At 45.4% G+C, this 119,490-nt stretch overlaps 2 protein-coding genes and 2 pseudogenes across 2 annotated transcripts; 2 read left to right on the top strand and 2 right to left on the bottom strand.

Annotated features, from left to right (window-relative positions):
• The first annotated feature begins 24,237 nt into the window (after window positions 1–24,237).
• LOC123412757 (disease resistance protein RGA5-like) lies at window positions 24,238–45,559 on the top strand. Its single transcript, XM_045105692.1, has 6 exons — window positions 24,238–24,996; window positions 35,999–36,950; window positions 37,441–39,432; window positions 39,539–39,585; window positions 43,984–45,109; window positions 45,214–45,559. The coding sequence occupies exons 1-5, from the start codon at window positions 24,399–24,401 to the stop codon at window positions 45,066–45,068; spliced, it is 4,674 nt and encodes a 1,557-aa protein (XP_044961627.1). The 5' UTR covers window positions 24,238–24,398; the 3' UTR covers window positions 45,069–45,109; window positions 45,214–45,559.
• Window positions 45,560–47,785: 2,226 nt separating this feature from the next.
• Window positions 47,786–52,591, top strand: LOC123412618 (annotated as a pseudogene).
• A 12,004-nt stretch (window positions 52,592–64,595) lies between these two features.
• LOC123410412 (glycine--tRNA ligase, chloroplastic/mitochondrial 2-like) lies at window positions 64,596–65,441 on the bottom strand. The gene is made up of 4 exons (XM_045103352.1): window positions 65,321–65,441; window positions 65,114–65,195; window positions 64,933–65,018; window positions 64,596–64,801 (listed from the first exon to the last, which is right to left on the bottom strand). Exons 1-4 carry the CDS (start codon window positions 65,420–65,422, stop codon window positions 64,703–64,705), a joined length of 369 nt encoding a protein of 122 aa, XP_044959287.1. The 5' UTR covers window positions 65,423–65,441; the 3' UTR covers window positions 64,596–64,702.
• A 12,649-nt stretch (window positions 65,442–78,090) lies between these two features.
• On the bottom strand, window positions 78,091–86,427 carry LOC123413590 (annotated as a pseudogene).
• Between the last annotated feature and the right edge of the window lie 33,063 nt (window positions 86,428–119,490).

Below are 119,490 nucleotides of genomic sequence, written 5' to 3'. Positions count from 1 at the left end.
CAACCAAAGAGACGGGCGAAATGTCCCACCTTTCGCACCCCTGGGAGACCCCAGCGCCGAGACCCATTAGGTCGGCCAGCGCTGGCCCCCATCGACCCGTCCTGTAGCCCGGAGCACAAGACGAGCTCAATCCTGCTGCAACATCAGGGGGACGAGGTCATTCCTGCTGCACCATACGCGAGACAAGCTCGATCTAGTCGCACGATGCGCGAGACGACCTCGGTCCTGCTGCACGGGGCGTGAGACGAGCGATGGACCGCAGTTGGGAGAGGGCCAGCCCTTCGACGAAAGAAAAGGCCGGACGACAAGGGAAGGGGTTGAAGGCCGACATAGACCGCCTACAGACGAGCCGATGCTAGGATAAGCTAGCCATCACCGCAGCCGATCTGCTACCACCACAGCATCAGCGCCTCCACGCCCTGGCCAGAGCCACCTGAAGCTCCGCCATCCCGCACCGGAGTAGCGATGACACCAGCCACATCACCACTACCTTATGAGGGCCGTCGGCCACCCCAACCACCGCTTACCAACACCATCCACCGGATCTGAGCAGGGGATCCCAGACCCACACCCCCGCTAACCACCTCCAACCTGAACATGACAGGAGGCGAGATCGTCCACCAGCCCGCCCCAGGACACGGAGCCCCGAGCCGTGGCCGATAGAGGGGAGGGGCGGCGTCAGTGGCCACCGAGCACCGAGAGGAGGGAGGGAGGCGGGGCAGGGTCGGCCCGACGCCCGACGCCACAGGGCAGAGGGGAGGCGCCCCGCGAAGCCCCTCATCTGTGCACACGAGAAAGCACCCCGCCACCGCTAACGCCACGCGGCCTTCGGCCGGCGACGCCCCCGGCGGCGGCGAGCGGGGAGGGACAGGGGAGAGGGGGCGGGGGGCGCTAGGGTTCCTCTCGGGGGCGCCCGTGGGAGCGCCTCAGGGATAGGAGGGGGAGGGACCGGCTCGGGTCTGCTATCGAGGTAACTAGTAGAACTGAGATGAATAAATATGTTCAAGTGGCAAGTGATACGGAAGCTGGTAGATCAGGGTTTTTTGAGCCGGGAAGAGCGAAAAGAATCCAGCACGAGGGCTCACTCCCGCGACAGGCGACTAGGGTTCTGCCCTCCCCCCTCCCGCCGTCGTCGGTCACTGGCCGCCGGTCAAGCTCCCACCTGATCATGTCATCTTGCTTAAGGCGTTACTCTGTTCGTCATGAACTCAATACACTGGATGCATGCTGGATAGCGGTCGATGTGTGGAGTAATAGTAGTAGATGCAGAAAGTATCGGTCTACTTGTCTCGGACATGATGCCTATATGTATGATCATTGCCTTAGATATCGTCATGACTTTGCGCGGTTCTATCAATTGCTCGACAGTAATTTGTTCACCCACCATGATATTTGCTATTATGAGAGAAGCCTCTAGTGAACACTATGGCCCCAGGGTCTACTCCACACCATAGTTTCAGCCTTATACTTTTTACTTCGTTGCACTTTCCACCTTCAGATCTCACTTTGGAAACAATCTTGAAGGGATTGACAACCCCTTTGAAGCGTTGGGTGCAAGCTTGTTTGTGTTTGCGCAGGTACTCTGGACTTAACGAGGCCCTCCTTCTGGATCGATACCTTGGTTCTTAAACTGAGAAAAATACTTACTGCTCCTGTGCTGCATCACCCTTTCCTCTTCAAGGGAAAAACCGCCGCAAACCAGAGAAGTAACAAGAAGAATTCCAGCGCCAAAGAAGGACTTTTGTTGCCGTAGCAGACCCGTAGGTCTATGGTGAACTACTCACGCATCATCGGAGAGGTCATGGTGTTTATGAAGAAGCCCTCCGTATCCGAATCCCCCTCTGGTAGGGCACCAGAACGTGCCCCAGATGGGATCTTGCGGAGACAGAAGCTTGCGCAGCGGAAAAGTACTTTCGATGATCTCCTGATTTTTCATGGAATTTTAGGGAATATAAAGGCGCAAAACCTAGGGCAAAGGAGCCTCAGGGAGCCCACAAGCCAGGGGCGCGGGCCCCCCTGGCCGCGCCATGAGGGCTTGTGGGGTCCCTGGTGGCCCCCTGCCCTGATTCTCCAGCTTCCCGATCTTTTTCTGTTCCGAAAAAAAATCTTTTTGGCAGTTTCATTCCGTTTGGACTCCGTTCAAAATCCTCCTCTGAAAGGGGTCATAAACATGGCAAAAATAGGAACTGGCTCTTGGCACTGAGTTAATAAGTTAGTCCTAAAAAATATATAAAAGGCATGCAAAACATCCAAAGTTTGACAAGATAATAGCATGAAACCATCAAAAATTATAGATACGTTGGAGACGTATCAAGCATCCCCAAGCTTAACTCTTGCTCATCCTCGAGCAGGGAAGTGATAAAGACTGAATTTTTGATGTCGAATGCTACCTAGCATAGTTTTCCTTTGAAACTTCTTTCACGTGACATGAATGTTCAGATCCGTAATATTCGAAACAATAGTTTGCTATTGACATGAAAACAATAATACTTCAAGCAAACTAGCAAGGTAATCATGAACTTTCAAAATAACAAGGCCAATGAAAGTTATCCCTACAAAATCATATAGTCTGGCTATGCTCCATCATCCTCACACAACTAATGTAAATCATGCACAACCCCGGTATTGGCCAAGTAATTATTTTCGCACTCTTACTTTCTCAAACCTTTTATAACTATCACGCAATACATGAGCGTGAGCCATGGATATAACACTATAGGTGGAATAGAGTGTGGTGGTGGTTGTGAGACAAAAAGGAGGAGATGGTCACATTGACTCGGCGTATCAAATGGCTATGGAGATGCCCATTAATAGATATCAATGTGAATGAGTAGGGATTTCCATACAAGGGATGCACTAGAGCTATAAGTATGTGAAAGCTCAAAAGGAAAACTAGTGGGTGTGCATCCAACTTGCTTGCTCACGAAGACCTAGGGCAATTTGAGGAAGCCCATCATTGGAATATACAAGCCAAGTTATATAACGAAGATTCCCACTAGAATATGGTGGTGACAAAGCAAGAAGCTCTCAATCATGAAGAACATGGTGCTATTATGAAGCACAAGTGTGGAAAAAGATAGTAGCATTGTCCCTTCTCTCTTTTTTTCATTTGGGATCTTAGGCCTCTTCTTTTTTTCTCTTTTTTTGGGCTCTTTGGCCTCTCTTTTTTTTATTTCCTCACATGGGACAATGATCTAATAATTATGATCATCACACTTTTATTTACTCAAATCTCAAAGCTTAGAACGATGATGACTCTATAGAAAATGCCTCCGGCAGTGTACCGGGATGTGCAATGATCTAGCTTGGCATATGACGTTGTAACATCTCGCTAGGTATCTTACGATCATGCAATGACAATATGAGAGTGACGACACAAGTCATGAGACGGAACGGTGAGAGTTGCATGGCAATATATCTCGGAATGGCTATGAAAATGCCATAGTAGGTAGGTATGGTGGCTGTTTTGAGGAAGGCATATGTTGGGTTTGTGCACCGGCAAAAGTTCCGCGGCACTAAAGAGGCTAGCAAAGGTGGAAGGTGGAAGTGCATCTATACCATGGACTCACATTAGTCATGAAGAACTCATATACTTGTTGTGAAAGTTTTTATTAGTAATCGAAACAAAGTGCTAAACGCATACTCCTAGGGGAAGGGTTGGTAGGTGTTAACCATCGCGCGATCCCGACCTCAACACAAAGGATGACAATCAATAGATCAATTATGCTCCGACTTCCTAACATAGCGGTTCACCATACGTGCATGCTACGGGAATCACTAACTTCAACACAAGTATTTCTAGATTCACAACACCCTACTATCATAGCTCTTAATATTACCAAATCCACGTCTCAAAACTAATTGAGAGGAATCAAAACTTCTCTTTTTACTCAATGCACATGAAGATGGAGGTTTTTGCATCCTCTTTGGGTACATATCACCTTTGGGACTACTTTCATTGCATAAGCCAACTACCAAGTCACGCACCGCCGTGCTCTAAAAGATATAAGTGAAGCACATAGAGAAAAATTATCTAGCTCAAAAGATATAAGTGAAGCACTATGAGCATTGTAGCAAAATCACGATGAGTGCATGTCTCTCTCTCTCTCAAAAAGGTGTGCAGAAAGGATGATTGTGACACAACAAAAAGAAAAGACTCCTACAATACAAGACGCTCCAAGCAAAACACATATCATGTGGTGAATAAAAATATAGCTCCAAGTAATGTTACCGATGAATTGAAGACGAAAGAGGGGATGCCTTCCCGGGGCATCCCAAAGCTTAGGCTTTTAGGTGTCCTTGAATTTGGCTTGAGATGCCTTGGGCATCCCCAAGCTTGAGCTCTTTCCACTCCTTATCTCTTTGTCCATGAGAACATCACCCAAAACTTGAAAACTTCACAACACAAAACTTAAACAGAAACTCGTGATAACATTAGCACAAGAAAACAAACTACCACCTCTTTTGGTACTGTAGCAAACTTGAATTCTATCTATATTGGTGTTATTATACTGTATTCTCACTTTTTCATGGCTAGTACCCCCGATACTAACCATAGTTTCATCAAAACAAGCAACCAACTCAATAAAAATAGAATCTGTCAAAAACAGACCAGTTTGTAGCCATCTGTATACTTCGTATACTTCTGGTACCTCAAAAATTCTGAACAATTACGACTTACTGGGAAAAAGGCATATAAACCATAAGCAAAAAGAATCAACTCAAAATCTCTTTCTGAATAGAAATGAAAAATCATCTCGTGAGCGAAAAGTTTCTGTCTTTTTCCTGCAGGATCAAACAACCATCACCAAGACTAGTCATAAAGGTTTTGCTTGGCTCAAACACAAAAATAAACACAAAAAACACAATCACAACAGAATTATGATGGTGTGGACACAACAAAACAGAAATAAAAAGATAAATTCATTGGGTTGCCTCCCAACAAGCGCTATTGTTTAACGCCCTTAGCTAGGCATAAAAGCGATAGAATCACGTATCGTCGTCTTTGGTGCTCAAACCATAACTGGCCCTCATCATGGATTCATAAGGTAATCTTATTTTATTTCTAGTAAAGTGTTCCATGCCCTTCCTTAAAGGAAATTGAAATCTAATATTCCCTTCCTTCATATCGATGATAGCACCGATAGTCCTTAGGAAAGGTCTACCAAGAATAATAGGGCATGTAGGATTGCAATCAATGGCAAGCACAATGAAATCCACAGGTACATAGTTCCTATTTGCAATAATAAGAACATCATTGATCCTTCCCATGGGTTTCTTGACAGTAGAATCAGCAAGATGCAAATTAAGACAACACTCTTCAATCTCATTAAAACCCAGAACATCACATAAAGACTTTGGAATCGCGGAAACACTAGCACCCAAATCACACAAAGCATTGCATTCATAGTTTTTTATTTCGATTTTGATGGTAGGTTCCCACTCATCATGAAGCTTTCTAGGGATAGAGACTTCCAATTCAAGTTTCTCTTCAAGAGATTTTATCATAGCTTCGACGATATGATCGGTAAAGGCCTTGTTTTGGCTATAAGCGTGTGGAGAGTTCACCATGAATTGCATCAAGGAAATGCATTCAATCAAGGAGCAACTATCATAATTGAATTCCTTGAAATCCATAGTAGTAATTTCATTAATACTCAAAGTTTTAATATCTTCTATTCCACTTTCAATGCTTTTAGCATCAAGATAGATGGACTCCAAATCATTGGGGCACTTTTCAACCAAAGTGGATTCATATCCAACCCCATCATCATTAGGTTTGACACAAGAAAACAAAGATTCAATGGGAGTCACACCAAGCACTTTAAGATCTTCGTGATTCTTATCACGAGAACACGCCTTTTTAAGCCATTCATGTCTAACACAAATTTGGGCGGTTCTTTCTTTGCTCTCAATCATGGAAACACGCATAGCTTTCAAAGTTTCATCCATGTTGATCTTGGGAGGAGCACATCTAACTTTCAAAGCATCAACCTCACTAGACATTCTATCAACGCTCTTAGCCAAATCGTCAATTTTGAGTAGTTTTTCCTCTATGGATGCAGTGAAAATCTTTTGAGAGTTGATGAACTATTTGATATTAATCTCTAGATCAGAGGGTAATCTATTGTAATTTCCATCAGTATATTTGTAGGAGTTTCCAAAGTTATTAGAGGAATTACTAGGAAAAGGCCTAGGAACATAGTTTTCTCTAAAATCATTGTTGTTACCAAAATTATTCCTACCAACAAAATTAACGTCCAAGCTAGCGTTGCTACTCTCAATCAAAGAAGACAAGGGCATATCATTAGGATCTAAAGGAGCACTTCTACTAGCAACCAAATTCATTAACTCGTCCATCTTAGCAATCAACGAGTTAATTTCTTCTATAGCGTGTACCTTCTTATTAGTAGGTGACCTTTCAGTGTGCCACTGAGAGTAATTCGTCATGATATTGCCTACGAGCTTTGTGGCTTCCCCTAACGTGATTTCCATGAACGTTCCACCTGAGGCGGAGTCCAAGATATTTCTAGAAGCAAAATTCAAGCCAGCGTAAAAGATTTGTATAATCATCCAAAGACTCAAGCCATGAGCCGGACAATTTCTAATCATCAATTTCATTCTCTCCCAAGATTGTGCAACATGTTCATGATCAAGTTGCTTGAAATTCATGATATCATTACAGAGAGAGATAATCTTAGCCGGCGGAAAATACTTGGATATATAAGCATCTTTTCACTTATCCCAAGAATCGATACTATTTTTGGGCAAAGAAGAAAACCAAGTTTTTGCGCGATGTAAAAAAGCTTCAATTTAATCACATCATTATCCACATCTTTCTTATTTTGCATATCTCAAAGCTCAGTGAAGGTATTGAGATGGGATGCGGCATCTTCACTAGGAAGGCCGGAGAATTGCTCTTTCATAACAAGATTCAGCAAAGCGGCATTGATTTCGTATGACTCCGCACTAGTGGCGGGAGCAATTGGAGTACTAATAAAATCATTATTATTAGTATTCGAGAAGTCACAAAGTTTGGTGTTTTCATTCATGGTGACTTCAGCAAGCAAGCAAGCACACAAGAGAACAAAGAGCAAGCGAGAAAAAGGTCAAACGAAAAGGCAAACGAAAAAGGCAAACGAAAAAAGGCAAACGAAAAAAGGCAAATTGTGAAGTCGGGGAGAGGAAAACGAGAGGCAACTGGCAAACAAAGTAAATGCAAGAGATGAGTTTGCGTCACCTACTTGGATGAGTTCTTGACTTGATCCTCCCCGGCAACGGCGCCGGAAATCCTTCTGCTGCGGCAACAAAAGTACTTCACTGGCAATGGTGCAAGAGATCCTTCTGTCGTATCTTGAGCTTGCGTTGGTTTTTCCCTTGAAGAGGAAAGGGTGATGCAGCACAGGAGCAGTAAGTATTTCCCTCAGTTTGAGAACCAAGGTATCAATCCAGTAGGAGAATCTCGTCAAGTCCAGAGTACCTGTGCAAACACAAAAGAGCTTGCACCCAACGCTTTAAAGGGGTTGTCAATCCCTTCAAGATTGATTGCAAAGTGAGATCTGAAGGCGGAAAGTGCAACGAAGTAAAAAGTGTAAGGCTGAAAATATGGTGTGGAGTAGACTCGGGGGCCATAGTGTTCACTAGAGGCTTCTCTCAAAATAGCAAATATCACTGTGGGTGAACAAATTACTGTCGAGCAATTGATAGAACCGCGCAAAGTCATGACAATATCTAAGGCAATGATCATACATATAGGCATCACGTCCGAGACAAGTAGACTGATACTTTCTGCATCTACTACTATTACTCCACACATCGACCGCTATCCAGCATGCATCTAGTGTATTGAGTTCATGACGAATAGAGTAACGCCTTAAGCAAGATGACATGATGTAGAGGGATAAACTCAAACCAATGATGAAAACCCCATCTTTTTACCCTTGATGGCAACAACATGATGTGTGCCTCGCTACCCCTTCTGTCACTTGGTGAGGTCACCGCCCGGTATGAACCCAAAACCAAGCACTTCTCCCATTGCAAGAATCATAGATCTAGTTGGCCAAACAAAACCTACAACTCGAAGAAAATTACAAGGATATGAAATCATGCATAAGAGAGATCAGAAGAAATTCAAATAAGATTCATAGATAATCTGATCATAAATCCACAATTCATCGGATCTCGACAAACACACTGCAAAAGAAGATTACATCGGATAGATCTCCATGAAGATCATGGAGAACTTTGTATTGAAGATCCAAGAGAGAGAAGAAGCCATCTAGCTACTAGCTATGGACCCGTAGGTCTATGGTGAACTACTCACGCATCATCGGAGAGGTCATGGTGTTGATGAAGAAGCCCTCCGTATCCGAATCCCCCCTCCGGCAGGGCACCAGAACGTGCCCCAGATGGGATCTTGCGGAGACAGAAGCTTGCGGCGGCGGAAAAGTACTTTTGATGATCTCCTATTTTTTTATGGAATTTTAGGGAATATATAGGCGCAAAACCTAGGGCAAAGGAGCCTCAGGGAGCCCACAAGCCAGGGGGCACGGGTCCCCCTGGCCGCGCCATGAGGGCTTGTGGGGTCCCTGGTGGCCCCCTGCCCTTGTTCTCCGGCTTTTCGATCTTTTTCTGTTCCAGAAAAAATCTTTTTGCCAGTTTCATTCCGTTTGGACTCCGTTCAAAATCTTCCTCTGAAAGGGGTCAAAAACATGGAAAAACAGGAACTGGCTCTTGGCAGTGAGTTAATAAGTTAGTCCCAAAAAATATATAAAAGGCATGCAAAACATTCAAAATTTGACAAGATAATAGCATGAAACCATAAAAAACAGGGACAAATGGGTCCAGATGAACCGGGACCAATGCCCACGAGGCCCCGGCCGGCCCCCTGGGCTCATGAACCGGGCTAATGCCCCCCATGGGTCCCGGTTCGTAAAGAACCGGGACTAATGGGCTGGCCAGGCCCGAACCAAAGCCCTGTTTTCTACTAATGAGACTAAACTAATACACAGCTTGGATCAATGGGGTGGAGACATGGGAGATGAGTTAGAAAACCTATGAACACGCGCTGCAGCAGTCCACAAGTAATATCTTTTGTTGGTAACTGTGAACTTACATGGAGACTCAGAGCAAATACAATAAGGTATAATCAGCAGGCTGTAAGGATTATAATTTTTTGTCTAAACAGCATCAACTTCCTGCTGTAGCAAATGCTTTTACTTTGTTGTTGGATATATATTTGTTCCCAGTCAACTTAATTGGAATATTTTTTGTCACGAATTTAGCACCTCAATGTAAGAAATATATGAGCGTTCAGATCACTAAAATAGTGATCTAAACACTCTTATATTTCTTTACGGAGGGAGTATTAATTGTTTGCGAAGAAGTCAAGAATCTTGATTTAATTGATATGAATATCATTATATACTACCAAGCCTGGAATACAAGAAGAAATACATCAAAAAAAGTATTTGATAGGAAATAAAAGAGAGGAAATAGAACAAGCCTGAAACATGACTTTCCCAGGAAAATTCACTTGATACAATTTAGTGTGATTTACCGAAAAAGGTTTTCGTTCCGTTTTATATATAAAGCAACCACCAAACCACGAGTACAAGCATAGATTCAAATTCGAGCACACACACTCTAAGGTATCACGACGCCAAGTACTAGGGGTTCTGCTAAGGGCACAACTCAACAAGCCCTAAAAGCAAAACAACACACATGCGGAAAAGACCGCGAATGCAGAAGCTAATCTCACTCGAGGGTGGTGGGGTAGCTGCGGCGTCAAGCGGATGGCCATCGTTCGGAGGTCTGCGATGATGGAGTTGATGGCGTCCTGGTCCAGTTGACGGCTAAGCGACTGCCAGAGCTCCATTAAGCCACACATTTTGAACACCACGTCAGTTCCCCGTCGAAGAGGCACACGTTGAATAACAAGCTTGTTTCGGACCGTCCAGACCGTCCACACGAGGACACCAATAACCAGCAATCTAATGTGCCCTCACGAAGAAGGGGAGGCCTGGATCTCGGTACATAGGTCGGGGAAGTTGGTGTTATACCAGAGGTCCCCAATGGTCTCACGGATGCAGGACCAGAGGAATTGCGCGGAAACACGCGAGAAGAAGATGTGGTTGGAGTCCTCTGCAATCCCGCAAAGGGGGCACTGTCCGTCTCCCGGGCCGTGTCGCTTGAGCACCTCCAATCCGGATGGGACCCGTCCGCGGATACACTGCCACCTGAAGATTCTAATCTTCAGGCGGAGCCCGATCTTCCAAATCAGCTCAAAGGGCTTCGGAGCGGGATTGGCAACGATGGCCCGGTATAAAGACTTTGCAGAGAACTTGCCCGAAGGCTATAGATGCCACAAAGTGCGATCGGCAGACTGGTCGATGTCCGGTTCGTGCAAGGAGTTTGTGACATGCGACGGTGTCGGGGGCCCAAATGGATTATGGAAAGTCAATCACCCTAAGTCAATAAGGGCTGCCCTGACGGAAATCGGTGGGTCTACTGCGATGGCAAACATGTCGAGGAAGCGGGCAACAAAGGGGGTCTTGCCCGCCCATCGGTCGAACAAGAATATACTGGAGGTCCAGGAGCCCACCTCAATGGAGGTCCTGATGCGGAGAACCGGGAGTAGTTGGATGACTGACTGTGAGGACTGTGAACCTTCGACAAAATGCGAGCGACCGGCCGCATAGGTATTTATTTTGAAGGAGCTGGAGCGAGAGGCCACCTCAAGCTCAAGTGCAACGTATTAATATCAAGATGATACACCCGGCCCCGGGTGGATCTACCTCCTCTGTGCCCTCGAAGTTGCTTGAATGGTGTGCGGCGTGACTCCTTGAGGCATCTCCAACGGCAACCCACCTTTTTTTCCGCATCAGTCCACGGACAAGGGTACTAGTCCGTGGAAACGGATGCAGGAGACAACCATCCAACCGTAGCCGCATACATCCGGCCTTCTTCATTTTCTTTTAATTATGTGTGATTAAATTGCCGCATAAAAAGTGTACGTAATGTTCAAATAGTTGCATGCAACACTAGTTCAAATTAAAAAAATCAAATATTACATCCAAACATTGTTTTCACCGGCCACTCATGGTCAATTAGATCTTACTTCACCTGCTCATGAGTTGGTCGCTGCCAATTTTTTTGATACATTTGAATAAACTCTTCAAATGTGCCCAAAATTCTGGTCCGGAGATTGGATATAATCACCCATGTTCTTAAATTCTAGAGTTGCGGCAGCATTGTCACCCTCATGCTCAACAATCATGTTGTACATGATCACACAACATGCCAACACCTCCCACAAGGTTTCCGGATCCTGTTGTTTAGAAAATCCACAAACAACCACAAAACGGCCCTACATAACTTCAAATACCCTCTCGACATCCTTTCTAGTTGCTGCTTGTCTTTGGACAACGTGAGATATTTTTTGGTCAATTGGGTTTGAGATGGTGCTGATAAAGGTAGCCTATGGAGGATAGATACTAACAACCAGAGAGTAACCCTTGTTGCACTCATGTCCATTGACAATATAGTGGCAAGGAGGAACTTTTCCTTCAGTCAGCCTCGCAAACAACGGTGATCGTTGCAGCACAATGATGTCATTGTGAAACCTGGGCATGCCAAACAAAGCGTGTCAAATCCAAAGATCTTGAGATGCAACTTCTTCAAGAATGGTGGTGGTATTCTTAATATGCCCCCCGTATTTCCCTTGTAAAGCGTTTGAACAGTTCTTCCATTTCCAATTAATGCAGTCAAGAGATCCAAGCAAACCTAGCCACCCTCTTGCTTCTGAGACTGCCAAGAGCCTCTCGACGTCTCCCACAGTTAGTTCTCTCAAGTACTCAGGTCCGAACACCTCGACCACGGCAGTAGAGAACCTGAATATGGCATTTCGGCATGTGCTCTCAGACATCTAAAGGTACTCCGTACTTGTCTCACGAATCAGCGGCCGTGCACTTCTGGTAACCAGAGAACCCAATCATCCCCACAACGTCCTTATTTGGGATGAAGTAGTCATTGGAGGACCGGACGTCATGGTACAAACGATCATAGACGCCCTTACTTATCTGAAAAACTCCGACAATAATGTCAGTGCACTGGGGGTAGAGTAGTCGGCCATCAGTGTCAAATGGGCGCGCGCACTATTGCGGTTGAGCACTCAGTTGTTGGAATTATGCCCTAGAGGCAATAATAAATGTATAGTTATTATTATAATTCCTGTATCAAGATAATAGTTTATTATCCATGCTATAATTGTATTGAATGAAGACTCATTTACATGTGTGGATACATAGACAAAACACCGTCCCTAGCATGCCTCTAGTTGGCTAGCCAGTTGATCGATGATAGTCAGTGTCTTCTGATTATGAACAAGGTGTTGTTGCTTGATAACTGGATCACGTCATTGGGAGAATCACGTGATGGACTAGACCCAAACTAATAGACGTAGCATGTTGATCGTGTCATTTTGTTGCTACTGTTTTCTGCGTGTCAAGTATTTATTCCTATGACCATGAGATCATATAACTCACTGACACCGGAGGAATGCTTTGTGTGTATCAAACGTCGCAACGTAACTGGGTGACTATAAAGATGCTCTACAGGTATCTCCGAAGGTGTTAGTTGAGTTAGTATGGATCAAGACTGGGATTTGTCACTCCGTGTGACGGAGAGGTATCTCGGGGCCCACTCGGTAATACAACATCACACACAAGCCTTGCAAGCAATGTAACTTAGTGTAAGTTGCGGGATCTTGTATTACGGAACGAGTAAAGATACTTGCCGGTAAACGAGATTGAAATAGGTATGCGGATACTGACGATCGAATCTCGGGCAAGTAACATACCGAAGGACAAAAGGAATGACATACGGGATTATATGAATCCTTGGCACTGAGGTTCAAACGATAAGATCTTCGTAGAATATGTAAGATCCAATATGGGCATCCAGGTCCCGCTATTGGATATTGACCGAGGAGTCTCTCGGGTCATGTCTACATAGTTCTCGAACCCGCAGGGTCTGCACACTTAAGGTTCGACGTTGTTTTATGCGTATTTGAGTTATATGGTTGGTTACCGAATGTTGTTCGGAGTCCCGGATGAGATCACGGACGTCACGAGGGTTTCCGGAATGGTCCGGAAACGAAGATTGATATATAGGATGACTTCATTTGATTACCGGAAGGTTTTCGGAGTTACCGGGAATGTACCGGGAATGACGAATGGGTTCCGGGAGTTCACCGGGGGGGGGGGGGGGGGCAACCCACCCCGGGGAAGCCCATAGGCTTTGGGGAGACACACCAGCCCTTAGTGGGCTGGTGGGACAGCCCCAAGGGGGCCTATGCGCCAAGAGAAGGAAATCAAAGGAAAAGAAAAAAAAGAGGGAGGAAGTGGGAAGGGAGGGGGACTCCTCCCACCAAACCAAGTCCAACTCGGTTTGGGGGGGGGGGGAGTCCTCCCCCCCTTGGCTCGGCCGACCCCTTGAGGGTCCCTTGGACCCCAAGGCAAGGTCCCCCTCCCTCCTCCTATATATATGGAGCTTTTAGGGCAGATTTGATACGACTTTCTCACGGCTGCCCGACCACATATCTCCATAGTTTTTGCTCTAATCGTGTTTCTGCGGAGCTCGGGCGGAGCCCTGCTGAGACGAGATCATCACCAACCTCCGGAGCGCCGTCACGCTGCCGGAGAACTCTTCTACCTCTCCGTCTCTCTTGCTGGATCAAGAAGGCCGAGATCATCGTCGAGCTGTACGTGTGCTGAACGCGGAGGTGCCGTCCGTTCGGTACTAGATCGTGGGACTGATCGCGGGATTGTTCGCGGGGCGGATCGAGGGACGCGAGGACGTTCCACTACATCAACCGCGTTCTCTAACGCTTCTGCTGTACGATCTACAAGGGTACGTAGATCACTCATCCCCTCTCGTAGATGGACATCACCATGATAGGTCTTCGTGCGCGTAGGAAAATTTTTGTTTCCCATGCGACATTCCCCAACAGTGGCATCATGAGCTAGGTTCATGCGTAGATGTCTTCTCGAGTAGAACACAAAAGTTTTTGTGGGCGGTGATGTGCATTTTGCTGCCCTCCTTAGTCTTTTCTTGATTCCGCGGTATTGTTGGATTGAAGCGGCTTGGACCGACATTACTCGTACGCTTACGAGAGACTGGTTTCATCGTTACGAGTAACCCCCTTTGCTCAAAGATGACTGGCAAGTGACGGTTTCTCCAACTTTAGTTGAATCGGATTTGACCGAGGAGGTCCTTGGATGAGGTTAAATAGCAACTCATATATCTCCGTTGTGGTGTTTGCGTAAGTAAGATGCGATCCTACTAGATACCCTTGGTCACCACGTAAAACATGCAACAACAAAATTAGAGGACGTCTAACTTGTTTTTGCAGGGTATGATTGTGATGTGATATGGCCAACGATGTGATGTGATATATTGGATGTATGAGATGATCATGTTGTAATAGAAATATCGACTTGCACGTCGATGGTACGGCAACCGGCAGGAGCCATAGGGTTGTCTTTATACTAACATATGTGCTTGCAGATGCGTTTACTATTTTGCTAGGATGTAGTTTTAGTAGTAATAGCATAAGTAGCACGACAACCCCAATGGCAACACGTTGATGGATGATCATGGTGTGGCGCCGGTGACAAGCAGATCGTGCCGGTGCTTTGATGATGGAGATCAAGAAGCACGAGATGATGGCCATATCATGTCACTTATGAATTGCATGTGATGTTAATCCTTTTATGCACCTTATTTTGCTTAGAACGACGGTAGCATTATGAGGTGATCTCTCACTAAAATTTCAAGACGAAATTGTGTTCTCCCCGACTGTGCACCGTTGCTACAGTTCGTCGTTTCGAGACACCACGTGATGATCGGGTGTGATAGACTCAACGTTCACATACAACGGGTGCAAAACAGTTGCGCACGCGGAACACTCGGGTTAAGCTTGACGAGCCTAGCATGTGCAGACATGGCCTCGGAACACATGAGACCGAAAGGTCGATCATGAATCATATAGTTGATATGATTAGCATAGAGATGCTTACCACTGAAACTATACTCAACTCACGTGATGATCGGACTTGGGATAGTGTAAGTGGATCATGAACCACTCAAATGACTAGAGAGATGTACTTTTTGAGTGGGAGTTTAGCATATAATTTGATTAAAGTTGAACTCTAATTATCTTGAACATAGTCTAAGTCCACTTTGAATATATTTGTGTTGTAGATCATGGCTCACGCAAGTGTCATCCTGAATTTTAATACGTTCCTAGAGAAAGCTATGTTGAAAGATGATGGAAGCAACTTTGTAGACTGGGCTCGTAATCTTAAGCTAATCTTACAAGCTGGAAAGAAGGATTATGTCCTTAATGCTGCGCTAGGAGATGAACCACCCGCTACGGCTGATCAGGATGTTAAGAACGCTTGGTTAGCACGTAAGGAGGACTACTCAATAGTTCAATGTGAAGTCTTGTATGGCTTAGAACCGGGACTTCAACGTCGCTTTGAGCGTCATGGAGCATTTGAGATGTTCCAGGAGTTGAAGTTTATCTTTCAGAAGAACGCCCGGATCGAGAGGTATGAGACCTCCGATAAATTCTATGCTTGCAAGATGGAGGAAAACTCGTCTGTCAGTGAACATGTGCTCAAAATGTCTGGGTACTCAAACCGTCTAGCAGAACTGGGGATTGAACTCCCGCAAGAAGCTATCACTGACAGAATCCTTCAAATCACTGCCGCCAAGCTATAAAGGCTTTGTGTTGAACTACAACATGCAAGGGATGAACAAGTCTCCCGGCGAGTTGTTTGCGATGCTGAAAGTCGCAGAGTCTGAACTCCGTAAAGAGCATCAAGTGTTGATGGTGAGCAAGACCACTAGTTTCAAGAGAAACGGCAAAGGCAAGAAGGGCAATTCGAAGAAGAGCGGCAAGCCTGTTGCCAATCCGCCGAAGAAACCCAAGGCTGGACCTAAGCCTGAAACAGAGTGCTTCTATTGCAAGGGTATGGGTCACTGGAAGCGCAATTGCCCCAAGTATCTGGCAGATAAGAAGGCGGGCAAAGAAAAATCAGGTATATTTGATATACATGTTATTGATGTGTACTTAACCGGCTCTCGTAGTAGTGCCTGGGTATTCGATACCGGTTCTGTTGCTCACATTTGCAAATCGAAGCAGGAACTGCGGAATAGACGAAGGCTGGCGAAAGACGAAGTGACGATGCGCGTAGGAAACGGTTCCAAGGTTGATGCAATCGCCGTCGGCACAGTGTCACTTCAACTACCATCGGGATTAGTGATGAACTTAAATCATTGTTATTTAGTGCCTGCGTTGAGCATGAACATTATATCTGGATCTTGTTTATTGCGAGACGGTTACTCTTTTAAGTCAGAGAATAATGGTTGTTCTATTTCTATGAGTAACATCTTTTATGGTCATGCACCGAATGTGAGAGGATTGTTCATATTAAATCTTGATAGCGATACACATATACATAACATTAAGACCAAAAGAGTTAGAGTAAACAATGATAGCGCCATATTTTTGTGGCACTGCCGCTTGGGTCATATTGGTGTAAAGCGCATGAAGAAACTCCATGCTGATGGACTTTTGGAGTCACTTGACTTTGATTCACTTGACACGTGCGAACCATGCCTCATGGGCAAGATGACTAAGACTCCATTCTCCGGAACAATGGAGCGTGCAAGTGACTTGTTGGAAATCATACATACCGATGTGTGTGGTCCAATGAGCGTGGAGGCACGCGGCGGATATCGTTATTCTTTCACCTTCACTGACGATTTAGGTAGATATGGTTATGTCTACTTGATGAAGCACAAGTCTGAAACATTTGAAAAGTTCAAGCAATTTCAGAGTGAAGTGGAAAACCATCGTAACAAGAAGATCAAGTTCCTACGGTCTGATCGTGGGGGTGAATATCTGAGTTTCGAGTTTGGTACTCACTTAAGACAATGTGGAATTGTTTCGCAGTTAACACCGCCTGGAACACCACAGCGTAATGGTGTGTCCGAACGTCGTAATCGTACTTTGTTAGAGATGGTGCGATCTATGATGTCTCTTACTGATTTGCCGTTATCATTTTGGGGTTATGCATTAGAAACAGCTGCATTCACTTTAAATAGGGCACCATCGAAATCCGTTGAGACGACACCATACGAACTGTGGTATGGCAAAAGGCCAAAGTTGTCGTTTCTTAAAGTTTGGGGATGTGATGCTTATGTCAAAAAGCTTCAGCCTGAAAAGCTGGAACCCAAAGCGGAAAAGTGCGTCTTCATAGGTTACCCAAAAGAGACAGTTGGGTACACCTTCTATCTCAAATCCGAGGGCAAAGTGTTTGTTGCTAAAAACGGAACTTTTCTCGAGAAGGAGTTTCTCTCGAGAGAATTGAGTGGGAGGAAGATAGAACTTGACGAGGTTGTCGAACCTCTCATCCCTCTGGATGGTGGCGCAGGGCAAGGGGAAACCTCTGTCGTTGCGATGCCGGTTGAGGAGGAAGTTAATGATGATGATCATGAAACTCTAGTTCAAGTTTCTGTTGAACCACGCAGGTCGACGAGATCACGCGCTGCTCCAGAGTGGTACGGTAATCCCGTCTTATCAATCATGTTGTTGGACAACAATGAACCTGCAAATTATGAAGAAGCAATGGTGGGCCCAGATTCCAACAAATGGCTAGAAGCCATGAAATCCGAGATAGGATCCATGTATGAGAACAAAGTGTAGACTTTGGAGATACTACCTGAGGGCCGCAAGGCTATTCAGAACAAATGGATCTTTAAGAAGAAGACGGACGCTGACGGTAATGTGACCGTTTATAAAGCTCGACTTGTGGCAAAGGGTTCTTCACAAGTTCCAGGAGTTGACTACGATGAGACCTTCTCACCCGTAGCGATGCTTAAATCCGTCAGAATCATGTTAGCAATAGCTGCATTTTTCGATTATGAAGAGTTGTATATGATGCAACCCGGAGGTTTTGTCGATCCTAAAAATGCTGACAAGGTGTGCAAGCTCCAGCGATCCATTTATGGACTGGTGCAAGCATCTCGGAGTTGGAACAAACGCTTTGATGAGGTGATCAAAGCATTTGGGTTTATACAAGTGGTTGGAGAATCTTGTATTTACAAGAAAGTGAGTGGGAGCTCTGTGGCGTTTCTAATATTATATGTGGATGACATATTACTGATTGGAAACAACGTAGAGCTTTTGGAGAGCATAAAAGGTTACTTGAATAAAAGTTTCTCTATGAAGGACCTAGAAGAAGCTGCTTACATTCTAGGCATTAAGATCTATAGGGATAGATCAAAGCGCCTGATAGGACTTTCACAAAGCACATACCTTGATAAAGTTTTGAAGAGGTTCAAAATGGAACAGTCCAAGAAAGGGTTCTTGCCAGTGTTACAAGGTACGAGATTGAGTAAGACTCAGTGCCCAGCAACTGATGAAGATAGAGAGCATATGCGCTCCGTCCCCTATGCTTCAGCCATAGGCTCTATCATGTATGCAATGTTGTGCACTAGACCGGATGTTAGCCTGGCCATAAGTATGGCAGGTAGGTTCTAGAGTAATCCAGGAGTGGATCACTGGACAGCGGTCAAGAATATCCTGAAGTACCTGAAAAGGACTAAGGAGATGTTTCTCGTGTATGGAGGTGACGAAGAGCTCGCCGTAAAAGGTTACGTTGATGCAAGCTTTGACACAGATCCGGACGACTCTAAGTCGCAAACCGGATAGGTATTTATTCTTAATGGGGGTGCAGTAAGCTGGTGCAGTTCCAAGCAAAGCGTCGTAGCAGATTCTACATGTGAAGCGGAGTACATGGCCGCCTCGGAGGCGGCTAAGGAGGGTGTCTGGATGAAGCAGTTCATGACGGATCTTGGAGTGGTGCCAAGTGCACTGGATCCAATAACCTTGTTCTGTGACAACACTGGTGCCATTGCCTTAGCAAAGGAACCACGGTTTCACAAGAAGACCAGACACATCAAACGACGCTTCAACCTCATCCGCGACTACGTCGAGGAGGAGGACGTAAATATATGCAAGGTGCACACGGATCTGAATGTAGCAGACCCGCTGACTAAACCTCTTCCACGGCCAAAACATGATCGACAGCAGAACTGTATGGGTGTTAGATTTATTACAATGTAAATTCACATGGTGATGTGAAAGCTAGATTATTGACTCTAGTGCAAGTGGGAGACTGTTGGAATTATGCCCTAGAGGCAATAATAAATGTATAGTTATTATTATAATTCCTGTATCAAGATAATAGTTTATTATCCATGCTATAATTGTATTGAATGAAGACTCATTTACATGTGTGGATACATAGACAAAACACCGTCCCTAGCATGCCTCTAGTTGGCTAGCCAGTTGATCGATGATAGTCAGTGTCTTCTGATTATGAACAAGGTGTTGTTGCTTGATAACTGGATCACGTCATTGGGAGAATCACGTGATGGACTAGACCCAAACTAATAGACGTAGCATGTTGATCGTGTCATTTTGTTGCTACTGTTTTCTGCGTGTCAAGTATTTATTCCTATGACCATGAGATCATATAACTCACTGACACCGGAGGAATGCTTTGTGTGTATCAAACGTCGCAACGTAACTGGGTGACTATAAAGATGCTCTACAGGTATCTCCGAAGGTGTTAGTTGAGTTAGTATGGATCAAGACTGGGATTTGTCACTCCGTGTGACGGAGAGGTATCTCGGGGCCCACTCGGTAATACAACATCACACACAAGCCTTGCAAGCAATGTAACTTAGTGTAAGTTGCGGGATCTTGTATTACGGAACGAGTAAAGAGACTTGCCGGTAAACGAGATTGAAATAGGTATGCGGATACTGACGATCGAATCTCGGGCAAGTAACATACCGAAGGACAAAAGGAATGACATACGGGATTATATGAATCCTTGGCACTGAGGTTCAAACGATAAGATCTTCGTAGAATATGTAGGATCCAATATGGGCATCCAGGTCCCGCTATTGGATATTGACCGAGGAGTCTCTCGGGTCATGTCTACATAGTTCTCGAACCCGCAGGGTCTGCACACTTAAGGTTCGACGTTGTTTTATGCGTATTTGAGTTATATGGTTGGTTACCGAATGTTGTTCGGAGTCCGGGATGAGATCACGGACGTCACGAGGGTTTCCGGAATGGTCCGGAAACGAAGATTGATATATAGGATGACTTCATTTGATTACCGGAAGGTTTTCGGAGTTACCGGGAATGTACCGGGAATGACGAATGGGTTCCGGGAGTTCACCGGGGGGGCAACCCACCCCGGGGAAGCCCATAGGCTTTGGGGAGACACACCAGCCCTTAGTGGGCTGGTGGGACAGCCCCAAGGGGGCCTATGCGCCAAGAGAAGGAAATCAAAGGAAAAGAAAAAAAAAAGAGGGAGGAAGTGGGAAGGGAGGGGGACTCCTCCCACCAAACCAAGTCCAACTCGGTTTGGGGGGGGAGTCCTCCCCCCCTTGGCTCGGCCGACCCCTTGAGGGTCCCTTGGACCCCAAGGCAAGGTCCCCCTCCCTCCTCCTATATATATGGAGCTTTTAGGGCAGATTTGATACGACTTTCTCACGGCTGCCCGACCACATATCTCCATAGTTTTTCCTCTAATCGTGTTTCTGCGGAGCTCGGGCGGAGCCCTGCTGAGACGAGATCATCACCAACCTCCGGAGCGCCGTCACGCTGCCGGAGAACTCTTCTACCTCTCCGTCTCTCTTGCTGGATCAAGAAGGCCGAGATCATCGTCGAGCTGTACGTGTGCTGAACGCGGAGGTGCCGTCCGTTCGGTACTAGATCGTGGGACTGATCGCGGGATTGTTCGCGGGGCGGATCGAGGGACGTGAGGACGTTCCACTACATCAACCGCGTTCTCTAACGCTTCTGCTGTACGATCTACAAGGGTACGTAGATCACTCATCCCCTCTCGTAGATGGACATCACCATGATAGGTCTTCGTGCGCGTAGGAAAATTTTTGTTTCCCATGCGACGTTCCCCAACAGTGACGTACCTCCTCCTTCGGGGCCGGCAGCCTCAGCACCGAAAGTGGCCCATGCGACCACCATCGAAGAAGCTCCAGGTCGATGACGGGAACCCGGTTCCTCACCAAGCTGCGCCCCCCGGAAGGTAGCACCTCCCAGTGCCAGCCCAGTGGAGGCCGGTCCCGGACATGGCGCCTGTCAAGCAGGTTGTCGCCAGCGAGTCAACGACGAGGATGCGGGTCGGGCATCATCGACGTTGAGAACAAATTCCACAACTATTTAAATTCCTACTGTTTTGAAATGAGTGAAAAATTAAACATGACACAATGTAACAATGTTGGAGGTAAATGCGGAAAACTTTGAAGGCCTCTTTAAAAAAAGGTAGGAATATGAATAACACAAAATTAGAATGTCATTTCCATTCAAATCACACATGATTCGACTTTGTTTGTTTGCATCATAGGAAAAAGGTTCTTTCCCCCATGAGGTTGGACTAGATGCAAGATTTCCTATATATGAAATGTTATACAAATAATTCCTGAGGAAATAATCATTTCCTTATTGATTCTTGAGGCTATTTCTTCAACATTGTTAACTAAGAAATGTTTCCTCTCTAAAGGCAGTAACATAATTAACGAAGAAACATTGGGGCTATTTCAACATTGTTTCCTCAACATCGTTATCTCTTCAACATTGTTTCCTCTCTTGGGGCTATTTCTTCAACATTGTTAACTAAGAAATGTAAACTAAGCATGTGGTTAAATCTCTACAAAGACAAATATTTAGGAATGGAGGGAGTACAAATCAAATGACCGAGTAGCAGGCCGTGACAAATATTTAGGAATGACAAATTTTCACCGGCCACTCATGGTCAATTAGATCTTACTTCACCTGCTCGTGAGTTGGTCGCTGCCAATTTTTTTGATGCATTCGGATAAACTCTTCAAATGTGGCCAAAATTCTGGTCCGGAGATTGGATATAATCACCCATGTTTTTAAATTCTAGAGTTGCGGCAGCATTGTCACCCTCATGCTCAACAATCATGTTATGCATGATCACACAACATGCCAACACCTCCCACAAGGTTTTCGGATCCTGTTGTTTAGAAAATCCACAAACAACCACAAAACGGCCCTACATAACTCCAAATACCCTCTCGACATCCTTTCTAGTTGCTTCTTGTCTTTGGACAACGTGAGGCATTTTTTGGTCAATTGGGTTTGAGATGGTGCTGATAAAGGTAACCTATGGAGGATAGATACTGACAACCAGATAGTAACCCTTGTTGTACTCATGTCCATTGACAATATAGTGGCAAGGAGGAGCTTTTCCTTCAGTCAGCCTCGCAAACAACGGTGATCGTTGCAGCACAATGATGTCATTGTGAAACCTGGGCATGCCAAACAAAGTGTGTCAAATCCAAAGATCTTGAGATGCAACTTCTTCAAGAATGGTGGTGGTATTCTTAATATGCCCCCCCCCCCATATTGCCCTTGTAAAGCGTTCAAACAGTTCTTCCATTTCCAATTAATGCAGTCAAGAGATCCAAGCAAACCTAGCCACCCTCTTGCTTCTGAGACTGCCAAGAACCTCTCGGCGTCTCCCACAGTTAGTTCTCTCAAGTACTCAGGTCCGAACACCTCGACCACGGCAGTAGAGAACCTGAACATGGCATTTCGGCATGTGCTCTCAGACATCCAAAGGTACTCCGTACTTGTCTCACGAATCAGCGGCGTGCACTTCTGGTAACCAGAGAACCCAATCATCCCCACAAAGTCCTTATTTGGGATGAAGTAGTCATTGGAGGACCGGACGTCATGGTACAAACGATCGTAGACACCCTTACTTATCTGAAAACGCCGACAATAATGTCAGTGCACTGGGGGTAGAGTAGTCGGCCATCAGTGTCAAATGGGTGCGCGCACTATTGCGGTTGAGCACTCAGTGACCCTTGATCAAGCCATTGAAATTGAGAACATCCTCCCCCCGCACACTCCACATCCTCAAGGAGCGCATGCATCATCACCATCTTATTGGAGTACTCCTCGTCCGACGGCTCAATATTGCTCGTATATGTACTCCAAATCAGAATTCATTGCTAAAAAGTAGGAGGGACAAGTGTTTTTAGCTCCGGTGATTTATCGAACAGTGGTCGAGCATGGCGGGAATAGCAGTAGCGGATGGAACCTGGCGGGGCGACTGGAGAACAGGGGTTGAACCGAGACGGAGCAGAAGAGGGGATGGAGCCTTGCTGGAGCGCTGGAGGTGACGGAGACATAGAGTTTGGGTGGGGATGTGGCATGATGGGGGGTGGAGCGCCTGCAAAGGCAAGAAAGAAAGAAGGAACAAGAGAAAATTGGGAGGATGAAGTCGCGGGTACGGAAAGGGTTTTGGGTGGGTCAGGGGTGTCAGATTCCTATGTTTCCCAAGTTCGACTCCCGCAAAGCTCCCCCACTTTTGTGTCCGGTTTGCGGAAGAAATCGTGTCCGGATCGTCTCGTGGACCGATATAGACCTGCGTTGAATAACTCCCGCGGTCCGGATGCGGATGCGGGCGGTTTGGGGGTCTATCTTGATGACACCCTTAGCTGATTATTAATAATGATGTTTTCCTAAAAATAGCATTTGTGGAAACATTAATTTGTTGTTTGCCGGATCTTTGAATTTTGAATAGTTTACATGACTCTTGTAATAGCGATGTGAAGATCTAGACAAGGCATCGAGCATGAATAAATTCAAGTTATTAATAAAGGCAGAATAAAAGATATGGCACCTAACAAGCGATCAGCAGCATGCCGCAAGAATTAATAATGCCAACCGTCAAAAAGAGTCACGGGCAAATTAACTCCGAGCAACCTTTTCGCCATGGTGTTGGCATGGATCGTCCCACCAACGATCGTAACGACTCTTTGTCATGTGCATGCGACATGTTGTGATGAAGGTGAGGGTACACGGAGGAGCGACCGTGCCATATTGTGCCATATTGTCTCATTCCATGCATGCGTGGGCCGGCTGACCTAGAATCTCTTTGAAAACAATAATCAATTGGTGCATGTGTAATTTAAGTTTTAATATAATTTTATATGAAAGATAGTATAAAGTTGTGACAGTTATTTTTGAGACAAAGAGAGTAGTTAGCAAAGTACTTTTCTTTCAAATCGGGAGCAGAGAAGAATCCAATAAGAGTGTCCAATCAGATTTCAGTATTTAGAAGTAATCAGCACTGGCAAGGTAACGCAGCACTGGCAATCGACAAAGAGGCATGGCGTCCGAGGAATTTGTTACTAAAATAAACACAGGGCAGCAGGCACGGCAGTAGAGGCGATGCATGTGACAATGTAAGGAGATGAAAAGTAGAGTAGGCACCACTAGCTTGTTCCCTTCTCAATCATCTGCTTCCGCTCTCCTCTCGCCACTACGCTCTACTTCGCCGATGAGGCCGCCGGACGGCAGCTCTTCGTCGTCCGGGCCGCACGGCAAGCATGAGCTGCAGCCGGAGGTGGTTCTCTACACGGCGTCTGCGTCGGCGTCGCGCCGCAGAGGGCAAACCTCGGCCGACCGCTGCTACGCCTTGCGCGCCCTGCTGCGTGGCTACGGCCTGACCATGGACGAGCGCGACGTCTCCACCAGCAGAGCACACCACAGCGAGCTCAAGTCGTTGCTTGCGGCTCGGGGGTGCGCCTTCTCCCTGCCGCAGCTCCTCGTGGGTGGACGGCCCGTGGGCGGCCCTGACCATGTGAGGAAGCTGCACCAGACCGGCGGGCTGCGGCACCTCCTCGACGCCGCCCCAAGGCCGTGCCGCGCCTTCGTGTGCCAAGCCTGTAAGAGGGTGGGATCCGCGCCCTGCCCAAAGTGCAGCCAGGCCCGCAACAAGATGCTGGATCATGGCGTTATGGAGGAGGAGCAGGAGGAGGAGAGGGTCGTCCTTTTTTATCCAACCCAAGGTAAACACTTTTCTTCGTTTCTCTCCTTCCTTTTAACCAGTAGGTAAAAAGTTCAGTTGCACTTTATTACTCTTTCTCATCTACATATAACATATATAGTCGGATGCTGCATTATTTTCTTGACAATTTTATCAAGGACATAACTCGTGCTGAACCTGAAACTACTGGCAGTAATACATCTACACTACTGTCCATTTTTGGCAAGCAATAGTTCATGTGCTACGTAAGAAAACTCGTTGGATGGAAACTACCTTTCTTATCTTATACTTGCTCTCTTCATTAATATAAGTTTTTTTTAGAGATTTCACTATAGTTTACATACAGATGTATATAGACATATCCGTATATAGTCCGTAAGGCCCTGCTCACATCCATGCAATAGAGATCCGCCTCCTCCTTCCCTAACCTAGCCGCTCGAGCGGGTCTCGCGAGGGTTGCTGGTCCTTCGCGGAGGAAGGAAGGAACGGGGATCTAGCGCCGCCGCCGGGGCTGCTGCGGGCTCCGTTCGCGTCCGTTGCCAGCCGCCGGGATATGAGGCAAGTGAGATAATTAAGACTGGAAGGGACATCGCCGGCTCCCGATCTGCCCGGCCCACGCTCCTCTAGTCCGGCGGCTCGCGAGCACGTCGTCGGCGCGCATACTCTTCGCGTAGAGACACGCACCGCGCAGCCATCGGACCCCTCTCCACCCCTCTCCCGCTTCGCCGCTGCCGGAGGGGGCGCCGGCGAAGCCGCGCGCGCTCCGTGGATGGCGGCGGCGGGGCCCCTCGCGTCGGCCTTCGGGCTCTAACGGTGGCGCCCCGCGTCAGCGGTCGCGGGATCCGGTGTGATCTCGCCAATAGGCGGCGGTGGAGGGCGGATCCGGGGCTCCATGGCCGGATCTAGCGGGGCGCTCGGCCCTGGTGGTAGGGAGAGGCAGCCAGGCGTGGCTGCACTGGTCGGCTGGGCATGAGCAGTGTCCAGGGCGCGCGGTGCAGTGGCCTTGGCTGGGGGTCGTGATGGTGCGTGGCGGCCATGCTCAGCGGTCAGTGGCGGTGGATATCCAGCGCAGCTCCGGGAAAAATCCTTGCTCTGGTCTTTATCGGAGCCGCGACGGCGACGCCCGCGGGTGCCGCTATCTTTCTTGGAAGCGTCGTTGTGGAGGTGTGCTGTTCCCCTTCGTCGGCCACTGCTCGGACCGTCACCTGCGCCCCCCAGGTCCTGATCGGTGGGCCTCTCTCCTGCGGATTCTTGGCGGTGCCGGCGTGGTTGCCGGGGCCCTTCCTGTGGGTGAAGTCAGTGGAGGAGATTCGGATTGGGGGAAACCCCTTGGTTGGCCCAGGCCGGCCGCGCCGACGACGACGCTCAAGGGCGCCGTTATTCTTTTTGGAGACGTCGGTATACATCTGCTCCTCTGCTCCCCTTCCTTGCCTCTCGGGTGAAAACCCTAACTCCATTGGGCGGCGGCGGCGTCCTTGACGTCGTGACCTTCCTTAAGGCGTCGCCTTGAGGGTTGAGTGGTGGTGGGCACTGTGTGGGTCCTGAACGGTTGTTGGTGGTGGGCACTGCTTCGCGGGAAACTCTAGGATCTGGTCTTCCAGTTAGGACGATGGCGGTACTGTGGTGCCGTTTCTCCCTTGGGAGCGTCGTTTGTGAGCAGTGCTGGCAGACTGAGGCAGGAGGTGGAGCGGCTTCGTCTTGCACGGTATTTCGGTGGAGCTGTCAAGTCATGCCTGGTCGACAGGTGCTACGCTGAGTCATGCCTGGTTGGCAGGTGCTACGCACGACAGATCTCCCGGAATCTTCGCATCTGGACGGATGAGCGCAGGGCGGTGGCGCCGTTGGGCGCCGTGGTGGTGTCGACGGATGATTGGACTGGCAAGGATGATGCGGATCTCTTTCCTGAAGATGGGTCAGTGGTTCGAGGATGATGGCGGCTGGTAAAACGTGCGCGTGAGGTGTGCGTTTTAGGTGTGCTGCACCGGCTATTGTTCCCGATACGTTATGTGGATGAATTGGAAACAACACCGGTCTTAGATATGTGGAATGAGAACACTCCACATTATCGAATTTGTAGGTGTGAGTGGTGACTTTGGGTGGATTGATGTATACTTTTAATAGACCTTTGTGAAATAACTAATTAGATGGCCGCATGCATCGATTGATGCAGAGGCTGGAGGTTTAACCTCCTTCTCAAAAAAAAAAATATAGCCCGTAATAAAAAAATTAAAAAATATATATTTAAAAACGAAGGGAGTATATAAGAATGAAGGCCTCTTCTGAGAAATTGTGCGGTGGGGTCCGTAACTTCATCTCTTGACGTGAGGTCGCTACAAAAATCTATGACGAAGGTGGACTCCATAAGTGTGACCCACTAGCCCCTATACTTTTAACATTGTGGTGGATGTGGATACTCTGCTCGAACTCACAAAGGTTTTGGGCGAGATTGTTGAAGTGATGTCATATATTGTGGATGGTGGCCTTTCAATACTAACAACGATATGGTATCGTACAAGATTTTTCCGTGCACGATCTCCCTTGCAAGTTAATTTCTCTATCCCCTCTTGACGACACGAGGGTGAAACCTAGCGCTGCCACTACCCTCTCCCCTCCTATTACCTCACCTTGCCACTGCTTGAGGTTGTCGTCAGGCTCGTTCGCATGGCTGAGAGAGAGTCTCCATCTTGGGAGCGGGTGGCTACCATGGATGCTATTAACAGATCCCCTCGGCTACGCGGGCGGCGACATGCGTAGTTCTTGGCGCATGGGCTACCCCGATGGCCCTTCGTGTGGGATTTGAAGATGATATCCTCTAATGCACTCCTCATCCGGTCCGCTGACCAGGATCTCAGCCGCCTATGCTTTTGCCGAATCCGGTGGCTGGTTGGGGTGGCTGGGGATGGGGATCTGTATCGGGGAAAACTCTTTACCTGTGGTAGCGATCATGATGACACTAAGAGCATCTCGTTCTCCTTCCAGTAGGCGACAACGAGGTACATCCCCTTCTCTCCTCCTCCGTGTCCTATGTGAAAACTCAAATTTCGTGGCTTGGGTGGCACCGAAACCCCGACATTATGTTCTTCTGGAAGATGTCGCCTTGGGACAAGGTGGTGGTGGTCGGGACTTCAGCATGGGTGGTGGGCAGACGGTGGTGGTTTCTTTAGAATGTGTCTTTAGTGGTGATCCCGTTCGGTAGCTTGCCATGTGTGGTAGGCTATATGAAAAAGTTTGCTTTGTGAGGTGAGGTCGTCGTGCTTGTCCTATTCTCCCTCGCAACATTGTCCTTCTCATGCGTGCTCAGGGGTGAGCCGCAGTAACACCCTAGACTGGCTACCGAGTATAAGGTCATTATGCCTGACTACCGTGCAGGACATAAACGGCCAACATACCAACATTAGTATTTCATGCGCACTTTATACTTACCCGCGCACACTGAGAATTAACTTTCTAGTTGGTCACCCATCCTGAGATTGCTCCAAGCCATGTATGACAATTCATCAATACTCCTGAAAGGCTACACTGGACAAGGGGATATGAAACATAGAACCGGTATCCTCCTCGGCAAGACGCATGTCACAAACGGCAATCGGCCATCTTTAGCAAAATAACTTATCTTTGGGAATTTTAGCAATCAAGGACTCATCTGACAGAAGATCATGGTATAAAAGAACTGAAAACCCAACACTAACTTCATAATAACACGTAACAGTAAGGAGCCAATAGGACCACAACATATGGACGCAATAATAGTCGTAAGAATTCCAAAAAACCAATGAAGAGTGTATTTTATTCACTCAAAATGAAGCGGTAAGGGAATACATATACAATCAGCGCACACCCGACGTTTGCATAAATAGGATACTCTCGAAAGCACACACATAGATAAAATGTTGGCAAATAGCAAAGTCATAAAAGACCAAAGCAATGAGAATCGGTTGGCAAAAAAGGATCCTCCCAATAAGGATAAATTGGATCGGCGATCTCTTGCCTCCGACCACCAAGTCTTCCCTCGGAGTCACTGGCATGTTTTTCTCCAATGCAGCAGCGCCTAGAGACTACGGTCACGGTGACTACCATGCAGCTGGCGGTGCAAGCTTGTACGAGAGTGGAAGATAACAACGGATTGGCTATAGCGACCATCTCCGCGACTTCTTCATGCGAGGTGATGGCCGCGACGTACACGTGTGAGGCCAAACTGTGAACTATGACCGACTCTAGGGGTTAGTCTAGTAGGATTCTCTCATACATTGGGGCTCGACACGACCACTATGGAAGGGGGGAGACTACAACGTCGGCGACATTAATCCTACCCCAACCTCTTGTGGTAGTAGCGCGCCAGTGATCACAGTGGTATTTGCGGCTGGCCCCATTGCCATTGGCATGAAAGGTCTCAACAAGGATAGAGAATTGAAGAAGAAAATGTGCTCATAGATGATGTTGACAACGTAGAAGAAGTCATCGAGGTCGTGCGAAAACCTCCCATGACAGTGCATGACATGCCATGAGGGATGCCTCTACCTCTAATCCGTCGGCTTATGTGAGTTTTCGCGGAGGTGCGCACTATGGCTATATATATAGCGGCCATGGTGATGGTGACGTCTTCTTCAATTCACTTGCCTTCTCGATCTATCAGTGGTGGTTTCAGACATGAGAACTTATGACGGTAGATAGTGTGGCGGTGTCACCGGACTGCATGCTGCAGATGATGATGCGGCGACCTTGGGCGGCTGCGAGTGATAGGTCGGATAGCGCACCATGTTATATCTGTGGTGCATGTAGAGGACACTGGTGCAGTGGTCCCGGGGGTCGTGGTGAATGTTACTACCCACCCACTGCCTGCCTTCCTGGAATGGCATGGAGTACATGCTAACTTCCAAAAGATCCGTCTTCGAGATGATGATTGGAACATCGCTTCATGTCCGAGGTGTAAACTCTTGCTTTTGTCTTTATTGGTTGGGATCAGTAGTGACGAACTTGTGTCACTACCTTGTTAAATGCGTAGTCTCCATGCTGATGCGCTAGCCTTTGGTGGTTAGTGTCGACAAGTAGGATGAAAATCCATGTCCTAGTCTTCTTCGGCCCGACGTGAAGACGGTGGCACGAGGGCGCTTAATCCTTCTTGAAGGCGTTGGCATATGTGGCGGTGGCCTTCGCATCAGTGTGATGCACACAACCATTTTTATTAATTATTGAGCAAAATAAGTATATAGGCAGTCATGGCCAAATTGTTAGAGATATGAGATAAAAACGTAAGTCAACATCTTTTTCTGCCCCGGAAGTGGGGTGCCTTTCTGTGGGAGCAAGGGACAACACTTCCCTGGCGGGAGACCAGCGTCCATGCACCTTCGACCAAATCTACATCTAAAGTGGGGCTCCTATATGACGCCCTACCCATGGCACAATTTATAAAATTAAGTTTTGTATCATATCTAAATAATATATATTTACTTCAATTTTTGTGGTACAACTATTTCATTGTATCTGGCCTTGGACCACACCAAACACACAAACCAAGTAAGCACTAAAATCTGCAAAAGGCAAATGTGAACTGACCATAAAAGTTTTGTCGAATAATTATAGTATTAAAATAAAGCAAAAACAGAAAAATATATAACCATTATTTTGCAGGAACCAGTGTTCCTTAGTTCATTGAGGATGTGGTGGAATGTCCGACCCCAAGTGTGCCTGAACCTGGACGTACATCTCACTTCTTCTACAAATGAATAGACAAAGTCCGAAAGATTTTATCGCTAGTTCTATATCTGAAAGTAACACGTGTGCGGGTAATTAGTTTGAAAACACACATAAAGGTTTTATGTATATTGGTTAGGCTGGTTCATTTACAATTTTCAGTGCATACTTGGGACGGGATTACAAATTGGAATAACCATATTGTACGTCTCTTAATATAGTTTTCTCTCCCACTAATGGTCTCTAAATAACCAAAAATGTATTTGTTTAGCAAGTCAGCCATTATCTCCTAACCATTTTGTTCAAAGAAGCTCCAAAATTTTCATATTACTATTGGAGACATGCAATACTTCCTGATTTGTCCTGGATTTCTGAGGGAAATCAAATTTTGAACGAAAAAATTGGTATTGCCAGGGTCAGTTCTTTGAGTGGCTTTTTTGAGCTTCTAGAATAAGCTGCCCCTATCCAGCTTATTCTAGAAGCTCAATCAAAAGTATATTTTTAAAAACCTACCAGTTAAGACTTAATGAGTAGATTTATAAAAAATAAATTTGATTAGGCTTTTAGAATAAGCTGGGTAGGGGTAGCTTATTCCAGCTTATTCTAGAAGCCATCAAAAGAACTGGTCCTTAAAGGGGCATTTGTTAAGCATGTGCACAAAATAACAATTAAATTATGCATGCCCATATTCTTTCTCTTCATTTTCTATATCTGCAAAATAAGTTGTGTTGGACATCGCTCATGAAATAGATAGAGTATTGGTACTACTACTTAGCAAATATTTTGAGGATTTCATATATACTCCGTACTTTGGATTTCCTTTTCTCGAGTGACCAATGCCAACCGCGGGTGGTTGGCTCGTGGGCGCATGCCTGGCCATCTCCTGCTTTCTGCTTGGTTGCTGCCCAACCGCCGCTAGCAGCAGTAGGGTCGGCCTTGCTGACGGGCGCCGTAGTCCCCATGCCGGCGTGTGCACTCCCCTCCGGCGAGGCCAACTAGTGGCACCACCTCACTGGTCGTCGGCTTCAGCATATATACCATCCATCTCCTGGCAAGCCTTGGAGGCTTGGAGCTTCATGGTTTGATTGGCGTGTGTGGCGGCGTGTTCGCTCCTCCTGAACATGTCTAGGCCATATACAAGAAAATATTAGTTTCAAACATTATGATGCCAAGACTCGAACCTCAACATGGAGCTTATATTTTTCTTAATTATAAAAATACTATCGTAGTCTGAAAACATGAAGAGTTCCATTGTGTCATGATATGATCCCTACAGGCCATGGTAAAAATTTGTGAAGGTTTAGCAAAAGTTTAAATGAATGATGCTTAGAAACCGGACTATCTTTGAGAAATAAACTAGATTTCGAGATAAAAAAAGTGTCATGCTTGAAGGCAAAGGGACCACTCATTGGTTTACTTTAAAAAGGTATATGCTTAACATACACCATTACATAGTTAATTTCAATATTTGACATTTTTGGGTTCAGTTGCTATAGCTAAGTCGTTAAATGCATATATAGGCATTTAATAGATGTAATTCAAATTTGAAATGCACATGTATAACTTTTTTTTAGAAAAAATGGGTCAAAAAATAATGTTTGTGTTAATGAGTCTATGTTTAAAGCTTATACTTTCAAAAAAGGAAGGAAAAAAATTTGAAGTTGAGTGTTTGCATTGCAAGCAAGGTAACACACAATTAGGGGTGGGGACTATAAAACCGAAAACCGAAAAACCAAACCGAACTGAACCGTATTAACTGATTTCTCGGTTTATTTGGTGGTTTGATTTTTGGTTTGGTGGGAAATTTTAGGGTTGTTCGGTGTTTTGTTTTTGTTCGGATTTTGGTGCCCGGAAATCGAATAGACAGAACAAACCGATATGTGGGATACCCCATGGAATACCTTGTTTCTGAAAATGCAACAGTATGGAGGCATCACACATTTCTCCGCACATAATACATTTCACGTTCCATGTGCTTTTTCTACTTAACTATGGTTACTAGTTTGCTTGGCCGAATAAACCATAGAATGATATTAAGGTTGCCAGAACTTGTGATTATCCTTTTGCATATTATACAAAGCAAATCAATGCTCTCGAGTCATTACACTTATACTAACAAGTGCATGAATTTTGGTTTTTCGGTTAACCGAACAAACCGAACCGATATATTGTGGTTAATATGGTTCGGTTTCTAAATTTTGAATGATTATTTCGGTTTCTATTTTTCCAAAACCGAAATTATATAGAACCGAATAAACCGAACCGTATTAACCATATAAACCGAACGCCCAGCCCTACACACAATCCATGTTCTTCATTCTCATGGGCCGAGAGCCGAGAGGAAGCAGAGTGGATCGATAATGTGGCACCATCCTCACCAAAAAATCTCCATGCATTTGTCTCCCTCGTCTCCTTTTCCAATCATCCTATCCCATCCCATGCATCTCCTCTCCATCTCCCTCCCCCCTTCTCTTCCTCGACCGCATGCAGCAGCCGCAAGCATCGCTGGAACCAACAATAAGTAGCATATAACAGTGGCCGCAACAGCGAACAAGGCTAGAATATCTAACATCAGGCATGAGCAAGCATAAGCCCCACGAACTGCCGATGCTCCTCTCCCCAAGCCACGGTAGTAGCACGAGCACAAAAGGAGCACCAGCGGTGCAGTGGCATGCCGCGGTGGCCAGGCACAATGCGGCAGCCATGAGGCGGCAATGTTTTATCTGGTTTTGACACTCGGCAAAGAGTTTGCCTAGTGCACCACAAAAAAAACTTGACAAAGAGCACTTTGCCTAAAGGGTGTATGTCGAGTCCATTTTGCCGAGTGCAACACTTGGCTAAGACTTTATTGAGTATGTTTTGCCGAGTGAACTTAGCGGTAGGAAAACAACGGTTTCTAGTAGTGTTAAGGAGTTGAGGAGAGAAGTGGAAAGGAAATTAAGGAGTTGACGAGAGAAGGGGAAAGGAACCTAGTACTCCCACATAACTATTCCATACCCTCCTCTATTAATTCACATGGAAAGTTACTTCCTCTGAAATTTCGCCCACTAATTTTAACCACACACTAAACATGGGCTTGGGACGAAAACTCGATTTAAAATGCCCGAAAGTGTAATAAATATCAACTAGCCAAACATGCTGGGGCGAAGCCCGTACTAGCTCCTACGAAGGTGGAGGTGCTCCCCATCTCATGAGGAGCTCCTATTTGACGCGTTCTGCGTCGAATTGGGGTCGCGGCGCATACAGCAAGCCCCGAATGGGCTGGCCCATTAGCGTGCTCGCGCGTTCGCCCCGCTCGTACTGTGTCCTAAACTCACAATGTAAAAAAATCAAAATAACAAGCTCCCTCACCAGGAATGCAACCACATACCATCGGGTTTCAATGTGCTCGCACTAACCAAGGCACTGGACGATAATACGTTGGTAAAAAGCAGCGCTAAACTTTAAATACTAACCATAGCGCCAGATATAACACCTTTTCAAATTCTAGAACATTTTTTGAAAATCCGAAACATTTTTATAAAAATTCTGGAACATTTTTCCAAATTCTGGAACAAAAATCAAATTCCAGAACATTTTATTGAAAATACGGAAAAAAATATAAAATTTCGGAACATCTTTTCTAATTTCGGAACATTTTCCAAACATTTTTTAACTTCTGAAACATTTTTCCAAATTCTGGAACATTTTTTAAAACTCCGAAACATTTTTGAAACAGAAACAAAAAAAACTGAAAAGAATAAATAAAAAAGAAAACGAAAAAAAACGGTTCAGGGGATCTTTTAGAAAGTTCCCAAAAACGGAAAAAAAACGGTTGGGGAAAGTCTAAAACGTTCCCAAAACCGGCATCCCACGCAACCGTTAATGGGCCGACCCAGATCATCCTCACTCTCTTTTCTCCTGTGCGTTTGCCCGACATTTTGACGCAAAGAGCGTCAAATAGGATATTCCCATCTCATGGGGGCATTGTGTGTTCCATCCACTAGGTGTTTCCATAGTGAAGACTCCTCAAGGTATTGTTATTGTGAATCTAGGTTTGTCCTGGGGCCGGGGTTCGGGCCCAATACTAGCCTTGCAAGGCCTATGACGAGGTAGGCTTCCTGTGGAGGGGGGCATGTGGGCCCAATCCTGGCCTTGCAGGGCCTATTGCGCGGATAGGCATGCGGTAGGAGTGCATGGCATAGTTGGTGAGCGAACAACCCGATATGGAGCCTGGCAAGGCTACAATGTCGGTGTGTCTTGGTAGTGGCTCCCTTTGGTCCAATTGGGTCGTACGGGCCATGGCCATTCTGTGGTACGACATACAGTTTCTGCAGTTGGCACGACGGCTCCTCCTGATTGTTGTGGTTGTAGAGCCACATGTTGTGTTGTAGCTTAAGAGAGCCGTCATAGTAGTGGTGGTGTTCGTGGTGCCATCGCTGACCCATGATGTGGTGGCCATCACATCTTTTTGTTCCTCCTGGTCTAGTTTGCTGTTTTCGCATTTTTGCGGAAGTAAGGTTCATAGCAGCATGGCGTCAACCAACGTCAAAGGTGGCGAGACATAAGACTTTGGCCGAAAGCCTTGTTCTTTGATGGAGGGCGAGGGGGTCTTTGCCATTGATGTTGCCGCCCGTGTGCGTTCTCCTCCGTCGAGGCATTGTGGAAGAATACATATATGGTTGTGGCCGGTTTGAATGGAAGTGGTGTGGAGATTGTTGGATAGGTTGAGCCATTTTTGTGGCTCGGTGGGGTAGTCGTGCGAGGGTCTCGGAGAAAGATTTGAGGTCCAGGTGGTCGGTGGCTGATGCTGGTGACAGCGACATACTCGGACGTTGTTTTTCTTTTTGAAAGTGTTGATGAAGATCTTGCATTCAACCTCTCTGGAAAGCTTGCATGCTAGGTGGTTGTAGTCTGCTTGGGTTGTCGTTGGTGATTTTTCTTTTTTTCTGTTCTTTCGTAGTTGTTCTGTTTTGTAGTCTGCTAGGTGGTTGTACTCTGCTTGGGTAGCCTAGTTCCCTTATAAACACGGCCACTCTGTGAAATCGGCAAAGCTCCTGCCTTGCACGTCAAAGAAAAAAAAACATGTTGTGAGTTCCCTGGCCCCTTCAGCTGCAGAACTAGGCATGTGTTCAATATTTATTTCACGGTTATTTTCTCCAAGTAGGAGGAATTTTTAGTTTTTTTAATTTGGTAGTTAATTGACAAACACTAATTACAAAGCAACATTTAATCTTTTACTTTATGACCAATCGAAGTGTTACTCCATGTCTTTGTGCAATTTGTTCTCTCTCCTGTCTCTCATGTTTCAATGTGTTGGTGGATATATTTTTTTCATCTATCTTTGTATCCAGATGTTTCAATGGAAGGCACACGTGGAGAGGTGGAGGCCCCCTTCAGTGTTTCACTGGGCGCCATTGGACCCATTCTTAACAAGCTCGACATGATGCTAGGTCCTCAAGGATGCAAGCTGCCCAAGGGGCTCCATGACAGATTTCACCTGCTAAAAGATAATGTTGAAGAAATAAGTGCATACCTTGAAGATCTGTTAGAGGTGGAGGACCCTCCCATGGCGGTGAAGTGTTGGATGAAAGAGGCACAAGAGTTATCCTATGACATCCTTGATTATATTGACAGCCGTGTATCCCTTGAGCTTCTGGAATGCAGATCTGTCCGCAAGATGGGTCTTATTAAGATTGCCAAGAAGCTCAAGTGGCAGAAACAAATTGAGTATGCAGCTCCTCATGTGCCAGAACATGTTATCCCCAAAACCATTTGTGTTGATGTCATTCGTGCTCCCAGGAGGCTCAAGTGGTACCAGCAGATGATTGAAAAGGTATCAGAATTCAGGATCTATGCCCTGGAGGCTATTCAACGGTATGAGAGGTACCAAGTCCTTTGTTGTAGTACCTCGACGGCATGTAGATTTTCTGCCATTGGGCCTTTAATGCCAATGCCTCCACCGCCTTGTGAGAAAACTTGTTCTGGCCTAGTAATTGATGGTCGGATGAGCAAGCTTATCAACTCACAGCTGGCTAATGATGAGAATGAGCAGCTCAAGGTGGTGTCTATTCATGGATCTGGATGTCTTGGTAAAACAATGCTTGCCAAAGTGTTGTATAATAAAATTGGGAGAAAATTCGATTGCCGAGCTTTCATCCAGGTGTCCAAAAAGCCTGATATAAAGAAGCTTTTGAATGACATGCTATCACAAATCCATAGGAAGCAGCCCCAAGCAAGCCAAAAGGCTTCTGATGAACTTCGCATAACTGCTGACAATATCAGGAATTATCTACATGGGAAGAGGTACTTATTTTCCTCATGAAAATAGTATGTACTAGTTGTATCCATGAATGTCCAGAATCACAAGTATTACGTAAATTCCTTATAGGTTCCTACTTTGTTTTTCACAAAAAATAAGGCATGATGATGTTATTCAGACAAGCTTTACAGTGAGCTAGAAAAGAATTTACTTATTTTCCACATGGTCTAGAATCGCATGTACTACATTAAATCGCTACAGGTTGATCTGTTGTTTTTTTCAAAAAAAAAAAAAGGCATGATGATATATAGTCAATTTCTGAAAAGATGTTTTTCAGACAAGCTTTACAGTGAGCTAGCAAATGATGCTGGCAGTAACATTTAATTTCAGGCTGGTACCATAAATCCATGCATTTTTTGGTACCATATAAATCCATGCATGGACTAAATACTCATTCTTTTCTAGCTTATCTCAGTGCTGTTGCCATTTGCCTGGCACATAGATGTGACATGTGTGGACTTTCTTGGCGTGCAGGTATCTAATTATTGTTGATGATTTATGGGATACATCGGCATGGGACGTTATTAATCAGGTTTTCCCCAAGGGTAGTCAAGGTAGCAGAATAATAACAACTACACAGATTGAAGATGTTGCATTAGCATGTAGCTGCGATCACCCAGAACAAGTTTTTGAGATGAAACCTTTGGATGATGGTCACTCAAGGAAGCTATTCTTTGGCAGGATTTTTGGCTCTGAAAGTGACTGTCCTGAAGAATTCAAACTAATTTCGAGCCAACTTGTAGAAATATGTGCTGGATTGCCACTAGCGACCATCAGCATAGCAAGTCTTTTAGCAAACCAGCCTTCTGTATCAGTGGATTTATTGACACACATACATGATTCATTAGTGTCTTGTTTGTCATCAAATTCAACTTCAGAAAGAACGAGACATGTACTGAACCTCAGCTACAACAACCTTCCTCATTACCTCAAGACATGCTTGCTCTATTTTAGTATGTATCCAGTGGGATCCATAATCTTCAAACTTGACCTGGCCAGGCAATGGGTGGCCGAAGGGTTTATTGCTGCAAGTGAAGGGCAAGACACAGAGGAAGTTGCAGGAATGTATTTCGATGAACTTGTTGATAGAAGATTCATCCAACCTGTGTCTATCAACTTCAACAATGAGGTGGTGTCCTGCACAGTTCATGCCGTGGTGCATGATCTTATTGTACACAAGTCTGCTGAAAAGAATTTCCTTGTGGTAGTAGATTGCAATCGAAAAAATTTGACGCTTTCTCATAAGGTCCGTCGACTATCTCTGCAACTTGGTGATGCAAAATGTGCCAAGATACCAGCAAACATCAGAAAGTCACAAGTACGGTCACTTGGATTTTTTGGATTGGCAGAGTGCATGCCTTGTATTGGAGAGTTCAAGCTTGTTCGTGTTCTCAACCTTCAGCTATCCGGTCTTCGTCATGGTAACAAAGACCTGTCCATAGACCTCTCTAGAGTATCAGAACTGTTCCATCTGAGATATCTGAAGATTGCTTGTGATGTCTGCATAAAACTTCCGAAGCGGATGAGAGGGCTGCAGTGTTTGGAAACACTGGATGTTATGGATACACCAAGAGGCACTTATGTTCCATGGGACATTATATATCTCCCACGCTTGTTGCACCTCAGTCTTCCTCCTCACACAAATTTGCTGGATTGGTCTGTCGGTGATGATATGTGCCTTTGCAAGCCGAACCACCTGCAGGATCTTTGCATTTCGACACCGCCTTCTTCAGATCCCGACCAACCGCAGAGAAGCATGTATGCTCTGGATTATTTAATGTATGAACATGACAGCCTGAAAACTGTAAAACTGGTGGCTCACGGATCCTCGGTTAGCTATGGTGACGCTTCAGAAGCAAGAGTTTTGTGGTTCTTGGATAGACCTATCCATCATCTCCAGAGACTCGAGGTCTCACCACACAGCCCCGTCGTATTTTGCGACATGCATAGGTGGAATATCCAACTTGGCAACCTATGCATTCTGAAGATTGCAGTGGCTGGACTGTCAGTAAATGACGTTGATGTTCTTAGTGGGTTTCCTGCCCTCACTGCCCTGTCATTGTATGTGGACAAGTCACCTAATGTTAAGATAATCTTTGGCACGGCTGCTGGATTCACAGCTCTCAAGTACTTGAAGCTGAGGTTCATGAGTGGAATAGCTTGGCTAAGATTTGAGGCGGACGCAATGCCTAATCTCTGGAAGCTCAGGCTTGTTTTCGACGCCATCCCCCAAATGGACCAACGACTTGAACTTTATTCTAAGCGTGACCAGTGGAAGCAATATCGACATGGTAATGCATTAATCAGCATCGAGCATATGACGGGCCTTAGAGAGGTCTCCGCTAAATTTGGGGGTGCGGCTGCTGATCTGCAGTATGTCTCGAGGATCGGTATAGTTAGCAATCATCAGAGCAATCCTATAGTCGAGGTGAAATTAGTGGATTCCGGTTCCCATGTCGATAAAAGGTAGTACTGTTGCTGTTGTAAATTACTTTTGTTTCTGTTGAGTTATTCAACTAAACCTGATTTGACTATTCATGCTCATGCTCTAAATGGTAGTTGTAACCTGCAGGATATCATCGAGGTCACCAGAGTCCTCTTCACGCCTGAATCCTCCAGGTATGCTTTTGAGCTGTAGTACGGACGAAACGTTTCGTCCGTTAGGGCCGGCGATCACCGGAGACAAGGAGAGACGGCGAGGGAGGGGACACAAAGATTTTGCGGGTGCTCAGAAACCTTGCCGCACAGATGCCGTTTTCTGTTTTCTTTCGAGCTCGAACTCGATCACACGAGGTTACAACGTGTGAGAGGAGTGGCTTTATACGGACGTGCACTGACACGTCACGCCGTGCTCCCGACGCACCCACTCACTCAGCTCCGTGGCTCACGCTCCTGACGCACACGCACGCGCTTGAACACAGTTCCGCAACTCCTGTCGGCGAGTCCGGTCCAAGGTCGCAGAGCGGAGCTAGTATCGTAGTCGATCGCACACATGTACAGAAAGTAGATTGACACATAGATGTAAAGGGAAGTCTTTTTTTATTAATCATTGATCAAGTCATCGTACAATAGCGATGTTCTCCTTTTTATATAGCCTAGGGGGTAGGGGGATAAGCGCCCACTTAACATTAACAGAGAAAACGTTCGGTCAAAGGGAAGGCGCTGGCCGAGTGGGGGTGGTGGCGGCCGCACCTGGCCGACGCCGAAGCGCGCGGGAGTGTTGGCGCCGAGCGGCCAACAGGTCACGGCGGGAGCGAGCGGGAGCGCGGCCGATGCTGCGGGCAGCCGGGGCGAGTGACTGGCTCGGCCCGCCGCTGCGGCGGGCTCGATCAGGTGGCTGGCGCGAGCGGCAGGCTCGGCTAGACGGCCGGCGAGGCGCGCGGCGTATGAGGCGGGCGAGCACATGTGCTGGAACGGGCGATCGGCATGGCCAACGCAGCCAGGCGTAGACCGGCGCTGCGGCCAGCGGTCGGCCCTGCAGCCGGCGCTGCGGCCAGGCCGGAGGGCGCTGCCAGTTGAGGGGGCGGCGGCGCAGTGGGTGCGGCCGGCAGTTCTTCGGGCGACCAGCGGGGTCGGGGCGTGGCTGAGCGCTTCGGGCACGTCGTGGTCATGGCCAGCAGGGCCACAGTGACGTTGGTTGTTACTGTAGCTGCTCCGGTAAAACAGATCATGCGTCAGCGGAGCGTCCCGTGTACATCCGGTACATCGGCGATGCCGTGATTATTTGGTGTACGGATAATCATCATCTCCCTAGGTGTAGACAACAAGTCTCTTGATTCAAGAACATCCACATTGACGTGTTTGTCAGCTAGTTCTTTTTTTTTGAACCGGGCAACCCCTTTCCATTACTCACATAACGGAAATACAATGTCCAAGTTCAAAAGGAAAACCAGAAAAGGGGTGTGAGTTCAGAGCATTCTTGAGAAACCTACACAAAGGCACTCGTCATCGAGCAGCCTACCGTAGGGCGAATACCCAAGGACACCCATACTACGCACTAACCATCCAAAAGAGTTTAGGAAACTCCAGAAAGCACCCAGCATAGGTCAACGCCTGAAATCACTCCACGCAGGGAGGCCACCAAAGCAACTGAGCATCATAAACTACGCCCATCAGCAATCCTCCTCCGGGACCGCACAGATCCTCAGCAGATTCGACGCATTCCTCTTCAGCATCTTCGCCCCCCGATTCAGCAATCCTCCTCCGGGGCCGCACAGATCCCAGCTCCTTTTTTTCAAATGTCGCGCGATTGCGGCAATTCCACAATGCCCAACAAATAGCCGCAAGGCCACAAGTATAAAACCTAACTCCATTAGGCAGATAAGCAAAGCACCAAGCATAAAACTGCCAAAGATTATCAGGACCTTTGCTGGTCCCAAGCATACATCCCACTGTTCTCCACACCACTCTAGCGACAGGACAAGAAAAACACAAATGCTGTGAAGTCTCCCTCTCTGGGCAAAAAGAACATCTAGGATTACCTTTCCATTTTCTCCTACTCATCACATCTCGCGTTAGAACAGCATCTTGAAAAGGTTGCCATAAGAAAATCTGGATCTTAAGAGGCAACTTTGCACTCCAGATCCATCGAAAATCACAACCAGCAATGTTACTTTCCAAATGCTCATAAACAGATTTAGTAGAGAACCTTTTACCACCCCCAAACTTCCGCAAAATCTGATCTGGTTCATCAGATAAGACCCATTTATCAACAACAACCTTCAATTCTGACCATTGGTCCGTCAACAGAGGAGTCAACTGTCTCCTAAAAAAGTCACCCCCCCTCCCATGTTCTAAAATCTCTCACAGTAATATCCTGGTGATTACAGATATAAAACAGATCAGCATAAGAATTTTTCAGTGGTGGGGCAGCATTCACAGAATCATGCCACAGTCTAGTAATAGTACCAGATCTCAACACAACCTCTCTACCAGCCAGGTAGTGAGTTTTAACTTTCATAATAGCTTTCCAAATAGAAGAATCAGCAAACTTACTAGAAATTGATGTCACATCCACTTTTCTAAAGTACTTTGCTCTGATCACATCTTGCCAGAACCCTTGTTGTGTTTCTAATTTCCATCACCATTTAACAAGCAGGCTCACATTCTATTTATGCAAGTTCTTACCCCGAGGCCCCCTTTCTTTTTAGATCTGCAAATACGATCCCACTTAACCAGGTGATATCTCTTATTACCCTCGAATTCTCTCCAAAAGAATTTCTTCCTGTGTTTATCAAGTTTGTATATGACCATCTCAGGAAGCAAGAACATCGTCATATAGTAATATACTATACTAGTAAGCGATGAGTTCATCAGAATCAGCCTACCTCCCGAAGATGCAGCATTACCTATCCAAGTTTCTCAACATTTAAGAAATTTTTCATCCAGAAACAACCAATCTACACACCTGAGTCCAGTAAAGCTTATTGGAACCCCCAAATACTTCATAGGAAAGTGCCCAATCTGACAATTAAACATGTCAGCATAAGTATTCAGGATATTATCATCACCTCCCACACAAAAAATCTCACTCTTCTCAAAATTGATCTTTAACCCCGACATCAGTTCAAACAAGTATAACAAGAGTTTCAAATTAACAGCCGCAGCTACATCATGTTCAAAGCATATTACCGTGTCATCCGCATACTGAAGGATAGAAACACCATCATCAATAAGATCAGGGGCAAGACCGGTGAACAATTTCTCCCTCTGGGCATTTCTCACCATCTTAGACAAGGCCTCAACAGCAATATTGAACAAGAAAGGAGAGAAAGGATCACCCTGTCTAACCCCCTTATGACTTTGGAAATAAGGACCTTTTTCATTATTCAACTTAATGCACACCGTGCCATCATATAAGATCTTTTTTATCCAGCCACACCAGGTTTCTCCAAAACCTCTGTTTCTATGGCACTCCAGGAGGAAATCCCAGTTGATCTTATCATAAGCTTTTTCAAAGTCCAGTTTCAGCACTATCCCACATTTTTACGACGCTGAGTGTGGTGCAAAACTTCATGCAAAGTCAGGATGCCATCCATTATATTTTCTATGTTTAATGAAAGCATTTTGATGCCTAGTAATTAGAAACATCAGAGTACAATGCCACCCTGTCATTCAAAACCTTCGTTATCAACTTATAAGGACAACGCAACAAACAAATGGGTCTGTATTGTTGAATTTTTTTGGCTCCATTTAATTTAGGAAGCAAAGTGATAACCCCGTAGTTTAAACGAGCCACATCTAAAGAATTGTTATGGAAAGCACCAAACAATCTCATCAGATCATGTTTAACAAATTCCCAACAATGCTTATAAAATTCGACATGAATATTATCTGGGCCTGGGGGTTGTCAACTAGTTCTTGGGAGATAAATCCACATCGTGGATAAATTAAATTAAAAAAATAAACTAAGCGCAAATAACGAGAGGAGTCCATGTTTGCAAAAAGATGTCGGATTCATACGTCCGCGCGAACGACAAAAACTGCTCGATGAAGGCTTGACGCGGGCTTGGTGGAGCTCATCGTGCTGATAACGTGTTATAGAACTCCTGTCGGCGAGTTCGGTCCAAGGTTGCGGAGCGGAGCTAGCGTCGTAGTCGATCACACATAGGTACATAAAATAGATTGACATATAGATACTATAGAGGAAAGTCTTTTCTTTTTATTAATAATTGATCAAGTCATCGTATATATAATGAGTTGCTTTCCTCTTTATAGCTAGCCTAAGGGAAAGGGAGATAAATGTCCACTTAACATTAACAGGAGTCGACATATATATACCTTAACATTAACATAAACCTCAAAGGGAGGGCGCTGGCCGAGTCGGCCCGTACGTAGTTTCCCCACAAGCACGACCAGGTCAGGTCACATGGCGCTAACGCACACACGCATGCGTACTCACACGTGCCGACACACACGCACGCCGTGGCTTATTCCCTGACATGCATCTTCATGAGGTTATAAATTACACGTAGGAGAAATTAGTAAAACGATGGATGAGCTGTTGACTTTTGTCAGGTGTAGAGGAGCAGCAAGCTGTGGTGTCGTGGAGCAATACCATTGATGTGATAGGTCGGGAGCTCTTCATCCGTTGCCTCCACCTTGTGCCCAGGCGGGACTACGGCGCCTCCATCGCCTCCCTCAACCGTGAATTCAATTCGGTGGTTCGCAACGGGGACATCTACCGCCTTCGTCGGAAGAATGGGGTCGCAGAGCACTGGCTCTACCTCTGCTGCGGTAATAATAATAATCCTCCAGAGTGGGACGCTTATGATCCGTCCACTGGGCGCTGGATCCACGTGCCCAAGATGCCACCGTCTGGATCCTACTTCTGGGATTCCCTCGCTGTAGGAACCGAGCTGCTGCTGTTTGGGGAGACAGGTGTTGCCTTGAGATATAGCATCCTTACCAATTCATGGACAGGGCTGCCTGATGCTGATGCGATCAACACCCCGCGCTACTTGTTTGGGGCAGCGAGTGGTGGTGAGAAGGCGTACGTCGCGGGAGGCCTTGATTCTTCTCGTACTAATGCATTGAGCTCTGCAGAGATGTATGACTCGGAGACACATACTTGGACACCCCTTCCCAGCATGAATAGGGCCAGGTACGGATGCTCTGGCGCCTTCATGGACGGCAAGTTCTATGTGATCGGTGGTGTTAGCAGTACCAGTAGCCGCGAGCCGTTGACTTGCGGTGAGGAGTATGACTTGAACCTGCGGTCATGGAGAGTCATCGACAACATGTCTCAGGGGCTCAACGAGACAGTCGATGGAGCTCCTCCGCTCATTGCGGTTGTGAACAACGAGCTTTATGGTGCTGATTACAGTGAGAATAATGATTTGAAGCAGTATGATAAGCTGGACAACAAGTGGATCACTCTTGGGAAATTGCCTGTACAGTCGAAGAACAAAGATGCCTTTGACATGGGTTTCCGAGCGTGTGGTGACCGGCTGATTGTTATTGGGCGTCCAAACAATTCTACTGATGAAAAGGTGGTTGAGCTTCATTCATGGATCCCGGATGGGCAACCGCCTGTGTGGAATTTCGTTGCCACAAGGCCATACCGGGGCAACGGGATTCTGTGCGCCGCGATGGGTTGCTGAGTTGGTCAACTAAATAAACCTTGGATACACGCAAGATATGAGTAAGTTACTTACCATGTACTGCTTGCTTTGTATAAAAAAATTATTTATCCTGTTTGCTCCAAGATTAGAATGACATGGAGTTTCTCTTCATATTTCCATGCAGTGCTGGCTGTGCCTCATTCTGAATTTCTGAATTTCCTGGGAGCGCTCCGCTGATGATACAAAAAAGACAAGACATGAATGAGTTCCGGAGAAAGTGGCTTCAGAAACATCAAGAGTTTTAGTCACTAGCTGTTATTTCCAGTTGCAATTTGTGTTCCAATAATGTTTTAACGCTTCCTACGGGCGTTTTGATGATCTTGATCTCCATCATCCAACTTTATCTTTACAGTACAACAGAACTCTCAGTTACTTTTCGAACATCGAATGCAGTCTCTAGCTTTCCCTCTATTTTTGTTCAAGATTTTTCGAACTCGGAATAAAAAACAATCTGGACTCTTCGTTATTCAGTCAGCTGTTCTGAAAATGTATTTTAACTGCTACTGACATACATGTTTTTAACTGCTTATTTTTACAGATAAATAATGTTTACAGATAAATGGCAAACACTTATTTCATTGTGAATATATCATGATTGTTTATTACAAAAAGTACTTGCACATTTTAACTGCTTATTTATACAAAATTTAAAACTTTTTGATAAATTAAAATTTTTATACATGATGTTCCAAAATATATGGTGAACATATTAATACACTTGGGATATTTTACAAATACACTATGATTATTTATGAATTCATGATGAATTTTACAAATACACTATGATTATTTATGAATTCATGATGAATTTTAAAATACATGAAATTTATTTTTAAAATACAAGATGGACGTTTTTTAGTTACCAATTGATATATATTTTTACAAAGCATTTTTTAAAAAAAAAATTATTCATGTTGAACAATTATTTTTACAAAATGAATATTTATTTATTATAAATGAGGAGTTGTGAATACACGATGATCATTTTTTATAAATACACAATGAATTGTCTTTCATGCAAGATGAACAATATTTAAATAAAACATGATTATTGTTAACATGATACAGGTGCGCCTCGCCCGACTCTCTCACGCCACGCCTGCCAAGGACGAGAGCCACGTCGCCGCCGACCTCCGCGGCGGCCGCGCTCGCCAAGATGCCCGCCGTGTACGGGCCCTCCACGCCAACGTCCTGCTGGCCGATCTCAACGCTCCCGTCAGGCTGCGTCACATGCATTGTTGCTCCCGTCAGGCTGCTGAAACCTGCGAGATGAAGGAGGCTTTGATGGCCCCGTCCACATATTATTCACACCTACTTGTTATGTTTTTTATTTAACCCTTGTCAGAGGCCTTGATTACTACTCGTCCGTTTAAGTTTTTTTAAAAGTTTCACTAACGTGCTACATACAGATGACATACTTTAGAACGTAGATTCACTCATTTTGCTCTGTATGTATTAGTAAAATTTATAAAAAAGACTTATATTTAGGAACAGATGGAGTATACTGGTCTGAGTGTGATATAGTATGAAGCTGTGTTCTTCAAGGGTGCCTGCCACACAGGTTGGAGTTTCTTATTATTCACATATTTCCGCGTTAGCTTTTCTATAGTATTTACTACTCACATTGATGTATCTCATAGTTTTAAATAGCCGGCTATAGCCTTTTCAGCAGGCTTCCGCTAAATGATATCATGTACAAATAAGCCGCCTATAGCTCGCTATAGCTGATTTAGAGGCCCTCCGCTATTTATAACATAGATTTATCCTGAAATCTAACCTTTTCTTTATCATCTCAAACCGTACCCCAAATCATCTTTCTAATCTCCAACACAGGTAAGAGACACTTTCATTACATTCATCTTGTGCTAACTCATTTTTTTTTGCTACAGGTCGGGTCCATTGTGACCAATGTTTTAAAACGCGGGCTATGACATTTAGCGGCGGCTCGGCCAGAAGCTATGAAAGGCTATAGCGGAGCTATGCCTCATTTAGCGTTTCTCTTAAATCATGAAATATTAAAACAATAAGTATATAATCAGGCATCATATATGATATATTGCATATACTTTACATATACACATGTTCGTACATCAAAACGCGAGTACTAATCAGACATCCTGATTCAGTAACCAAGTTTGACATCCATGCATCATACATATCCTAAACAAGAACAAAAAATAATTCAGAAGTATGGTTTTGTATAGTGGCTTAACGGGCTAAATGACTCCAAATTTAATGCTATACCGGGAAATAGCGGGCTATTAGCGTCATTTTCAATTTAGCCCTAAAAATGCATAGCTTTAGCGGGAGAGCTCCCAAAGGCTATATCTAATATGATTGATTGTGACTGGTGGCCATTACATCGACAACCTTGTGGGTAGCATCGTTGCTGGCAAGAAAAGTCCCTGCTGTTGGCGTCAGCCTTGGAATCGAAGGAGTCTTCACGGTCATGCAGGAGAAAAAGAAGAATCAGGTACTAACTAAATTCCTTCAGAGAAGATGTACAAATACTGAGACAGATATATACTTACAATGCTGGTCTTTAATATTTATTTCACGGTTATTTTCTCCAAGTAGGAGGAATTTTTAGTTTTTTTAATTTGGTAGTTAATTGACAAACACTAACTACAAAGCAACATTTAATCTTTTACTTTATGACCAATCAAAATGTTACTCCATGTCTTTGTGCAATTTGTTCTCTCTCCTGTCTCTCATGTTTCAATGTGTTGGTGGATATATTTTTTTCATCTATCTTTGTATCCAGATGTTTCAATGGAAGGCACACGTGGAGAGGTGGAGGCCCCCTTCAGTGTTTCACTGGGCGCCATTGGACCCATTCTTAACAAGCTCGACATGATGCTAGGTCCTCAAGGATGCAAGCTGCCCAAGGGGCTCCATGACAGATTTCACCTGCTAAAAGATAATGTTGAAGAAATAAGTGCATACCTTGAAGATCTGTTAGAGGTGGAGGACCCTCCCATGGCGGTGAAGTGTTGGATGAAAGAGGCACAAGAGTTATCCTATGACATCCTTGATTATATTGACAGCCGTGTATCCCTTGAGCTTCTGGAATGCAGATCTGTCCGCAAGATGGGTCTTATTAAGATTGCCAAGAAGCTCAAGTGGCAGAAACAAATTGAGTATGCAACTCCTCATGTGCCAGAACATGTTATCCCCAAAACCATTTGTGTTGATGTCATTCGTGCTCCCAGGAGGCTCAAGTGGTACCAGCAGATGATTGAAAAGGTATCAGAATTCAGGATCTATGCCCTGGAGGCTATTCAACGGTATGAGAGGTACCAAGTCCTTTGTTGTAGTACCTCGACGGCATGTAGATTTTCTGCCATTGGGCCTTTAATGCCAATGCCTCCACCGCCTTGTGAGAAAACTTGTTCTGGCCTAGTAATTGATGGTCGGATGAGCAAGCTTATCAACTCACAGCTGGCTAATGATGAGAATGAGCAGCTCAAGGTGGTGTCTATTCATGGATCTGGATGTCTTGGTAAAACAATGCTTGCCAAAGTGTTGTATAATAAAATTGGGAGAAAATTCGATTGCCGAGCTTTCATCCAGGTGTCCAAAAAGCCTGATATAAAGAAGCTTTTGAATGACATGCTATCACAAATCCATAGGAAGCAGCCCCAAGCAAGCCAAAAGGCTTCTGATGAACTTCGCATAACTGCTGACAATATCAGGAATTATCTACATGGGAAGAGGTACTTATTTTCCTCATGAAAATAGTATGTACTAGTTGTATCCATGAATGTCCAGAATCACAAGTATTACGTAAATTCCTTATAGGTTCCTACTTTGTTTTTCACAAAAAATAAGGCATGATGATGTTATTCAGACAAGCTTTACAGTGAGCTAGAAAAGAATTTACTTATTTTCCACATGGTCTAGAATCGCATGTACTACATTAAATCGCTACAGGTTGATCTGTTGTTTTTTTCAAAAAAAAAAAAAGGCATGATGATATATAGTCAATTTCTGAAAAGATGTTTTTCAGACAAGCTTTACAGTGAGCTAGCAAATGATGCTGGCAGTAACATTTAATTTCAGGCTGGTACCATAAATCCATGCATTTTTTGGTACCATATAAATCCGTGCATGGACTAAATACTCATTCTTTTCTAGCTTATCTCAGTGCTGTTGCCATTTGCCTGGCACATAGATGTGACATGTGTGGACTTTCTTGGCGTGCAGGTATCTAATTATTGTTGATGATTTATGGGATACATCGGCATGGGACGTTATTAATCAGGTTTTCCCCAAGGGTAGTCAAGGTAGCAGAATAATAACAACTACACAGATTGAAGATGTTGCATTAGCATGTAGCTGCGATCACCCAGAACAAGTTTTTGAGATGAAACCTTTGGATGATGGTCACTCAAGGAAGCTATTCTTTGGCAGGATTTTTGGCTCTGAAAGTGACTGTCCTGAAGAATTCAAACTAATTTCGAGCCAACTTGTAGAAATATGTGCTGGATTGCCACTAGCGACCATCAGCATAGCAAGTCTTTTAGCAAACCAGCCTTCTGTATCAGTGGATTTATTGACACACATACATGATTCATTAGTGTCTTGTTTGTCATCAAATTCAACTTCAGAAAGAACGAGACATGTACTGAACCTCAGCTACAACAACCTTCCTCATTACCTCAAGACATGCTTGCTCTATTTTAGTATGTATCCAGTGGGATCCATAATCTTCAAACTTGACCTGGCCAGGCAATGGGTGGCCGAAGGGTTTATTGCTGCAAGTGAAGGGCAAGACACAGAGGAAGTTGCAGGAATGTATTTCGATGAACTTGTTGATAGAAGATTCAGCCAACCTGTGTCTATCAACTTCAACAATGAGGTGGTGTCCTGCACAGTTCATGCCGTGGTGCATGATCTTATTGTACACAAGTCTGCTGAAAAGAATTTCCTTGTGGTAGTAGATTGCAATCGAAAAAATTTGACGCTTTCTCATAAGGTCCGTCGACTATCTCTGCAACTTGGTGATGCAAAATGTGCCAAGATACCAGCAAACATCAGAAAGTCACAAGTACGGTCACTTGGATTTTTTGGATTGGCAGAGTGCATGCCTTGTATTGGAGAGTTCAAGCTTGTTCGTGTTCTCAACCTTCAGCTATCCGGTCTTCGTCATGGTAACAAAGACCTGTCCATAGACCTCTCTAGAGTATCAGAACTGTTCCATCTGAGATATCTGAAGATTGCTTGTGATGTCTGCATAAAACTTCCGAAGCGGATGAGAGGGCTGCAGTGTTTGGAAACACTGGATGTTATGGATACACCAAGAGGCACTTATGTTCCATGGGACATTATATATCTCCCACGCTTGTTGCACCTCAGTCTTCCTCCTGACACAAATTTGCTGGATTGGTCTGTCGACGATGAGATGAGCCTTTGCAGGCCGAACCACCTGCAGGATCTTTGCATTTCGACACCGCCTTCTTCAGATTCCGACCAACTGGAGAGAAGCATGTATGCTCTGGGTTATTTAATGTATGAACATGACAGCCTGAAAACTGTAAAACTGGTGACTTGCGGGTCCTCGGTTAGCTATGGTGACGCTTCAAGAGCAAGAGTTGGCTGGATTTTAAATAAACCTACCCACCATATCCAGAGATCTGAGGTCTCACCACACAGCCCCGTCGTATTTTGCCAAATGCATAGGTGGAGGATCCAACTTGGCAACCTGTGCATTCTGAAGATTGCATTGAGTGAACTGTCGGTACATAATGTTGATATTCTTAGAGGGTTGACTGCCCTCACTGCCCTGTCGTTGTATGTGGAGAAGTCACCTAATGTTAAGATAATATTTGGCACGGGTGCTGGATTCACAGCTCTCAAGTACTTGAAGCTGAGGTTCATGATTGGAATAGCCTGGCTAAGATTTGAGGCGGACGCAATGCCTAATCTCTGGAAGCTCAGGCTTGTTTTCGACGCCATCCCTCAAATGGACCAACGACTTGAACTTTATTCGGTGTGTGACCAGTGGAGACAATATCGACATGGTAATGCATTAATCAGCATCGAGCATATGACGGGCCTTAGAGAGGTCTCCGCTAAATTTGGGGGTGCGGCTGCTGATCTGCAGTATGTCTCCAGGACCGGTATAGTTAGCAATCATCTGAGCAATCCTATAATCGAGGTGAAATTAGTGGATTCCGGTTCCCATGGCGATAAAAGGTAGTACTTTTGTTGCTGTTGAGTTATTCAATTAAACCTTATTTGAGTATTCATGCTCTAAATGGTTGTTGTAACCTGCAGGATATCACCAGAGTCCTCTTCGCGCCTGAATCCTGCAGGTATGCTTTTCAGTTGTAATTGAGACGTTTCGTCATGAGGTGATAAATTACTCGTAGAAATTAGTAAGACATGGATGAAGTGTTGGCTTTTGGCAGGTGTAGAGGAGGGTGGAAAGGAGCAGGCTGTGGTCTCGTGGAGCAATACCATTGATGTGATAGGTCGGGAACTCTTCTTCCGTTGCCTGCACCTTGTGCCCAGGCGGGACTACGGCACCATCGCCTCCCTCAACCGTGAATTCAATTCGGTGGTTCGCGACGGGGACATCTACCGCCTGCGTCGCAAGAATGGGGTGGCGGAGCACTGGCTCTACCTCTCTTGCGGTAACGATTTTCTGGATTGGGACGCTTATGACCCGTCCACTGGGCGCTGGATCCAAGTGCCCAAGATGCCACCGGCTGGAAGCTCCTTCTGGGACGCGCTCGCTGTCGGAACCGAGCTGCTGGTGTTTGGGGCCTGCGGAGGGGCTACCTTGAGATATAGCATCCTTACCAATTCATGGACAGGGCTGGCTGACGCTGATGCGATCAACACCCCGCGGTACCAATTTGGGTCAGCGAGTGTCGGTGAAAAGGCGTATGTCGCAGGAGGCTTTGATTCTTCTTTTATTAATGTATTGAGCTCGGCAGAGATGTATGACTCGGAGACATACACCCCTTCCCAGCATGCATAGGGCCAGGTACAGATGCTCTGGCGCCTTCATGGACGGCAAGTTCTATGTCATCGGTGGTCTTAGCAGTACCAGTAGCGACGAGGTGTTGACTTGCGGTGAGGAGTATGACTTGAACCTGCGGTCATGGAGAGTCATCGACAACATGTCTCTGGGGCTCAGCCAGACAGTCCTGGGAGCTCCTCCGCACCTTGCAGTTGTCAACAACGAGCTTTATGCCGCTGATTACAGTGAGAATAATGATTTGAAGCAGTATGATAAGCTGGACAACAAGTGGACCACTCTTGGGAAATTGCCTGTACAGACTAAGAACAATTTGTGTGGTTGGGGCAAGGACATGGGTGTCCGAGCGTGTGGTGACCGGCTGATTGTCATTGGGCCTCCAAACAATTCTATTGATGAAAAGGTGGTTGAGCTTCATTCATGGACCCCGGATGGGCAACCGCCTGTGTGGAATTTGGTTGCCACAAGGCCATACGAGGGCGGCCAGATTCTGTGCGCCGTGATGGCTTGCTGAGTAAAGGTTGGATGCATGCATGCAAGATATGAGTAGGTTACTTACCGTACTACTCGCTTTGTATAATCTTCCAGTTTGCTCCATGATTGTCTCTATTTTTTCAGTCTGAATTTCCTGGGAGCGCTCTGCTGATGATACAAAAAGAGAAGACATGAATGAGTTGCAGAGAAACTGCCTGCAGAAACATACGAGTTTTAGTCACTAGCTGTTATTTCCAGTTGCAATTTGTGTACCAATAATGTTTTAATTAACACTTTTTATGGTGTTCTGATGATCTTCACCTCCATCACCCAACTCTATCTTTACAGTAAAACAAAACTGTCAAAGTCTCAGTTACTTTTGGAACATCGAATTCAGTCTCTAGCTTGCCCTCTTTTCTTGTTCAAGATTTTTCAAAATCTGAATAAAAAACAATTTGGACCCGACGATTTAATAGTAATTGCTTTGAAGGGACCCAACAATGCGCTCCTCTTGTATCTAGTAGAGTAGGTTTAATCATGCACTTAATTGTTACCAATACTCTCTTGTAATTATGTAATAATAATAAATGAAACGGTTTTTCCTTTTGTAATCGAAATCACAGATTATTTATACCTAGCCAACGCTCAAGCAGAGATTATATTATACTCGGTAATATTAAATCATATACTTCCTCCGTTCCTAAATATAAGTCTTTTTAAAGGTTTCATTAATGGACTGCATACGGATGTATATAGACATAATTTAGAGTATAAATTCATTCATTTTGCTTTGTATGTAGACACCTAGTGAAATATCTTAAAAGACTTATATTTAGGTACGGAGGAAGTAGATCACTAAGTAGCTAGGGGATGTATGTACTAATAAGCGTAAGCAGGTGGACTTAATTAGACAAAGAGTATACCCGTCTACATATTATACTCTCTCTCTGCAAACTAATATAAAAGTGTTTATAGATAACTAAACTAGTGATCTAAATATTTTTATATTAATTTACGGAGGGAGTACATTTCTTTTTATTTTCTCTATTCCGTTACTACTTTAAGTTAACAACTCCACCGACTAACATCGACCATTGTACGGCAGGTCCAACAGAAATGTTAAGAATATTACACTTTTTATACTACATGCAACCATATTATCCACTGGTAAAAGCAAGTCACATCACAGTTTCTAAATTATGCCGGAAGAAGGAAGCAACCTTTCAATTTAATACATGCTCTACATATATAGCTGCCCTTAGGATTTCTCTTCTTCTTCCATTGTAATGGGAAGGCCCTTACTAAAATAATTACGTATTCTACTAACCCGGATTATTATACTAAAACAACAACCCAACAACAACCCGGATTGTAATGGGGATTGACCAACAGAAAGATGGAAAGCTAGCTGCAACTGTTTCAACCTTCTTAAAAAAAATTATACACCAACAAACTAATATCAACATCAGGGAGGACGCGTCCTCCCGATCTACTTGAAATTGGTAAGATCTAAATGAATGCCAGATAAGTTTTTCCAGTGTCCCCAAATAATATCAGCAACACAACACGAAGAAGAAGATGCATTTAAACAACTAGCATAAACGTCAACACCACAGGATTGTCATGAGGCTGTACCGCATGGACGGCGCGCCGCCAACGGCGACTGTTTTTGTTATTGTTTACTACTCGCTCCGTCTCATAATTACTGTCTTAGTTTTGTCTAGAAATAAATGTATCTAAATACTAAAACTTGACTAGATACATTCATATCTAAACAAATTTAAGACAAGAATTTTGGGACGGAGGGAGTTTGTTACAAAGCCCTTTCTTCTGCCCAGCATACGAACTCATCAAATCATCTGCGCCACATCGCGACAACACAGTCCGTTCCGTTTTATCTGGTCTTATTTTTAGGGAGTGTACTAGTTTATTTTTCAAAATAGCAGTTATCCTGCTTCGTTAAGAAGAAAATAGATGCTCAGTTAACTAGGAAAAACCAAACGAAAACCAGATTATTCAGTTAATTATGGAAAATCGGACAAAAACCCGTTACAATAGTTGAGCAGCACACAAAAAGAGCCCACACACGCCACTCCAAAAGGGTCTCGGCGAGACAGCACACAGGCGTCATTGTCATCACTCCTCCCCTAAAGGCGTCATCGCCATCCCTACACTCTGAGCAAACGACTCTGACTCCGCCGTAGGCGATCGCCGATTCAACCCGTAGGCGATCGCCGATTCAACCCATACTGAAGAGGGCACGTGAAGCTGCATGAAGATCTATGCCAAAAACTCAACCACACGCGCCCAAACGACGCAACTCCGACTCTAGCGAAGAGTTCTGCAGGACAAAACCAGGCACGACTGGCGTCACGGGAAATCGCCGAACTATCCACCTGCAGCCAGTCATCGTATACCGCAGGGCCCCGCCGCTGCAACTTGGCTCCATAGCAACAATAAACCGAGACAAGACCGTGGACACACCGAAGAAGAGCCGACTACCGCAACCATTGCCGCATCGCCCACATCACTCCCACCATCATCGTTGCACAGAAGCCTGGACGCCACGCCCGCCACCAGCCGCCATCCACCGGCCCCACTCGCCGACGCCAAGCTCCCAAGACGAAGCCCTCAACAGGGAATACGACACCAAGGTGCCGCCATCGTCCGATCACATATCAAGGTTTTCCTCGAAGAGGCCAAACTGACCAGATCCGCACAGGAGGGGTGGGAAAACAAAGCAACGATACCTCCAAAAAGGTCAACGACGGCCACAGCCGCCACCATCACTGGTCAAGGCATAAGGCCAAGATATGGTTTTTACCCAGCTCCACACCACCTCAACCGCACATCATCCCGCATTGACATCGACAAGCCCACCAAATATCACCACCATCGAAGTTGTCCATCGACGACGACGCACCAAGATCCGTCACAGTCACCCGCACCACGCGAAGACCACCGACAGCCGGAGACCAGATCTACATGATGCGCCGCCTGAGCGCACATCCTCATAATCATGGGCCTCCGATCCGCGCACCCCAAAGACGTCCACGCGATGCCAGACCGCACACACACGCACCGGCCGCGCCCCTCGCGGCTAAAGCCGCTACTCGAGCACCAAGCAGGCCGCTCAAGCCCCTCCACCTGCAGTCCTCCACGACGCCGGGCTGCTACGCTGACGGAGCAGCAGCAACCCTCCCTCACGCCGCCACACGAGCTCACGGCTACACACCACCATGCTAGCAGCCACGTCGGACCATCAAGGCTGACCAGAGCCCCAGCACTGCCGCTGCCTTGGCGCCTTCGAACCCCGCGCACACGCTGCGCACCTCCACCACCTCCCGTGCAGCGGCGCCGCACAGCACCGCCGCGAGCCTGCCGCTGCCCAGCGCCTCCCTTCGGACCATCAGAGCCTCGCCGGCCAACACCGAAGCCCTGCCCGCTATTTTCGAACATCGAATGCAGTCTCTAGCTTGCCCTCTATTTTTGTTCAAGATTTTTCGAACTCTGAATAAAAAGCAATTTGGACCCGACGATATTTAGTCATGCTGTTCCCAAAATGTATTTACTCCTACTTAATTTGGTATAGATTAATCTGCTCTAAGAGTGTAAAATCATGATTTTTCTTTTCAGTTGTTTATTTTTCTTTACAGTCGTTTGAACAACGTTCAACCGGGAATAAGGAAAGGCTGAACGTGATTTTCCTGCTTTTACTGCACTTGCAATATTTCTCATGATTGTAAACCAACTTTGTTCGATTATAAAAGGTGAATTACATAAGCACGTGTAGTCATGATAAGAGATAGGAACGTCATGAGGAGGCGTCCTGTTTATGCTCTGATTTCTTCATCCCGTGCGTCCCAAGCAAGAGATCATCAATGATTCACTTGAGGGTGAAGATGCTATGGTGATTTTGTTGCCTGAATGCCATAGCGTTTCTGGAGGAATGGAGTACCAAATGGCCGGAGAGATGCAACCCGCGGCGCGCGCTCATCATGAGGAAGTGAGCCGTGGCGGGCGGCGGAGGAGGAGCACGTGTACAACTCATCTTCCCAAGCTATCAATGGCAAGTGATAGAGCAGTCCTTATAAAGGAGTCTTACTCTTATTATTGTAGCAGTATGATACTAAACTTTCCATCATTTGCCGTACACTCACATGGGCATAGAGATTAACTAGGGATTATCGTCTTATATGGGTCTAAGCCCATCTATAATCCAACAGTAGGGAGGTCCAACAGTAGGGCGAGTGTCGGAAATGGGCTATCCCTGCGGCGCTGAACATTGACACCACCAAGCTCCAGGCTGGGGCCATTGTGAAATTTTGTTTGGCGATTTAAGTGGAAGAAGTACCAGAATAAGGGAACTGAGGGCTCCATCCGCAAGTAAGCCTCACAAAACACCTGGAACTGGCATAGATTGCTTATCGAGTTGGGCCCTAGATCTTGGAGGCATGGCATCTCTAAGGAATTTCGATCCAGGCGGCTTAAAGCCCCGCTCAAGGTGTTCAACAAAAACAACTATTTCCCCTTGCTTGGGATTGGGGATTTCTTCTCCTAACCGGTGCGCCAACCAATAACCTCCTGAGGGTCCAAATTTCCCGTTTTCACATAATCATCTAGTATAGCATCATTAACCTTGGCGGGGAGCCAGTCGCTTTTGAAAACGGCGCCCATGCTACAAAGGGATAAAATTACGGGTGAATTGACACACCAAACATCTACTAAAAATGGTGAAACAATTTCATTTGACTCGCCAAATAATTTGTCCGGGTCAGGTTGCCAGGGGCGACTTATGAAATTCTTGCTACTTAAAGGAACGATGTTTCGGAGCATCAGTGGTACTTGTCAAAAATGGTGAACTATGAGGCTACAAACAGATTTCATTTGACAAGCAATAGATTATGGATCTACCAGGCAAACGAAAAATGACTGGATATAGTAACCTGCGACTAAGGTGGGACAGTACTGTTAATTTGGTGAAGCCCTACTCTAAGTATGCAAGTAGAGGCCGAACAAATAAAGGTATGAAAGACATCGATTTTCTCGTTATCATCGCCGCCAACTAATCGGGAACAAATAAAGCTATTTGGGAAGCGCCAAGAACGCGACAGTGATGAACTTCAAAAAGGAACTTGGATTTGCTCTTGAATGACAGAAACCTAACCTGATGGATTTGGCTAGAGACGGTCGACGGCGACGAACTGCTCGGCCGCGACGAAGAGTGCGGACGGCGATGAAGGTCTCCGACGGGTGCGAAAACCTCGGGCGGTGACGAAGTGTTCAGCGGTGACGAGGTGCTCGACGACGGCGAGACGGTCGACGGCGGCGAACTACTCGGCCACGGCGAAGTGCTTGGCAGCGACGAAAGTCCTCGGGCGGCACCGAAGCTTTCGGATGGCGACGAGGTCCTCGGGTGGTGGCGGAGCTCTCGAAAGACGATGAGGGTTTTTCGCTGTGAATAGTGGGGAAGAGAAGGGCGACAAGACTGGTAGGTGGAATACGCCCAGTCCCTTCCTCCCGCCTCTTTATCAGGACAAGCGCTAGGATCGAGGCGCCACGAGCGGGAACCACCAAAAGATAAAGATTCGCCATGATGGCGCCCCGAGATTTTGGGGATAACGATACCGAAGGATCCGTTGGGGATTACGTCATTATCTTTTCCGGGATTCAAAGGATAAGGAGGTACCAACGAGAAATGGTTTGGCGACTCAAGTTTTTCCGCAACAGATGGCGGGTTAAGTTTATGGCGTATAAAAGAGGTGAAGATGAATCGCCTTTAATTGAGTAAGGATATTGGCGTCAAGAAAATTCAAGTCAATCTGGGGCCTAATGTTGGGGATATTATCTGTTGATAATCCGCCCTAGTTGGGCTGGGTCACCAGAGCTGGCGATTCATCTAAAGTATGGTTCGGGCCTTGGCCTGGTAAGACTGAAGGTTGTATGGCGGTTTACGACTTCCGGAAGGAGTCCATAATAGAGAAGGCCTCTAAGATTTGGAAAGGTGGCGACTTAGAGATCGTAAGAGTCACGGTTTGTAGAAAGGAAAGGACCCTTGTAAACCCTAGGGACTCGACCTGTAGATAAAGGGGAGTCCCAGGGAACAAGAGGGCAGGTTAGAAATCATCGAGTGCTAGGTCTTGCGAGTTACGCCCTCCTTATAATCGAAACTCCATCAATACAACACAAAGCAGGACGTAGGCTTTTACCTCCTCACGAGGGGCCGAACCTGGGTAAATCGCCGTCTCACTCCCGTTCAACCCCTTTGAGTCGCCACCAAGGTGTGATGGCTCCAATACTAAGTCCTTTCACGAGGACATTCGCCGTGACAAAACCACGACAGGTACTTCCTTGCCTTCAGGTACGACGACAACGCCACATTCCCCGTGAAGGTGTTCGACACGACTATGTGTCGGAGGCGCTACCAGGACGACGACGATGCCAGTACGCTCTGTCTCTTCTTCCTATCCATTAGGCTATGTCTCACACCCATTTTTTTAAAAAACTTTTTGCATTTGGCAAGGCAATGGGAGCAGGAGCAGTGAGTACCGCGACATGTGCTATGTCTACGGCAGCAGCGACTCTGGCTATAGCAAAAGTAGTAGCGACTCTGGCTACAGCAAAAGTAGCATCGACGATGGCCTCGCGATGGTGATCCCATAGCTGGGCGACAAGGCCATGCGAATTCTGGTAGAGGAGTACATCCCACAGCCTGGCCTGGGGCTTCGCCGCTCTAAGCGCATCAGGATGATGAAGGAGAATGTGAAGAAGCAGGAGTGAAGATCTTAAGAACCTGATGAAGCTTTAATCTTTATAGTGTAAACCTTTTAAGTACAATAGTGTTGAACTGCTACTGCACTTTTAAGTATGATGGTGGTGTGCGTGATGAAATTTTGTGCATGCTCATGGATGCTCATTGATGAAAGATAAAATTATTTATTTTTGTGCTTGCTCATGGATGCTCCTTGGTTGGTGTATATAACAACCTAAATTAACCCCTAAACCAGCCCCTTTCAAAAAAAACTCAGCTTCAGCCAGGTGCTGACGCGTGGATGCCTTTTGGTCCCAGTTGGTGTCACCAACCGGGACTAAAGGCCCCCCTGCCTGGCATGGCCGCAGCGGCCACGTGGAGGCCCATCTGTCCCGGTTGGTGTAAGAACCGGGACTAAAGGCCGAGGGCATTAGTAACGACCTTTTAGTCTCGGTTCCAAAACCGGGACAAAAGGCCCTTACGAACCGGGACAAAAGGCCCTTTTTCTACTAGTGAGAACAAGAGAATCACCAAAGCCACATTACCTGATTGGAATATGAATTCAGTCCGCCAAACTCATGCTTATTGCATCTTTAGCCTCTGTTGGTATTCCAATAGGATGCTAAAATATAAGGAACAAAAAGTGTTTCTACCTCTCCCAATGACAATAGAATACGCAGGCCACGAGCTATTTGACTACTCCTTATTGTTTGTATTGAGCACTATTTATGATATATTAAAGAAATTGGAAATAATTGTCTAATGATGTTCACAGATAAAATGCAACTTATATATTGACTGACAATGAACTTTTTGGTAATCAAATTTACAGACAAAATGGAAGGCGGGGACGGTTGTGAGTGCGGATGTAGCGGACCAGATCATCGCTGTTGTTTTTGTGGTAATCAATTGTGTCACTCAGCTGCTTGATAGCTTCTCTTTTCTCCTGCACTCTAGCTGCTAGCTCGTCGTCTTTTTCTTCAATTATCTTCTCAAGTTGAACAATCTTCTCAGCTGACTCAGTAGCACTCTTAATCATTTCTGACATTTCCTTTTCTTTCTTTCTCAATCCAATAGCCAGATCTTCGTTTTCCTTGAGCAGTTCTTTCTGCTCAGCAAGATAATTGTGTAACATGTTCTGAAGGACACTAAACTCTCCACCACAAGCAGATAAGCGGTGAATGAGGCACGTAATGCTTTGGCTGGAGTGTGATTCGAGCTCATCCAATTGATTTTCCAATTTAGAGACCACTGACGCGGCGCTGTCTTTAATTTGCACAAAAGTTTCTTCCAGCAAGCTAATCCTTCCAGAGAACAGCTGTATTTGTTCTTGAAGATGCACGATCTCTGTTTTTGATGTTTCCACTGCCATCACATATACCTGTCTTCTTTGCATTTGCTCTCCGTTTCGGCAACTTCAAGCTTCTGTGTTGTCCTTACTTACTTATACAAGCTTGAGCTGAAATTCAAGTTCTTGGACATGCTTTTCGAGCTCTGCGTTATCCTTACTTATACAAAACTTTTCCTCTTTCAAATGGCGATGCTTGTCCAAAATTTCTGCCTTTTTCTCCTCTAGTTGGTTTATCTGCTCAATATGATTTTTCTTGACTACCTCAAGCTGAGATGCCTCTGTGGACACATCATCATATGCATGATGGAGTCTCTGAAATTTGCTACCAATATCTTTGAGGCTCTGCTGGAGATCAGCAAGTTTTGTGGCCTGATCTGAAACTTTCTGTCTAACTCTATCTTCAAATTCATTCATGGACGACAAATTTTCCATGCATATTTTAACCATATCTTTCAGATCCCCCTCCACCTTGGCCTTCTGAGATGACAATACATCGATTATCTTCTCCAAATCTTTCGCATTACTATTCATTTCATTAACTTGACATGCCGCCTCAGCCTGAACTCTCGCAAGAACGGAACAATTGGAACAGTGGTTGGAATTGTATGCACCAGAACAAACAAAATCGATTCGAGCACAGAGAAGTTGTGAGCCAGGGATGGGGAATTTAACAGACGCAACAGATTTCAACAACGAACTCTCCTCGGCCACGTCGAGCCGACGCCCAAAGACCCCATCCTCGGCGTCACCAAGGCCTTCCTCGCCGACCCCATGGCCGGGAGAGACCCACCTCGACGCGTCCGACCGGAGGTGGAGCAGGTGGCTGGTGGCGACGTGGTGGCCGGCGGGGCTGTGGCCGGGTGCTAGGAGGAGCCGGTCGGTGGAGAGGATGGGCAGGGGGGCGGAGGAGGCCGGGGGAGGCGCGAGGGCGGCTGGCGCGGGGCGGCCCTGGCGGCGGTGGGGTGGGGCAGATCCGATCCGGGGGCGAGGGGCTGCCTTGCGGCGGTGGGGTGGATCCGATCCGGGGGCGAGGGGCTTTCTTGCAAATCTGAAACGTTTTTCCACTTAATCAGGGACTACGGGTTGAATGCTCGAAAACGAAGAGACTTTTTCGCAAAAATGCCATGACGGACGATTAGAAATCCTATTTGCTTTATTATTATGGAGAGACTTCGCAGTACATTATGTCTTAATATTTTCACCATGTTTTGTTGATCGTCGGGCACTTGACTTTGTCTCTATGCAATGTGCTTACTATCAATACTTTCACGCATATGTTCCGCTATTTATTTTGTTTTGTATATTGTTCAAATTATAAGAGCACATAGAGTATAACATATATGCTCACACCACAGTTCTCACATTTTACTCCTCCTGCTTGTCCCCATATCAGCCACTGCGTGTGCTGCCTTTTTTTTTATTTTTTTTAGAAAAGGAGGTTAAACCTCTCACCTCTGCATCAATCAATGCATGCGGTGTCGTCACCAATCCATCCACATAACAAATCTGGACCAACAACCGATGCAACAAACGCTGCCATCATCTTCGGACCGCTGACCCATCTTATGGAAAGAGATCCGCATCATCTTTGCCAGTCCATAGATCCATCGATGCCACTACGGTGCCCAACGACGCCACCGTCCTGCACTCATCCGTCCAGACGAATAGACTTTGGAAGAACTGTCGAGCGTACTACCTGCAAACGAGGCATGACTTTCCGAGCGTGGACAAATCTGCCCCTTCCCAGCATGAATAGGGCCAGGCACGGATGCTCTGGCGCCTTCATGGACGGCAAGTTCTATGTCATCGGTGGTCTTAGCAGTAGCACTAGCCGCGAGGTGTTGACTTGCGGTGAGGAGTATGACTTGAACCTGCGGTCATGGAGAGTCATCGACAACATGTCTCAGGGGCTCAACCGGACAGTCGATGGAGCTCCTCCGCTCATTGCAGTTGTCAACAACGAGCTTTATGCTGCTGATTACAGTGAGAATAATGATTTGAAGCAGTATGATAAGCTGGACAACAAGTGGATCACTCTTGGGAAATTGCCTGTACAGTCTAAGCGTCAGGGCTGGGACATGGGTTTCCGAGCGTGTGGTGACCGGCTGATTGTTATTGGGCGTCCAAACGATTCAACTGTTGAAAAGGTGGTTGAGCTTCATTCATGGACCCCGGATGGAGAACCGCCTGTCTGGAATTTGCTTGCCACACGGCCATACTGTGGCGGCCAGATTCTGTGCGACGTGATGGGTTGCTGAGTCGGTCAACTGAATAAAGGTTGGTTACTTACTCGATTTTGTACATACTCGATTTTGTATTATTTTTTTTCTTTATCCAGTTTGCTCTATATATGTGATTTAATGACACGGAGTTTCCTTTCATATTTGCATGCAGTGCTGGCTGTGCCTCATTCTCAGTCTCAATTTCCTGGGAGTGCCCCGCTGATGATACAAAATGAGTTGCACAGAAAGTGCCTGCAGAAACATACGATTTTTCTTCATGTTTGTGTTCCAATAATGTTTTAACGCTTCCTACGGGCGTTCTGATGATCTTGATCTCCATCATCCAGCTTTATCTTTACAGTAAAACAGAACTCTCAGTTACATTTCGAACATCGAATTCAATCTCTAGCTTGCAATCATCCAGCTTTATCTTTATCTTTTTTTGTTTTTAGATTTTTCTAACTCTGAATACAAAAACAATTTGGACCCGACGATATTCAGTCAGCTGTTCTGAATATGTATTTACTCGTAGTTTGGTATGGATTAATCTGCTCTAAGAGTGTGAAATCATGACTTTTCTTTCCAGTTGTTTATTTTTCTTTACAGTAGTTTGAACAACGTTCAACCGAAAATAATGAAAGGCTGAACGTGTTTTTCCTGCTTTTACTGCACTTGCAATACTCTCTTTTTTTTTTAAATCACCGCGTGGGGAGCTCCCCACCTGAATATATTTCTCATGATTGTAATCCAACAGTTGTTCGATTACAAAAGATGAATTACATAAGCACGTATAGTCGTGATAAGAGATAGGAACGCCATGAGGAGGCGGCCTGTTTATTTTCTGCTTTCTTCATCATGTGCGTCCAGAGCAAGAGATCATCAATGATTCAGGGTGAAGATGCTATGGTGATTTTGTTGCCTGAATGCCATAGCGTTCCTGAGGCCCATATTTTCCAGTGCACAATGAGTGGAATGGAGTACCAAATGGCCGAATCCACGCAACCCGTGGCGTGCGCGCTCGTCATGAGGAAGTGAGTCGTGGCATGCGCGCTCGTCATCAAGAAGTGAGTCGTGGCGTGCACGCTCGTCATGAGGGGTCTCACTCTTATTATTGTAGCAGCATGGTACTAAACTTTCCATCGTTTGCCATACACTCACATGGGCCATAGAGATTAATCAGGGATTATCATCTTATATGGGTCTAAGCCCATTTATAATCCAACAGTAGGGAGGTCCAATAGAAATTAATGTTAAGAAGAATCTTACGCTTTTTAAACTACATGCAACCATATCATACATAGGTAAAAGTAAGTCACAGACATTGTTGCCGGAGGAAGCAGCAGTTCAATATGGATAACCCTCGGGATTTCTCTCGGTCGCCATCCTCCAATCAAAGAGGATAATAATATCAGCAACACAACACGGAGGAAGGAAATAATTAGATCTAAATGAATGCCAAATAATTAGATCTAGATGAATGCCAAATAAGTATTATTATTTTCCGCTCACCACCCTCCAAATAAAGAAGATTATAATGTCAGCAACACAACACAGAAGAAGAAAATGCATTTAATCAACTGGCATAAACAACATACTCCCTCCGTCCCAAAAAATTTGTCTTAGGGTTGTGTAGAAATGAATGTATCTAAATACAAAACGTGACTAGATACATTCATATCTACATAAATTTAAGACAAGAATTTTGAGACAGAGGGAGTACTAATTAATACAGAAACCCTTGTAATTACATTCTCATTCTTCTCCCAGTAATTTCCCCCAAAATTAATGACCAGTAACAAATATAAAAGAAATGGCTCCAACTTCAAACTAAAACCCTGGTAAAACCGAGAGGTCGGCTATCCCCTTTGTCAGACTCGCAACCTTTTGTAGCAGCGCCAGGCGGTTGTTACGGATCTTCTCATCTTCCTGTTTCATGGGCCATCACCAGATAAAAACAAGATTAATTAGCCAAGGTAAATGTGCATATATAAACTGTTCTTTTAATGGTAAAAATGAAATAAATCATGAGATCTTGAAATGCATAGATTTGTGCTCACCGCCATGACGAAAACGTTGTTGAAGAAATCCTCCAGGGGCTGTATCAAGAGCAAAGAAGACTCGGCGAAGGTTTTGACGTCGACGCCTGCAAGAGCGGTGAACAGAGCACATGTGAGTGGAGCTGTATGAACCGCGGATCTGAGGCTTGCCGCATTGAGGAATAAAGATAGGCTTGTGTACCAGGATGGATCTTATTGGCAACCTCCAAGTAGGCGCTCCACAGGGCTTTTTCTTCGTCTTTCTCGAATACGCTTGCATCGACCTGCGTGTCGCATTCACGGTGAGGCAGGCCATTGATGGATACTACATCGTTAAGCTTACTTCATAATTCAAGCTGCACTCTGAGTTGTAATGACGATACGTATTGACGTAAAAAACAGCTAGTACCTCCCAAGCAGACTCAATTTTCTTTCCACGTATAATTCGAACTGGCCTTGAATATGCCTCGATGATTTTTGGAAAATCCTTGGTTCTTGAAAATGCTTCCATCTGCAAATGTCCACATAGCAAGATCATCACCAAAAAAACTCAAGATGCTTCAATAAATTTGAACAACGAGCTTTATGCTGCTGATTACACTGAGAATAATGATTTGAAGCAGTATGATAAGCTGGACAACAAGTGGATCACTCTTGGAAAATTGCCTGTACAGTCGAAGGACAAATCTGACGGGGACATGGGTTTCCGAGCGTGTGGTGACCGGCTGATTGTCATTGGGCGTCCAAACAATTCTACTGATGAAAAGGTGGTTGAGCTTCATTCTTGAACCCCGGATGGGCAACCACCTGTGTGGAATTTGCTTGCCACACGGCCATACATGGGCGACCACTGGATTCTGTGCGCCGTGATGGGCTGCTGAGTCGGTCAACTGAATAAAAGGTTGGATGCATGCATGCAAGATATGAGTAAGTTACTTACCTTGTACGTACTCGCTTTCTATAAATTTTTTTCTTTATCCAGTTTCTCTTCATATTTCCATGCAGTGCTGGCTGTCCTCATTCTCGGCCTGAATTTCCTGAGAGCGCTCCGCTGATGGTACAAAAAAGACAAGACATGAATGAGTTCCAGAGAAAGTGCCTGCAGAAACATCCGAGCTTTAGTCACTAGCTGTTATTTCCAGTTGCAATTTGTGTTCCAATAATGTTATAACGCTTTCTACGGTGTTCTGATGATCTTCATCTCCGTCACCCAACTTTATCTATACAGTAAAACATAACTCTCAGTTACTTTTCAAACATCGAATGCAGTCTCTAGCTTTCCCTCTTTTCTTGTTCAAGATTTTTCGAACTCTGAATAAAAAAACAATTTGGACCCTTCGATATTCAGTCAGTTGTTCTGAAAATGTATTTACTCCTAGTTTGGTATAGATTAATCTGCTCTAAGAGTGTAAAATCATGATTTTTCTTTCCAGTTGTTTATTTTTCTTTACAGTCGTTTCAACAAGGTTCAACTGGAAATAAGGAAAGACTGAACATGTTTTTCCTGCTTTTACTGCACTTGCAATACTCGTGTTGTGTCCGACGCTGGGACAGAGATACCAGGTGTTATGCTATATTTGCATAACAGTGAATTGTTTATGTGGTTCAATTTGCAAAGCAGATATATATATTAGCCTAGTACTGAGTCCTGACGTACATGCATGAAAATAATGTTTACAGATAAATGGCAAACATTTATTTCATTGTGAATATTTTTTTCTAAATATCAAATATCATGATTGTTTATTAGAAAAAGTACTTGCACATTATAACTGCTTATTTATACAAAATTTAAAAAATTTCGATAAATTCAAAATTTTAATACATAATGTTTCAAAATATATGGCGAACATATTAATACACTTAGATATTTTACAAATACACTAAGATTATTTTGGAATTCATGATGAATTTTAAAATACATGAAGTTTATTTTTAAAAGACAAGATGGACGTTTTTTAGTTACCAATTGATATATTTTTTTACCAAGCATTTTAAAAAAAATCATGTTGAACAATTATTTTTACAAGATGGATATTTATTTATTATACATGAGGAGTTGTGATACACGATGAGCATTTTTAAAAATACACAATGAATTGTCTTTCATGCAAGATGAACAATATTTAAATAAAACAGGATTATTTTTAACATAAATGGTGAGCATACTTTTTAATAAATATATACAAGATTAACTTTTTTACAATAGACCTTGTATATTTAAAAGATACTTGATTAACATATGAATTACAAAATGAACCATTTTAAGCACATGATGACAGCTTTAGAAGACGCATTGAGATTTTTTTCACATAGAAATTGATTTGTTTTTAAAATATACAATGAACATTTTTACAAACATTTTTATGTATTTTGAAAATAAAGTATAAAATGACCCAATCCGGAGCTGCGCAGTCAGGCTGACCACCACAATTGGAGGGGTCACAACGCAACACAGCAGCCACCACCACCTCGCACACGGACCCTAGACCACCCAACACCGCCAACACTATCACCAGCCAACTCACAAGCCACACCAGTGCCAAGACCACCATTTGCCAAGAAGAAGCAGGGCACCATCTTCAGCAGCGCGGACTGGCTAACGCCACCGTAGCAGGCCCACGCCCAAGGTCAGCCCTCCACATCCATGATACCTCCACATCCACGGCACCATGAGCCTCACCGACGGGGAGGAGCACCACCAATCTCCACCATCCAGGCTCCGTCACCCGAAGCCGCACATCCACCTGGGCCTGGACACGGTCTGGTCCGGTCCGGTCCCGGTCCGGTCCGGACCGGACCGAGCTCTCCAGCGGGCTTGTTCCCAGGGACCGCACCGGAGCAGAGAAAGCTCGGTCAAGCTTTTTGGACCGACTTCAAACCAGCTCCAGCTGCTGCTTACTGTTATTTAACTGCAGTTTAAATACTCTGGTCAAGCTTTTTAGGCATGTGTTGATTGTGGAGAGCAAAAAAACCAGCTCCAGCTGCAGTTTAAATAGCACTAAACCAGCTCCAGCTGCTGCTATCTAAACCAGCTGCTCTGGTCATGCTTTTTTGACCGACTGGACCTATTCCAAAACGAGTTCCAACCAGCATGTGTTGATTGTGAAGAGCAAAACAATTACAAATACAACATTTTCTTTGGACAGCAAGCATTGGACTAAATTTGGACAACAAGAATAACTAAATATCACATCTACAAACAATTCATTTGGACAGCAAGCAGGACTAAATTTGGACAACATTTCATTTGTTTTTTGGACATCAAAACAACTGATTTAGATAGGAAACATAGCACAAATCAGGTTCATAGCACAAATATCACATCCACAAACATAAAGTCTTTTCATCATTGAACGACACGATTACAAACTTGCAATGACAATTTAGAATCCATGTCAATTGACAAGTTCAACATAACACAAATGAGAGGTTCATCTCCAAAGTTGCAATAACAATTCATAATTCATGACTCGACAAGTTCGAACATAACATAAATTCAAAAGTAGCCTTCCCATGAGAAAGATCACTTTCTCGTCCATCTCCTAAATAGCAAGATCAACAGCCCCATGATGAATGTCTACAAGTACGATAATCAACATTCACATAAATAATGATTGATATTGTATAACATGTGAAACATGTAGAAAGAATAAGTTACCAATCATTGATCTCCTCCACAACGGGTAACTTGATGGTCTCAACATCATCTTCTTCATTCTCATCCCTCGGCTACAAGTGTGTAAGTTAGACAATGATCATATCACATACAACAAGACCAAAATTGGCAAGGAAGATACTCCAAACATACCACCATATTCAAGTCAATGTGTGCACCCTTGATATAACTTGCAGCACAAACTAACGCTTCTACCATAACCGGCTTTAAAGAACTCCGATAGGCATCTAGTATGAGAAGTAGTTCTAGGATGAGAAGTTGACAAGTTTATATCTAAAGTTCATTTGTAGGAGTTGACATACCTAAAATCCGTCCGGTTGTGCTGAAGGTAGATTCCGAAGACACGGAGGTAGCCGGCATAGCAAGGAACCTCTTGGCTATCTTGGCCATAATTGGGTACCTAGGAGCATTAATCTTCAACCAATCAAGAATATCAAGACATGTATCGGCAGCGGCAACTTCATCCTCTAAGTAGTTCCTCAACTCACTCTTTGATATTCTTGTTGAATGGGCTGATAAGAAGGACTGGTACCCATCTTGAACCGGGATACTAGGAATGCTTGTAGTTGTAGACGAAGAACTTTCTCCATTTCCAGCTCGCTTATCTTGGGCAACACATTTGTCATACAAGGCCTCCAACTCTTTCTTCACATCACTCATTTCATTTCTAAACCTCGCAGTTTCTTTTCCATATAGTTCTCCAAAGGCCCACTCTATGTAATTCATCTTGTACCTAGGAGAAAATCAGCAAGCATTCTATTAAAAACAGCAAGCATATGACTGAAAAGAGGAAGCATCCTATTAAAAACAGCAAGCATATGAGTGAAAAGAGCAAGCATATGAGTGAAAAGAGGAAGCATTCTATTAAAAACAGCAAGCATATGAGTGAAAAAAGGAAGCATTGTATTAAAAACAGCAAGCATACCGTGGATCGAAGATGGTTGCAATCACCATGGAATCGTTCCTTTCTTCCCAATATTTGTCAAACTTATCCAACATCTCTTCACCCATTTGCTTGTAGTGCTCACTATCACTAGCAATTGCATGTTTGATTGCAATCTTGACACCAATAATGTATGGGTAGAAGATGTTCAAAGTGGGATATAAACTTCCTGAAAATGCTTTTGTCACGTCGGCCAAGCTCTTAAGTAATGGAGAGATAAGGTCATACATGTCCCACTCCGCGTTTGTCGGTGCCCAAGCATACTTGGCATTGGAGTCATCATGAGAGGTCAAGGCTTCCTTGTATTGACGGGCAGTGCTAATCATCTAATAGGTTGAACTCCACCTTGTTTGACAATCTAGGTGTAAATGGTTGCCAACTTTGACACCCATGCTTTTGCAAGTGTCAACAAAAGCGTGGAGACGAGAAGGTGACCTCTTGAAGTACTTCACCGTCTCTCTCAAACTCTTTATCAAATTATCTAAGACATTTATCCCATCTTGCACCACCAAGTTGAGGATGTGTGCACAACAACGGATATGAAAATATTGGCCTTCAAAGTTATTACCTACAAGAGGTAACTTCTATATGAGCACAAATAACAAGCGTATGAGCACAAGTAGCAAGCATAGGAATAGGATCACAAACAACAAGCATAGGAACAAAATCAGCAAGCATACCTCTCCGGTAGAAGAACTTGGCCTTCAAAGCTTCGATTGCACCATCATTGTTTGAAGCATTGTCTAGTGTGATGGACATAATTTTTGTCTCAATATTCCAATCTGTCACACACGCATAGAGAGCATCCGCAATGACAATTCTGGCGTGAGGAGGATCCAACTCTAGGAAACCAAGTACACGGGTTTGCATCTTCCAATTATCATCTATATAGTGTGCAACCACACACATGTAGGATCAGGTTTGGTTGCTTGTCCACAAATCCGTGGTTAGAGATATGGAGCTCACACCCCTTAGAACAGATTTAAGCACCTATTTTTCTTTCTTGTAAACCCTCATGCACTCGGCTCGTATTGCCTTCCTTCCAATGGATTTATAATTTGGATTCATGCACTTCATTAGAATGTTGAACCACTCATGTTCAACCATTCTAAATGAATACTCATGCATACATATCATCTTAGCAATAAGCTCCTTGATGATTCCTTGGTCATAATCAATGGAGGGGCTCATCGTTGGAACACTTGATGTACCATTGGTTTTGCGCAATTCAAGAGTTGTTTGGATGGCAGCCCTAGCCATCTTTGCCCTGTAATTCAAACATTTCAAATGATGCCTTCCAATAGTTGAGGTGCTGCCACCTTTCTCATACGCATACTTGTTTGGACAATAATTGCAAAAAGCCTTCAACACAATTTGTCTGGGGTTCTTCAACGATGGCTTCTTGACCTTGTGAAAATGGGCCCAAACATCTGATGTTGTTCTAACAGGAGCATTGGCTCTTGGCCTCTTGTTCTTTTTCTTCTTCCTTTCTCTTGCTTCCTCCTCAGAGTCCTCACTAGAGACGACATGCACAAGTGATTCCTCAGACATAGTGTCACCCTTCTAGTTCATCAGCTGATTCCTTGTACCCATCTGATGTATCATCATCCGACATATCACCACCTCCTTGCAATGGCGGGACCACAAACAGATTCTTCTCGTCCTCGTCCTTCTCCTCGTCGTGTAGCACCTACCACACATGATCACACAAATAAGGAAAAACATATATATGGTTATATGGAAATATGGCTACATCAATCATCAAGGAAAGGAATCATACATGGCTAACATGAGGCAGCTTCGAGCCGGAGGCAGCGGCTTCCGCGGCACGCACACCGGCACCGGTGCGATCGGGGAGATGCGGAGGAGGCGGAGGGTGTTTCTTTATGCTACAAATAAACTCTCCCATTGGGGCATTGGGAAATTATTTTTGCCTTCCTAATCCGCGCTTATGCTTGCCCTTCCTCGGAACCGACGGAGGCAGCGGCGAATCTTGCCTAATTAGGTAATTAACGCTCTTCGCCTTTGTCTTCGCCTTCCCATTCTCCTTCTCCTTACCAGCCGCTCCTTTTCCCTTCTCATACCCATTCCCCTTCACCATTCCCTATAAAAAACCCACATCATAGCAGTTAGTTAGCACACAAATTACAGCAGCAGCGACAACTAAAATTACAGGTAGCAGCGGCATATTTGGCTACTGAAACAATTAAAGCAGCAATGTTTTCTTCAGAAAAAAGAGATTTCTCCAGAAAAAACAGAGCAATGGCAGTGACAGTCCAGCACCAGCAGCCCATCCACGGATCCACCATCACCAAATTCTACACAAACATATTTGGCCAATGAATCATGCACCAGCAGTTCAATACCAGTACACCACCACCGGATTGTACGCAAAGAGATTTCTACATGACTACACATCTACATGTCTACATGACTAGTTGACTACATCCACCAGCAGGAGCGACACAGTCAACCAGGGAGTGAGGGGAGGCGGCGAGGTTACCTCTTCCTCCTCGTGGCGCTCGGCGAGGAACCAGGGGAGGCAGGATCGACGGCGTGGTCTTGTTGCGACCCCGTCGTGAGGACGATCCTCCAGCTTGGACTACGAGGAGACGTCGCCGTCGACTCGTCGGTGAATGAGAGAGGCCGCAGAGGCGCGGACGACAGTGCCGTCGCCTTAGGGTTAGGGTTAGGGATGGAGAGGAGGAGGAGCCGTCTATGGCTCTGTGCTGGTAAGTGGGAATGAGGAGGAGGCGGCAACGAGCGAGGAGGAGGCAGCAACGAACGATCTTGTTGGGCTCGGTCCATTCGTTCGGCCCGGTTAAAGAACAGACCGGACCGGATTTTTTTTGGTCTGGATTACTAGGCCCGGACCAGACTGTTTTCTTGTCGGGCCTGGACCGAGTGGGCCAAAATCGAGTGTGCCACGAGCGGGCCAAAAAGCCCGCTCGGTACGTCCAGGCTGACATCCACCCACCACCATCCACATTCTTCTCAAAGCGGCAGGCACCTCCAACCGCGGCCGCGGGGAGTCGAGCCAACGCCCCTACAGAGGCCAGATCTAGACAAGAGGGACACCCCATCGAGATGCAGCCCCGCCTGGACCACCGCCGGCACCATTACACCTGCCCAAGCCGCCTCGAGTTTGCGGCCGACACCAACATGTGCACCCAGCCGCCGCGTGGGCCTCTTCTGAATTTGGCGTCCCGCATTGCCCTGCCCGATATGAGGAAGAGAGAATAGGCCCCGCCGCCCTTCGGTGGCGATGGAGGAGGGCCGAGGTGGGGGGAAGCCGAAGCGATGGGCTAGGGTTTCCTCCCGGGTGGCCCGCGGGTGCGCCACAGGAGGGAGGGGATGTTTGTACTCCTTCATTCATTATTTAGCTAAAAATGGCTTAGTAACAAGTGTTTAGAACAAATGAAAAGTGCATGAGATGTGGTTTTGTGCATATTATGCATTGTAAACCATAAAAAAGGGTAATCCATTTTGAAGAAAAAAGATCGGACAGTTAGAACTAAGAGAAGTGCTTGTGTTTTGAGGTTTGTGCATATTGTGCATGTATTATCTCTCCCTAATAATAAAGCACGGATCGCTTATGTCATCCGTCACTGATGTTTTTGCAGAAAAGTCCTTCTATTCCTTTGAAATCAACTCGCAATCCTATAGTAAGTGGGAAAAACGGTTTGTGCCTGGTGGACACCTTGGCCGACGACAACCTCCTCTGCAAGGGCTACGGTGTCGTGCCGGCCGCCGACGTCGCACCCGCCGCCCGCGCCATTGAGGCTGAGGCCTTCGACGCCGCCGCCGTCGGCGACGGGGCCGCCCCATCCGTCGACTTCGTCAAGTCCTGCTCTGCCGCCGCCAATGTCGAGCCGTCGGAGGCGCCGCCGGCCGTCAAGGCCGATCCTGATTTCAAACCTCAAAAGAAGGAAGATGGATGATTCTGATAAAAACAGATAATACACATGCGTAAAGGAGCACAAGGCTGGGAGCGGCGGATGCGACAGCTCCCGGTGGAGCACGAGGGGTTGATGGGCTCCTGGGGCTATGTTGCGGAAGGTCGGATCTAGGCATGAGGACGACGCAGGTCAAGAATTCATGGAAAAGGCAATGAAGAGAGGGCGTGAGGTCGTGCACCGCCGGATCTCCGCGTGAGGTTGCTACCGGCAATGGGGATGCAGCCTAAAGAGGCGGCACATCCCGAGGGGACCTCCTGGTTATCCGGGTCTGGGATGGATAACTGTTTCTTTATTTAATTATTTGGGATAGAGTTTTTTATTTTATGCTTAAAACAGGTACAATAGATCTCATTTCTTGGATAACGAATCCATACATTTCTGGCGGCGGCGAAGAATGGATAACATGCATTCAAGTTTTATACGTGCATGCTACGGTACCTGCTTACGTAATTTTGAAAAATGTCTACATGCTTTAAAAAAATGGTTGTGTAATTTAAAACGTGTTCGCGCTTTTTGATAAAAAGGTTATTTTTTTTCAAAAAGTGCACTTGCATTTTAAATGTTTCTATTGTTTTTCAAAAAAGAGTTTACGTATTGAAATACTGTTTACATTTTTTTAAAACATCCTTTCTAAAAATGTATTCATATAATTCTAAAAGTGTTTGCATGTTAAAAAATGTTTGTAAATTTAAAAAGGTTATGTGATTCAAGAAAATGTTCGTGTGTTTTTAAAAGCTGAAGAAAATAAATTAAAAGTGAGTTGGATTAAAAGGGACAGCGGATGGAATAGGAATAGGTGCATGGTGTAGCTCGTGTAGGGCGGCCCTTACAGTGTATGGATTAGTTTAGAAGTTTTAAATACTCCTTTTCTTTGGTGCAGTTCAGTGATAAATATGTTGTGCGGTGGTCAAGACTGAAGGGGATTCTTCTTTCTCTTACCCACACATGGGCTTCGAATTCCTGACTGATTTTTCTTGAAGAACCGCTAATTGAAGTTGTCGAATAACATGTATTAATTTGTTTCTTGATCCATCATGTATGAGATTAATCCTTAATGTCTTTTCACATATTTTCTCTTGATATCGGATGTGATATGCATATGTACATTTGTCTATGGTATTTGCTCGCAATGTGAAACACCTCTAATGATTAGAATCCGTTCAATAAAAGAAGATTTGAATTCATGCACGTAAATTAACAATCTCGTCATTCAATATATAACGACCACCGCAAATATATGTCGCGGTCGGTGACAAATTTTCCAATTACTCACATCAATATACTAATTTAGATACCGTCAACAATCTAGATATTGTCCCTCGTCCGATTGTTTTGTTGGACTCATACCAAGATATGTGCCATATGTGACGTGAATAAGATGTTGCCAACTCTAATATCAGCTTGATGAGGTCATTGGAATGTCGTTCTTAAGTAAAAGTTTCCTGTCATTTTTTTAATCATTTTGTAAGCAGCCTTACAAGTTTAGAGAAGCAACCTTACCAGATGTAACATTATATGTATTTTCTATATCCCGTTGCAACGCACGGACATTTTTAAATTTTTACTAGTAAAGTATAAAGAATGTTAAATCATTCAGAAGATTTTTGATTTTTTTTTAGAAAAGGCGGAAGACCCCCGACCTCTGCATCTGAGGGATGCATGTAGCCATTTTATTAGTTATAGCAAAAGTGCCCGTGCGTTACAACGGGAGAAAAATACCACACGCTTTTAATTTTTTCATAATCATTTTAATTTATTAAAATAATAAGCTAACTAACTAATGTAGTCAGTCCTATCCTATTTTGTTGAGAAACCAACCCGTCCATTGTTAATTTCACCATGATGAGAAATTGAGCGGGACAAACAAAGCAAAACAAACAGACTACGTGAATTGATTGATGGACTGTTATCTTATTTCACTCATGGGGTAGAGAATGTGGGATCAGATGACAAACTAAAGGTGGTGTTTCATTCTCTCTCTACAACAATGCAATCTTACATTCAATACATTCGTTCATCAGGAAACAAATTTCCACAAATCAAAATTTCTTGTCGGTGCTTGGCACACGGTTGGAGGTATGGGGAGGGGATCTCACCAGATGATGAGTTCCTGCCGGAGGAGGGGATACGATGAGGGTTAGGCGCCTCTATCTGGCCATAAGGAGTCGTCGTTGCCGCGCCATAACCTCGGAGTTTCCCGTGTGAGGCATGGAGGCCCGCCTCCACCTGCAAGTACTTCGCTCCGCCGCGCCTTATCCGCGCCGCAGCCGTTCTGCATCGAGCAGACGCATCATCCCAAGTCGTTGTAGCTGTCGCGTTGATTTGATCCAGAAGTTGTGATCGAGCGCCGAAACGGGGGCAACAAGCGGGCAGAGATACGACCGCGGAGGCAGGTGGGTTGAGATCAACAACAGTGGTGGTTGAGGTCGGCCGCGGCGATGAGTGGTGTGGCAGCGGTCCTGGGCACATGCCAGGGTGGACCAGGGTCGACGCGATGAGCTCGAGCGCCGCAACGGAGTAGTGAGCGGGGAGAGGTACATCCGCGGAGGCGGGTGGGTTGAGATCGGCAGCGATGGCGGTTGAGGTCGGACGATGCGGCGAGTGGTGTGGCGGCGGCCTGGGCACAGGCCAGGGTGGCCCAGGGTCGATGGGAGGAGGCGATGCGTACGGGTATAATTTTTGCAGCGAATCGTCTTTTTCTTTTGCGTTGCAGATAAATGATGGAGCGCGGGTTGAATAACAAAAATTACAGAGGCTTTTTTTATAAAAATAACGTGATGGGTTTTCCGACAGAAAGGGCCCATGCATTGCAACGGGAGAAAGAAATACCACACGGCACACGCTCTAAATTTATAAAAAATGTCTATAATTTGAGAATTTATAGTTACGATACAAATAAAGATGGTCTTCTCCTACAAAAATGCAGTTCAAAATTTCACAGGTCTTCTATTTTAACACGGCTTGCATGTAAATTTAATACGTATAAAGAATCAGTCAAGTGACCTTCAGTTTCATCTCTAATCCTGATTTTGTTGACGTGTTCATCCCCAACCCGGATGAGTACCGGTATGAAAGAAAGACGAATAATGACTTATTTATTAAGATTGCACCCTAGATAGTATTTTTATTAAACGTTTAACATATAAAATGATATCATATTTAAATTCTACATATTTTTCTAATCAAATTCCATGTATAATATGTTAAATTTGGAGTTACGGTTTAAAAGATATGAGTATTTTTAAAAATATTTAATATATACTACGAGTTTAATGTCATAAACAGTAAATGTTTTTTTTGTAAAATCACCTCGGTGGGTTTTCCGACGGAAGAGATAGCCTCTTTATTATTATATAAAGATAAAGATTCACAAAGACCTCTAGCATCTTCAACAAAATTTGCACCTCTAGCACCTTCAACAAAATTGCCTTCGGAGGGTTGGAAGGGACAATGTCACTGATTAGCACCTCCCCCTGGACCTCCTCCGGCGTTCCAGTTTGAACGGCCACCACCCGGTCCGCCAGCATAGTCGTTCCATTGGTTCGGATATTTGTAGCCTTGGTAACCACTGCCGCCACCGCGGTTGTGTCCTCCCGAGCCTCCTGTACCGGCAACAGTAGTGCCGCACCCCTGATAATCCTGATGATCCCCAGGAGCAGGAGCACGTTGCGATCCCTCTCGCGAACCACCAGTAGTAGCAGAAGAGCCGTCGCCGGTTCCATCCCCAGCGGGCCCTGTCGCTGCAGATGCAGGCGTCGTCGCCGCAGGTGCAGCAGAAGCTGTGATCTGCGACTGCCTCACCGCCATGGGTGTCAGCGCTGGAATACGCGACGCTCTGCCAAATCGCGATGGGAACCCTGGGGTAGGGGACGCCTTCTGTCGCCAGCCCAGGAGAGTCCCGATCGAGAGTTCGAGACCCTATAGCCAAATCAACGTGATCGGTATTGGAGGCAGGTCTATCATCACATGTATATGACCTGGATTGATTTCCTTGTAAAAGAGAACCGAGTTGGACTACTGTGACGGGCTGGGCCTTATACCCAGTCATCGCGAGTCCAACAGGTTGTGAAACCGGTCCATGTTGGCCTAGAATCGATTTCAAACGAAACTCCCTTGCCTCTCGGATCCCAAGATCCGGTCTGGCTGGAGCAGTCGCCGGCTGCCGTGACTTTGCCGCCGGCCGATGTAGTTTTTCCTTGACTAGCGCTTGTTTCCAAGAATCTATAAAATCCGCTAAAGTAAGTGCCGGCAGACGTACCTTCGATAGTGGTCCCTTCCATGATCTTACCGCGTTTGCCGATGTTCGCCGGTGAACGACTCGTCGGAGGACCTCCACCTTGTCTTCGTCCTTAACCCGAAGCCCGTTCCAAGCGGAATCTGTATCCGGAACGAATCCGTCGATGCATTTTGCAACCTGCTCTTCGGAATACCCAACCAAAATGGATTCGCAGACGAGGTCGGAGAGGGTGGGAGAAGACGCCGGTGTGATCTGGACATCGTCTTCGTCGAGTTGATCCGGCTCTTCGTTTGCCAGCGCCCAGAACCGTCCGCCATGGGAGGTACATACTAAACAATCAGCAATTCCTAGCCTTGGGAGGTTATATCCGGCAACGGCGGTTATTGAGCGTCGTTCCTTTTCTAAAGACATTATTGTTGAAGAAGCTCGTCAACATAGACTTGGACTTGCTCTTCATCGCCTCGATCTGCTCGAGCGCCTCGACGACCTCCTTCATAGACGGACGGCTCTTGGGCTCGCCCGCCAGACACTTGAGAGTGAGGTGAGCGACGCGGAAGGCCCCTGTGGCATGGTACTGCCTCTCGAGCCAGCTATCCATCAGCTTGGTCAGCCTCCTACGGTCCGACAGGTCAGCCTGGACACGGTCCCGTCCCGGTCCGAGCCGGCGTTTGGACCGGCCGTCGGCGGTGAGCTCCTTTTCCAGGACCGGCCAGGACCGGACCGAAATGAAGCTGGCTCGGTCAAGCTTTAGAGGACCGTGTGTACCGATGCCATAACTTTTTCCAGCTGCAGTTTAGGTCTTATTTAGCTGCAGACTAGGTCCTAGTTAGGGCTGGGCGTTCGGTTTATATGGTTAATACGGTTCGGTTTATTCGGTTCTATATAATTTCAGTTTTGGAAAAATAGAAACCAAAATAATCATTTTAAATTTAGAAATCGAATCATATTAACCATAATATATCGATTCGGTTTGTTCGGTTAACCAAAAACCAAAATTCATGCACTTGTCAATATAAGTGCAATGACTCGAGAGCATTTTTTTGGTATGTATAATATGCAAAAAGATAATCACAAGTTATAGCAACCTTAGTATCATTCTATGGTTTATTTGGCCAAGCAAACTAGTAACCATAATTAAGTAGAAAAAGCACATGGGACGTGAAATGTATTATGTGCGGAGAAATGTGTGATACCTTCGTACTGTTGCACTTTTAGAAACAAGGTATTACATGGGGTAGCCCACATATCGGTTTGTTCGGTCTATTCGGTTTCTGGGCACCAAAAACCGAACAAAAACAAAACACCAAACAACCCTAAAATTTCCCACCGAACCAAAAATCAAACCACCAAATAAACCGAGAAATCGGTTAATACGGTTCGGTTTGGTTTGGTTTTTCGATTTTCGGTTTTATAGTGCCCACCCCTAGTCCTAGTTAGCTGCGTTTTCTTAGGCCCTGTTTGGATTCATCCAGTTTATATAATCTGGTTTTTATAAGCTATTATGTTTCCAAACAGGACAGTTTATACTATAGATTATAAAAACTAGATGACCAGATTATTAAAAACTCATAAGCTACTCTAACCCAGCTAAAATCAGATTATGGATTAATAAAGACATGTTACCCTTATTAACTTTGAGCTATTTACAAGGTACTGCCACCGCACCGTTTTCCCATCGCAAAAAAACCAGAGGGCAAACATGTCATTGCACAATTTAAAAGCTGGTTTACAGTTTATATAATCTGGCCTCCAAACATGCCCATCTAGATTATTTTTATAAACCAGTTTATACAATCTATGTTCATAAACCAGATTATTATAATCTATTATGGTTCCAAACAGGGCCTTAGTCACATGCAAATAAACTGACAGCTGAATATTTGATGAAACTGACGGACTAAAGTTTCTGAATCTGATGAAACCGAATTTACTGAAAGTTTGACAGCACCTATTTAACTGACAGTCTTCGCGCTCATCAAGCAACACATGTGCATGTCCATCTCTTGACTTAGTTTCAAGTTAGTTAGATCAGCCGCTGTGAGAGATCGTGGCTTGGCACGAATCCAGCTCATGCAGCGGCAACATAGCTGCGTACGGGTGAACGTGCGATGGCACTGCCGCAATACTCGTTCTTGGTTGTTCTTTCGTTCCTTTCAGTTATAAGAAAAACGTCTTGATCTGCAGCTCCTGTTATGCCACGATTTCAGCTCATGCAACCGCAATACCTGTAGGAATAGGGGCCACGGTTGGGGTCGAGGCCATGTTCGAGAACTCCAGATCGACGGCTGTGTATACAGGACAACGATGGCGACCGACGCCAAGAAGATGCGGCTCACGGGAAGACGAGGAAGGAAGGAGAGGGGAAGCTCGGGGACAAGGTGGTTCGCTCGGGGGCTGTCGGTGGCCACGAAGACGAGAAACGACGGCGGCGACGACTGCGATTTCTCGGTCCGACCGAGCGGCCCGGTTAAAGATCGTACCGGACCGACATATTTTCGGGCCGAATATCATAGCCCGGACCGACCAATTTCCCTACCGGTCCTGGACCGCACGGTCCGGTCCTGAATGGGCCACGAGCGGGCCCAAAAGCCCAGTTCACTAGGTTGAGCTTCTCACTGGGGCGGCTCGGGTCCAGCGCCCTCAGGCCGCACAGCAACTCGAGCAGCACGACGCCGAAGCCGTACACATCGCTCTTCACGTACAGGTGGCCTAGCATGGAAGATGATCAGTGTTTAACAGTGGTAGGAATAGATGATGCACATTGTTAGTTTGTAATGTGATTGCTAGCATGAGGAGTTAAATGAAAAACATACCGTTGAAACATACTCCGGAGCGACGTACCCGTACGTGCCCATGACTCGTGTTGTCACATGAGACTCCCATCATCTGGGCCATGCTTGGCCAATCCAAAGTCTGACAGCTTCGGGTTGAAATGCTGAACTTGACATGGTTGAAGGCTTGATCAGGGTATTATTCAGGTACAAAAGTTTGTTATTGATTGATAGGATATTCATCAATAATACATACTGAATCTAATAGGATATTGGACGCCTTGAAGTCCCGGTAGATAATCTGCCTTTCGGACGAATGAAGGAAGGCGAGGCCACGAGCTGGCCTTCAGCCTGAGGCTCCAAGTCAATGGCTCATAGATGGCCCCTCCTGATGATGTTGATTAACTAGTACCAAAACCGAGATAAATGGGAAATTTGATCACAAGTAATACTTGATAGCTAAGCAAAAAAGTAGACCTGGTAAACAAAAACAAAAAATTGAGTCCTACTTTTGACCCTCTATTGCAAATTGACCTTGCAAGAACGATGGAAGGCAGCAACCGCAGCAAGAATTTGGCTTAGGTTCAAACAATTTAGTCGATGCTCGTGCCCTTGAAAATTGCTAGTTGTTAGTTGTATAGCACTATGGACTATGGTGCTTGATATATAACTAGCAAAAATGCCCGTGCGTTGCAACGGAAGAAAAACTATCAGTTTATGCAGGTGTGATAGATATAAAAAGGTATAAATCCAATGTAATAATGGAATAAGGATTTTTGAAATGTTATTTCACAAAGTATATCTGAGTGATGTCATGATGAGATAAGGCACTTTTAAAATGTAATTTCAAGAACTAAAAATATGATGCTCATCGCGGCTTGATTTGTTAAGGCGTCACAAAAAAATATTTTTTAGCTGAGCAAACTACAAAACACGGAAACCTTTTTTTATCCGACGTGCGGGACTAAATAAAATCATAAAACAACCTCTAGAGGTTTCCTAATAAAACCTTTATGTAAGCGATGGTTAGTTTTGTTCATTATTAACATATGTGTTTTAATTTTTACAAACATTTTCTAAAAGTTGATAGACATGTTTTCCAAATTCCTTAATATGCTTTGAATATCAGATCATTTTAAAAAATCATGAACATTTTTTATTTCATGAAAATTTATATGAAATCGTGATTTGTTTTATAATATGTGAGCAATTTTTGAACTCATGAACGTTTTATGACTTGTTGAATATTTTGTAAATACACAAACAGTTTATCGTTTTTCTAATTTTTTCAAACTGAAAACTTTTTTTTTTGAAATCTGGAATTAATTTAGAGAAGAAAAAACTAAAACAGGAATAAAAAGTAAAGAAAAAAAATACTAAACAGGATGCCCTGAGCTGCACATGGGCCGGCCCATGAAAAAAATGGGAAAAAGGTAGAGAAAAAATGGTGCGCCAGGGATCGAATCCTGGTTTCTGGCCTGCACGATCGCACCTCTGACCATCGCAATATATATATATCAATACTTTATAAACACAACACAGGGCGGCGTTTTCTGAAAACCGAAAAGTGAGGCCCTGTTTGGAATCATAATAGATTATAATAATCTGGATTATGAAGATAGATTATATAATCTGGTTTATAAAAATAATCTAGGTGGACATGTTTGGAGGCCAGATTATATAAACTGTAATCCAGGTTTTATATTGTACAATGACATGTATGTCCTTTGTTTTTTAACTGCAAAGGTAATAATCTAGATGGGCATGTTTGGAGGATGATGGCGGTGGCAGTAGGTAATTATCTCCAAGTTTCCAAGGGTGATGGGTCATTAGTAATCCATGATCTGATTTTAGCTGGGGTAGAGTAGATTATGAGTTTTTAATAATCTGGCCATCTAGTTTTTATAAACTGCAATATAATCTGTCATGTTTGGAGACATAATAGAACCGGATTATATAATCTGAGTGTATCCAAACAGGGCCTGAATCGTTTTTATACTTATGGGTGGCATTGATGGGTAATTTTTATCAACTTTAAGGGTAATTTTAATGACGGACGACAGAAACAATACTCCCTCCATCACAGTTTATAAGGCGTGCACGTGTATCTAGGTCGTCAATTTGACTTATATAAAATATATTGTTTAACATAAAAATTATATCATTAAAAAATAGAACATCTAAAGTTTTTAATGATATATTTTTTGTAATATATGTCTCTTATTAAGTTGATCAAATTGACGACCTAGATACACGTGCAGGTCTTATAAACTGAAACGGAGGGAGTAGGTGTTTTATTATTAGGAAGAGATATGCGATGAAAGCGATGTCGCAGTTTCACCAGAATCTGCAAGGCATGCTACTTTGCGGGCCAAGTCGGCAGAAAGAGAAAAGGCAGTCTGATAAAAGGAGAACTGTTTCAGATATTTATCGTATTGAAAAGGTCATCTGTTGCCGAAAGACTCACTTCTGAAGAGGTGGTTCTCCAAGCTCCCCTTGGCCATGAACTCATACACGAGTAGTAGCTCGTTGTCCTCCATGCAGTAGCACAACAGTTTGACGAGGTTGGGGTGTGAAATTCTCCCAAGGAAATTCACTTCAGACTGCATCAAAAAGACACAATTCCTTTTTAGAGAAATGCATTTTTTTTAGAAAATGGCACTACTTCCAACATTAACAACAAATAAATAACTATAAATAACCTGAAAGCAACAGCTACGAGACAAATTCCTAGTGTCTGCCAACAAGCAGTACTAGTATTTGTCAAGAATAGAATAAATATGAAATGTCCAATAACTAGTGAGAGCAGAGTATTCGAATATGCACAAAAAGACACAAGGATACTCTAAAAGAGTGGTGCTACTTGTAGCAATAAAAAATGAAACATGAGCCAATAATTAGTAACAGTGCTTGCCAAGAAGGCCATAAATATAATAATTTTCAGTGACTAGTGAGATAATAGTATTGGAGTATACAAAAAAAATAAGGAACCAGAGTACTGTGGCCATGGTAAATAATGCAAAGATCCAGCATTCTCCACTTAGCCACAAGCATGCAAATGTGGCAATTGCAACTTGAGCAAAACTAAAAGGCAACACTATCACTAACTTTTAACGATTGTAGGAAAACTGAAATCTGCCTATGAACCGAAAGCACCATTTTAGAAAAAAAGATCGTACCACTGAAATTCGTCGAAGTAGAAAACAAATACAAAGTTAACCAATTCATCAGGATCACAATCACCTGCCATTGCTCCATTCCCTGCACGCTCTCGGGGTTGAGCTTTTTGACGGCGACGACCATGGCGGCGCTTCCTTCAGCCGGGTTCACGTCAATCCACCCCTTGTAGACCTTCCCGAACCCGCCCTCGCCAAGCACTGTCTTAGGCTTGAAGTTATTGCAGGCGCCGCTGAAGCTCGGCGAAGGCTTGAAGATCTTGTAGTACTTTTTTCTTGTGTTCTGAAAATTTACCAATGCATTTGATGCTGTGAATTACTAGGACACCTTAGTGAAAAATGCATTTGATCGTCAAGTCACTACTGTATGAACACATAAATCTTGTCTTACAGGACGGGTTTTACATGCATTTGAATATTTCATTCGGTTTTGCTAAAACTTAGCTAGCTGAGTTTTAGCTATGGTCTCATTCATCAACTTCACTGTTTGACTTTTCATGATACAGAGATTCGTGCATGTACCTCACCAATCACCATACACATCATGTTTTACGTACAGTTCATCACCACACAGGCAGAGTGCCTAAAGCAGAGTTGATGGGCTTCTTTTTTTTTATCATGCTACGCTATTTTCTAATGTTCGCTGCCATGGCTCTAATGACTTGTTTCCAGCCGCTTTATTTTAGTTGTTAATTTCGGTTTGATCTTGTGTTATTTTTGTATTTTATTTTGTATGGAAAATTAAAGGTAATACATATTTTTTGTAGAAGGACCTTTTTAGATACTTTTTACGTGGGAATTTGAAACATCAAAAGCGCACAACCCTTTTGCAACTGCAAGTGTTGTAACCCGACGCGCAACTGCAAGCGTTTTATCTTAACGCGCAACTGCGAGTGTTATAACTCGACATGCAACTGCAAGTGTTGTAACCCGACACGCAACTTCAAGAGTTGTAACCCGACGCGCAACAGAAACTGATTTAATACGACTCCAAGTGTTATGCCCCAACGCGCAACTATAAGTGTTACAACGTGACGCGCAACTGCAAGTTTGGTAACCTGACATGTAACTGCAGATGATGTACCTTGACATGCAACTGCAAGTGTTGTAACCCGGCGCGCAAGTGCAAGTGTTTTAACTTGACGCGCAACTGCGAGTGTTATAACTCGACATGCAACTGCAAGTGTTGTAACCCGACACGCAACTTCAAGAGTTGTAACCCGACGCGCAACAGAAACTGATTTAATACGACTCCAAGTGTTACGCCCCAACGCGCAACTATAAGTGTTGTAACGTGATGCGCAACTGCAAGTTTGGTAACCTGACATGTAACTGCAGATGATGTACCCTGATATGCAACTGCAAGTGTTGTAACCCGGCGCGCAACTTCAATTGTTTTAACTTAACGCGCAACCGCGAGTGTTATAACTCGACATGCAACTGCAAGTGTTGTAACCCGACACGCAACTTCAAGAGTTGTAACCCGACGCGCAACAGAAACTGATTTAATACGACTCCAAGTGTTATGCCCCAACGCGCAACTATAAGTGTTGCAACGTGACGCGCAACTGCAAGTTTGGTAACCTGACATGTAACTGCAGATGATGTACCCTGATATGCAACTGCAAGTGTTGTAACCCGAGTGTAACTATGTCACACCAACTGGGCTATGGGGTTGTTTTTTTGCTCTTTATCATTTTTAAACAATTTGTTGGATATTTTTTAAATAAATGACTAATTAATTTATAGGACAAAACCAAAACTGATCCTACGACAAAAGCATCATGCTGGCGACTACTGTAAAATACAGTAAAAACTGAAAGAAAAAAAATCAAATAAAACACTCATTTGTTTAGACAAGGGTTCGGCAAATAAAAACATCTTGTACAGCCAGCACACTAGGACGTATATGCGTGCTTATCGTATAGAATCGTACATTTTCTCTAGTACGAGCGACAGGTGAAACAAAAGGGCAAGCCCAAAAAAACACACGATACAAACAAGAAAAATGTTTACCAACCTATGTGATGATGTCACGTGAATGAGACCATAGATAATCTCAGCAAGTTGAGTTCCACGTGCTCCCTATGCAAAAGGGTTGTGCGCTTTTGATGTTTCAAATTCCCACGTAAAAAGTATCTACAAAGGTCCTTCTGCAAAAAATATGTATTACCTTTAATTTTCCTTACAAAATAAAATACAAAAATAACACAAGATCAAACCGAAATTAACAACTAAAATAAAGCGGCTGGAAACAAGTCATTAGAGCCATGGGAGCGAACATTAGAAAATAGCGTAGCTTGATAAAAAAAGAAGCCCATCAACTCTGCTTTAGGCACTCTGCGTGTGTGGTGACGAACTTTACGTAAAACATGATGTGTATGGTGATTGGTGAGGTACATGCACGAATCTCTGTATCATGAAAAGTCAAACAGTGAAGTTGATGAATGAGACCATAGCTAAAACTCAGCTAGCTAAGTTTTAGCAAAACCGTTTTGCATATGTCTACAATTTGTTTGTTTTTTTATTTATACATTTTATCAAAAAAATTCTATTTTTTAAGTTCGTGCGTCAATTTTTTTTTGCATCATGAGTTACATGTCCATCACTGGACACCCAACTGCAAGTGTTGTAACCCGACATGTAACTGCAAGTGTCGTAATCAGATTTGCAACTGCAAGTGTTGTAACCCGACATGTAACTGCAAGTGTCGTAACCAGATCTGCAACTGCAAGTGTTGTAGCCCGACATGTAACTGCAAGTGTCGTACCCACATCTGCAACAGCAAGTGTTGTAACCCGGCGGGCAACTACAAGTGTTTTAACTTGACGCGCAACTGCGAGTGTTATAACTCGACATGCAACTGCAAGTGTTGTAACCCGACACGCAACTTCAAGAGTTGTAACCCGACGCGCAACAGAAACTGATTTAATACAACTCCAAGTGTTATGCCCCAACGCGCAACTATAAGTGTTGCAACGTGACGCGCAACTGCAAGTTTGGTAACCTGACATCTAACTGCACATGTTGTACCCTGATATGCAACTGCAAGTGTTTTAACTTGACGCGCAACTGCGAGTGTTATAACTCGACATGCAACTGCAAGTGTTGCAACCCGACACGCAACTTCAAGAGTTGTAACCCGACGCGCAACAGAAACTGATTTAATACGACTCCAAGTGTTATGCCTCAACGCGCAACTATAATTGTTGCAACGTGACGCGCAACTGCAAGTTTGGTAACCTGACATGTAACTGCAGATGCTGTACCCTGATATGCAACTGCAAGTGTTGTAACCCGGCGCGCAACTGCAAGTGTTTTAACTTGACGCGCAACTGCGAGTGTTATAACTCGACATGCAACTGCAAGTGTTGTAACCCGACACGCAACTTCAAGACTTGTAACCCGACGCGCAACAGAAACTGATTTAATACGACTCCAAGTGTTATGCCCCAACGCGCAACTATAAGTGTTGCAACGTGACGCGCAACTGCAAGTTTGGTAACCTGACATGTAACTGCAGATGCTGTACCCTGATATGCAACTGCAAGTGTTGTAACCCGGCGCGCAACTTCAAGTGTTTTAACTTGACGCGCAACTGCGAGTGTTATAACTCGACATGCAACTGCAAGTGTTGTAACCCGACACGCAACTTCAAGAGATGTAACCCGACGCGCAACAGAAACTGATTTAATACGACTCCAAGTGTTATGCCCAACGCGCAACTATAATTGTTGTAACGTGACGCGCAACTGCAAGTTTGCTAACCTGACATGTAACTGCAGATGTTGTACCCTGATATGCAACTGCAAGTGTTGTAACCCGACGCGCAACTGCAAGCGTTTTATCTTAACGCGCAACTGCGAGTGTTATAACTCGACATGCAACTGCAAGTGTTGTAACCCGACACGCAACTTCAAGAGTTGTAACCCGACGCGCAACAGAAACTGATTTGATACGACTCCAAGTGTTATGCCCCAACGCGCAACTATAAGTGTTACAACGTGACGCGCAACTTCAAGTTTGGTAACCTGACATGTAACTGCAGATGATGTAACTTGACATGCAACTGCAAGTGTTGTAACCCGGCGCGCAAGTGCAAGTGTTTTAACTTGACGCGCAACTGCGAGTGTTATAACTCGACATGCAACTGCAAGTGTTGTAACCCGACACGCAACTTCAAGAGTTGTAACCCGACGCGCAACAGAAACTGATTTAATACGACTCCAAGTGTTATGCCCCAACGCGCAACTATAAGTGTTGCAACTTGACGCGCAACTGCAAGTTTGGTAACCTGACATGTAACTGCAGATGCTGTACCCTGATATGCAACTGCAAGTGTTGTATCCCGGCGCGCAACTTCAACTGGTTTAACTTGACGCGCAACTGCGAGTGTTATAACTCGACATGCAACTGCAAGTGTTGTAACCCGACACGCAACTTCAAGAGTTGTAACCCGACGCGCAACAGAAACTGATTTAATACGACTCCAAGTGTTATGCCCCAACGCGCAACTATAAGTGTTGCAACGTGACGCGCAACTGCATGTTTGGTAACCTGACATGTAACTACAGATGCTGTACCCTGATATGCAACTGCAAGTGTTGTATCCAGGCGCGCAACTGCAAGTGTTTTAACTTGACGCGCAACTTCGAGTGTTATAACTCGACATGCAACTGCAAGTGTTGTAACCCGACACGCAACTTCAAGACTTGTAACCCGACGCGCAACAGAAACTGATTTAATACGACTCCAAGTGTTATGCCCCAACGGGACACTATAAGTGTTGCAACGTGACACGCAACTGCAAGTTTGGTAACCTGACATGTAACTGCAGATGTTGTACCCTGATATGCAACTGCAAGTGTTGTAACTCGGCGCGCAACTGCAAGTGTTTTAACTTGACGCACAACTGCGAGTGTTATAACTCGACATGCAACTGCAAGTGTTGTAACCCGACAGGCAACTTCAAGAGTTGTAACCCGGCGCGCAACAGAAACTGATTTAATACGACTCCAAGTGTTATGCCCCAACGGGCAACTATAAGTGTTGCAACATAACGCGCAACTGCAAGTTTGGTAACCTGGCATGTAACTGCAGATGATGTACCCTGATATGCAACTGCAAGTGTTGTAACCCGGCGCGCAACTGCTGGTGTTTTAACTTGACGCGCAACTGCGAGCGTTATAACTCGACATGCAACTGCGAGTGTTGTAACCCGACACGCAACTTCAAGACTTGTAACCCGACGCGCAAGAGAAACTGATTTAATACGACTCCAAGTGTTATGCCCCAACGCGCAACTATAAGTGTTGCAACGTGACGCGCAACTGCACGTTTGGTAACCTGACATGTAACTGCAGATGCTGTACCCTGATATGCAACTGCAAGTGTTGTATCCCGGCGCGCAACTGCAAGTGTTTTAACTTGACGCGCAACTGCGAGTGTTATAACTCGACATGCAACTTCAAGCGTTGTAACCCGACACGCAACTTCAAGAGTTGTAACCCGACGCGCAACAGAAACTGATTTAATACGACTCCAAGTGTTATGCCCCAACAAGCAACTATAAGTGTTGCAACGTGACGCGCAACTGCAAGTTTGGTAACCTGACATGTAACTGCAGATGCTGTACCCTGATATGCAACTGCAAGTGTTGTAACCCGGCGCGCAACTTCAATTGTTTTAACTTGACGCGCAACTACGAGTGTTATAACTCGACATGCAACTGCAAGTGTTGTAACCCGACACGCAACTTCAAGAGATGTAACCCGACGCGCATCAGAAACTGATTTAATACGACTCCAAGTGTTATGACCCCAACAAGCAACTATAAGTGTTGTAACGTGACGCGCAACTGCAAGTTTGGTAACCTGACATGTAACTGCAGATGCTGTACCCTGATATGCAACTGCAAGTGTTGTAACCCGACGCGCAACTGCAAGCGTTTTATCTTAACGCGCAACTGCGAGTGTTATAACTCGACATGCAACTGCAAGTGTTGTAACCCGATACGCAACTTCAAGAGTTGTAACCCGACGCGCAACAGAAACTGATTTAATACGACTCCAAGTGTTATGCCCCAACGCGCAACTATAAGTGTTGCAACGTGACGCGCAACTGCAAGTTTGGTAACCTGACATGTAACTGCAGATGCTGTACCCTGATATGCAACTGCAAGTGTTGTATCCCGGCGCGCAATTTAACTGTTTTAACTTGACGCGCAACTGCGAGTGTTATAACTCGACATGCAATTACAAGTGTTGTAACCCGAAACGCAACTTCAAGAGTTGTAACCCGACGCGCAACAGAAACTGATTTAATACGACTCCAAGTGTTATGCCCCAACAAGCAACTATAAGTGTTGCAACGTGACGCGCAACTGCAAGTTTGGTAACCTGACATGTAACTGCAGATGCTGTACCCTGATATGCAACTGCAAGTGTTGTAACCCGACGCGCAACTGCAAGCGTTTTATCTTAACGCGCAACTGCGAGTGTTATAACTCGACATGCAACTGCAAGTGTTGTAACCCGATACGCAACTTCAAGAGTTGTAACCCGACGCGCAACAGAAACTGATTTAATACGACTCCAAGTGTTATGCCCCAACGCGCAACTATAAGTGTTGCAACGTGACGCGCAACTGCAAGTTTGGTAACCTGACATGTAACTGCAGATGCTGTACCCTGATATGCAACTGCAAGTGTTGTAACTCGGCGCGCAACTGCAAGTGTTTTAACTTGACGCGCAACTGCGAGTGTTATAACTCGACATGCAATTACAAGTGTCGTAACCCGAAACGCAACTTCAAGAGTTCTAACCCGACGCGCAACAGAAACTGATTTAATACGACTCCAAGTGTTATGCCCAACGCGCAACTATAAGTGTTGTAACGTGACGCGCAACTGCAAGTTTGGTAACCTGACATGTAACTGCAGATGCTGTACCCTGATATGCAACTACAAGTGTTGTAACCCGGCGCGCAACTGCAAGTGTTTTAACTTGACGCGCAACTGCGACTATTATAACTCGACATGCAACTGCAAGTGTTGTAACCCGACACGCAACTTCAAGAGTTGTAACCCGACGCGCAACAGAAACTGATTTAATACGACTCCAAGTGTTATGCCCCAACGCGCAACTATAAGTGTTGCAACGTGACGCGCAACTGCAAGTTTGGTAACCTGACATGTAACTGCAGATGCTGTACCCTGATATGCAACTGCATGTGTTGTAACCCGGCGCGTAACTGCAGGTGTTTTAGCTTGACGCGCAACTACGAGTGTTATAACTCGACATGCAACTGCAAGTGTTGTAACCCGACACGCAACTTCAAGAGTTGTAACCCGACGCGCAACAGAAACTGATTTAATACGACTCCAAGTGTTATGCCCCAACAAGCAACTATAAGTGTTGCAACGTGACGCGCAACTGCAAGTTTGGTAACCTGACATGTAACTGCAGATGCTGTACCCTGATATGCAACTACAAGTGTTGTATCCCGGCGCGCAACTGCAGGTGTTTTAGCTTGACGCGCAACTGCGAGTGTTATAACTCGACATGCAACTGCAAGTGTTGTAACCCGACACGCAACTTCAAGAGTTGTAACCCAACGCGCAACAGAAACTGATTTAATACGACTCCAAGTGTTATGCCCCAACGCGCAACTATAAGTGTTGCAACGTGACGCGCAACTGCATGTTTGGTAACCTGACATGTAACTGCAGATGCTGTACCCTGACATGCAACTGCAAGTGTTGTAACCCGGCGCGCAACTACAAGTGTTTTAACTTGACGCGCAACTGCGAGTGTTATAACTCGACATGCAACTGCAAGTGTTGTAACCCGACACGCAACTTCAAGAGTTGTAACCCGACGCGCAACAGAAACTGATTTAATACGACTCCAAGTGTTATGCCCCAACGCGCAACTATAAGTGTTGTAACGTGACGCGCAACTGCAAGTTTGGTAACCTGACATTTAACTGCAGATGCTGTACCCTGATATGCAACTGCAAGTGTTGTAACCCGGCGCGCAACTGCAAGTGTTTTAACTTGACGCACAACTGCGAGTGTTATAACTCGACATGCAACTTCAATTGTTGTAACCCGATACGCAACTTCAAGAGTTGTAACCCGACGCGCAACAGAAACTGATTTAATACGACTCCAAGTGTTATGCCCCAACGCGCAACTATAAGTGTTGCAACGTGACGCGCAACTGCATGTTTGGTAACCTGACATGTAACTGCAGATGCTGTACCCTGAAATGCAACTGCAAGTGTTGTATCCAGGCGCGCAACTGCAACTGTTTTAACTTGACGCGCAACTTCGAGTGTTATAACTCGACATGCAACTGCAAGTGTTGTAACCCGACACGCAACTTCAAGACTTGTAACCCGACGCGCAACAGAAATTGATTTAATACGACTCCAAGTGTTATGCCCCAACGGGACAATATAAGTGTTGCAACGTGACACGCAACTGCAAGTTTGGTAACCTGACATGTAACTGCAGATGCTGTACCCTGATATGCAACTGCAAGTGTTGTAACTCGGCGCGCAACTGCAAGTGTTTTAACTTGACGCACAACTGCGAGTGTTATAACTCGACATGCAACTGCAAGTGTTGTAACCCGACAGGCAACTTCAAGAGTTGTAACCCGGCGCGCAACAGAAACTGATTTAATACGACTCCAAGTGTTATGCCCCAACGGGCAACTATAAGTGTTGCAACATAACGCGCAACTGCAAGTTTGGTAACCTGGCATGTAACTGCAGATGATGTACCCTGATATGCAACTGCAAGTGTTGTAACCCGGCGCGCAACTGCTGGTGTTTTAACTTGACGCGCAACTGCGAGCGTTATAACTCGACATGCAACTGCGAGTGTTGTAACCCGACACGCAACTTCAAGACTTGTAACCCGACGCGCAAGAGAAACTGATTTAATACGACTCCAAGTGTTATGCCCCAACGCGCAACTATAAGTGTTGCAACGTGACGCGCAACTGCACGTTTGGTAACCTGACATGTAACTGCAGATGCTGTACCCTGATATGCAACTGCAAGTGTTGTATCCCGGCGCGCAACTGCAAGTGTTTTAACTTGACGCGCAACTGCGAGTGTTATAACTCGACATGCAACTTCAAGTGTTGTAACCCGACACGCAACTTCAAGAGTTGTAACCCGACGCGCAACAGAAACTGATTTAATACGACTCCGTGTTATGCCCCAACAAGCAACTATAAGTGTTGCAACGTGACGCGCAACTGCAAGTTTGTTAACCTGACATGTAACTGCAGATGCTGTACCCTGATATGCAACTGCAAGTGTTGTAACCCGGCGCGCAACTTCAATTGTTTTAACTTGACGCGCAACTACGAGTGTTATAACTCGACATGCAACTGCAAGTGTTGTAACCCGACACGCAACTTCAAGAGATGTAACCCGACGCGCAACAGAAACTGATTTAATACGACTCCAAGTGTTATGCCCCCAACAAGCAACTATAAGTGTTGTAACGTGACGCGCAACTGCAAGTTTGGTAACCTGACATGTAACTGCAGATGCTGTACCCTGATATGCAACTGCAAGTGTTGTAACCCGACGCGCAACTGCAAGCGTTTTATCTTAACGCGCAACTGCGAGTGTTATAACTCGACATGCAACTGCAAGTGTTGTAACCCGATACGCAACTTCAAGAGTTGTAACCCGACGCGCAACAGAAACTGATTTAATACGACTCCAAGTGTTATGCCCCAACGCGCAACTATAAGTGTTGCAACGTGACGCGCAACTGCAAGTTTGGTAACCTGACATGTAACTGCAGATGCTGTACCCTGATATGCAACTGCAAGTGTTGTATCCCGGCGCGCAATTTAACTGTTTTAACTTGACGCGCAACTGCGAGTGTTATAACTCGACATGCAATTACAAGTGTTGTAACCCGAAACGCAACTTCAAGAGTTGTAACCCGACGCGCAACAGAAACTGATTTAATACGACTCCAAGTGTTATGCCCCAACAAGCAACTATAAGTGTTGCAACGTGACGCGCAACTGCAAGTTTGGTAACCTGACATGTAACTGCAGATGCTGTACCCTGATATGCAACTGCAAGTGTTGTAACCCGACGCGCAACTGCAAGCGTTTTATCTTAACGCGCAACTGCGAGTGTTATAACTCGACATGCAACTGCAAGTGTTGTAACCCGATACGCAACTTCAAGAGTTGTAACCCGACGCGCAACAGAAACTGATTTAATACGACTCCAAGTGTTATGCCCCAACGCGCAACTATAAGTGTTGCAACGTGACGCGCAACTGCAAGTTTGGTAACCTGACATGTAACTGCAGATGCTGTACCCTGATATGCAACTGCAAGTGTTGTATCCCGGCGCGCAACTTTAACTGTTTTAACTTGACGCGCAACTGCGAGTGTTATAACTCGACATGCAATTACAAGTGTTGTAACCCGAAACGCAACTTCAAGAGTTGTAACCCGACGCGCAACAGAAACTGATTTAATACGACTCCAAGTGTTATGCCCAAAGCGCAACTATAAGTGTTGTAACGTGACACGCAACTGCAAGTTTGGTAACCTGACATGTAACTGCAGATGCTGTACCCTGATATGCAACTACAAGTGTTGTAACCCGGCGCGCAACTGCAAGTGTTTTAACTTGACGCGCAACTGCGACTATTATAACTCGACATGCAACTGCAAGTGTTGTAACCCGACACGCAACTTCAAGAGTTGTAACCCGACGCGCAACAGAAACTGATTTAATACGACTCCAAGTGTTATGCCCCAACGCGCAACTATAAGTGTTGCAACGTGACGCGCAACTGCAAGTTTGGTAACCTGACATGTAACTGCAGATGCTGTACCCTGATATGCAACTGCATGTGTTGTAACCCGGCGCGTAACTGCAGGTGTTTTAGCTTGACGCGCAACTGCGAGTGTTATAACTCGACATGCAACTGCAAGTGTTGTAACCCGACACGCAACTTCAAGAGTTGTAACCCGACGCGCAACAGAAACTGATTTAATACGACTCCAAGTGTTATGCCCCAACAAGCAACTATAAGTGTTGCAACGTGACGCGCAACTGCAAGTTTGGTAACCTGACATGTAACTGCAGATGCTGTACCCTGATATGCAACTGCAAGTGTTGTATCCCGGCGCGCAACTGCAGGTGTTTTAGCTTGACGCGCAACTGCGAGTGTTATAACTCGACATGCAACTGCAAGTGTTGTAACCCGACACGCAACTTCAAGAGTTGTAACCCAACGCGCAACAGAAACTGATTTAATACGACTCCAAGTGTTATGCCCCAACGCGCAACTATAAGTGTTGCAACGTGACGCGCAACTGCATGTTTGGTAACCTGACATGTAACTGCAGATGCTGTACCCTGATATGCAACTGCAAGTGTTGTAACCCGGCGCGCAACTACAAGTGTTTTAACTTGACGCGCAACTGCGAGTGTTATAACTCGACATGCAATTACAAGTGTTGTAACCCGACACGCAACTTCAAGAGTTGTAACCCGACGCGCAACAGAAACTGATTTAATACGACTCCAAGTGTTATGCCCCAACGCGCAACTATAAGTGTTGCAACGTGACGCGCAACAGCAAGTTTGGTAACCTGACATTTAACTGCAGATGCTGTACCCTGATATGCAACTGCAAGTGTTGTAACCCGGCGCGCAACTGCAAGTGTTTTAACTTGACGCGCAACTACGAGTGTTATAACTCGACATGCAACTTCAATTGTTGTAACCCGATACGCAACTTCAAGAGTTGTAACCCGACGCGCAACAGAAACTGATTTAATACGACTCCAAGTGTTATGCCCCAACGCGCAACTATAAGTGTTGCAACGTGATGCGCAACTGCATGTTTGGTAACCTGACATGTAACTACAGATGCTGTACCCTGATATGCAACTGCAAGTGTTGTATCCAGGCGCGCAACTGCAAGTGTTTTAACTTGACGCGCAACTTCGAGTGTTATAACTCGACATGCAACTGCAAGTGTTGTAACCCGACACGCAACTTCAAGACTTGTAACCCGACGCGCAACAGAAACTGATTTAATACGACTCCAAGTGTTATGCCCCAACGGGACACTATAAGTGTTGCAACGTGACACGCAACTGCAAGTTTGGTAACCTGACATGTAACTGCAGATGCTGTACCCTGATATGCAACTGCAAGTGTTGTAACTCGGCGCGCAACTGCAAGTGTTTTAACTTGACGCACAACTGCGAGTGTTATAACTCGACATGCAACTGCAAGTGTTGTAACCCGACAGGCAACTTCAAGAGTTGTAACCCGGCGCGCAACAGAAACTGATTTAATACGACTCCAAGTGTTATGCCCCAACGGGCAACTATAAGTGTTGCAACATAACGCGCAACTGCAAGTTTGGTAACCTGGCATGTAACTGCAGATGATGTACCCTGATATGCAACTGCAAGTGTTGTAACCCGGCGCGCAACTGCTGGTGTTTTAACTTGACGCGCAACTGCGAGCGTTATAACTCGACATGCAACTGCGAGTGTTGTAACCCGACACGCAACTTCAAGACTTGTAACCCGACGCGCAAGAGAAACTGATTTAATACGACTCCAAGTGTTATGCCCCAACGCGCAACTATAAGTGTTGCAACGTGACGCGCAACTGCACGTTTGGTAACCTGACATGTAACTGCAGATGCTGTACCCTGATATGCAACTGCAAGTGTTGTATCCCGGCGCGCAACTGCAAGTGTTTTAACTTGACGCGCAACTGCGAGTGTTATAACTCGACATGCAACTTCAAGTGTTGTAACCCGACACGCAACTTCAAGAGTTGTAACCCGACGCGCAACAGAAACTGATTTAATACGACTCCAAGTGTTATGCCCCAACAAGCAACTATAAGTGTTGCAACGTGACGCGCAACTTCAAGTTTGGTAACCTGACATGTAACTGCAGATGCTGTACCCTGATATGCAACTGCAAGTGTTGTAACCCGGCGCGCAACTTCAATTGTTTTAACTTGACGCGCAACTACGAGTGTTATAACTCGACATGCAACTGCAAGTGTTGTAACCCGACACGCAACTTCAAGAGATGTAACCCGACGCGCAACAGAAACTGATTTAATACGACTCCAAGTGTTATGCCCCCAACAAGCAACTATAAGTGTTGTAACGTGACGCGCAACTGCAAGTTTGGTAACCTGACATGTAACTGCAGATGCTGTACCCTGATATGCAACTGCAAGTGTTGTAACCCGACGCGCAACTGCAAGCGTTTTATCTTAACGCGCAACTGCGAGTGTTATAACTCGACATGCAACTGCAAGTGTTGTAACCCGATACGCAACTTCAAGAGTTGTAACCCGACGCGCAACAGAAACTGATTTAATACGACTCCAAGTGTTATGCCCCAACGCGCAACTATAAGTGTTGCAACGTGACGCGCAACTGCAAGTTTGGTAACCTGACATGTAACTGCAGATGCTGTACCCTGATATGCAACTGCAAGTGTTGTATCCCGGCGCGCAATTTAACTGTTTTAACTTGACGCGCAACTGCGAGTGTTATAACTCGACATGCAATTACAAGTGTTGTAACCCGACACACAACTTCAAGAGTTGTAACCCGACGCGCAACAGAAACTGATTTAATACGACTCCAAGTGTTATGCCCCAACGCGCAACTATAAGTGTTGTAACGTGACGCGCAACTGCAAGTTTGGTAACCTGACATGTAACTGCAGATGCTGTACCCTGATATGCAACTGCAAGTGTTGTATCCAGGCGCGCAACTGCAAGTGTTTTAACTTGACGCGCAACTTCGAGTGTTATAACTCGACATGCAACTGCAAGTGTTGTAACCCGACACGCAACTTCAAGACTTGTAACCCGACGCGCAACAGAAACTGATTTAATACGACTCCAAGTGTTATGCCCCAACGGGCAACTATAAGTGTTGCAACGTGACACGCAACTGCAAGTTTGGTAACCTGACATGTAACTGCAGATGTTGTACCCTGATATGCAACTGCAAGTGTTGTAACCCGGCGCGCAACTGCAAGTGGTTTAACTTGACGCACAACTGCGAGTGTTATAACTCGACATGCAACTGCAAGTGTTGTAACCCGACAGGCAACTTCAAGAGTTGTAACCCGGCGCGCAACAGAAACTGATTTAATACGACTCCAAGTGTTATGCCCCAACGGGCAACTATAAGTGTTGCAACATAACGCGCAACTGCAAGTTTGGTAACCTGGCATGTAACTGCAGATGATGTACCCTGATATGCAACTGCAAGTGTTGTAACCCGGCGCGCAACTGCTGGTGTTTTAACTTGACGCGCAACTGCGAGCGTTATAACTCGACATGCAACTGCGAGTGTTGTAACCCGACACGCAACTTCAAGAGTTGTAACCCGACGCGCAAGAGAAACTGATTTAATACGACTCCAAGTGTTATGCCCCAACGCGCAACTATAAGTGTTGCAACGTGACGCGCAACTGCACGTTTGGTAACCTGACATGTAACTGCAGATGCTGTACCCTGATATGCAACTGCAAGTGTTGTATCCCGGCGCGCAACTGCAAGTGTTTTAACTTGACGCGCAACTGCGAGTGTTATAACTCGACATGCAACTTCAAGTGTTGTAACCCGACATGCAACTTCAAGAGTTGTAACCCGACGCGCAACAGAAACTGATTTAATACGACTCCAAGTGTTATGCCCCAACAAGCAACTATAAGTGTTGCAACGTGACGCGCAACTGCAAGTTTGGTAACCTGACATGTAACTGCAGATGCTGTACCCTGATATGCAACTGCAAGTGTTGTAACCCGGCGCGCAACTTCAATTGTTTTAACTTGACGCGCAACTACGAGTGTTATAACTCGACATGCAACTGCAAGTGTTGTAACCCGACACGCAACTTCAAGAGATGTAACCCGACGCGCAACAGAAACTGATTTAATACGACTCCAAGTGTTATGCCCCCAACAAGCAACTATAAGTGTTGTAACGTGACGCGCAACTGCAAGTTTGGTAACCTGACATGTAACTGCAGATGCTGTACCCTGATATGCAACTGCAAGTGTTGTAACCCGACGCGCAACTGCAAGCGTTTTATCTTAACGCGCAACTGCGAGTGTTATAACTCGACATGCAACTGCAAGTGTTGTAACCCGATACGCAACTGCAAGTGTTGTAACCCGACGCGCAACAGAAACTGATTTAATACGACTCCAAGTGTAATGCCCCAACGCGCAACTATAAGTGTTGCAACGTGACGCGCAACTGCAAGTTTGGTAACCTGACATGTAACTGCAGATAATGTACCCTGATATGCAACTGCAAGTGTTGTATCCCGGCGCGCAACTTTAACTGTTTTAACTTGACGCGCAACTGCGAGTGTTATAACTCGACATGCAATTACAAGTGTTGTAACCCGAAACGCAACTTCAAGAGTTGTAATCCGACGCGCAACAGAAACTGATTTAATACGACTCCAAGTGTTATGCCCCAACGCGCAACTATTATTGTTGTAACGTGACGCGCAACTGCAAGTTTGGTAACCTGACATGTAACTGCAGATGCTGTACCCTGATATGCAACTACAAGTGTTGTAACCCGGCGCGCAACTGCAAGTGTTTTAACTTGACGCGCAACTTCGAGTGTTATAACTCGACATGCAACTCCAAGTGTTGTAACCCGACACGCAACTTCAAGAGTTGTAACCCGACGCGCAACAGAAACTGATTTAATACGACTCCAAGTGTTATGCCCCAACGCGCAACTATAAGTGTTGCAACGTGACGCGCAACTGCAAGTTTGGTAACCTGACATGTAACTGCAGATGCTGTACCCTGATATGCAACTGCATGTGTTGTAACCCGGCGCGTAACTGCAGGTGTTTTAGCTTGACGCGCAACTGCGAGTGTTATAACTCGACATGCAACTGCAAGTGTTGTAACCCGACACGCAACTTCAACAGTTGTAACCCAACGCGCAACAGAAACTGATTTAATACGACTCCAAGTGTTATGCCCCAACAAGCAACTATAAGTGTTGCAACGTGACGCGCAACTGCATGTTTGGTAACCTGACATGTCACTGCAGATGCTGTACCCTGATATGCAACTGCAAGTGTTGTATCCCGGCGCGCAACTACAAGTGTTTTAACTTGACGCGCAACTGCGAGTGTTATAACTCGACATGCAATTACAAGTGTTGTAACCCGACACGCAACTTCAAGAGTTGTAACCCGACGCGCAACAGAAACTGATTTAATACGACTCCAAGTGTTATGCCCCAACGCGCAACTATAAGTGTTGTAACGTGACGCGCAACTGCAAGTTTGGTAACCTGACATGTCACTGGAGATGCTGTACCCTGATATGCAACTGCAAGTGTTGTAACCCGGCGCGCAACTGCAAGTGTTTTAACTTGACGCGCAACTGCGAGTGTTATAACTAGACATGCAACTTCAATTGTTGTAACCCGACACGCAACTTCAAGAGTTGTAACCCGACGCGCAACAGAAACTGATTTAATACGACTCCAAGTGTTATGCCCCAACGCGCAACTATAAGTGTTGCAACGTGACGCGCAACTGCATGTTTGGTAACCTGACATGTAACTGCAGATGCTGTACCCTGATATGCAACTGCAAGTGTTGTATCCCGGCGCGCAACTGCAGGTGTTTTAGCTTGACGCGCAACTACGAGTGTTATAACTCGACATGCAACTGCAAGTGTTGTAACCCGACACGCAACTTCAAGAGTTGTAACCCGACGCGCAACAGAAACTGATTTAATACGACTCCAAGTGTTATGCCCCAACGCGCAACTATAAGTGTTGCAACTTGACGCGCAACTGCAAGTTTGGTAACCTGACATGTAACTGCAGATGCTGTACCGTGATATGCAACTGCAAGTGTTGTATCCCGGCGCGCAACTGCAGGTGTTTTAGCTTGACGCGCAACTGCGAGTGTTATAACTCGACATGCAACTGCAAGTGTTGTAACCCGACACGCAACTTCAATAGTTGTAACTCGACGCGCAACAGAAACTAATTTAATACGACTCCAAGTGTTATGCCCCAACGCGCAACTATAAGTGTTGCAACTTGACGCGCAACTGCAAGTTTGGTAACCTGACATGTAACTGCAGATGCTGTACCGTGATATGCAACTGCAAGTGTTGTATCCCGGCGCGCAACTGCAACTGTTTTAACTTGACGCGCAACTACGAGTGTTATAACTCGACATGCAACTGCAAGTGTTGTAACCCGACACGCAACTTCAAGAGTTGTAACCCGACGCATAACATAAACTAATTTAATACGACTCCAAGTGTTATGCCCCAACGCGCAACTATAACTGTTGCAACGTGACGCGCAACTGCAAGTTTGGTAACCTGACATGTAACTGCAGATGTTGTACCCTGATATGCAACTGCAAGAGTTGTAACCCGTCGCGCAACTTCAAGTGTTTTAACTTGACGCGCAACTACGAGTGTTATAACTCGACATGCAACTGCAAGTGCTGTAACCCGACACGCAACTTCAAGAGTTGTAACCCGACGTGCAACAGAAACTGATTTAATACGACTCCAAGTGTTAGGCCCCAACGCGCAACTATAAGTGTTGGAACGTGACGCGCAACTGCAAGTTTGGTAACCTGACATGTAACTGCAGATACTGTACCCTGATATGCAACTGCAACTGTTGTATCCCGGCGCGCAACTGTAGGTGTTTTAACTTGACGCGCAACTGCGAGTGTTATAACTCGACAGGCAACTGCAAGTGTTGTAACCCGACACGCAACTTCAAGAGTTGTAACCCGACGCGCAACAGAAACTGATTTAATACGACTCCAAGTGTTATGCCCAACACGCAACTATAATTGTTGTAACGTGACGCGCAACTGCTAGTTTGGTAACCTGACATGTAACTGCAGATGCTGTACCCTGATATGCAACTGCAAGTGTTGTAACCCGGCGCGCAACTGCAAGTGTTTTAACTTGACGCGCAACTGCGAGTGTTATAACTCGACATGCAACTGCAAGTGTTGTAACCCGACACGCAACTTCAAGAGTTGTAACCCGACGCGCAGCAGAAACTGATTTAATACGACTCCAAGTGTTATGCCCAACGCGCAACTATGAGTGTTGTAACGTGACGCGCAACTGCAAGTTTGGTAACCTGACATGTAACTGCAGATGCTGTACCCTGAAATGCAACTGCAAGTGTTGTATCCCGGCGCGCAACTGCAACTGTTTTAACTTGACGCGCAACTGCGAGTGTTGTAACTCGACATGCAACTGCAAGTGTTGTAACCCGACACGCAACTTCAAGAGTTGTAACCCGACGCGCAACATAAACTGATTTAATACGACTCCAAGTGTTATGCCGCAACGCGCAACTATAACTGTTGCAACGTGACGCGCAACTGCAAGTTTGGTAACCTGACATGTAACTGCAGATGCTGTACCCTGAAATGCAACTGCAAGTGTTGTATCCCGGCGCGCAACTGCAACTGTTTTAACTTGACGCGCAACTGCGAGTGTTATAACTCGACATGCAACTGCAAGTGTTGTAACCCGACACGCAACTTCAAGAGTTGTAACCCGACGCGCAACATAAACTGATTTAATACGACTCCAAGTGTTATGCCGCAACGCGCAACTATAACTGTTGCAACGTGACGCGCAACTGCAAGTTTGGTAACCTGACATGTAACTGCAGATGCTGTACCCTGATATGCAACCGCAAGTGTTGTATCCCGGCGCGCAACTTTAACTGTTTTAACTTGACGCGCAACTGCGACTGTTATAACTCGACATGCAACTGCAAGTGTTGTAACCCGACACGCAACTTCAAGAGTTGTAACCCGACGCGCAACAGAAACTTATTTAATACGACTCCAAGTGTTATGCCCCAACGCGCAACTATAAGTGTTGCAACGTGACGCGCAACTGCAAGTTTGGTAACCTGACATGTAACTGCAGATGCTGTACCCTGATATGCAACTGCAAGTGTTGTATCCCGGCGCGCAACTTTAACTGTTTTAACTTGACGCGCAACTACGAGTGTTATAACTCGACATGCAACTCCAAGTGTTGTAACCCGACATGCAACTTCAAGAGTTGTAACCCGACGCGCAACAGAAACTGATTTAATACGACTCCAAGTGTTATGCCCCAACGCGCAACTATAAGTGTTGCAACGTGACGCGCAACTGCAAGTTTGGTAACCTGACATGTAACTGCAGATGTTGTACCCTGATATGCAACTGCATGTGTTGTAACCCGGCGCGTAATTGCAGGTGTTTTAACTTGACGCGCAACTGCGAGTGTTATAACTCGACATGCAACTGCAAGTGTTGTAACCCGACACGCAACTTCAAGAGTTGTAACCCGACGCGCAACAGAAACTGATTTAATACGACTCCAAGTGTTATGCCCCAACAAGCAACTATAAGTGTTGCAACGTGACGCGCAACTGCAAGTTTGGTAACCTGACATGTAACTGCAGATGCTGTACCCTGATATGCAACTGCAAGTGTTGTAACCCGGCGCGCAACTGCAGGTGTTTTAACTTGACGCGCAACTGCAAGTGTTATAACTCGACATGCAACTGCAAGTGTTGTAACCCGACACGCAACTTCAAGAGTTGTAACCCGACGCGTAACAGAAACTGATTTAATACGACTCCAAGTGTTATGCCCCAACGCGCAACTATAAGTGTTGTAACGTGACGCGCAACTGCAAGTTTGGTAACCTGACATGTAACTGCAGATGCTGTACCGTGATATGCAACTGCAACTGTTTTAACTTGACGCGCAACTGCGAGTGTTATAACTCGACATGCAACTGCAAGTGTTGTAACCCGACACGCAACTTCAAGAGTTGTAACCCGACGCATAACATAAACTAATTTAATACGACTCCAAGTGTTATGCCCCAACGCGCAACTATAACTGTTGCAACGTGACGCGCAACTGCAAGTTTGGTAACCTGACATGTAACTGCAGATGGTGTACCCTGATATGCAACTGCAAGTGTTGTATCCCGGCGCGCAACTTTAACAGTTTTAACTTGACGCGCAACTGCGACTGTTATAACTCGACATGCAACTGTAAGTGCTGTAACCCGACACGCAACTTTGTAACCCGACGCGCAACATAAACTGATTTAATACGACTCCAAGTGTTATGCCCCAACGCGCAACTATAAGTGTTGCAACGTGACGCGCAACTGCAAGTTTGGTAACCTGACATGTAACTGCAGATGCTGTACCCTGATATGCAACTGCAAGTGTTGTAACCCGGCGCGCAACTTCAATTGTTTTAACTTGACGCGCAACTACGAGTGTTATAACTCGACATGCAACTGCAAGTGTTGTAACCCGACACGCAACTTCAAGAGTTGTAACCCGACGCGCAACATAAACTGATTTAATACGACTCCAAGTGTTATGCCGCAACGCGCAACTATAACTGTTGCAACGTGACGCGCAACTGCAAGTTTGGTAACCTGACATGTAACTGCAGATGCTGTACCCTGAAATGCAACTGCAAGTGTTGTATCCCGGCGCGCAACTGCAACTGTTTTAACTTGACGCGCAACTGCGAGTGTTATAACTCGACATGCAACTGCAAGTGTTGTAACCCGACACGCAACTTCAAGAGTTGTAACCCGACGCGCAACATAAACTGATTTAATACGACTCCAAGTGTTATGCCGCAACGCGCAACTATAACTGTTGCAACGTGACGCGCAACTGCAAGTTTGGTAACCTGACATGTAACTGCAGATGCTGTACCCTGATATGCAACCGCAAGTGTTGTATCCCGGCGCGCAACTTTAACTGTTTTAACTTGACGCGCAACTGCGACTGTTATAACTCGACATGCAACTGCAAGTGTTGTAACCCGACACGCAACTTCAAGAGTTGTAACCCGACGCGCAACAGAAACTTATTTAATACGACTCCAAGTGTTATGCCCCAACGCGCAACTATAAGTGTTGCAACGTGACGCGCAACTGCAAGTTTGGTAACCTGACATGTAACTGCAGATGCTGTACCCTGATATGCAACTGCAAGTGTTGTATCCCGGCGCGCAACTTTAACTGTTTTAACTTGACGCGCAACTACGAGTGTTATAACTCGACATGCAACTCCAAGTGTTGTAACCCGACATGCAACTTCAAGAGTTGTAACCCGACGCGCAACAGAAACTGATTTAATACGACTCCAAGTGTTATGCCCCAACGCGCAACTATAAGTGTTGCAACGTGACGCGCAACTGCAAGTTTGGTAACCTGACATGTAACTGCAGATGTTGTACCCTGATATGCAACTGCATGTGTTGTAACCCGGCGCGTAATTGCAGGTGTTTTAACTTGACGCGCAACTGCGAGTGTTATAACTCGACATGCAACTGCAAGTGTTGTAACCCGACACGCAACTTCAAGAGTTGTAACCCGACGCGCAACAGAAACTGATTTAATACGACTCCAAGTGTTATGCCCCAACAAGCAACTATAAGTGTTGCAACGTGACGCGCAACTGCAAGTTTGGTAACCTGACATGTAACTGCAGATGCTGTACCCTGATATGCAACTGCAAGTGTTGTAACCCGGCGCGCAACTGCAGGTGTTTTAACTTGACGCGCAACTGCAAGTGTTATAACTCGACATGCAACTGCAAGTGTTGTAACCCGACACGCAACTTCAAGAGTTGTAACCCGACGCGTAACAGAAACTGATTTAATACGACTCCAAGTGTTATGCCCCAACGCGCAACTATAAGTGTTGTAACGTGACGCGCAACTGCAAGTTTGGTAACCTGACATGTAACTGCAGATGCTGTACCGTGATATGCAACTGCAACTGTTTTAACTTGACGCGCAACTGCGAGTGTTATAACTCGACATGCAACTGCAAGTGTTGTAACCCGACACGCAACTTCAAGAGTTGTAACCCGACGCATAACATAAACTAATTTAATACGACTCCAAGTGTTATGCCCCAACGCGCAACTATAACTGTTGCAACGTGACGCGCAACTGCAAGTTTGGTAACCTGACATGTAACTGCAGATGGTGTACCCTGATATGCAACTGCAAGTGTTGTATCCCGGCGCGCAACTTTAACAGTTTTAACTTGACGCGCAACTGCGACTGTTATAACTCGACATGCAACTGTAAGTGCTGTAACCCGACACGCAACTTTGTAACCCGACGCGCAACATAAACTGATTTAATACGACTCCAAGTGTTATGCCCCAACGCGCAACTATAAGTGTTGCAACGTGACGCGCAACTGCAAGTTTGGTAACCTGACATGTAACTGCAGATGCTGTACCCTGATATGCAACTGCAAGTGTTGTAACCCGGCGCGCAACTTCAATTGTTTTAACTTGACGCGCAACTACGAGTGTTATAACTCGACATGCAACTGCAAGTGTTGTAACCCGACACGCAACTTCAAGAGTTGTAACCCGACGCGCAACAGAAACTGATTTAATACGACTCCAAGTGTTATGCCCCAACGCGCAACTATAAGTGTTGCAACGTGACGCGCAACTGCAAGTTTGGTAACCTGACATGTAACTGCAGATGCTGTACCCTGATATGCAACTGCAAGAGTTGTAACCCGGCGCGCAACTTCAAGTGTTTTAACTTGACGCGCAACTACGAGTGTTATAACTCGACATGCAACTGCAAGTGTTGTAACCCGACACGCAACTTCAAGAGTTCTAACCCGACGCGCAACAGAAACTGATTAAATACGACTCCAAGTGTTATGCCCCAACACGCAACTATAAGTGTTGTAACGTGACGCGCAACTGCAAGTTTGGTAACCTGACATGTAACTGCAGATGATGTACCATGATATGCAACTGCAAGTGTTGTATCCCGGCGCGCAACTGCAGGTGTTTTAACTTGACGCGCAACTGCGAGTGTTATAACTCGACATGCAACTGCAAGTGTCGTAACCCGACACGCAACTTCAAGAGTTGTAACCCGACGCGCAACATAAACTAATTTAATACGACTCCAAGTGTTATGCCCCAACGCGCAACTATAACTGTTGCAACGTGACGCGCAACTGCAAGTTTGGTAACCTGACATGTAACTGCAGATGCTGTACCCTGGTATGCAACTGCAAGTGTTGTATCCCGGCGTGCAACTTTAACTGTTTTAACTTGACGCGCAACTACGAGTGTTATAACTCGACAGGCAACTGCAAGTGTTGTAACCCGACACGCAACTTCAAGAGTTGTAACCCGACGCGCAACAGAAACTGATTTAATACGACTCCAAGTGTTATGCCCAACGCGCAACTATAAGTGTTGTAACGTGACGCGCAAATTCAAGTTTGGTAACCTGACATGTAACTGCAGATGCTGTACCCTGAAATGCAACTGCAAGTGTTGTATCCCGGCGCGCAACTGCAACTGTTTTAACTTGACGCGCAACTGCGAGTGTTATAACTCGACATGCAACTGCAAGTGTTGTAACCCGACACGCAACTTCAAGAGTTGTAACCCGACGCGCAACATAAACTGATTTAATACGACTCCAAGTGTTATGCCGCAACGCGCAACTATAACTGTTGCAACGTGACGCGCAACTGCAAGTTTGGTAACCTGACATGTAACTGCAGATGCTGTACCCTGATATGCAACTGCAAGTGTTGTATCCCGGCGCGCAACTTTAACTGTTTTAACTTGACGCGCAACTGCGACTGTTATAACTCGACATGCAACTGCAAGTGTTGTAACCCGACACACAACTTCAAGAGTTGTAACCCGACGCGCAACAGAAACTTATTTAATACGACTCCAAGTGTTATGCCCCAACGCGCAACTATAAGTGTTGCAACGTGACGCGCAACTGCAAGTTTGGTAACCTGACATGTAACTGCAGATGCTGTACCCTGATATGCAACTGCAAGAGTTGTAACCCGGCGCGCAACTTCAAGTGTTTTAACTTGACGCGCAACTACGAGTGTTATAACTCGACATGCAACTGCAAGTGTTGTAACCCGACACGCAACTTCAAGAGTTGTAACCCGACGCGCAACAGAAACTAATTTAATACGACTCCAAGTGTTATGCCCCAACGCGCAACTATAAGTGTTGCAACGTGACGCGCAACTGCAAGTTTGGTAACCTGACATGTAACTGCAGATGCTGTACCCTGATATGCAACTGCAAGAGTTGTAACCCGGCGCGCAACTTCAAGTGTTTTAACTTGACGCGCAACTACGAGTGTTATAACTCGACATGCAACTGCAAGTGTTGTAACCCGACACGCAACTTCAAGAGTTGTAACCCGACGCGCAACAGAAACTGATTAAATACGACTCCAAGTGTTATGCCCCAACACGCAACTATAAGTGTTGTAACGTGACGCGCAACTGCAAGTTTGGTAACCTGACATGTAACTGCAGATGATGTACCATGATATGCAACTGCAAGTGTTGTATCCCGGCGCGCAACTGCAGGTGTTTTAACTTGACGCGCAACTGCGAGTGTTATAACTCGACATGCAACTGCAAGTGTTGTAACCCGACACGCAACTTCAAGAGTTGTAACCCGACGCGCAACATAAACTAATTTAATACGACTCCAAGTGTTATGCCCCAACGCGCAACTATAACTGTTGCAACGTGACGCGCAACTGCAAGTTTGGTAACCTGACATGTAACTGCAGATGCTGTACCCTGATATGCAACTGCAAGTGTTGTATCCCGGCGCGCAACTTTAACTGTTTTAACTTGACGCGCAACTACGAGTGTTATAACTCGACATGCAACTCCAAGTGTTGTAACCCGACACGCAACTTCAAGAGTTGTAACCCGACGCGCAACAGAAACTGATTTAATACGACTCCAAGTGTTATGCCCCAACGCGCAACTATAAGTGTTGCAACGTGACGCGCAACTGCAAGTTTGGTAACCTGACATGTAACTGCAGATGCTGTACCCTGATATGCAACTGCATGTGTTGTAACCCGGCGCGTAACTGCAGGTGTTTTAACTTGACGCGCAACTGCGAGTGTTATAACTCGACATGCAACTGCAAGTGTTGTAACCCGACACGCAACTTCAAGAGTTGTAACCCGACGCGCAACAGAAACTGATTTAATATGACTCCAAGTGTTATGCCCCAACAAGCAACTATAAGTGTTGCAACGTGACGCGCAACTGCAAGTTTGGTAACCTGACATGTAACTGCAGATGCTGTACCCTGATATGCAACTGCAAGTGTTGTATCACGGCGCGCAACTGCAGGTGTTTTAGCTTGACGCGCAACTGCGAGTGTTATAACTCGACATGCAACTGCAAGTGTTGTAACCCGACACGCAACTTCAAGAGTTGTAACCCGACGCGCAACAGAAACTGATTTAATACGACTCCAAGTGTTATGCCCCAACGCGCAACTATAAGTGTTGCAACGTGACGCGCAACTGCATGTTTGGTAACCTGACATGTAACTGCAGATGCTGTACCCTGATATGCAACTGCAAGTGTTGTAACCCGGCGCGCAACTGCAAGTGTCTTAACTTGACGCGCAACTGTGAGTGTTATAACTCGACATGCAACTGCAAGTGTTGTAACCCGACACGCAACTTCAAGAGTTGTAACCCGGCGCGCAACAGAAACTGATTTAATACGACTCCAAGTGTTATGCCCCAACGCGCAACTATAAGTGTTGCAACGTGACGCGCAACTGCAAGTTTGCTAACCTGACATGTAACTTCAGATGCTGTACCCTGATATGCAACTGCAAGTGTTGTAACCCGGCGCGCAAGTGCAAGTGTTTTAACTTGACGCGTAACTGCGAGTGTTATAACTCGACAGGCAAGTGCAAGTGTTGTAACCCGACACGCAACTTCAAGAGTTGTAACCCGACGCGCAACAGAAACTGATTTAATACGACTCCAAGTGTTATGCCCAACGCGCAACTATAATTGTTGTAACGTGACGCGCAACTGCAAGTTTGGTAACCTGACATGTAACTGCAGATGCTGTACCCTGATATGCAACTGCAAGTGTTGTAACCCGGCGCGCAACTGCAGGTATTTTAACTTGACGCGCAACTGCGAGTGTTATAACTCGACATGCAACTGCAAGTGTTGTAACCCGACACGCAACTTCAAGAGTTGTAACCCGACGCGTAACATAAACTGATTTAATACGACTCCAAGTGTTATTCCCCAACACGCAACTATAAGTGTTGTCACGTGACGCGCAACTGCAAGTTTGGTAACCTGACATGTAACTGCAGATGCTGTACCGTGATATGCAACTGCAAGTGTTGTATCCCGGCGCGCAACTGCAACTGTTTTAACTTGACGCGCAACTGCGAGTGTTATAACTCGACATGCAACTGGAAGTGTTGTAACCCGACACGCAACTTCAAGAGTTGTAACCCGACGCGCAACATGAACTAATTTAATACGACTCCAAGTGTTATGCCCCAACGCGCAACTATAACTGTTGCAACGTGACGCGCAACTGCAAGTTTGGTAACCTGACATGTAACTGCAGATGCTGTACCCTGATATGCAACTACAAGTGTTGTATCCCGGCGCAACTTTAACTGTTTTAACTTGACGCGCAACTGCGACTGTTATAACTCGACATGCAACTGCAAGTGCTGTAACCCGACACACAACTTCAAGAGTTGTAACCCGACGCGCAACACAAACTGATTTAATACGACTCCAAGTGTTATGCCCCAACGCGCAACTATAAGTGTTGCAACGTGACGCGCAACTGCAAGTTTGGTAACCTGACATGTAACTGCAGATGCTGTACCCTGATATGCAACTGCAAGAGTTGTAACCCGTCGCGCAACTTCAAGTGTTTTAACTTGACGCGCAACTACGAGTGTTATAACTCGACATGCAACTGCAAGTGTTGTAACTCGACACGCAACTTCAAGAGTTGTAACCCGACGCGCAACAGAAACTGATTTAATACGACTCCAAGTGTTATGCCCCAACGCGCAACTATAAGTGTTGTAACGTGACGCGCAACTGCAACTTTGGTAACCTGACATGTAACTGCAGATGCTGTACCCTGATATGCAACTGCAACTGTTGTATCCCGGCGCGCAACTGCAGGTGTTTTAACTTGACGCGCAACTGCGAGTGTTATAACTCGACAGGCAACTGCAAGTGTTGTAACCCGACACGCAACTTCAAGAGTTGTAACCCGACGCGCAACAGAAACTGATTTAATACGACTCCAAGTGTTATGCCCCAACGCGCAACTATAAGTGTTGCAACGTGACGCGCAACTGCAAGTTTGGTAACCTGACATGTAACTGCAGATGTTGTACCCTGATATGCAACTGCAAGTGTTGTATCCCGGCGCGCAACTTTAACTGTTTTAACTTGACGCGCAACTGCGACTGTTATAACTCGACATGCAACTGCAAGTGTTGTAACCCGACACGCAACTTCAAGAGTTGTAACCCGACGCGCAACAGAAACTGATTTAATACGACTCCAAGTGTTATGCCCCAACGTGCAACTATAAGTGTTGCAACGTGACGCGCAACTGCAAGTTTGGTAACCTGACATGTAACTGCAGATGCTGTACCCTGATATGCAACTGCAAGAGTTGTAACCCGGCGCGCAACTTCAAGTGTTTTAACTTGACGCGCAACTACGAGTGTTATAACTCGACATGCAACTGCAAGTGTTGTAACCCGACACGCAACTTCAAGAGTTGTAACCCGACGCGCAACAGAAACTGATTAAATACGACTCCAAGTGTTATGCCCCAACACGCAACTATAAGTGTTGTAACGTGACGCGCAACTGCAAGTTTGGTAACCTGACATGTAACTGCAGATGATGTACCATGATATGCAACTTCAAGTGTTGTATCCCGGCGCGCAACTGCAGGTGTTTTAACTTGACGCGCAACTGCGAGTGTTATAACTCGACATGCAACTGCAAGTGTTGTAACCCGACACGCAACTTCAAGAGTTGTAACCCGACGCGCAACATAAACTAATTTAATACGACTCCAAGTGTTATGCCCCAACGCGCAACTATAACTGTTGCAACGTGACGCGCAACTGCAAGTTTGGTAACCTGACATGTAACTGCAGATGCTGTACCCTGATATGCAACTGCAAGTGTTGTATCCCGGCGCGCAACTTTAACTGTTTTAACTTGACGCGCAACTACGAGTGTTATAACTCGACATGCAACTCCAAGTGTTGTAACCCGACACGCAACTTCAAGAGTTGTAACCCGACGCGCAACAGAAACTGATTTAATACGACTCCAAGTGTTATGCCCCAACGCGCAACTATAAGTGTTGCAACGTGACGCGCAACTGCAAGTTTGGTAACCTGACATGTAACTGCAGTTGCTGTACCCTGATATGCAACTTCATGTGTTGTAACCCGGCGCGTAACGGCAGGTGTTTTAACTTGACGCGCAACTGCGAGTGTTATAACTCGACATGCAACTGCAAGTGTTGTAACCCGACACGCAACTTCAAGAGTTGTAACCCGACGCGCAACAGAAACTGATTTAATACAACTCCAAGTGTTATGCCCCAACAAGCAACTATAAGTGTTGCAACATGACGCGCAACTGCAAGTTTGGTAACCTGACATGTAACTGCAGATGCTGTACCCTGATATGCAACTGCAAGTGTTGTAACCCGGCGCGCAACTGCAAGTGTTTTAACTTGACGCGCAACTGCGAGTGTTATAACTCGACATGCAACTGCAAGTGTTGTAACCCGACACGCAACTTCAAGAGTTGTAACCCGACGCGTAACATAAACTGATTTAATACGACTCCAAGTGTTATGCCCCAACACGCAACTATAAGTGTTGTCACGTGACGCGCAACTGCAAGTTTGGTAACCTGACATGTAACTGCAGATGCTGTACCGTGATATGCAACTGCAAGTGTTGTATCCCGGCGCGCAACTGCAACTGTTTTAACTTGACGCGCAACTGCGAGTGTTATAACTCGACATGCAACTTGAAGTGTTGTAACCCGACACGCAACTTCAAGAGTTGTAACCCGATGCGCAACATAAACTAATTTAATACGACTCCAAGTGTTATGCCCCAACGCGCAACTATAACTGTTGCAACGTGACGCGCAACTGCAAGTTTGGTAACCTGACATGTAACTGCAGATGTTGTACCCTGATATGCAACTGCAAGTGTTGTATCCCGGCGCGCAACTGCAGGTGTTTTAACTTGACGCGCAACTGCGAGTGTTATAACTCGACATGCAACTGCAAGTGTTGTAACCCGACACGCAACTTCAAGAGTTGTAACCCGACGCGCAACATAAACTAATTTAATACGACTCCAAGTGTTATGCCCGAACGCGCAACTATAACTGTTGCAACGTGACGCGCAACTGCAAGTTTGGTAACCTGACATGTAACTGCAGATGCTGTACCCTGATATGCAACTGCAAGTGTTGTATCCCGGCGCGCAACTTTAACTGTTTTAACTTGACGCGCAACTACGAGTGTTATAACTCGACATGCAACTCCAAGTGTTGTAACCCGACACGCAACTTCAAGAGTTGTAACCCGACGCGCAACAGAAACTGATTTAATACGACTCCAAGTGTTATGCCCCAACGCGCAACTATAAGTGTTGCAACGTGACGCGCAACTGCAAGTTTGGTAACCTGACATGTAACTACAGTTGCTGTACCCTGATATGCAACTGCATGTGTTGTAACCCGGCGCGTAACTGCAGGTGTTTTAACTTGACGCGCAACTGCGAGTGTTATAACTCGACATGCAACTGCAAGTGTTGTAACCCGACACGCAACTTCAAGAGTTGTAACCCGACGCGCAACAGAAACTGATTTAATACAACTCCAAGTGTTATGCCCCAACAAGCAACTATAAGTGTTGCAACATGACGCGCAACTGCAAGTTTGGTAACCTGACATGTAACTGCAGATGCTGTACCCTGATATGCAACTGCAAGTGTTGTAACCCGGCGCGCAACTGCAAGTGTTTTAACTTGACGCGCAACTGCGAGTGTTATAACTCGACATGCAACTGCAAGTGTTGTAACCCGACACGCAACTTCAAGAGTTGTAACCCGACGCGTAACATAAACTGATTTAATACGACTCCAAGTGTTATGCCCCAACACGCAACTATAAGTGTTGTCACGTGACGCGCAACTGCAAGTTTGGTAACCTGACATGTAACTGCAGATGCTGTACCGTGATATGCAACTGCAAGTGTTGTATCCCGGCGCGCAACTGCAACTGTTTTAACTTGACGCGCAACTGCGAGTGTTATAACTCGACATGCAACTGGAAGTGTTGTAACCCGACACGCAACTTCAAGAGTTGTAACCCGACGCGCAACATAAACTAATTTAATACGACTCCAAGTGTTATGCCCCAACGCGCAACTATAACTGTTGCAACGTGACGCGCAACTGCAAGTTTGGTAACCTGACATGTAACTGCAGATGCTGTACCCTGATATGCAACTGCAAGTGTTGTATCCCAGCGCGCAACTGCAGGTGTTTTAACTTGACGCGCAACTGCGAGTGTTATAACTCGACATGCAACTGCAAGTGTTGTAACCCGACACGCAACTTCAAGAGTTGTAACCCGACGCGCAACATAAACTAATTTAATACGACTCCAAGTGTTATGCCCCAACGCGCAACTATAACTGTTGCAACGTGACGCGCAACTGCAAGTTTGGTAACCTGACATGTAACTGCAGATGCTGTACCCTGATATGCAACTGCAAGTGTTGTATCCCGGCGCGCAACTTTAACTGTTTTAACTTGACGCGCAACTACGAGTGTTATAACTCGACATGCAACTCCAAGTGTTGTAACCCGACACGCAACTTCAAGAGTTGTAACCCGACGCGCAACATAAACTAATTTAATACGACTCCAAGTGTTATGCCCCAACGCGCAACTATAAGTGTTGCAACGTGACGCGCAACTGCAAGTTTGGTAACCTGACATGTAACTGCTGTTGCTGTACCCTGATATGCAACTGCATGTGTTGTAACCCGGCGCGTAACTGCAGGTGTTTTAACTTGACGCGCAACTGCGAGTGTTATAACTCGACATGCAACTGCAAGTGTTGTAACCCGACACGCAACTTCAAGAGTTGTAACCCGACGCGCAACAGAAACTGATTTAATACAACTCCAAGTGTTATGCCCCAACAAGCAACTATAAGTGTTGCAACATGACGCGCAACTGCAAGTTTGGTAACCTGACATGTAACTGCAGATGGTGTACCCTGATATGCAACTGCAAGTGTTGTAACCCGGCGCGCAACTGCAAGTGTTTTAACTTGACGCGCAACTGCGAGTGTTATAACTCGACATGCAACTGCAAGTGTTGTAACCCGACACGCAACTTCAAGAGTTGTAACCCGACGCGTAACATAAACTGATTTAATACGACTCCAAGTGTTATGCCCCAACACGCAACTATAAGTGTTGTCACGTGACGCGCAACTGCAAGTTTGGTAACCTGACATGTAACTGCAGATGCTGTACCGTGATATGCAACTGCAAGTGTTGTATCCCGGCGCGCAACTGCAACTGTTTTAACTTGACGCGCAACTGCGAGTGTTATAACTCGACATGCAACTGGAAGTGTTGTAACCCGACACGCAACTTCAAGAGTTGTAACCCGACGCGCAACATAAACTAATTTAATACGACTCCAAGTGTTATGCCCCAACGCGCAACTATAACTGTTGCAACGTGACGCGCAACTGCAAGTTTGGTAACCTGACATGTAACTGCAGATGCTGTACCCTGATATGCAACTGCAAGTGTTGTATCCCGGCGCGCAACTGCAGGTGTTTTAACTTGACGCGCAACTGCGAGTGTTATAACTCGACATGCAACTGCAAGTGTTGTAACCCGACACGCAACTTCAAGAGTTGTAACCCGACGCGCAACATAAACTAATTTAATACGACTCCAAGTGTTATGCCCCAACGCGCAACTATAACTGTTGTAACGTGACGCGCAACTGCAAGTTTGGTAACCTGACATGTAACTGCAGATGCTGTACCCTGATATGCAACTGCAAGTGTTGTATCCCGGCGCGCAACTTTAACTGTTTTAACTTGACGCGCAACTACGAGTGTTATAACTCGACATGCAACTCCAAGTGTTGTAACCCGACACGCAACTTCAAGAGTTGTAACCCGACGCGCAACATAAACTAATTTAATACGACTCCAAGTGTTATGCCCCAACGCGCAACTATAAGTGTTGCAACGTGATGCGCAACTGCAAGTTTGGTAACCTGACATGTAACTGCAGATGCTGTACCCTGATATGCAACTGCATGTGTTGTAACCCGGCGCGTAACTGCAGGTGTTTTAACTTGACGCGCAACTGCGAGTGTTATAACTCGACATGCAACTCCAAGTGTTGTAACCCGACACGCAACTTCAAGAGTTGTAACCCGACGCGCAACAGAAACTGATTTAATACGACTCCAAGTGTTATGCCCCTACGCGCAACTATAAGTGTTGCAACGTGACGCGCAACTGCAAGTTTGGTAACCTGACATGTAACTGCAGATGCTGTACCCTGATATGCAACTGCATGTGTTGTAACCCGGCGCGTAACTGCAGGTGTTTTAACTTGACGCGCAACTGCGAGTGTTATAACTCGACATGCAACTGCAAGTGTTGTAACCCGACACGCAACTTCAAGAATTGTAACCCGACGCGCAACAGAAACTGATTTAATACAACTCCAAGTGTTATGCCCCAACAAGCAACTATAAGTGTTGCAACGTGACGCGCAACTGCAAGTTTGGTAACCTGACATGTAACTGCAGATGCTGTACCCTGATATGCAACTGCAAGTGTTGTAACCCGGCGCGCAACTGCAAGTGTTTTAACTTGACGCGCAACTGCGACTGTTATAACTCGACATGCAACTGCAAGTGTTGTAACCCGACACGCAACTTCAAGAGTTGTAACCCGACGCGTAACATAAACTGATTTAATACGACTCCAAGTGTTATGCCCCAACACGCAACTATAAGTGTTGTCACGTGACGCGCAACTGCAAGTTTGGTAACCTGACATGTAACTGCCGATGCTGTACCGTGATATGCAACTTCAAGTGTTGTATCCCGGCGCGCAACTGCAACTGTTTTAACTTGACGCGCAACTGCGAGTGTTATAACTCGACATGCAACTGGAAGTGTTGTAACCCGACACGCAACTTCAAGAGTTGTAACCCGACGCGCAACATAAACTAATTTAATACGACTCCAAGTGTTATGCCCCAACGCACAACTATAACTGTTGCAACGTGACGCGCAACTGCAAGTTTGGTAACCTGACATGTAACTGCAGATGCTGTACCCTGATATGCAACTACAAGTGTTGTATCCCGGCGCGCAACTTTAACTGTTTTAACTTGACGCGCAACTGCGACTGTTATAACTCGACATGCAACTGCAAGTGCTGTAACCCGACACGCAACTTCAAGAGTTGTAACCCGACGCGCAACAGAAACTGATTTAATACGACTGCAAGTGTTATGCCCCAACACGCAACTATAACTGTTGCAACGTGACGCGCAACTGCAAGTTTGGTAACCTGACATGTAACTGCTGTTGCTGTACCCTGATATGCAACTGCATGTGTTGTAACCCGTCGCGCAACTGCAGGTGTTTTAACTTGACGCGCAACTACGAGTGTTATAACTCGACATGCAACTGCAAGTGTTGTAACCCGACACGCAACTTCAAGAGTTGTAACCCGACGCGCAACAGAAACTGATTTAATACGACTCCAAGTGTTATGCCCCAACGCGCAACTATAAGTGTTGTAACGTGACGCGCAACTGCAACTTTGGTAACCTGACATGTAACTGCAGATGCTGTACCCTGATATGCAACTGCAACTGTTGTATCCCGGCGCGCAACTGCAGGTGTTTTAACTTGACGCGCAACTGCGAGTGTTATAACTCGACAGGCAACTGCAAGTGTTGTAACCCGACACGCAACTTCAAGAGTTGTAACCCGACGCGCAACAGAAACTGATTTAATACGACTCCAAGTGTTATGCCCCAACGCGCAACTATAACTGTTGCAACATGACGCGCAACTGCAAGTTTGGTAACCTGACATGTAACTGCAGATGCTGTACCCTGATATGCAACTACAAGTGTTGTATCCCGGCGCGCAACTTTAACTGATTTAACTTGACGCGCAACTGCGACTGTTATAACTCGACATGCAACTGCAAGTGTTGTAACCCGACACGCAACTTCAAGAGTTGTAACCCGACGCGCAACAGAAACTAATTTAATACGACTCCAAGTGTTATGCCCCAACGCGCAACTATAAGTGTTGCAACGTGACGCGCAACTGCAAGTTTGGTAACCTGACATGTAACTGCAGATGTTGTACCCTGATATGCAACTGCAAGAGTTGTAACCCGGCGCGCAACTTCAAGTGTTTTAACTTGACGCGCAACTACGAGTGTTATAACTCGACATGCAACTGCAAGTGTTGTAACCCGACACGCAACTTCAAGAGTTGTAACCCGACGCGCAATAGAAACTGATTAAATACGACTCCAAGTGTTATGCCCCAACACGCAACTATAAGTGTTGTAACGTGACGCGCAACTGCAAGTTTGGTAACCTGACATGTAACTGCAGATGATGTACCATGATATGCAACTGCAAGTGTTGTATCCCGGCGCGCAACTGCAGGTGTTTTAACTTGACGCGCAACTGCGAGTGTTATAACTCGACATGCAACTGCAAGTGTTGTAACCCGACACGCAACTTCAAGAGTTGTAACCCGACGCGTAACATAAACTGATTTAATACGACTCCAAGTGTTATGCCCCAACACGCAACTATAAGTGTTGTCACGTGACGCGCAACTGCAAGTTTGGTAACCTGACATGTAACTGCAGATGCTGTACCGTGATATGCAACTGCAAGTGTTGTATCCCGGCGCGCAACTGCAACTGTTTTAACTTGACGCGCAACTGCGAGTGTTATAACTCGACATGCAACTGGAAGTGTTGTAACCCGACACGCAACTTCAAGAGTTGTAACCCGACGCGCAACATAAACTAATTTAATACGACTCCAAGTGTTATGCCCCAACGCGCAACTATAACTGTTGCAACGTGACGCGCAACTGCAAGTTTGGTAACCTGACATGTAACTGCAGATGCTGTACCCTGATATGCAACTGCAAGTGTTGTATCCCAGCGCGCAACTGCAGGTGTTTTAACTTGACGCGCAACTGCGAGTGTTATAACTCGACATGCAACTGCAAGTGTTGTAACCCGACACGCAACTTCAAGAGTTGTAACCCGACGCGCAACATAAACTAATTTAATACGACTCCAAGTGTTATGCCCCAACGCGCAACTATAACTGTTGCAACGTGACGCGCAACTGCAAGTTTGGTAACCTGACTTGTAACTGCAGATGCTGTACCCTGATATGCAACTGCAAGTGTTGTATCCCGGCGCGCAACTTTAACTGTTTTAACTTGACGCGCAACTACGAGTGTTATAACTCGACATGCAACTCCAAGTGTTGTAACCCGACACGCAACTTCAAGAGTTGTAACCCGACGCGCAACATAAACTAATTTAATACGACTCCAAGTGTTATGCCCCAACGCGCAACTATAAGTGTTGCAACGTGACGCGCAACTGCAAGTTTGGTAACCTGACATGTAACTGCTGTTGCTGTACCCTGATATGCA

Source organism: Hordeum vulgare, chromosome 7H (assembly GCF_904849725.1).
Source record: "Hordeum vulgare subsp. vulgare chromosome 7H, MorexV3_pseudomolecules_assembly, whole genome shotgun sequence".
In the NCBI taxonomy this organism is placed as follows: Eukaryota; Viridiplantae; Streptophyta; class Magnoliopsida; order Poales; family Poaceae; genus Hordeum; species Hordeum vulgare.
Note: the sequence above shows the minus strand (reverse complement) of the source record. Positions and strands in the feature narration are given on the sequence as shown.

Bases quoted from the DNA above. Each gene is read 5' to 3' on its own strand.
- LOC123412757 (XM_045105692.1), top strand. From the start codon at position 24,399: ATGAAAAGTAGAGTAGGCACCACTAGCTTGTTCCCTTCTCAATCATCT. The intron at 24,997-35,998 runs GTAAACACTTTT...CTTTGTATCCAG, and splicing joins CCTTTTTTATCCAACCCAAG to ATGTTTCAATGGAAGGCACA. The intron at 36,951-37,440 runs GTACTTATTTTC...CTTGGCGTGCAG, and splicing joins AATTATCTACATGGGAAGAG to GTATCTAATTATTGTTGATG.
- LOC123410412 (XM_045103352.1), bottom strand. From the start codon at position 65,422: ATGGAAGCATTTTCAAGAACCAAGGATTTTCCAAAAATCATCGAGGCA. The intron at 65,019-65,113 runs GTACACAAGCCT...CCGCTCTTGCAG, and splicing joins TGCCAATAAGATCCATCCTG to GCGTCGACGTCAAAACCTTC. The intron at 64,802-64,932 runs GTGAGCACAAAT...CCCATGAAACAG, and splicing joins ACAACGTTTTCGTCATGGCG to GAAGATGAGAAGATCCGTAA.